At 41.4% G+C, this 129,451-nt stretch overlaps 1 protein-coding gene across 5 annotated transcripts; it reads right to left on the bottom strand.

The window, feature by feature from the left end:
• Window positions 1-38,375: 38,375 nt before the first annotated feature.
• Window positions 38,376-121,493, bottom strand: TPH2 (tryptophan hydroxylase 2). Of its 5 annotated transcripts, XR_015706410.1 has the most exons (14): window positions 120,971-121,214; window positions 117,551-117,703; window positions 114,906-115,089; window positions 114,697-114,797; window positions 111,482-111,549; window positions 105,887-106,083; window positions 103,967-104,102; window positions 98,383-98,509; window positions 78,191-78,286; window positions 70,079-70,212; window positions 69,861-69,990; window positions 45,846-45,922; window positions 44,531-44,593; window positions 38,376-38,440 (listed from the first exon to the last, which is right to left on the bottom strand). XR_015706410.1 is itself a non-coding variant. In XM_087765118.1 (13 exons), the coding sequence occupies exons 1-12, from the start codon at window positions 121,073-121,075 to the stop codon at window positions 45,878-45,880; spliced, it is 1,476 nt and encodes a 491-aa protein (XP_087621244.1). In that variant the 5' UTR covers window positions 121,076-121,214; the 3' UTR covers window positions 44,511-44,593; window positions 45,846-45,877. The 5 variants fall into 5 exon arrangements, 4 of the variants coding, with proteins under 4 accessions (XP_087621244.1, XP_087621245.1, XP_087621246.1 ...); XM_087765118.1 differs by lacking the exon at window positions 38,376-38,440 and having other exon boundaries at window positions 44,511-44,593; XM_087765119.1 differs by lacking the exons at window positions 38,376-38,440; window positions 44,531-44,593; window positions 45,846-45,922 and adding an exon at window positions 49,978-50,083.
• Between the last annotated feature and the right edge of the window lie 7,958 nt (window positions 121,494-129,451).

The raw sequence follows: 129,451 nt of genomic DNA, 5'->3' as shown, positions 1-129,451 counted from the left end.
ACAGTTATAAGCGTAGACATGGATTTCATGGGTATTGCCTCTGAAGCTTGCAACTCCTTTGGTCTTTCTGCAAAGACTGTTGGAAAATACATCAGATCATGGATCATTTTTTCAGCAAAATCCTGATAATGACTCCCAGTTGTTCAAAACTTCCCCTAGGCCATCAACATCTTGTATGCAATCACATTTTATGAGCTTATAGGATGGGGTTTCAGTTACTCATACAAAATAAAAGAGCATGTCTCACCTTAACTGAATTGCTATGGAGATGGCCCTCCCTAGACAAGTATCAGAAGAAACATGGATAAACTTCAGACAGCACAGTTTCCAATTCTATGCCAGCTTATACTGTGGCCAGCAAAGAGCTGATGAGGGACGCCCATAAAGCTGTGGTTTATGTTACGTTAAGATTGCACACAAACACCTCTCAGTATTCACACTGGTGCTTTACAGTCTTGGAAGAAAAGCTCTATAAATGAGCAACCTTATTGTATATCATGCAGCTGGGTACAGTTCATCCAAACAGGGGATCGGCACATTACAGCTTTCCAAGGCTGCCTAACTTTTTCTGCTTTTTAACCTGAGTGATCCATCCTTCAGTCATCTGGGTATATCAAGGGTTTACAGACAGACTTCATCATACTGACCCCACTCACACACACAAAAAAAACATGGTAAAGGGCTCAGAAAATGTCCTTCTATGCAAAGCCCAGAAACAACTGGAATTTATACAGGGAAGAATTATAGGGGAAAAAGACTGCATCAGCCCACATCAGTCAGTGCTCCACTGACCCTCTCAGCCTCAGTCAGGCATTTCTGTGGTCATAGGTGGATTCTCCTTGCGTACTTCAAAGTCAAGGATACCCATAGCTCTTAATCCCTTCTGTTTAAGTGGTGAAATGGACCACATTTCATAGCATGTTGGTCAAAACGCAGCAACAAGGTGACCTCTCAAAATATTATGAATTATTCACTTCCCACAGACCCAGCTTCCGCATGGCTGTTACTTACAAGACCAAGTGGTGGATGACTGGGGGATGACAGTTTCCAAGCCACAGCAGGTTACCAGAGAAGCAAAGAGGAATTTAGCAGCCTATCATCTGTTGGCTTTCAAGTTATGACTAATTCCCCAAAGAAGTGCCACTGCCTAACAGGGGATCGTTGTGTCCTCTTGAGGCTTGCAAGTGGGCCAAAGGGAGTGGATTGGGACAGTGGTCCTACCTGTAGTGGGTTTGGGGTTGGTTTTGGTTTGTTTTTTGTTTTTTTTTCCTAGAAGACATTTTCAGTAACATGTCAGGTTTAACATATGGCACTGGGGAATACACCTTCTGTTTAGTTTAAAAATTGCTGCTAAGAAAAATGCTAAGGGAAAGACTTTCTAATTAAAAGCCGAAACAGCCAAAACACTGGATTGTAAAACAAGCTGACACACGGTGATTTGTGCTGGCTTAAACAGACCAAGAGAAGGAATTTTCCTTCCATCGTTCTCCTCTGCTCCTTCATCCTCATGTCACCTGTATAAATGACCTTCTTTCTTATTTGAGTCCAGTGGCATTAAACACTATTTATGTTTAATTTTTACTTAGAGATGGTCAGATGACTAGATACAGCTTCATCTTGGACAAGTTTTATTTTTCCTTTTATAACAGAACAGACATAAGAAGAAGGGACATGGTGCTGGACTGTGCTGTGGGTGAAGTCCTATCTAATGAGAAGCTGGAAGTTTACCACAGGACAAACAGGCTCCCTCGTAATCTGGATCCTCTTCTCCTCCTCCCTCCTTTCTCTCTCATCATCACCTCTTTTCAGTCGCCTCTCGAGCTGGAAGGAACATCTGAGGAGGCATCAATGGAGTGTTGCCTACGTACCACCAGGCCCAGTGACCACCCACTGCTTCCCGTTCACCCTGTGCTTTGAAATCGTACCATCGCCATCGTTTGCTGTGGAATTTTATTCCTTTTTATTTCAATCCTGTTAAAACTATTCAGTACTACCCTACTAAATCATAACACGTTTTTTACTCAAAAGCCAACATTTTCTATCTCAAGTTTTCAGATAAAAATAGCTACTTTCATATGACAATTAAATATTTTAAATTTCCAAATTAGGTGGCTGAGATGCATTATTTTCCCCAGATGTTCTGTTTTCATATTTATCCACGTCTATTCAGCAACTGAGTTCTCTTTTTCTTCCATTCATTTCTTTTTCCTCATTTCAGCAGCAATTTAGAGGAAAACAAGTGTCCTCATTCTCCACTAGCAAGTTTTAGTTAAAGTATATTTCAATTTCTTTACAAAGGTTTTTTTTCTCGGTGTTTTTAAACACAGCTTCTTGAAGGTGGTTTTTTTCCAAGCATGAGCCATTTCAATTCCACAAGTTCAATAATGCCATGTTGTTAGGAGTGGGGTGCAGAGCATAGATATAATGCTGTTTGTTTCTTTCACTGAATAATTACACTTAAAACTGGCTAATTGGAATCAATTAGTGGTAAGAAGTTAGTCTCAGGGGGAGAACAAGAATTTGTGGAAGCTCCAGATTGTGTTAGGAACCAACATTTCCACACCTAGATCATGTCTTATCTGCTAGTTCAGCACCTTTTCACGGAAAAATACAAGGAGCATGTAGTGGGCAAGGCAAGGGTTTATTTCCATTAAAATTTATTTTAAAACACATTTTTTTAAAAAAATCTGTGGATAATCTCCTTGTCCATTTAACTCTACAATACATGTTCAGACTTCTGGTACTGGATGTCAATGCAAACAGAGTTCAGTGTGTTTTGTAAGGCATTATAAACATCCCACGCTCTTTTGTTTCTTCAATAACCCATTTCCTATTTTACAAGGAAAGAATACGGATGTTCCTTTGTGGGTCTCCTTATTTAGCTAAGCTAGACAGTCCCTCCTTATGCAAGAGCACTTGTGCTTTACCATCACCTGCCTCAGGCCCATTTTTCTGTCCAGTAGACACTGAGTATGTGAATGAATTTAGTCAGCTCCATCATAACCAGTCGTACACTCCTATGGACTCCCTGAGTTATTGTAAGGACATACGCACTGATCTTCACCTTCCCAGTCAAAATACCTTAGGGATCTGTGACTTGCCAAATGTCCTGGATAAGTACAAAATAGACAATTTTTGAAGAAGCGTGGCCAAAATTTAATAGCTGAGGGAAATACAACCTGCAACAGTCCTTCAAGAAGAATGATCTGTAAAAACAATAACATCTATAAACATAATCACTGTGAAATTCCTCAGTCCAAATTCTAATTGATCCCAAACTTTCTCTGAATAAGGACTGCAAGGAAGAAGGTCAGCGTGTGTTTATGGTTGCCGTGTTTTTATAATTGATTCCAGCAAAGCACTTGTGTACATGCTGAAAACATGGCTTTCTTTGGGCTAGCCTTTAAAATGGAGCAAGTGCTGAAGGGGAGTCCTAAACAGGGGGGGATAAACTACAAAAGGGTAGAGGAGGTCAGCTGAATGGGCAGGAGCACTTACCTCAGTGCTCATCTTGGCCAAAATTTGCCTGGGTTTGCTTTTACTGGGATCCTGAGGAATAGATGCTTTTATTTCCTCATGCAATGAATAATGTGAACCAATCAAATAAGGTCTTTGAATGTAGAATACCAGTTATTGATTTTTTTTTTTTTAAATAGTAACTGTTTGCAGTGGTAAAACTATTCTGAATGCATCAGCAGCACTGAAACTTTAACCAATGTTTAAAATACATGAAAACATCGTCCCTAGTCATTCTAGATTCCAGTCTTTCAAGCTACACGTGGGTCACTTTTGATTTCCAGGGTGGTTGCAAAGTTGCAATTTCATTAAGCATCAAAATACATTACCAATACATCTGATCATTTGATGGGTCCCTGAGCACACTACCAGGTATTCTGTAATACTGCTCACCTCACAGAAAAATACTTTAGAATCGCTTAAGCTTTTTTTTTTTTCTTAATGCTTTCGTACTTTCAAGTTTGTCTCTGCAAGTAAACTCCTGCCCCCTATCGCTCTTAATAGTACTGATCCCATAGGCACACATTTTGGAGGAAATAAATTATAGCTAGTCTGGTTATAAAGATCTAGAAATTACTCTGAAACAATTTATTTCATTATGTTGTAAGCTTCAGGTCAGCAGTCTACAGAACAGTCATGGCTGCTACTTTCTTGTTAGAAAAGTGTTAATCTGACCACTCACCTGTAACTTGGATCTCAAAAGGAGTTTCATGATTACGAGGTTTTTGGTGAAACTTCATACTCGTTACCAAAGTGGCAAGATTTAACCCCCGTTGGTATAAATTCTTGATCACAGAACCATATTATTTCAAATAATTTGTTTATGAAATAAGACCAGAGCACTCAACAGCAAAGGCGTAAAAATTAAGCAATCAAAACATTCCAGTAGAAAGCTCATCGCAGACGATAAATAATTCCTTGTGTCATATCTCTTACCAACATGACTAATAACTGAAAGGAAGATTTCAGCTTTTAGTCCATTTGAATTCCTTTATTCCTTAGAGAAGAAAATTAATTAACTACATTTTGATCACAATTATCCTCCTTGAGATTCTGGAACTGTGATAAGTAGACAACCTATGTCTCGTTCATTCTCTTTAAAACTTAACTTTTGATGTGGGATGGGGGCAGTGAACCATCTTTGCTGCTATATAGCTTTAAGGCTTTTCACAAAATAAAATTTAACTGACAATAAAGGAAGCGTGCTCCTAATTAAAATAATATTGATTCGGCATATGGTATTTTTGCCTTTGGTTTTCACTTTTTATTAGCCAAGTTGTCACTTTTCTCTTTAGTGCCACCTTGTGGGTCAGCCAGTTATAAAAGCACGCCCATCTCTCCTGCTGCACTAAAAATAGTCAGGATCTGGCATTCGGAGCACCATGGGCAAGGGGGCAGGTTGTGTTTTTTGAGGTTTAGGGCGTCTTTTTTTAAGAAAAAAGCAGTAATGTACGGAGAAAATGTTTGTTATACATTTATAATAGGTATGCAAGAAGACAGAACAATCTCTCTGGGATAGAAAGTAATAGGATCTACAGGAAAAAAAAATCAATGCTCATTTACAGGATAATCATCAAACTTATCTTGGAAAATGTAAGTGGCAAGCTCTGACTTGTGTGATTTTTGCCACAAGAAAAATGCTTCTGTATCTTAGTGCCATTAGTTTTGCAAGAGCTTTCCATGAAAAGTAAAGCTAGATAATTGTAAACTCCCATTAATGCCACTTTCAGAAAAGACGAATGATCAGATGGAACAGCACAGCATACTTGCTTGTGAAATTCAGGGTGGATTTGCACGCAGCAGCTTCAGACTCTGCTGATGATAAAGCACAGACATTCAAAAATGTATATAAAAAAATTAAAATTGTCAGGGAACATATGTACTGCAAAGGACGTTCAGATGGAGACTTGGCTGGAGTATGGTAACAATACGTGTTCCCTAATACAGCCCTAACAACTCAGCTGTCCCCTAACCTTACAGAACTGAACAAACGCGTCCTCATACGTTACCGGGAGAAACTGTGGACAGTGGAATTATGTTCAGTTTGTCTTCTTGAAAGGGGCAGAGACAATGTTTCCAATGTTTCTAATTTTTAAAGAGCCCTTTTTGTTACCTTTATTAACCCTTTTGTGTTGCTTTTCTTAATGCCAACAACTTCGGAAGCTATGAGAAAGAAGGTTTTGTACGTTATAAGTCCCCAAACAAAACATCTTCTTCATTTTATTCTGCATACACATTAAAAGCAACAAACCACTTTAAGCTTACAAATTCTGGTTTTTAGCTAGCCAGCTCCTTTGCATTCTCTCTTACTAAATCCAGACTTATAAAGGAAAATAAGTCATCCTTGAAAATATCTTAAACCAAATCAAATAGTCTTATATCAGGTAATCTTGCTGGTAAGGAGAGGGGTCATTTTAAACAGTAGCTCTTGGGTTTTACTGAAATTAGATTTCATCCTTAAGACATATGATCAGAACGAATGACAGAGAATATAACACAGAAGAAAATGCAGTTTCCCATTATCAGATATAGCTGTTATTCAGATGGAAAGAGACTAGGGAGCTGCACAGGAGTACATGCCACGGCAGGCATTGAAGTTCAGTGAGTTCAGTGAAATTTCCCAAGAGTGAAAAGCCCAGTAAATTCCCCTGCATATACACCCTACCAACAGGTATGTAGGTGACCAGCAGTTTCTCTGAGTTAAGTTCAAACACAGTAAGTTCAGCTCAAGCAAACAGAATAAAGTAGGAAGGAGGTCCAACAGACAGCTCGCTAGCCCAGACTGCAAAAAACTCAGCAACTGACTTGCCAGTACAGCCACAGCCTTCTTCCATAACCCCTCTATTCCTGTACCCCTTTGCTAGCTTTATCCCTCCAAACAGTGGAAAAGCCTTTGAGGAAAAGAGCTATTAATGACTGTGTGGTGTTTGGATGCTACACCCCATGGAAATACTGAGACAGCAACGGCTGGCACAGCCGATCACATTCCAAAATTTGCTGTGAGCTGAACAGCCACCCACTGCAAAACACTGATGGGCAAATGCTTCTCTACTGAGAAGACAGAAGGGGGGAAAAGTAGTTGCAATAAGGTTGAGAGAAGAATGACACACAAGTGAGAGAGCTTTCACCCTGTGCTCACATCTCAGTGGTTGCTCAGGTTACGGCTATAGAGACAGCTCTCTGCATGACTCCACCATGCATCAGTTATTCTTATCACTCTTTCCCTGCCTTTTCCCACCCAAACCTTCACATAGACCAGACTGTGATCAGTTACCAGGTACTTCTACATATTTACCGGCACCAGAAGACATGCACTGGCAATCTGCCTCTCTGAAAGTTGCACTTACTGGACTGAGGAATGGCCACATGCTTAAAAATGGGCTTTGGATATTCATTTGAGTTGTTTGGGTTTTTTTTTTTAACAACCCTGAAATGTTGCAAAAGCATCAGATGAAGTTTAAGTGGGGAGAGTGAATGTAATAGCATAAAACAAATACTCTAAAGAAAAAAGTAACAGGGTATCCAGGAGTGCAAGCATTGTTCATACAGAAGGCCCTTGTGTTATTTTTTGTGAAATACTTAACAGAACAGGGTTCTGTTTTCTACAAGGAGTTTTTAGCTTCTGCTGCATCAGAAACGTAACTGCATCACAAGCTATGCTTGTGCCAGGCCCAGCCTCCTACTGACCACATCAAGTGTGAGGCCCCCCAGCCCCAGCTGGCTGGCAGTCCGACCATCTCACCGGCAGCTACGCTCACCACTAGCTATGTCTCAAGAGTCAGCGAGTAATGAAGTCATTAGAAGTGCGACCATCTTGCCTGTCCCACTCCTCAGACATTTACCCATGTACCTCCCTTCCTGAAGAAGCTGCTCAATTTACTTTTGAAAAGTTACGTACATAAATAATTTCACATAGAATCATAGAATCATTTAGGTTGGAAAAGACCCGTAAGATCATCAAGTCCAACCGTTAACCTAGCACTGCCAAGTCCACCACTAAACCACATCCCTAAGCACCACATCTCCACGTCTTTTAAATACCTCCAGGGATGGGGACTCAACCACTTCCCTGGGCAGCCCGTTCCGGTGGTTGACAACCCTTTTTCAGTGAAGAAATTTATGTCCAGGGGTTTATTCTTATTTGAAATGCAAGTTCTCCAGAGCCCAGGAAATTCCAATTTTAACACTATATGCATATGCAGATGGCAAACTTAATTTTCCTAGACTGCAGGATAGAGAAGACTAGCAGTGTCACCCTGCTTCAGTAAACACCAGTGTTGCTTTTGCAGTATTTTTACTTACACTGAATGGTAAGTAGCTATATAGCATAGCATCACCTGGAAGAGCTGTGATCCAGCTGGGTTGAAGGGGTTTAGCTACTTTAAACACCATGCTGTTCAGACTGCTCCAACATGTTTTTCAGCAAGATCACCTGTGTGAGAGCAGGTGCCACACAGTGCTGCCTTTAGAGGTAGGTAGCCTCAGGGTGTCTGCACAGCGCCAAGCTGTACTGCACAGCTGAATCTCACCAAGGCAGCAGAAGCCTGCTCTGAGCAGCAGAAGCCTGTTGCACATGCGTGCAATGAAGTCAAGCATTCCCATCCCATACCACCCCCTCCAACCATAAGAGACCCCATCCTCGCAGATAACGCACAGCTCAAAGTCACACCCTGTAGATGCAACAGGTTGGAAACTCAGCTACGAGCCCTTACACTTACTTCAGGCACTCTAGGCTAGCCCATTCAGGTGGGAGCAGGGATGACCAGAGATGCTCTTTCCTGCTAGCTCTAGAACAAGCAATAGCAGATCATCCTTCCCTATCTCTCCCTCTTCCTTTGCAGCTTCCTACCTCCCTGCTTGGCAGTTTTCCTCTCCACATTGCTTTTTCCACCACTCCTGTCAGCCTGCATCTCTGAAGCCTCTCCAGGGCAGCCTGCAGCCTCACCACCTGCTGCCCCATGATGCCCAGGCAGGCATCTCTGACAGCAGCTGGTTCAAATCTGCAGCTTGATCTCAGCTAGGGGAGGTAATTAAGCCATTCATTAACCCTCCTTGAGCTGTGAGCAGGCGGAATGTATTCACCCCATCCCAGTAACTGAGGGCAGTAGTAGCATCTGTAGGTTATCATCCTGCATGTGGACCAGCACTAAGGAGCCCAGGTGTCAATGGGCTTTACAGACACATCTTTATCAACAGCAGAAGGAAGGTTAAATCTGGGTGAGATTTTGGAAGGACTGTGCTCTTTTTATGAATATCCTTTTGTCCTCCCCATGTTAATGCTTTTTACTTCAACCTCTTCATCCTGCTTTAACTCCTCTGTCAATCCCCAGACGTCTCACCTCGGTTTTAGTCTCCATTCCTCAGGCTCCTCATTGCAGCATCAATCTCCTGGAACACCTCAGTGCTGAAAATCATGACGTGACATTTACAAATAAGATTTTTATATGAGATTTCCAGTAAGGTCTCAGATCTCACGATGAGGGCCTAACAGTCTTTGTACAGCTAAAATATAGCAAAGCAAATTTTTTTCCTGTAGTTTTGATTCTGAAATGCATCACAGCAAAGGACAGTTTAAATACAGGCAGAAAACACTGCTCAGTTGTAAAGCCTCTCAGAATTAACTTTCTCAAAAAACATTTTTAAGGCTGACAAATCATGTGTAAGGTCTTTTCCCAAAGGAGAATTTTTCTTGGATTCATTTAGTAGTTGAAGGTTGTGTCATATGTCACTGGAAAGGTAATTTTTCCTAGTTTATGAAAAATGCCTTGAATTTTACTTTGCTGTCACAGGGGAATAATGATATCTATACAGGTAATAAACTGGCACACAGAGATTGTTGTTGGTAGCTTTGCAAGAAGTATACAATTTTATAGAGGATGATAGGAAGTAACAGGATGAATTAATATCAAATACGCAATTTATTTATATAGTGTCTACCTGACTCAGGTTTCCAGCATTTTTAATATTTTTTAAATATTAATAGTTAAAGCATAACAAACACAAGATTATTTTAGAGGAGCTAATGTACAGCTCTGTAAATTCAGTAAGCGATGGCTATTAATGTTCTCTTTTGTCTTCCAGACAGAAAATCAAAGCTATTTAAATTAAAGGATGCGTATAAAATCAATGTATGTTGATAAGGTGTGTACATTAACAATAATGTTTGCAAACATTCTTTGTAACTTGTGTATATAATCTTCTCTTTCTGGATAGATGGCCACATTAGCTGGCATCATCAAGAGCTCCTTAAATTAATTTTTTCCTTTGTTTTCCTTAAATTATTAATTTTTAAGCCTGTATAGTAGAAGTCTAGGGTAGGCTATAGTGGCGCAGGTGTTATGGCGGCACAACCCCATGTGCATTCAGACTGGTGGGATATACCTATACAGCCTCGTTGGCCCAGGCTGAGGCTGGTAGCCAAGGAAGCCTCCTGGTGCTTGGTGCTGAGCCCAAATTTGGACACAGACAGGCTCTGCAACTGGGGCTGGCCAGCCCTGGCCCTTCTGCCAGTCAGCGACCGCTGCCAGCTCCTCCCTCCCAGCTGAGACCTCCACCTGCCCAGGGTCTGCTTCCCCCCACAGTGCCCCAGGGGGGGTCAATCACAACTACAACCACGGGGTCAATCACCAAATGGTTGGAGCATAGGGTGCCAAGCCAGGCCCCCACAACTTTGCTAGAGGCAGCCATTCATGTGCTGCACAAGTCCCATGGCAAAAGCACTGGAGATCTCATTTACCGACCTGGTTTGAGTCCAGGGTGGGGGGAACGAAGTGTAGGTTGCTGGCTGGGTGGAAAACAGGCAAGTGAGAGCACAAACGTAGGCTGAGACTATGATCAAACGTGAAATGTAGGCTTAGCTTTAGCTTAGGAAGTGATTATCAAAATCCTGCGTGATGAACTGAATGCGGAGCTTTGGCTCATGACAGCTGTAGCAGAGATTTAACAACCTAAAAAGAAGCAAGAATAAATTGGTGATCTTTTTTTTTAATTATCTAACCATTCAACATGTCCACACTTGTACCCTCATTGTCTAATTAAAACCAGTTAGTTAGACAATTACCCACGTAACCACTATTCATTTCATGTGGAGTGGTCTAGCTAAAGCTTGTAGCTGGCCCTGTAACCCTCAGCCTTAATATTTATCATATTTAGCTGTGGTCTATCCAGGTGTAAAATTCCCGCACACCAACTTGCAAAAAGTTCAGAGGCCAGAGACTTTCAATGCAGAACATTTGTCCCTAGGTCCCCTGCTATCACAAACATCCTGGAAGGGATGAAAATAGAGGGAGATGTCCTTTTGCCCTCTGATAAGTCATTGAATCAGAAGGAATCTTAAATATCTTGGGAAACCACCTTGACAGAATCAAAAGAAAGGACATGCAAGGCATCGTCACTCAAGAAAAGGAGCTTTGTTGGCTGCGGGGAATGACATAGCAGGATATAATTACCAGGGGTGTACACAGAAAGGCGCCGGGGCTGCGGTAGCTCCCTGGAGCAGGAACATCTCATCAGGTTTTGTGGAGGGCTCCAGCCAAAACATGTAGAAGCTAAACACATCAGATGATAACCTTATTTACGTGAAGAACCTGGTTTTTCAGGCGCTGCATGGGCTGAAGCCCCTTGTTCTCCAAAGGCAATGTTTCCCAATTAAAAACTATCATAATGGATCTCCTGAAAAGCTTTTTTCATATGAATAATTCCACCTTAAGAAAACCATGAAAGATCTGTTTATCTGTGGTCATATGTTGGCAAACATTACTGAAATATCTGAAACGAGATATATATTTTTTTGGTGAGATATGCAGGAAAAAAGACCTGTGCTCCAATGTCATTATTAAAGCCCAAGAATTTTATTTCTGGGATAACCAGGAATGCTCCATTGTCTCCCAAACTTGAGCCCAGACACACCAGCAAAATACCGGATCTCACTTTCGAGGTGCCACTTTAAAAGAAACCGTTTGACAGGAAAGTTGAATCAGCCTTTCTCTCCTTGGCAAGGCTCCTAATGAGGTACAGAAAAAAGGGATACGCCTGTTTAGAAGCCAGCTGAGCCAAAAGGCTTTTTACAGAAATAGAAGGGGATGCTCAGTAAGAATGAGAACCTGAATCATTGTCAGGAGCTTGACTGGGTGCAGGAACAGTGGCACGATGGGAACGTCGCAGCCGCATAATCAATGCCATATCTAAGGCATACCGCAGACTGTGGTTTATTTTATTGTTATCTTTTTGTACTACCTCCCCAAACTGAGGATAAATCTAATAATCATGATCTAAAAGAGTATTTTACCCAGTGCCAAATATTGAAAATAATTTCTTGCAAATGGCTTCTTGCTTAACAAAAATTAATTAAGGAAATTATGTAAAAAATGTATTTTGGGGCAGAATATGCTCGACATGATGAAAACAAAGCATCCTTTTGGACAGATTCTGTTGACAATAATGCTGAACACCACAGTTTCCAGCTGATCTAAGACTTGTCACTTACACAGTAGCCACAATATTAAGTTGCAGATTTGTCCGTCATGTGTTAATATGTATTCCTATGGCAGATGAAAAGTTCAAAATCAATTTCAGCTTTGCCAGTGGCTCCAAAATGAACAGTCATGCACAGAGCTTCATATAATGACATTTAAAGTGTGCACAGATGCACCCATCTCACATACACTTTAAATCTTGTATTTAAAAAGAATTGAGCAAAAGTATGAACTATTTCATACATTTTCCCAAGACTGCTGCAGGAAATAGCAGACAGTTTAAAGTGAAAACAAAATTATTATATGTCTGTCTTCACAAACCAGGAAATGAGTCACATTACGTGACACCATGAAGCTCTCTATGGCCAAAGCAAAATTGTTGGAATGATAATTGTATTTAGCATTCAATTACAATTTGTGTGCTTCTTACTCTGAGTAGAAAGTATAAATGGATATTTTCAGGAAGGAGGGAGAAGAAGGAAGAATCAGACTGTGTCAGATTTAGTATATATAAAGGATTTAATATAAAATTGTTCCAGTCTTGGTTAGGACTTCTTGGAGCTACTGTATGCATGTATGTAAGTTAATAATACTAAGGAAAAAGAAAGGAAACCAGTAGTACCATTCACTTTTCTCTTCATGAATTGAAGTATTTCCTCTCTGCTGCCTTTGTATTTGGTCCTTCATACACTTTTTCCGAATATCTGAGTGGATTACCCATTTCCATTAATTTTCTAATTTTATCTGTCAAATATACTCTCCAATTTCCTTAACTTTTTAATAAGACTATGCATGAAAATACATCTCACTGGAAATTGCTTCTGGAGGATGCTATAATAGATGCTTGTCAGGGATATTATATGACAAAGGCTTTGGTTATTTCTCCATGTAAACTGACACAATTAGGATACCATAGATTAGAATGTAATTCCTGTCCTGTGTTTCCTGAGGTCCTCTGAAGGAGCTGAACACTGTGTAACTCGTTAGTCGTAACTACGTTACTTTTTCTGAAGCAAGCTATTATATGTGACTGTCAAAAAATATTTTACAGGACAAGTATTTTCCCCTCAACAGGGTTAAACCTTATTAGCCTTTGGTAATGGTCTTTTCTAAAGGGTAATTAATGTGTGATCAGCAACTGCTCTGAGGAAACTGGACAGTGTTTTTAATGTGTAACCAAATTACATAAAATACCCTTTATCTTTGTAAGCAGATTTCTCATCAGTGTGCGTTTCATTAGCTGTCAGCACCCTGGCCATGTCAGCTGGCCATTGATCATCCTCTGGAAAGGGCTATCGGAAGCATTGAAGATAGAGAACTTCTCAACTGAGCTGTTTTTGAAATCCAAAATGGTGATTATGCAACTCTAATAGATTTCAGTAGTCGTGAGGCACAAAGTGCCAGAAACTGGGTTGAATCACCCTTGAGTGGTAGAAGGGACAAGTGACACTAATTAAGAAGCCTTTCTGCATAGCTACTTGGTCCAAAACTTTGTGGGTTGGAAGAGACTTATTGTAAACTGATCGTTGTCACGTTGCACTGGGAATTAGTTTTGTAGGCTTGGTCTGGTTATAGGATGGCAAGCGTGAATCATGCAGTTGGACTCCTCAAACTACACAAGGGGTTCACGCGGCTCAGTGTTTAGTCTGGTCAATGAGGAGCAAAGATCAAAACTGTCCTCAGCACGACTGACTTCCAGGTCGGGTGTCTGGAAAAGGGACGACGTCCTATGGAGCACAACCCTGCTCGTTCATCTGGGCTACCAAAGCTTCATGTGCCTCTGAACACACTGACAAAGTATGGTGACTTATTCTTTGCTTTGCTTTTGTGACTCCAATCCACAGAGCTGGAAGAAAATTGATAGTAAGTTTCTTTTACTTTCCAGAAGAAATGTCTACATAATTACACTGGTATCCTTGAAAAATAATACTTCAGTGTTATAAACTATTTCAGAAATGTGAGGTTTTGAGCCAATTCCAATACTGGACTTTTACAACACCCACACCCACCTACCCTTTTCTCTGCTTGATAGAGTAGCTGCAAAGCAGTGTAGGAAGATAGAAACAACCACTATTTACTTTGCTTACTCTTAATTGATTTCTCCCTCCTTTATTCTCTCTCTCCTTCAAATGAGTCTTTTATGATTCTTGGATATGATAAGCCACTTTTACAACTTTAAACCATCTCACTACTTCATTCTTTTTTTCCCCCTTTGTAACATATATTACACAAGTAATGTGCATCACAGAATACTAGACAGTTCTCTGTTTCTTTGCTACGTTTAAGAATGATATATTTTTTCAATTTATTTTCAATAAAAGTTAGAAAATAACAGCTATATTTGTTTTTTACTATGTAAAGTGAATGATAATGGTTCACCAGCTGATTTATTTATTTCTGTTCTTTTCACACTATGCTATGTTGCTTGTAAAATATTAGTCAGGTTAGCTTGGAAGAGCTATATTTGACTATAACTAGTCCTTTGCTTTTGAAATTTTAAAATATATAAATAAATAAGGGTAATGTCCGGGAGAATAAATTTTTACAAAAGACTTTCATCTGTACAGGGTTACCCTAACTATTCCTTACAGATCTCTAAGAGTAAGGATGCAGAGAAAGGGATGCTCTGCAGGACTGCCAGGATTACAGAGAGGTTGCTCATCTTTCTTCAGATCTGTAGACATGATTAAAAGGAGCTAAACTGTTTCTTTTATGCTTAAGAAATGGTTTAGAATTTTCTCTGTAAATGCCTTAATTTAAATGAAAATGATCTAACCGGTTTTAGTCATTAAAGAAAAATGTATAAAATCTATAAAACAACTCTACAATGTATGGGCTGAGAGAAGAGAGTGTGAGGACACTGAGGAAGGCCATTACAATTGCTTGTCAAAAACTCTTCCTGCAGAGTTATGTGTCTTCTCATATGACAAGACCAAAAGTTACTTCTCTTCAACAGCTCTTTCAGAAGAAGTGTTGATGTCAAAGGAGGTAAGACAACTATACTAAGGTCAAAACTATAGATTTGGCATGATACTGCTACTGTCAGCTTAGCAATGTTGTCATCTCTGTGCCCGTGGGACTCTGGCCTGGGCATCCAAAAGGGAATTTAAGTACAGCCTACATGCTTAAACTCAAAACTGTGATGCTAAAACAGGTATCTTCCCGAAAAAGATTCAGATTTGTATCTCCCAAAATAAATGATAACATAACACTCTCTCCTTGCATATGGAGATGTGGCTTGGAATCCCTTGGGAAGAAACGAGAGTTGACCCTCTGTTTCCCACATCTTGGCTGGGGGCTCTACACACTGGGCTAAAAAATGCAGAGGAATCCTTCTGGTTTTAAGAAAAATAATGATTGATAGAGCCGTGTGATGTAAGATACATGCCATTTGGACTCTCCTGTCCTCCACATTTCCTTACTAGCTAACTCCACATTCTGATCTATTTCTTTTTAGGTCTTCTGTAGATCTTGAGGTTTTAGGCTTTTTATAGTACAGTGGCCTGAGCATCTATCCAGAGCGTTTGTGTACATAGGTTTTTGCAAAAAGGGAGGCATTAACTGTTACTTACTAGATTCATGGCAATTTCAAGTCTGCTTATAACTAAGTGGTTACACATAAATTTATGTCAATTCCTTAGTACTTACATGAATTAAAAGCTGGTGAGCAGTGCTGATCCCTGTTTACCAGCAAAGTTTTCATTAGTCTTCCCCTCACCCAGCTGAAAATGTGGTTTGTTTTAAAAATGTGAAGGAGGCTCTGTATTCAGTACTGAGTGTAAAGAATAGTCTGAACAACAAACTCATGGTTAGATATCGCGAACATTTTTTTTCAGGCTTAAATGGAAATTATAACTAAACACTTAAAATCATTCTCAGATGTGTAAATAAAGCACAGGGATTACTCTATAAGTATGAGGTCATGGCAATACTCTTTGAGTGATGATATAAACATCGTTCATGTGATAACATGCAAAAAAGTATTTTATTAGAAGCAAGGTATGATCTGAAAACCATACCTGTCACTGAAGCATCATGTGTCACTGCTTAAAGTACATTTTCTAGCCTAAAAAGTAACTTTTTAGAACTTCTACCATGAAGGCTCCACATTCACATCCCACATGTTGACAACTGTCAGCTCAAACCTGCTGAAGTCTCAGATAAAAGCTATCTTCTACTAATGGGCAATCCTGCAAAGTGGATCTAGGAGCAGAAAGCTGGCTCCATGCATTCAACTTCACGCATCACCAGCAATAAGTGCGTTGCAACCTGAACTTGGGCAGTTTCCCTGCTGACAAAGCACAAACCAGAGAGAGCCTGGCTCACACTTCCATTGGTAATGCTGGTTCTTCAGTGGTAACAGACGGAAAAAGTAGCAAACATATATTTTAGTCAGGAGTCATCATTTATAACTGAATACACAAGGGGAGAAGGTCAGCTGGTTACATTATCCCCTTTGTTCAAAATGACATTTCACAGTTGAGGCAAAGCATTTCAAGACTAGCTAGAGCATTCAAGTACCTCTAAGCCTGCTTATTCATGTAAGGGCTTCTGCTAGAAAACCCACCACTACGCCGTGGGAGGCAGGACTGTCGAGAACAGGGATGGAGGTAAGGGGCAAGCTAGGGCTACATGGCAGCAGCTGACAGCCATGGCTGGATGCCTCTAGGTCTTTCCTCCCCAGCGCTGACTTACAGGGGCTTTCCTAGCTGCGGGTGGCTGCTGCTCTCCTGAAGGCTCAGCAGGGCACTTAGGGCAGCTGAGGCTTTGGATCCAGACCTGCCACAGGATCTGTGATGTGCTGGGCCTGGCAGGACTTAGTGGCACAGCCGGTGCCCAGAAAGACACATACTGGTAGTTGCTGAAAATTTTTTAAGATGCCATCATCTCTTTTGTTGTGGTGCAAGAAGACCTGTGTGTGAAAGGAGAGCAAACTCCACAGGTTTCTGTTCCTCTGCTGTCATTTTCTTTATTCAACAAACTGATTTAAACCAAGCATGGATCTGAGCTAAACAAAAGTCCCAACAGTCTGATTCTCATAAATGTTTAAGGACACTTTGTACCACTCTGTCAGCTTAAAAGGGCCTTGTAGACTTAGTAAACTATTTTTGCATTCACTGTAATGCTTCTGATATTACTTATATGGAGTAAAGCAGCATTCATATAAATAAGAGTCAAGACCTAAAACGCACTTTCAAAATTTCTACAGAGAGAAAGCAGTACTTAACAATGATCCCATCCTACAAGATAATCCCACAGCTATGCAATTACCTTACTGCTTACTATAAAAAATGCTACCATAGTTGTAGCAGTAACTAGTGAGTCAAAGAAAAAGTAAAATACATTAGCATGAAGAGTCATTAGTATATGTGTCTGGTGCAAAGGTTGGCTTGAGTTTGGCTTCATCTTTAGTCAGTTTAAAGATTATGGGGTTTTTGCCTACATTAATTTTTAAGTAAGAAGCAGTAAACAATGGTGAGAGCTGTAAAGTTTCCCGATCTTTTTGAATAAAGGTACTGCACATGCTAGGAGAAGTAAATCCCTTGGTACAGCCCTATTTTGGACTTTCAGCTTTTGAGGACATGTCCTCCACACCGGGAACACAGAGATTTTTTTGCTGGGAACAGCAGGAAAACCTTAATCAGCCATTATCGACAGTAAGTCAATGGTATGGTTTGACTGGTAGGATTCTCACAAAAGTATTGACTGTCAGTCAAGAAATATGTGCTAGAAACTGTGCTAGCAAAAACACTTTTTCACCACCACAGGCTTGATTCATGTTACTTCAGGGTAGTGGTATGAGATGGAATATACGAGGAGGGGGATACAAGAGGAGTGCAAATTTGGCACATATCTCTTTCAGGTCTCCTTTATATTCCCAAAACAGAGTAAGAAGGACTTCAGGGAGTATATACAAGAGCTACCAATGCTGTTCTCCCCCCACGGCCTCTGCAGACCTTGCAGAGAGGGAGGTAACCCCCCTGCTGCCCCCCCCCCCAAAGACTGGTGCCCTCTCTGACCTGTCCCCTGGAGCAGTCTGTTTCACCCATGGACCTGGAACCAGAGCTGGGGGCCATTAACCTTGGCAGGCTGACGATGACTTCCATGAGTCCCCCGTAATGTGAGCAAATCCCAGAGCACAGAATGAAGAGACCAGAGAATCAGGCTGGAGATCCAAATTCCAGTCATGCTCCCAGCCCAAATTAACCATAGCGGCCACTGCACAGATGTAATAATTGAAGAATAGGCTGCATAAATATAAAGGTGTGTGATTTTTATATTTGCCATTTTAAAAGCCAGTGATAGTCACACAGCGAGGAAAATGCTGCATTTTATGAGTCATCAGCCCCCTTTATGAGATACATTTTGGACTGTATATCACTGTATTGCAAGGGAAAGTATTTCAATAAGATTAATTAGCTGATGTTTGTAAAACATTTTGAATCTGGGAAGAACCATATAAATGTGAGCTATTATTATTGTTATTTATTATAAGGGAGATGCAAATCCTCTCTAAATGTTGACTAAAGCCTTGCAATTTTTATGGTCACAACTTTGTCAAGAAGATTTTTATCTTCCTAGCAGCAATGTGCTCCCAAAGATGTTGAGCCTTATATCAACAGCTGTTATACCTCAAGCAAGTTATGAAATTTCCTTGATTTACAGCAGTTGGGTTTTTTTAATTTTTCTTTTTAGGGATGGGGGGGAGAAGTGTGTGCTTTTGCAAACATGTAACATAAGGCCAAGAGTTCCTCAGAGGAAAGACACGTCCACCCCCAGTGAGGCTGTTAAATCCTCATTCAGGCACTCGGCCAGTGACCTGGTTTTCATCACACAGAGGAAGTAGCAATTCCCAGTGAACACACCAGGAGCTGCTCTGGGAGCACGCACCCTGAACAACATCATGTATTTGCTCGTCTAGGTCTGGCTGCAGGATCCTCTGTTTAGATACCAGCTAGGCTGGTTTTTGTTCGGTTTTGTCTGTTCGTACCTACCTGTTTGCTTTAAATCCTGGTCCATCATACAGTGAGAGCTGTGCAAATAACAAAGGAGCTTGAGTTACTCAACAGAGTCCCTGAAAGGGAAATGGAGCTCCCTCCTGGCTTCCCTGGACCCCTGCTAATTATCCCACATCATAAGAATTCCTAAGGGAAACCCTAAGGGGAGTTGTCAGCAGCATTTTTATACCATCTTATCCTGATGCAGACAGCAACATATGTGCAAGCCAAGGACAGATTACCTTGGGCTTGTATACAAACAGGATTAGGACCTTCCTTCTTTCAGATTCCCCTTCAGAGTGTTCGCATGAGCAATATGTTGACTGGAAACTGACGCCACTTGTGTGAACAAAAGCTATTCTCTCCAGCAGTGCCATTGAAAAAACACCTGGAAGAAGTAGAGGATGAAATTTGTGGTATTCATCCATTAAGATCACTTGGAGAGGAGTTCTGGGAAGCCCTGACTCTCCTGTAGGAGATGGGAGTGTTGCACTTTTTCCATATGTATGCATGCAGCCTACCCTTGCAATTGCTCACTTTGATCAGAAAAGTTTGAAAATTGGCTTTTTATGCACCTGCAGTGTGGCATTGTTTTCAAGGGAAGAAAGTGTGTATCGCACGTGTTCTTTTCTATCCCTGCTGGTATGCTGTATAACAAACATTTCTGGCCAGCAGTTCACTCAGACATCAGCAGAGAACTCATCCAGATCATTGCTGTAACAGGTTTGCTCACTGAGAGGGCCACATCTGTTCCAAAAGCCAGCCAATTCCACCATCTTATCAGTGAAATATGTTTATTTCTCCTTTTAGGACATCCAATGTTGGGAGCATGTATACGGGTCTCCCTTCCTCTCCCTGCCTTCACAACACATGGGTCCACCAGAAGTTCCAGCTCCCGCTAAAGGAATCCTCTGCAGATCCATGGTTACCTCAATCCTGACCCAAAGCTCCGTGAATCCTAATAAGGCCCCTGCCCATAACTGAGTGCAAGTTACAGTTACCTACTTACATATCAGCAGGTTATTGCAACAATTGGTTTGGGCCAAACCCTGCCAGTTTCTTCATATGGATAACTCCAACTCAGCGGACGGTGAAATGCAGTCATAGGGCAGGGCAGAAGAGGATTGAAAACCTGCTGTTTTTAAATAAGACTCTATGACTCTGTGGAGTAACGAGCCGTCTGCCGTGGAAGAAAAGAAGGTGGCAATAAGACATACAGGAGCCTCATGGGGATCCTACTTTCTTCTCCCACCCTACAGTACAAACTCCTCATCCACAGAGACCTCCTCCACAAGTTCTTGAATTTGGCCCATAAATAGGACTTCAAAGCATATATACAATAAGTGTGGACTTTCCTTATTTATTTTGCCCGCATACAGTAGCACTGGTGTTTCAGGACAGATGTATTATTTTTTGCCAAAAATAGGCATCTTTTAATTAAATCCTGCAGTAAATAATGGTATTTGTACTCCAGGGCCATCAAATATTTCATTAAAAAATCAACCTAAAATAAATACTTATATTAAAAATGTTGGTTTTTTTTCTTAGCTCCAGTTTGCATCTACAGCCATACTGAAAGACAGGAATATTTCTCTCTGACACATATTTAGCTGAGAGGGTAATATTTTGCTCTAAGTGTTTCCCACTAAACATTGTGACAAAGTTATGTTGATGTTGCATGGCAATTTGATGTTTAAACCGAAATTTTAAAACTGCTTGTACACGCATAACTTTATGATTCACTAGATTGTGCCATGAAAGCCCCTGTATCTCAGTTAGTATTCTGTTGAATCCACAGCTACCTTCAATTTGTAGACATTGCTATCCTTCCACAAGAATCACCCATTAAATTGGGATGATTGGAGAACTATTTCTGGGCTTTACAGAGATTAACCAGACTTTACTTCCTACTATTGAAAATGCTTCTGCGACATGTTGTGCATTGGCAGCTGAATAACAGATTGACAGGCGTAAGAAATTGCCATGTCCCCTCAGACGTTCATTGGATTTTTACAAGTAGACGAGCCCCCAGAAAGCTGCTGGGTACTGCTGTCTTGGAGCAGTTACTGTGAGTACCAGGAAAGAGTGTTAACCAAGCAATCTGTATATCGGCTGTGGGAGCTCCGAGGGAATGGAGCCGCTCCAACATGTCTTAAGGGACAGGGTGTGCAGTTCCCATCCTGCAAACCTGGCTGTGCAGGATAGGGGAAGAGGCAGGGAAGAACTGAGCCACAGCTGCATTCCTCTCCATCCCCCTTATCCCAGTCAAGCTTATGGTAGTTTAAGGAATGGGAACAAGTTTGGTAGAATCGAAACCTCACCTCTGAAGCTAAACTTGTCCTACACCGTCAGATATTCTGTATTTAACAGCACAGTCATGCAGTGACTGGAAGAAAGGTTTGCTGCACTGGATGGGCATGCATGGCTAATTTATTTGTGAAGGCAGCCTGCCTCATTGAATCCAGCCTTGTCAGAGGTGCACTGAATGAGTCCTCGTACCATCAGTGCACATCACTCCTCTTTGCTTGGTACATGCTTTGCACATCTCAGTATGGACTTGCAGGTGGAAGAATACAAGCAAAAGTTACAATAACATCTTTTAATACTGTGTGTAAATGTTTCTAAAAATACCTGTGCTGAACATAAACAGCATCTGCACATGATGTGTTATGTGGTCAAAATTTTTATCAGTATCTGCCATGCTGCAGAGGAGTCTTACACTGAAGGAACCAGCTCTTTTCTCAAAGAGCTTGTGTGACTTTGAGCTGAGGCTCTGGCCCAAATCAGGATGACCCCTGCATATAATACTCCCTAACTGTTTGCTTCCCATTAGTCTAGGCTTGCAATTTGATTTCTTGCATTCACAGACAGGGGCCCCAGCAGCCTGCTTAGGTCATACCTGCCTGAGTAGTCCCTTTCTTCCTCGATACCCCCGACCTCCAGCATCAGCACCAACACCTGATTTGAGCACCCAGAAACAGAAGAGGGAAGGAAGAACAGGGAAGAGTCCTTGTGCTTCACCTCTTTTTCCTGGACCTTAGCAGGGGTTGGGAGCACACGGCATACAAGGAGTGGCTGACAGCTGGGTTTATGCAATCTTAAGAAGAGACTGCTTAAGAGGAATCTTCTTGCTGTCTTCACTTACCTAACAGAAGTGTACAGAGAAGGCAGAGACAGACTCTTCCCAAAGACAGGATGAGAGGCAAGGGCACAAGTTGCAACACAGGAAATTCCAATTAGAAACTAGGAGAAAAAAGTTCACCCTGAGGGCAGTCAAACATTGGACCAGTTTGACCAGAGAGGATATAGCATGTTTGTCAACAGAGATACTCAAAATCAAGATCCTGAGCAATCTGATTTCAATGGACCTGCTTTGAGCCAGGGCTTGGACCAGATGACCTCCAGAAGTCCCTTCCTTACTCTGCCATTCTGCAACTCCAGGATTAGTAGTGATTTTGCTGCAGCAAACAGCAGTTTCTTAACGCCTTTCTCTCATTTCAATTCAGAAGTGAACCTAACCACCCTGTTGCACTCTGACCTCCAAGAGCACTGAGGTAAGGGGTGATGTCCTGTATGCTGGGGAGCTTCCATGATTTATAAAAGTTTCAAGCCTCGGAGCTGAGTTTTCACCCGGGTTAAATAGCTGGTGAGGATGCGCCTCAACAAGCACCCCTAGCTCTTGCTAATAATGGTTTGCAGGCATTTGTTCTATAGCTATCTATCTATCAAAAGACTTATGTGGTAATTTAATGCTTTATGGCAAGTGGCTGATAGTAAATGAAGCAATCAAAACCCGCTGAATATTCTGCTAGGCAGTAACAGGGAAGAGTTACCAGGGTCCTGAGTGTCATTATGTCCCCCACTGTTCCTTTGGGGATTCTTTCTGCCATTTGTCTCCATCGCGCAAACATTGTCCTCTTCCTACTATTCACTCCGTTAGATACCGCTGTGCTGTCACAGCACCTGACTGTAACAAAATTAGAAAAGCAACCTTGTTCCCGTGAATGTCGCAGTGCTAGTACAGCCTCCTTCTTCTTAGAAAACCGACCTTACTTCCGGTGACATACTGCTGGAACAAAAGACCCAGCTGTTATTTGTCATAGGAAATGCACCTATCCATGATTAAATAAATAGTAATTTACTCAAAAGATTACACGGATTAATGGAAAACCTCAAAACAAATGTAAGTGGTCCTGGTAGGGAAACAAAAATCTAAAAACCACATTGCCTTTGGCTACTTCAAATCAATCAGCATCAATTGAAAAACATATGCAAATATCACTTAAGTAAATTCTTCCTTCTCCACTGAAATCTGTCAATCACAAGAACAATGAATATCACTGGACGACTAAATTTTGAATGCTGAGTACATTTTGTACTAATTGTAGCATTTTATATCATCAAGTGAAGGGAAACTGTCAGTGTTCTCAATAACTGTGTACACAATAAATGCCTGAAAGATTGTTGCCATGAGTATTATCTGTCAAGCAAATATCAGTGCCTCAATTATTGTTTTCTTTCAGCAAATATAGAATCAACCCACAAAGAGTGACGGTGGAAGAACGCTGGCACCTTTATAGCTCTGTAACTCTGCCAAGGAAAGGTTTAGCCAAATACCCAGATGGTATGAATCAACACAGCTCCATTGATTTTTTCAGAATTAACCCGCTTTAGACCATCTGAAGACCTGGCCCATGGAAATCACCAGTAGGTCTTCCAGCCACACACCAGTGCCGGGGTGTCCACTGCAGTCTTAGCATTCTAGCCTCTCTCAGGCTTAGCCCAGGTCTTCCTCCGTCTGATGCTTCCCAGGCAGTGCCAGCACTGACAGTGAATCTCAGCATTCATGTGGAAAAAAAAAAAAAAAACCACCTTAGTTTCTAGACTAAGTGCTTTAAGAGAAAAGCTTGGCATCAGAAATCTCAAAAAAAAAAAAATAAAACAAAAGAGAAACCTGAAGGTGAATAAAATTATTCTGCTTTTTTTTTTTTTAACTAAAAATATTATCTCTTAATTTCTAAACCACATGTCCTGATTTTTTGGACATGACAGTCCTGCTACTGTTTTGATCGGTTAAGATTTAAAGACAAAAAAAATAGTGCAGCTTTACCATTTTCTGCAAGAAGCCAACATGCATGCACTTTGAAACACTTAATTCTTCAGGATGTCTCTCCTGACACTCTGTCCCAGTTTTCTTCTTCAGGATTTCTCTTATCTGAGCAGCTGGGAGTGGCTTTTAAGATTTCAGGCACTTGACATTACCTATTGTTTGGGATTCTGGTTCAGAAGTTGATTGCTGTCCATTTATTGGAACAAATGGACCAAGAAAAGAACTGCAATTCAAGAAAAAAACACAGTATCCTGAGTTCTGCAGATCTAAAATACGTCATCCACGCAGACCTATAACTTAATCCTCACTTGTGAGGCCTGCAGTAGCTGGTAGCACTGATGTGGCTTTAAATTGTTTCCATTATCAGAATCTTTTTGACTTTCTTTTATGTGCAATATCTTTTTTCACAAAGTCTTCAATTTTGATCAAGTTGTGTTTATGAAAAGAGAGAAGGATCCTAAAATCAGGATCCCCTTTTTGCAGCAAATTCTTCTGCCTTTTGTGTATGTAGACTACTGTAGAATAAGATAGCTTTAGCAGCGTGACTCCTACTGAAATATGTAGGAGTATATGTAAAGCACTGAGAGGGCTTTATGAACCCCTGGTGAATCTGTTGCCCACACATTGGATAAATTTGCAAGACGGCTTTGAAATAGTCTGTCTGAGTAATTATCTGTCTCTTAAAGAACCATTGTTGTCTATTTCCGTGGCTTTCTGCCATGTTATAATTAATGAATTTTTGTGCTGATTAATTTTTTCTGTATTCATTAAAATGATACAATCAAGTCATTTGGGCCAAATACCTAATAAAGGTTTTTGATAGGGAATTTAGTCTTTAATTTTCTTCCTACTGAATGATTACAGAGAAAAATCAAATAAGAGCTTGTTTACATGAAAAATTAGAATAGCTATTTCACTTTAAATTCATGTCCTTCCTTAATCCTAAAAAACTCTAAAACAAGGCCTAATTTAGACAGCGAGTAGAACAATGAAGTTATGCCTGTGTGACTTTGTTTATACTCAGGACCTAAAGTAAGTGCCTCCATTGGTTTTGTTTGATTTTAATGAATTGCTATTACAAGTAGGAGATTTTCTAGGCATATGCTCCCACCCATGTGCAGGCCTGTCCCATCAACACTTTGTCAGTCCTGTTCTAACATGCTGTGCATATGTATATGTGTGGGATGGTATACACAGCACCTCCTATCGCCTCAGGCACCTAATGTTCACTTTATGTAGCTGACCGCTGCTAGATATGGGGCTCCATGCTGTGACAACTAATGAATTTTTTCCTGGTCAAGTGGTTGTGGGCTCTGCTTCTACAGCAGAAGGTTTTACGCTACACATAACACTATACACAGCTTGATGAAAGACTCTGTCTCCGTATTTCAAGGTATTTCAAGGATTCATTGGAATATCTTTGCACATTCTTCTTCCCTTTAATATATTTAAATTTCTGTCCTGAATGATTCAAGAGCAACCTCTCAATTCAATTGTATCCTTTCAATTTTCTCCCACTGTATTTCCAGCCCTGCTTAAGTTCAAGTTCCAATAACAGGCCAACAGGAGCTTTATGAAATTCAACAAGGACAAATGCAATGCCATGCCCCTGGGAGGAGGAAACCCTTGCAACAAGTCAGGCTGAGGAGCAGCTCTGTGGAGGAGGTCCTGGGGGTGCTGGTGGGCAGTCAGCTAAGCATGGGCCAGCAGTGAGCCCTGGCAGCAATGAAGGCCAACAGTGCCCTGGGCTGTGTCAGCAGGAGCACGGCCAGCAGATCAAGGAAAGTGATTATTCCCTTTACTCAGCAGCTGTTAGACCACATCTAGAGCACTGCGTCCAGTTTGGGGGCTCCCCAGGGTGGGAAAGGCACCGATAAACTGGAGTGAGTCTGTGGGAGGGCCACCACGATGGTTGGGGCTGGAGCATGTGCCCTGTGAGGACAGGCAGAGGGACTGGGGCTTGTTCACCTAGAGTAGGAATGGCTTTGGGGGGACCCCACAGAAGCCCCCAGCACCTACAAGGAGCTTATCAAGGAACTGGAGCCAAGGTTTTCCCAGCAGTGCACGTCTGGAGGCTGAGAGGCAGTGGACATAAGGTGAAATCATGGATGTTCAGACTGGACAGAAGAAATGTTTCCCCATGAGGACAGTTGAGCAAACTGCCCAGAAAGGCTATACAGTCTCTCTCCCTAGAGGTTTTGAAGCCCACGCTGTGGGTACAGCCCAGAGCAACCTGGTCTGACCTTGTAGCTGACCCTGCTGTGAGCATGGGGTTGGGCCAGAGGCCTCCTGAGGCCCTTTCCAGCCCAAATTATCCTGTAATCCTATATGTGTCAGAGAGGAATTAAACTATTCAATGTATTCCCTTTGTGATCGGGCCAATATGAAATGTCACTGATGTCCTTCTACGCCTCAAGATATGTATTGTTGTTTCAAATCTTGCAGGCATATCATAAAACTTACCTAAGCAAATCTTGGAAATAAGCTGAAAAAATTCTTCCTTTTTTTGATACTGAAAGTTATGAAACATGAGCCCAAGATGAAATAATGCTTTGCTAAAAGCAGAATAACTTACAGCAGCATTCAATCAGATAGTTTAGGAGGAAATAAAGCCCTAGTATTAGGTTATGCTAAATATAAAGAGTCAAACCCAATTTGGGTGTAACTCTTTAGGGTTTTGATTAAATTACTTGAGATTTGAATGGAATATGTGTCAGGCCACACCTGGAATACTGTCAGGCCACACCTGGAATACTGTGTACAGTTCTGGTCCCCGTTATACAAAAAAGATGTGGACAGGCTGGAGGGGGTCCAGAGAAGGGCCACCAAGATGATCAAGGGTCTGGGAAGCCTGCCGTATGAGGACAGGCTGAGAGCTGGGCTTGTTCAGCCTTGAGAAAAGGAGGCTTAGAGGTGATCTCATCACCATGTACCAGTACTTAAAGGGGAGCTACAAAGAAGACGGAGACTCCCTTTTTACAAGGAGTCACATGGTGAGGACAAGGGGTAACGGGTACAAGTTACTCCCAGGGAGATTCCGATTGGACACGAGAGGTAAATTTTTCACAATGAGAACAGTCAATCATTGGAGTAATCTCCCCAGGGAAGTGGTTGACTCTGCTACACTGAACACATTTAAGACTCAGCTGGACGTGGTGCTGGGCCATCTCATCTAGATTGTGCTAGAAAGGTTGGACCAGATGATCCTCGAGGTCCCTTCCAACTGGTATTCTATGATTCTATGATTCTATGAAAATACTTTTGAATTTTCCTACCACATACCTAATGCACTGCTGGCCTAGAAAAGGGATTAGAAATTGAAGGACATATGGAGAATTGTGCCAGAGCAAGAGTTTGGCTGTGGAGGAACCTCACAGCATTTCATAGATGCTTTCACTTAGTGATCTGTCTACGACAAAATGTCTCCTCCAAACATACAGAAGACAGAGGACTTTGAATGAAGTATAAATGTCTTATCTCTCTGCCTTGGATATTTAGACCAAATAATAAATTTCAAATACAGAACTTAGCACAATGGAGTCAATGCTTGTTGATTAGATTTCTGAAGAATTATCACCAGACAAAAAGTTAATTATTAGTTATTGGTATTATTAGCATTCTACAATATTACTACTAATTCTTACCAGCTGACCTTTAGCTGTCTCTTAGCAGAATCTAGCAAGAACCCTGAATCTCAACGCCACCAGCTATTGAGAAGGTATGGAATCAGAGCTAGGTAATTGTAGTATAAAATTATCTCGTTACTCTCCCAGCAAAATAATCATTCAGTATCATACCATTCAGGTATTGGAAGCTGAGATCCTTTCCTGCTAGCTAATATTAGCATTATCACTACTTAGCAAAAATATTAAAACAAATATAAAAGTACCTTAGCCTGAAGTGAGAAAAAACAGTATGTAACAAAACCCAATCTTTTCAGGTTCTGGACATGTCAAAAATATAGTTAACTGCTCAGCAGTCCCAGCCCTAACTGCTAATGGGATAAATCTAAAACCTCTTTGTCAATTAATTAACTTATCCCTGCTTCTCAAATTAAGAAATCAAATAAAGATAAACATGTAATTTTCTTTCCTTCCATGCTTCAATTCCCAAAAGTGCTGCAAGTATGTTTTCTATGAACAGCCTCAAATGATGTAAATGATGCAAAAAGTACAGTAGACAAATACAGCCAGAAAGAAACCTTTGAAATACTTTATTTGTTTAAAAGAAGAAAAAGGAAGCGTTGATGTGCAGAGTTGTACAAGAACAGGGGAATAGGACTCTGTTCCTGACAACTGTGAATGCAAAATTCCCACTGAAGTTACTTCCGCACAGAGAAGGAGCCAAGTACAGAGGGCACCCTCCAGCGCCCGCTTAATAAAATGTCAAACAGTGTTTTTCCTGCCATTCACTTCTAATATAAAGATAAAAAGCCACTTGTTCTCCTCCTCCTGCAAATCCTTATCATCTTAGGATCTCCTTGCCCAGAAGGGACTTGAGTCCACATCTGCTCCAGGAGTCCAAACCAACAGTTTTCCAGGAAGGTTGACAAAGAAATAGTGAAACTGGGCCACTCTCACCCAAAAGAGAAGAGAACAACTGTTGCTATCAGTGGATGTTCTGCTGCTCTTCCCACGCAGGTGTGTTTCAGAGACACTGGGAAGAACAGCAGGGCACGGCAGTCTCAGGGGTCTTCATGATGGTGTAGCCCCACCAGGACTGTAGCCCTGTGCTCGGGACCTTCAGCATGGAGACAAAGCCATTAGTTTGACTCCTGCTCCCAGGACTGGGGTTTTTTTTTACACAAATCTCTCTCATTAATTCCACATTTCAAGGAAAGTAAAAGCTGTCAGTCCCATTTGTTGATCAAATGAGTGTCAGGGACTATGCAAGAGAGACAAATTTAGGCTGAGAATGGGGTACATTTCTATCACCTTGAGTTCAGCACCGGAGCTCCAGACTGGTGTTGAAAAAGCATCTTTGAACGGGTTTGTCTTGAGTAACTCTGAACTGACTCCTGTGAGTAACTCTGCTTGGTTTTCCACTTCAGTGGGGGGGCTCTTCAGTTACCACTCTGGGGCACAGTTCATGGGAGAGTCAAGCATTTCACTTCAGGAGCTGGGACCCAGATATCCAAAAACCTGCAGCATGGCACCTCACTCTCTACCAGTCATATCCACTACTGACAAGTAATTTATATCCTCCCGGTTAATTCCCTACCTAAAACTCAAGGATCCTAATTTGGCACAAGGGAATTCAAATGCTGTGATTTTCTTTTATTCCTGAGAAGCTGGAAAGGAAGATTATAGAAAGGAAAAGGTCTTATGGGGGGAAAGTATTTGCTTATGAATTAATAGATAAGCAAATAGAATGGGTTTAAATGTGAAAATCCATCTGAAGAAAATAAATTCTTAATCTACCTGATTTTGACAAGATGTTGATAGGTGTTGTAGAGTTTTTCTCTTCAGGGAGCCCATTTGCCATTTCTTCTGCTTACCAGAAGTCTCCATCAACCAGTGGTTGTTCTTGAGATATCTCCCTATCTCAGGGAGATCCCCTGTTGCCATTTAAGCCATCTCCTTGTCTAACATGCAGAGGACAAATCTGAAGCTGAAACTCCTCTATTTTTCAGTGTAAGATAAAGATATAACTAATTCACATCAGCAGTCACTATATGGAACAGAAATTATTTCAGAGTCCTTTAGGAATTCTCTAAGCCTAAGCCTATCAGCCCAGCAAGGTATTTGGACAGCCTACCTTAAAGCATATGAGCTACCCTAGGATTTCTTGTGATTTAGGTAACTTGAGTTCACTTACTGAATCAGGTTGGCATAAAACACTAATCTTTCTCTTGCCTCCCTCCGACATGTATTACTGTGGACAGTAGGTACTCCATTTCATAACTGGGCATAGAAATGCAACAGTAGTTGTGGTTTTCAAATAAATAGCATTAAAATTGATGTTCAGGAACAGTTTTACCTGTTGCTGCATTTAAAAAGGGGACATACAATTATACAGCTAATACCTAATGTAAAATTGTACATGCATTACATGTCTGTAGAAGAGCTCACATTCTCTAGCTATTCAGTTATGAGTCACATCAAAAGACCTGCTACCCAGTGTGAACTGACTCCCTCAAGTTATCCTTGGGGATAGCTTCAATTTATGGCTGAAGTAACTGCTAAGGCCCCACTGTTTTGGTAGATACCTTAGACCACAGCCTTGCTACTGTTTTTCTTTGCCCTTTTTTTTTTTTTTTGGTAGCGATTATGCACCAAGACCTCACTTTACTGATACCTACAGAAAGAAGCTGTGATGATGGGCACAAGCTGGGTGTGCCAGCAGCGTGGCCGTGGTTTCTGAAGGCATGGCATGCCTGGGGTACTAGGCTGACATCAAAAAGGTGAGTGATGTTTCTGCCTGGGAGACTGCTGCCTCCCCACCTGGCCTGGGTGTCAGACAGGCTCCTCTGGGTGCTCAGGCTGGGACAGGCCAGCTGAGCAGAGGTGCAGTTAAGCAGAGGTTTGGGGTTTTTTTTTCAGATGTGAGTGGCCCTCGCTTATCACCATATTTAGGCACCTCTTTCTAATCATTTTTTGGCTGTAGCCTGTGCCTGCCTAAAGGTGTGATCCGGAGGATATTCTTGATGTCATTAATATTTCCTTGTGCCCACTTGTACCCATTTACCAGCCCCTGGGTACTACTGTGTGGTTAGAAATGGACATGCAAACTAACAGTCTCCACGTGTGATGTTTTTATATTATGTTTATCACAGTATCAGCATAATAGCTCAAATAATATTAAGAAAAATGAGGAAGAATCACAGTACACCTGCTCAATCTCTGTTTGTGCATTAAAGTATAAGAATAATATCCCTGAAAAGGCAAACTGCCACTGACAGTTACCTCACTGTGCATTGGAGCTAGCAACCTCCAGTCGTTGTGTGAATGGTCTGTTCTACTGCGACAACTGAATTTGGCCCAAGACCTGATCCTGTCCCCTCTCTTGGGATATTGAATTGTTTTGCTAGTCCTGCTGCCCTCTTTCCCCATAGCCCCACACCATGTCTTCACATGGCCAGAAGGAAGCACCTTCTCCATCTAACCAAACCACGGAGGCTGGCTGGCAGGTGCCAGCTGCATGCCGCACTCTATGGCCAGGACTGCTGGGTGTCCTCTCATCTGGCTAGAAACACAACACTTATGTACGAAGAGTACATAGGTGAGGTTCAGGGACCTTCCTATCACATGGGGAGATGGCCACAAATCTGCCCACATGATGGAAACGCATCCTGGCCTGTGATGACGAGGGGCTGGAGTATCCCCCCAGAAAACCTTATCCGACCTGTTCCAGTTGAAAGGTTCCTGCCAGTGATGCAGATCCTGATGTATTTTTTTTTTCTGTTGTCAGCTGCTTCCAAGCCACTGCTTACCACAGACTTAGTGTATGTTCATTGGTTTGGTCCTGCACTCAAAAGCACATTCTTACCTTAAAATCCTTGTTTAGCCATATGGGAATCACCCACATGCTTGGTTCCTTGGGTGAATGAGATCAGGTTATTCATAGAATGGCATGACCAAGCCCTACAGAAACAGATGTCCAAGTCACCCTTATTAGCCTTCCTTCTCCACCCAATTCTCCACAGAAAGGAGTTCATATATTTGCACCATAAGTGGGTGGGCACCTCTTCTCTTTTCATCAATGGATGCAGCACTTAAGCAGAATTCCACACAGATCACATGCTTCACGCCATTCCCTTAACAAGTGCAGACCACTTAATGGGAGAGTTTAAAGGATCAAGTAACCGAGGCGAATTTATTAAAGCAAAGGCACAGAAATTCCAATTAATTATGGTTGGCATCACATGAATTGCTCCTTTTCTGAAATACACACTAAAAAGTGTTTTCAAAGGAATTATTTGACAGTTTCATTTATGCATTTCTATAATTGTAGCCCCCAGACTTATCTCTCAACCTTTTTTATCTCCATTCACAAAATAAAAAGTTGTAGAGCTTTTATTTTCTGCAGAGGAATAGAGTTTATACCTCAGAGTTTATTTTGACAGAATAAGAATTAGGATGAGCCTAGTAAACAGTACAAAAGAGCTTCAGTTTCTGTCCATAGGAGGGGAGGAGGTTCCCTTGCTAAAAAGAGACAATTATATACAACATGAATATATTGATTCTGGACACACCACATCATGTACATCTTCCTTGTCAGATACAACTAAGTGCCTCCTTCTTCATGCACATGAAAATCTTAAACTGTTCACTTTTAGCAAAAGAAAATAATCTTGCTTCCAAAGCAGGTGGGCCGTAGTAGCCTCAAGTAATCTGCAAAGCAGAAAATGCTTTGGTATTAAGTCTTTTGTTATTCCACGCCTGTGCACAGTTTACAATATGTACTAAGTGCATAAATATTTATTATAGTTTTATAATTGCGCTTTTACTGTGTGGTTCACTGACATGGGGCTTAGCAGCTTTCTCTGTTTCTCAGTTTTGCATTTAATAAAACATACACCAAAGTACAATCCTCAGGTCAAATAGTGCCAAATGAACTGAGATGTACAGACACGTATGTCTGTCTCTCCGTGCACTGCATAAAATTGCCAAAGTGTATTTACAAGACAGAAAGAGAGCATCTGTGCTGGTTTCGGCTGGGATAGAGTTAATTTTCTTCACAGTAGCTAGTATGGGGCTATGCTTTGGATTTGTGCTGGAAACAGTGTTGATAATACAGGGATGTTTTTGTTACTGCTGAGCAGTGCTCACACAGAGTCAAGGCCTTTTCTGCTTCTCACCCCACCCCACCAGCGAGGAGGCTGGGGGTGCACAAGAAGCTGGGAGGGGACACAGCTGGGACAGCTGACCCCAACTGACCAAAGGGCTATTCCATACCATATGACGTCATGCTCAGCATATAAAGCTGGGGGAAGACGGAGGAAAGGGGGGACGTTCGGAGTTATGGCATTTTGTCTTCCCAAGTAACCATTACGTGTGATGGAGCCCTGATTTCCCAGAGATGGCTGAACACCTGCCTGCCCATGGGAAGTAGTGAACGAATTCCTTGCTTTGCTTTGCTTAGCTTACATGCACGGCTTTTGCTTTACCTATTAAACTGTCTTTATGTCAACCCACGAGTTTTCTCACTTTTACCTTTCTGATTCTCTCCCCCACGCCACCGGGGGGGGGAGTGAGCAAGCGGCTGGGTGGGGCTTACCTGCAGCTGGGGTGAAACCACAACGGCGTCTGAAAGGAGCTGCTCTCTCCCGTCTTCTAACAACACTGCAGATTTGTTTCAAGTTGAAACCTTCCTCGCTTGATACTTCTTCAAGAACTGTAAATATAAGCAAACAAGTTTAGTAATGACAAATGTTGCCTTCCAAATTCCAATCATATCTGTTCTCAGTTACAGCAATTTCTACCAAAAAAAAAAAGCCCACAAACCATTGGAGCTATTTAGACACTTATCATTTTTAAGACTTAGAAATACAGACCTGGAGTAAAGCCAGTCACTTGAATTGTGGAGATGTCCATTTCAAGTATATCTTTTATAGTGATCATTGCTGACTTGTCGTCAAGATCTATTGGCCTTCTCCAGTTTCTTTACTGCTGAAAAATAATTTTATTTTTCAGTATTTATCCTGATCCTTTTATAAGCTTTCTGCTTTTGTTCTCAGTATTATTTAACTTGTTCTCCTAAATAAATCTGGAGGAAACAGCCTCAAAATCACAATGCCAATTGTATATCCTTTATCATCCTTTCAGCCAGAGTACATGCTTTCAGACCCAGTGAGTCAAATTCCCAAGTTTCTTGTGGCACATTGAACCATAAGTTCTTAATGAATCTCTTCACCAGCAAGTGAAAAAAGGACCTTAATGCAATCCACTCTGACACGTATTCAGAGAATAGTGGCTGTGTGCACTCACTCAGCTCAGAACTGGTCTGAAAAGGGAACCTGAAGCACATTAAGCAGTTTCCAATCTTAATATCTGAGTCTGACAGTTCATGATTAATGACCAGTTGCAAAAAGCCCTGTGATTTGCACCTGCAAAATGACAGCCAGCAGGGAGGTGTCCAGGCGTCTGGCTGCCACTGCATTAGCAGGAATGCCTGCCTTCACATGCAAGTTATAAATCGCTAAACAGTTAAGTCCCGAAAATACTCAGTGAATAAGAAAAAGGATGAGGAAATGCAAGCAGGCACTGTGGCAGAGGACTGATGGAGACTGGGAGTTCTGGAATGTGGAGTCCATGTGGATGTTTAAAAACGAGAGGCTTACAGTTGCTCTAAGGGAAACCTGTGCCTGGAAATCGCTGTTTGCCAAATACAGAGACTGTATCTTTGGCCTCTATCTTGATTTTCTTTTAAATTAATGGAATACATTAAGCAAAAAAGAAAAAGAAGTAAAGTCTTAGGGGCAAAATACATATACTGCATCCAGAATGGTCTTAAAATTTAAAGATATATGAAAAATAAAATCATAGCAAAGCACAGCAACAAAAACTCTCAACTCATTTTGAAATGTCTACTGTGTCTACTCCTGAGAGGGGTCCTGTGTCAGTGAAGGAGCCATCCTCTTTGACAAGCCAGCTATATTCTCAACAACAGTGTATCAATGAACATAACTTCCTTAACCCTCTTTAAACATTTCTATACACAGATTTATATTTAGGCACTGTGTAGACAGTGCAAATGAATGATCCACCTGCAGAGAGGTGCTGTGATACTGCTGGAAGTAGTACTTTCTTTTGCTCTGCAACCCAAAAATCCACTGATTTCACCAGAGGCACCTGGGCATGAAGTAGCCACCAATCCAAAGCACATGACTGTTACTTATTCATTAAAGAAAATCCATCTTGGATATTGTCCACAACCCAGAAACATCTCCAAGTATTTCTGAAGGGCAAATGGAAACACTCTGGATGTTGTAAGGTCTGTTGGGCCAGAAATAAGGTGCAAGATGGGCTGTGACAGTGAAGCCATGCAGTAAGACCACCGCAGTAGAAAATTCTTGGGTTTCATGGGATTCCACACTTTTTTTTTACCCTGTCTTTGCACGATATACAAACTGCTACCCCGTCTTCTGTGCACACATGTGGAGAATGGTGAGTAGGCCAAGTAACATGTCAAAGTGAGAACACCATCAAAAAGGCAGGTACAGGTTTTTCTCTTCCTTCAAAAACTTGTAAACCCAGGCAATGACTATGACTCTCCAGGAGTTTAAATCAGACTACAACCATTAGTACAGCTTAAACAGACTCCAAACAAGTTCAGGGTAAGCAAAAAATACAGGATTGAACTCAAAGACAGAAACTAGGCAGCAGTTCAGGTGTCATCAGATATGAAGAAAGGGAGCTCAGCTACAATGCTCCAAAGGGAGCACAGCTCCTGCAGTGCCTTAGCTCTGAGTGGAGAGTGACACACAGCAGCTGGATCTCCTCTCTGGTTAGAGCCGACAATATAGCAGTTTGCAACACTAATTTCCTGCAGGTCCATCTGAATTTTACCAGCCTTTATTTTTTCACCCAAGACATTTTTTAATGTATCTGTTTTACTAATGCTATGATTTGCAGCAAGTGGCTTTGTTTTGATCTTGGGATTTCTTAAGTCTTAACTTCTCACGCTTCCTCAAATATAGATTTAGTTCTACAACTGGATAAACATACATGGAGTGCAGCTTGTGGTTCTGGTGATTGTACTGGCACAAAACTATTTTTAAAGACAACAAGTAACCATTGAAATCATCTTTTCCCTTTTGAACCAGTTATTCTTTCAGCTCTGCTCAACCCAGCACAGAGCTTTTTTATTTAACATGAATAAAATACATGCAAACAACATAAGCTGCCCATGCTAACTATGTTTTTCACTGACATGTGGTTACAGAGGGCATTTTCATCCCTTCCTTCTTTCCTTAGTGCTCTTTAGCAGTCTTGTTGAAGACTAGCATCAACTCTACTTCAGTAATACTTACTACATTGGGAAGTAAATGAGAGTCCCACTCAGTGGTAGAAAATTGATGTGAAATACCATCTGACATGTTTATAGCGGCATTTAATTATTTAATCAATTTAATAACAGAATATTTAAACCAGCATAAAAAAAAATCACTGGTCATAACCAATTCAGTCTATAAATCAGACATTTCGCTCTTCTATTTTCATTCTTCAATTACATTCTGTGAACTAACCGGCGACACTTGATGGGAATATAGGATGTAGACAGACTATAACAGGTGAAACAATCAGATCTTCACATGAAAATTAATTTGTACAGCCACTATTACTCTCTCATACGCACACATTCAGATTTACACATACAGCCAAGCAAACAGCCCTGAGTATTGCTAATTGTGATTACAGCCAAATGTCATAAAACACATTTCACAATATTCAAGGGAATGATAGCTGTGCTCATTCTTTTCTTTTTTTATTTTCTTTGACATTATCTTTGTAATCTTCAGATAGGCTTTTGCTTGGTTTTCTTCTTGATTTGTGAACAAAATAATTGCCTTGTATTCCAGTATTCATACTGGGTTTATTTGAACTTCATTAAAACCACTCTGTTAATTTCTGAATTGAATAGAAACTATGTCAAAATGTCTAACAATGGTTCTCATGAGACACAATGAGATACTTCTGAAGGAAAAGTAATAATAAAATGTTTATAAGAATATTCCATCAAGACTAAATTTTTCCCATCATGTATCCTCATTTCAGCCAGCTAAAATTCTTACTTTCAGAAAACCAAGCAATTCTGGCTCTGGGAAACTCTGTTAGGCATTAAGATTACCTCTGGGTGGGGTGTTGTCTTTCTGAAGCCCCCAGGTTCTTCTTCGCACTCATCGCACATGCTCTGCTTGGCCCCTCTGGAGCTGGTGACTCGTCCATGGACTGGACCTCCTCCAGCAAACATCAAAGCCTGGCAGACCCTGGCCTGTAAATGGGGCTTGGGAGGGTTCATGCAGCTCAGAAGAAAGTCTCTCCCAAGGCAAACTGTAATTGAACCCGTTTTGCAGAGAGCTGTTAAAATCAGCATATGAAAGATAGATAGTACCACATACAAGGTATCCTGTGCTGTGTTTGCTGCTCCCAGGCACCCACACTTCTTAATGAGCCAAAGTGGGAGTTGAAGGATTGTCTGGATTACTTAAATTTTAGGGATGACTTCAGGAGCAGAGTGTTTAGTTAAAGCACCTTAAGCGCCTGCTGCAGGCTGGCTCCTCAGAAGTTCAGCACGAGGAGCTGCCAAACAGCCGTTCAGTGTGGAATTAGATGGGAACAATTAAATTTCTGTATCCTGAATAAAAACTAGATTTCTCCTTTGCACAGCACCTCTTATGCTGGAGAAGGGTTGCAGCAGAACTCTCGAGATCCTCCGAGGAAAGAACAGGTACAAGTTGTACAATTGCAGCCCAGTCTAAAGGACTGGAAGCCACTCATGGTATCTAACAGGCACCATCTCTTGTGCCCCTGGCGTCCCTTCTCAGCTCATCCACGCTGCACATCTCCCACCCGTGCAGGGACGCTCTGACAGGAGGGCTCGGTGGGACTTTCAGACACCCAGAGGGACAAGGATCCTGTGTTTGAATACTGTCTGGTCCCCTGCATCACCGAAACACGTCTTGTCTTCAATTTATCATCACTGTACAAGAAAGAAGGAAGCATTTACCTTATAATGGGTTGATTGGAGAACAAAGAGCTACATCAGTCATCAGTTTTGTATTTTGTATTCCAGCATAGTTTGAATCGCAAGACATCCAATTACCCAGACACTCTGAGGCTGCCTTTATTGGAGTTTATCCTTCATTCTTCCTACCTGCCATTAAGAAATAGAAAATGGGGGAATACTCTAATACTCTGTGGGTAGAAGGAGAAAAAGGAAAGAAACAGAAGGTGATGCAACAGGAGAGGCAGGAAATCATTCTCAACAGATCTGAGAAAAAAACAGCTCCTTGCCATAGGTATGTGTCTGAATTCCCAGCAGAGTAGGGATGTGTCACCAGGAAAGTTGTATAAAGGGGTGGGTGCGTTTTCCACTCAACTCTCAAGGCTGTGCTAGTAGGCAGTGGTAACTCACATTCAGCCACAAATTTGTTATTGCCATAGCTCAGCAAGATGCTCTGTCTTCCTGATGTTACCGACATTGCCAGAGCAGTCAGAGCTACAGACAGAGCCTGGCTGGTAGTCAGCTCCAGTCCCAAGAAATATCTGCACTGCTGAGCACTGTCTCCCAGAGGGCACTTCCAGCGGGGCCTTCTCAGCATCGAACGTCGTTCTCCCATCATTTGGTGGTCAATAGTTCATTGTCCTCCAAAGCATAAAGCAAAGCCCATATGTCCACTGTCAGGGAAAAAAAATGACAGAATTCTCTGGTAATACCATCCAGGTCACATCCATCCTCGTGGCTATGTTATAATACATGCAGGTTATTTGTTAAGAAGTAATCAGTTTTTATAACCACATTTATAACAAGCGTTGGAGCACCTACATCAGAGAATTGAGGCTCCCTTTTTTTCATTTTATGAGTGTGCAGATGCAAAGGAATACATTTGGAACCTGAATTTAGACCAGCTGCAATAAAGGCCTTTTGTTTTCACTTTCAGCTAAGCTCAAAAGGGGATGCAGCACAGCCAAGCTAGCTTACTGAAATAACTTTTGTACTTAATTAATAGTAAACAGAATGGCTGCAAATGATAAATCATCCAGAGCCAGGAATGAAGAGTGAAGTTTGACACGGTGTCTCTGCTTCACACCATTAAGTTTTTGTCACAGCTTTGGGGGTTAGAGAAAGAGCATCAGTCTTAGCTTTAAAATAGGAAATACATCTCATCCTTCACATTGTTTCAGTTTAGCCTTTATATTTAATTGTAGATTACCCTTCTTATGCAGAGAGCTTATTACAGTTTTCATTTTCTCTTGTTTACATTTTCATATCAATTTTTTCCCACCAATCTGCAATTTAGAGGCTGCTCAATGACACTAATGTTAATGGCATATATTATGCTTCTGTTCCACAACAGTGCATGTTTTTTAAAAACATGAAGTGCCCATTTTGCAGATGCTCTGACAGTCTCATACTTTTATGCCTGCCTCCACTCTGCAGTTATACAGAACCTTGACTTACCCAAAAGGGACGTCAAGAGACCAAAAATATATGAATTAATTCCACCTAAGGTCTTCTCTCACAATCTCACCGCTCAGATGGAGGGTGATTATCCATAGTCTTGTCGATGCAAACAAGCAGCATCCAAAGCGCTAAGCAAACGTGGAAGAGCAGATGTCGACAAGTGGAATTGTTCCCCAATTTATCATTGGGGAACTGTCCAGTGTCAGGATGTCATTGGAGATCACAGAGGGGACCGTGAAGGGGACAAGATCCAGGCAGCACATGTGTCTTCGTAGCTTAACATTCAAGCAAGGCCAGGTGGGGAGGGCTGCAGTGTTTTCAAGAATAAGGAGATTCAGGTTTTCCCTACTCAACCCGAGTTGAGTGTTTTTCCTAAACAAGCCTGTGAAAACACAGAGCTGACAATCCCACTGCGCTTTATACACCAGAGTGAGGGCTTTTGTCAGGCACTCACAAAGCTTTCTGAGAATTTGTAGAAGTCATTTCAGAAAAGATCCTCATTTCATGGGATTTTTTTTAAACCTCTGTATGAGGCCAATACAAAGGGTCTACCCAGTGCTTGCTACAGAAATAAAAAGGACAAACATAGATCTGTCGTGCTAGCAATAATGGGAGAGCTGTTGCTGCTCTTACTGCTGAGCAGCAAGATTGGGTTTGCTCACACTGAGAAAGTATTCAGAACCTGTTCCAAGGAAAATGGATGTTTACCCTTATTGCTCTTTTCATGGAAAAGTAACTTCTTGCTTTCTCCAGCAGAAGCAGTCATAACTTTTGGTCAAGCTTTTTGTTCCTTCACAGAAACCTGAATTTCCAAATAAGTTCGTGTAAAAGGGAGCGAGAGAGAGATGTTAGGGGCTGTTGTGGGTAGGAATGTGCCAATATTTTCATAAAACTGTTTTTCATTACAAACTTAAACTCCTAAACATTGAAATATTTTGTATCCAAAACACTAAAATAAAAAGTCCATTCTTCTGCCTAATCCCTTCCAGAATCTCTTTCTTTTTTGTCTTATCTTTTCAATATAGACTACATAGATCCCTTCCCCTCCCTCCTGGTGCTCATCAGAATAAGCAGGTCCACAAGAGACAGATTTATCCCTTGGCAGAGGAGGTGGGATTCGGTTTTCCTACTGCTGAATCTCGGAAACAGTTTGCCTTATGTCGTTTGTGCATGCCACTTCTAATATAGGGTACTTTGGCTAACAGTAGCTACTCACTCTTTCAGAAATAAGATTTTTTTTTCCTTCCTGTGAGGAAAACTAGTGGACTACCTCAGTGGTTCAGACTGCAATGCATAACACCGTGGGGAAAGGATGCAGGGTGCATGGACGGACGAAATGTTCTCCAAAGACTTGGTCTCACCTCTCATGAATGAAAATACAAGATCCCAGCTGTGCTAGCACTGACCAAGTCAAGCAGGAGAAATGCTACTTACTGGTTTACTGGTCCAGTTGCAGATTTTTCAAGATGTTGCTTAAAGTATGAACAGCTGCCTACATACATTCACAGAGGGCTTGACTCTCTTTCTCAGTTTTCATAGCTACTGGCAGCTGTGGAGCATCGAACTACTGATTTTACTGTAGCTTTGCACTAAACTGCCCCCTTTCATCCACATTTTTTCTCCATCGTATTTATTTTTTAATTAGCTTTGACCCTGATGAGGCCCCTTAGAGGCAATAATTAAGACGGTCTAATTTGGGGGTTACTCCAGATACAGGTAACTGGCAGGATTTTAGGTCTTTTAAAATACAGTTCAATTCCTCCTCCTCCTACAGTCTAAAAAATATTTACTGCCCGACATTTTTTCAACCCTCCATCTTTTTTCTTATAAAACTAGCAAAGGCAAAGACAGGAAAGTGATATAGACCGGTCCACCCACTACAGCAAGATACAAACACTTGATTGTGTCCTACCGACAGGGCTATTTTAGGCTTTAATTATATGAGTTGTCCTTGCTCATTAGCCGTATACTACTGAAGTGCAACAGAAGTAAGTGATTCATTGCTGACACATGGCATTTCATGAGCAGTCATTAATTAGCAAAGTAGCACTTGGATATAAATTGGTGAAGAGCATCAGTAAATGGAACTTTAATCAGGATCTCCCTTAATCCTCCTCTTCTTGTGCGCCTCCGTGGCCTTCAGAGGCTGAGCTCCCGTGGAAGCACGGCGCTTCCCCACAGCAGCAGAGCACTCACCAACAGCATTGCCAGTGGTGTAAACCACCACTGCTCCAGCTGCGGCTGTGCTGATTTACACCAGCCAAGGTCAAAAACCTGCCAGGGTGGGGAAAGCCCACCCAAGCAGGAATCAGAGTGTTTTCTTTTTGAAATCAAGAAAATTTACTCCTAGTCTGACACCCTGCAAAAGGCCTTTACATCAGTGAAGTCTGCAGGCTGGGGGGGAAGAGGTGCAGTGGGTTAGCCTGCTGCACGCGGTCCTTTGCTCCTCACAAATCCATCTGAAGACTGGCAAACGTTTTTGTTCCACAACACTTGGTGTATTTGCAATTTTGATATAAAGTGCACTGAGTTCAATGGGCAAGAACAAGTAGAAGGTTCATAATCTACTTCTCTGGGTTCTTTACAAGGCACATAACAGTGCTTTAAAAAAAAAAAGGTCAAAGTATAAAAGCAAGAGCACAAGAAAAGGGCTTTCCATGCCATGGCATGTAACCTTTTTTGCTAATACAAATGGATTTCAGTTTGATAAATTTCACTGCCATGAGAATCAATGGAATTAATGATTTGTCAATTCTGCCACAGGGCTAGGACAAATCTGTATTTTATTTGCCAGTCCCAAAAATTGGAAAATCAAACTTTTACAACAACAAAGCTTTGTGGTCCCCTCCCGGTTGGTAACTGAGGCATTCATCCACATGACAGATTACAAAACTGGAGAATGTCGTTTACTTGAAAGCACTACCGTTTAAAGGTTTTTGGAGCATTTCATGCGTTCGTGTGGTGATTTCTGTGTATTGCTGTACTGCAAGTACCTTTCTTAGGAGTTGTATTTACAAGAGATATGTGAAACTTGTGCTGGTTTCAGCATAGGCTGATTATGTATTCAGGATATATTTGCAGATACCTAAGGCTGCTGGCTATTAAACCAGAAGAGTATAAAAATCAAATTCTCTTTCATAAGTTACTGTTATTTTTCTCAGCTGGAACATCAACTCAACATTTTAGAGGAACTGCTTTCTTTTTAAAGTGATGCTGTGAAGAGAAATTTCTACTGGTAGGTGACTGAGAGCAATTTATTCATCCTATCCTAATATGCTAAGTTCTATGATAGATAGTGAGTTATTAGACAGCAGATCCAGGTGACTCCTTTCCTGGAATGGTCCTGCAGTCTCTGCAGGAACATACCTGAAATACTCTACCAACTTTACTTGTGAAGATATTTTAGAGACAACTTATTACATAGAAAATCTCAGGCAGATTTTTGAGAGGAGTAGGCATTCCTTTAGAAGAAACTACAGGTTCCACTAAAACAACAAAAACAGGAGAGAGCTCCTAATTTGAGTAGCGGCTTTTGGTGAGTCCTGCCCTGAGCCTACCTGTACATACTGCAGTATTATTCTAGACTCGCAGGGGAGCTAAGAACATATTTACAGATGCCACAGCATACTAAGCCTACAGGGAAAGAAAATTTCTGATTGTTATTTAAGAATTCACACTTGTAATGTTAGGGCTGTCTATGTAAGCTGAGGGCTCTGAAGCAGGGATACTTAAAAAGGAGCTATGCAGTAAGCATTGGCTCACAGGTTTCGACAAAGGCAACCCCTGGTGCAGTTCGGAGGAGAATGCCCAGTCCAGTCTGACAGGGAGGACCAGGAAAGGTCAGAGGTGGTGAGGTCTAGCTCCATTAGCTGGATCAGTTCAGATCCATAGCAAAGTTTAGCATTCACCATGAGATGTGGCCCAGCCTGGGGGTCTCAGGGGATTGATAAGCAAATACAAAATCCTTTACCCTCAAGCAACCAGTTAAATTCTTCTTCCAAATATTGCCATCAGTTGACCCGAGCCCTTAATTTGCCTTCTGAGTCAGAGTGAGGGTGATTTGAATTCAGCTTCACAGACAGCTGCAATGTCATGGCTGCAGACTCTAACTGGCAATTGTAAGACCAAGGCCAACGATTTAACAAACACAGAGACACTTCACCTTCTGTGGTGGATAATGAAGAATAAAGGTGAAGTTTATACAGCCAGGCATGGATTCAAATTGGGCTTCCTTGCACTGTTACCTTTCTTTCCTAAACTGCCTTGCAGTACAATTCCTCTTTTATGGACTAAGAGAACAAACAAGCCTCTGTTGCTAACTCTCCATCCAGTATCCCCTACGAAAGCTAAAGATAGATAGGAAACACTGGTAAGGAACTGTGCAAGATTTTTATTTAAAACAAACTGACTGAAGAGTGAAATTGAATTACTACACATGCTGCAATGATTCATCAAATGGTTGCTATTTACTTCAATGCAAGAAAAGAAATCTTCATTTTCTTGTGTATTATCAACTTTTAAAACTAAATAGCATGCAAGAAAAAGATACTTATTTTCTCCAATATGATGCTCAATCCTGTGAAAACCTGGGGAGTGTTATCATTGAAGTTCCACATTAAATGACAAGTGTACTGCCCTTTGATATAGCCCAAGACATTTAAGACATCAGTAACAGAAGACATCATTAGTCTTACTGCTGAAGTGGAGCAGGAGTATGATCAAGTCACGAATTATTTAGACAAAGTAATAAACAATATAGAATTTAGCAGACATCAGAATAGATCAGCTCTAAATTTGCACTAAAATTTTAACTAACAGCTAAGTTTAAAGCACTGTGTTTTCTGAGAAGAACATAGAGCGACCTTTGCAAATTAGTAAGAAATGCACATACATTGCAAAGTCTGTTAGTTTATGAATCCACCATTTAAAATCATCCTTAGAATAGCTCTAAGAATATTTATGCCATTCAGACAAACAAATCAATTCCAGACCTTTTAGAGGTGACAACTGACTGACTTGCTTCTAGTTTGTACGGGTTTCTAATCCATGCTGCCAAATTATATTTATGTTCTGTTTTATGTATTTCTGTGTCACAAGAACCAGAAGACATTTTATAAAATAAAGACCAGAGAAATTCAGCCCCTCAACCTGTAATTGAGGCTAAGCATGTATCACGTTTCAAAACATGTTCTACAAGTATCTAAGAGTGTTACTTTAAGGTCATGCAGATCTCTATTTGAGACTCAGATGAGATACCATGTGGGAGCCAAGTCTTACACCTGTTTGCTGCAGAATTGCTTCACCTGCTTTTGAGGCACAGAAGACGGGACACAGGACTGTAAGTCTGCTCCAGTGCTCTTACGATCCTGTGAAAATCATGAATAGTTTCCATAAGCGCATTGGATTATCTTGTCATAAACCAGTCTTCAAACACACACAAACGCTAAACCACAAACATTCTCATATTCTGCCCTGGTTGGTTGCTAGCCTGTTCTGGCAAAGACATGGCAGCACAGCCTCACGTTTAATGATCAACCAGAGAAGTTCAGTGCAGCTCCTGTTCCTATTGCAAACATCACATGTGACCTTAGGGAACTCATTTACTCCATCTGAGCTTCATTTCTCTGTTTGTGAGACGGAACAGAACATCCCACACTGACACCTGGAGACTACAGTCACTTAAGTGCTGTGTATATTATGAATATAAACAAGAGACAGGGAACGGGTAGATTTCAGTATGAGTTTGTATGTGGTTTCAGTTAACACTGACTCGTCCATTGCTCTAAAAAACATGATATATTTTAATAAAGCATATTAGAAATGTGAGCTTTAGGTAAAGTAGGATATGCAGAAATGATCAGCTTGATTTGTTTTTCTTCTTTTATGGTAAAATTTATGATTTGAAGATTCAATGCATCAGTGTCTAATCAAATACTCTGAGTTTTAAATCTGTGCATTACAACATCATTTTTCTTTCTTGACTACACACAGTGACAGTATCGCTGCACTAAAGGTGAGTGTGCCGAGATGGTCATCGGTGTGATGGTATAACTGAGCTGCAGCAGCACTTGGCTAATGTTTGGAGGCACCTCTAGCAAGAGCCCTGAATGCTGCCTCAATTTAGGATTTCTTTGCACGTTTGTGGTTTTGTCAAGAAATGTACTTGGACAGCCTTAATTCTCAGGTAAAACTGTGTGCACTGCTTGTCTGTCTGCAGCAGTTAGATCAGAGATGAGGTTACAGGTGACCCAGCTCTCAGTCTGCAGTCCTACCAAAGGCATCAGCGCACAGAGGGACTGCTTCTCAGAAGATCAAAGGAAAAGAAAAGAAAAGCTGCCCGTATCTAAACATGGCACTTATCTAAGTACATAAGCCACTGCGGCCACCCTCCTGAAGTTAGCCGATAATAAATACAAACAGGCAGATAGACAAGTATGTCTGTGAGAGCCACACTTTGATTTCTAGACAAACAGCTTTAAAAGACAACTCCTTCATAAAACTTTGAAGGGTATCATGCACGTCTTTGCTGAAAAACTGGGCCAAACTCCGTGTACTCCTCGGTGACATGTCTTCCCCCATGCCACGGAGGATGAAATGATGTATTAGCTCTGCACTCACCGTGTCTCGAACGCGGTGAACTCTGCAGTTACTCAGCCCAAGCTCAAGCCAGAAACCACAGCAGGCGGAGAAGGACACTGAAAATGTGAAACAGGATGAAATTACAACATGGGCAAAAATTGTGCCAAGAGTTCTGCCTCTGAAATGTTTCTCATCCCTATGTCTGAGCTAAGGATGGTGAATTTCAAAGGGAAAAGCACGGCTACTATGAAATCAAATCAGAGTAAACCCCAAAGAAAGGAAATATGAGACCAGCGCTGATACATTATAGATATATCTATTTTATTTCTGTGATGGAAAGCTGTATTTCCTGAATGCATAAAGTATTTTTTAACTCTCTTTCAGACAACTGATTTGGATTATACAGAGATCTCATGGGTATATGTATTGTTTCTCTTCCTTATTTTTGATGTTTATATCCTTATTTTCATCTGTGATATAGGAACTGATGTTCCAAGAAGCCAGATTTGCCACTAAGGGTCTATATATTTACTGGCCATATCCTAAGAAACTAGCATATATTCCCCTAGTCTCGTATTTAAAAGTGATTGAGTATGTGTTGTAATTCATTGGTCCATTTTAGTTTTTTCTTGTTTGCCTATTTTTATGACATTGTTTTTTTTAAAGAAAAAAGGGATACCACACTCTTCCAGCAGTAAATCATCTGTTACCATTTACATATACATAGTATAGCTGCAAATATGTCTTCCTTTCCCTTCTGGGTTTCAGATTTTATCTTCATATAACATCTGTACATTTTGAATTCAAGATACAACATGACCTTTATTTTCTTAGTCTGCTGTGACCTCTGGGACAGAACCAATAGCCTTTTTTTCATGAAAGCAAATTCAGATGTTAATTGAGCTGGATACAGCAATTGGCCGACTCATACAAGTGAAGTGAAAAGACATAGCTCTCAGTCAGGCTCAATTTATGAGTTTACAAAAGAAAACACTATGAAAAAAATCACACGTCATCTACTACTAAACCCAGAACTGCACTCAAGCAAATGAACACAATTAACGGATTGGATCCCAGGTTTAGGAAACATCCAGATCCAGAATAACCAGATATGACAGTCTATCTGGAAGCTCGCAGCACTGCCCCACGAAAAAACTGACAGATGCTCATCAGAATCATTACCAAATTTTCTGGCTAATCCCTAACAATTTCAAAACAGATGCTAAAGTCCCTCCTTTAACTCACTCTGAAATCAGCAACTGAGGATGTAATAACAGTGGATCAGGTGGGTATTTTAAAGTATAAATCATAAAATGGTATGTCAAAGTGCTGTTTTGCCAGTGATAAGAGAGTAGGAAAACATAATAGCGGCTAAATGGGCTGTGTGGGAAGAAGATACAACACATTGTAGCCAGCTCCTCATAGATGTTAAAAATGAAGGGCATCAAATTTAAAGGAGAGGCAGCAGAAAATGCATCTTAGAGGATTTAAATGGCACAGTCCAGAGACCATTTCATTAGCAGTTTTGAATTATCCACACTTCCTTTTGACAAAGTTTATGACTAAAAAAAAATCAAAATCATTTACGAAACCATTATTAAAACATTTCAGCTCCTGAAAACTGCTTTTCCAGGGTATCTTCTTTTTTATTTTATTAGACCATAAATATGTCAATACAATTTCATTAAAGGCATAATGAAAGACATTACCAGCAACAGTGGGAAATGGGTTCATTTGACAATTTGCAAAATGAGAACTGTCAGTATTCCTCTAGGTTTTCCTGATGCCACTTCAGGCTTTGGACTACTTCCCCAGGGGAAAAAGCAGATAAAATGAATAAATGGCTTCCCCCCAGCGATCTGAGAAGTCTATTAAATGGCTCCGTGACTGAGTGCTTTCTAGGAACAGGCATTTGGCACAGCAGAAGCTGCTGACTTCTTCTGAGCTAAAGCGGGTAGAATTCAGGCCAAAAAAGGGGCTCGGTTTCTGCCTCCTCCCTCAGTGCTGCCCTTCAAGGGCACAGCGGCACATTTCCAAAAGCACAAAAAGCTCCTGGGTAGGGTCCCCACGTTGGCGGAAGAAAGGTGGGCTGGTGAGGGACGGCGGACCCGAAAGGCAGGAGATGCTCCCCGCCACAGAGGCAGAGCCCCTGGGAGCTGGGCCACCAGCGCTGGGTGCTGGCAAGGCTCCCTCGGGGCTTGCCCGGTTTCTCTTACTCTCTCCCCAAGGACCCGCTGCCAGCCGTTAGCAGACACAGGATATTTGGCACTCTTCATTTCTTACAACACCATGGCTCGGTAAGGCAGACTGTATTTTTGCTGCCGCTGAATCCAGAAACCACAGGGTGCAGCAAAAGCAGCACAGAATTGCTAGACAACGTATCTGAAATCATCTCTATTGAATCTATTGCATTTCAGGGGTCTTGTTTTGACCAAAATGCTCTTTAATTCTTGACAAACTGTCTCCTTTTCTAAATATACTCCTTCTCCCCACTTCCGCTAGTCCCGAGGGGGAACCAGTCTAGGATATTAAACCACATGGACTGAAGCTATAGTATGGATATACTTTTTACTACCAACAGAAGGAAATGAGAGGAAAAGAGAGGAACACATATTAATTCACAATTCCCTTAGGAGAAATAGCTCCAGCCCCAGCCTCCCCCACATATACTATTACTTCAAGGGTTGTCTTCATTAAAGAATGTTCCCAGTCTAAACAAGGAAGACTATATTTCCTCAGCATTGAAAAAACACGTTTTGGTTTCGTTGAATTCTTCTGCCTGCTTCTAACCTAAGGAAAATCAAGCAAGAAAACAACAAACAAACAAACTAATCATCCTTCTGCCACCTTTTACACTACACATTTTAATCTTTCAATCACCAATTTTTTTGAAACCTGCCACATCATTAAACACCATAAAAAGCCATGCAGAACAAAAACACTGTATCACTAGAAATACATAGCTCAAGCACAGGCTCATGAAGGAAAATGTTTTTACAGCGTTTCCTGAAAAATCCACATAATTGGATAGCCTCTGCAGTGGGGCTGCCTCTTTCCCTGCTGGAACTGAGCAAACCTCTTCCAGCAAGGAATTACTTAGTGCCTGGCAGCGGGACTAGCAATAGTCTCTCTCTGTGTCATTATGACTGAGATTGGGCACAGCACTCATGTTGACACATCTTGGGTCTGAACTCCTGCAGACCACAGGCAGGCAGTTTTTGTGTTTGAATTCATTCATGGAAAGAGCAGTTTGGGATGGTTTAGGGTTTTCTTTATGAAAGTTTTCTATTACCACTTACTATGAAATATATAGGAATTGCCTCAGTGCTGGTCAGATTGTTAAAGAATTGACTGTTCTTTCTCCATGACCTTAAAAGTGGACCTATTTTTGAGAGCTTTTCTGGTCACATGAAGGCTGGATATTAAATGAAATTGGAGAGCCTATCTGAAGTGCCAGCAAAGAGGGAACATGAGCACTTAGATTGTGGGAATTCTTGAGAGGGGCTTCAGAATTGTTTGAACATGCTGTCAAAATAAAGATTAGTCAAAAAATACCACCCTCTGCAGCCTGAAATGTGCCAGTCAGTGCATGTCAAGCTTTTGCATAATCCAAGACAGCCCTCTGAGATCAGTCGTCCTGGCTGCTGGCACACCTGCCCCAGGCTGAAGATGCTGGAAACTGTGTGGTCCCTCAGCTGGAGCCAGTCTGCCAGTGGATCCCCTCAGAGTCCCATTTGGTGGCAGGCGCTGGCAGCTGCTCAGGGAAATTGGCATTGCTGCCCATTCAGGCTGGAGGTGGCAGTAAAAGTGACAAGAACATCAGTCTCACCAAGCTGAAATGTCCTGTCCTGGGAGCTTGTCATTTGGCAGAAATTTCAAAATCAGAAAAATGCTTCTACCCCAAAATAACACTGAGATCAAACCTGGAGAGGGAGGGAAGGGGAGGTTATTTCATATTATGGAAGCTTCTCTTTTAGGCTAGCTCTCCTTGAGGGTGACAAATAACTCTACAGTACCTGTGGTTCAACAACATGCCCTTTGCCTGGCCCCAAAACTGCCACACCATCTTTCAGTTCCACCTCACTTCCCTCCTCCAAGGACCCAAGAGTTTTCCAATATGTCATAAAATCAGTCTTGGCTCTTCCGAATTAGTTTGGACACAATGTATTTCAATTAAACAAGGCTTCCAATAACGTATTTCAAACACTTCCCATTGAACACTGCAATGAGTAAAATTGGCTGGGAGGAATGACAGAGATCTACTTGGGGAATTTCTCCTGCAAAGGAAATAAATAGAAGGTTGTTAGATACTTTTGCACTGCATAATCAGTTTGTACTGTTAGTATCCCCAGACAGCAGTAGGCGTATAGAAGGTGCTGCACTTGGGATCATTCCTGCTCGCCAGCAACATCTGCAGCAGCATCTTTCTGACACCAGTTTCCTGCAAGAGACCCAAAGGAAAGAACAGCAGTAGATTATAAAATTGCTGTGAGCATAAAGTTACTGTCCTCTCCCCAGCGTCTGCCCTCCGCAAGCAAAATCTCCCTCCCCAGGCCCTGAAGGCGCAGTTAATAAACTTCAAGTCTCTGTCCTGCCAGTGAGAGTGCTCTGCTGGAAATGGGGACCTGGATCCTACCCCAACTCTAAGGACCATCCACAGATTTTACATGAAACAATCATTGGGCAAAACACAGAAACAGCCGGTGGGCAGAAAGAACGAGGTGCTGCCAGCAGTCCTCTCTCTTCCCCACACATCTCCCTCCTGCCCTGCAGAGTAACAGGGATCTCCCTGCTGCTCCCTCCCTATTTCAGTACCAGCTTTGAGCCTCCTCCTCCTGCGCCCTCCCTGGGGAGGTCTCTCCTGCTATCATATCGCCTTGTGCTGGACTCCTCCGGAGCAGAAGGAGGCTCTCACGATGAACATGTGCATCCTGAGTCTGTAGGAAAAGTATCCATATGCTGCAGCACAGCCTGAGATTTCAAAGCAGAAGGTCTTTCTGCATCAGAGTTGAAGCAAAGCTTTGGAGTCTTTTTGTGGTGCAAGATCCCTCACTAACTGGAAAGTACAGAATGGGGAGGAGCCGGGTCCAAGTCTTTCAGCAACATGCAGCAAAACAAAACCTCCACAAAAATGTTCCGGATCTATTATGTCATTTACCTACGTTTGAAAACTACTCCCACTTCATGGCATTTGAACCACGTCTGTCTTTATAACAGAGACTTCCCATCTTCCACATCAATACAGTTAAATATTCAGTGTTCTGGTGTCGGTGAGGACGTATTGTTTAAAACTGTTATGAAACACGTCAGTAAAACATATGCCCATTACGTAAACTTATATGAATCCAGTAGAACTAAAAGCTGTCCCATTATGTTAATACTATTGAAAACATGTATCTATATGTATATGTAGATCTGTGTGTATGAGTAGCTATAACGATACAGTAAGTGTATGTGTGAAAACCAGCCCACTACTGTCAATAGCAAAACTCCCTGCAGATTCAAAATTATATAGAATTTCATCTTACATATAATAAACAGATTTACAGGTATTCTAGCTGAGATTTTGAAGACCACCAGGAGGATTTGGCGTCCAAATTCCATATGCAACTTCAAAAGTCTCTGCTTTGCTTTGCTTTGAAAATTTGTGTCTGTGTAGTCAACTGCATTAATCGCTTGTCATATGCAACTGCAGGTTGCTACCAAATTACTGTTTATTAGCTGCAAATAATTGCATGTGCACATTTGTATGAACTTTATTTATGAACATGTTTTCTCAAGAAGCACACCTGTGGGTGCAAATGTATACATCCCATCCTGACAATTCAGTCCTTATCTCGTACCTGCTATTTAGTCCCTCAAAAAAACCACAAAAAACAAACAGACAAACAAAAAAAGAATTAAAAAGCTTTTCCTCGCACTTCACCTGGAGCCATATCCAAAATATACTGTTGGTTTTAACCCTGATGAAATCTTGAAATAAAGCAAGCAAAACCCTCAGATGAACTCCCCAGGCCTGAGTGGATTTAGTTTAATTTGCCACAGTCCTTTGTGGAGCTGCTGTTCCAGGGAAAGCAGCAGGTCTTGATCTTGGGCTCTAACAGATGGCCCCAACAATATGACAGTAATAGCATCTGACATGTGTTGTTTCAACGATCTCTCTAACTCTCGGAGAAGTATGCAAGCGTTACATACCGTGTGCTGCTTCAGATTGTTATTTTTGGCGTGCTTCTGCTGGCATATGTTATGATGAACCATTCACAACATCTTACATTTCCATCATAAAATAAAGGGGGAAAAAAGAGAGTAGGTCCGTAAGCCTATCATTTAGCCTTGTTCCCAAGGTAACCTTTCCTTTGCATATGGGTCAGCTCCACAGAAACCAACACCCAAGCTGCATTTTGAGGGATTAGCTGTATTGCAGAAAGTGGAGTCCTGGGGATGGTAGAGAGACAAGTTGATGGAAATATTTATGGCCCAGCTCTCAGAGTGTTTCACAGTGACACGTAATCAGAGTTTTCTACAATATGCATTAAACTGTGGCAATCTACGATCTGAATGGCACCTGGTGATTAGGGACCCGTGAGGAGGGGAGTCAGAAGGGACTGAGTGCCCCGTCGAGGTGGAGTTTTCCTGCTAATTGCAGGGGTAATGAACATGTCCCCTTTCAAGCCCAGAGGATTTTCTTAAGGAACTTCTGATTTTACTCATTGCCAGGTTTAACAAAACCAGATTTCAGACAGTGAAACGCTTTCAACTGCAAGCAGCAAAGTCTAGCTAAAGCAGAAACATCAATGATTTTCACTGAGTACAAGTCATTGAAATGTCTTAGCATCATAAACTACTCTTGATTGCTTTTTTCACAAACGAGCTGCTGCCAAATAGAGGACAGACGGCAACAGGGAAACCCATCTCAGCCGCTTTCCTCCTCAATTTGCAGTTACACCCCCTACCATTTTTCCCCTTAAAAGCTTATCTAGCTCCTCATAAAATTATTTATTGTTATTGCTATGTGGGTTGTTTATTCAGTCTATGAAGGACAGGCTCTGGCAGCCCTCCCTCCCCTGTCCTCCAGGCCCTTGCCTCTCCTTGTCTTCAGCCAATGCTGCCTTTTCCTCTGGCTTGACTCAGCCTCGCTCACCTCCCGTAGCCCCATCTCCCCTTCACAGTCCTGTGCCTTTTTAACCACCTCTTCTCCAAAGACGCAGGGACTCCTTTTAGTGCATCTAAAGGGGCTCTTAAGTGGAGAGGTGTGAAAAAGCTACAGCACACAGAGAGAGGTGACAAAAATCATGGGATTTGGTTGTTAGGTTTAAAAGAGGAAAGCCAAACGTTTTTCAGCACAGCCTTGAATTTCCCTCTACATGAAGAGGAACATTACGTGCATTTGTTTGTTACAAAGGTACCAAAGCTCGAGCACACAAAACTACAGTATTCGCACCAGAAGCATTAGAGAAGAGACATTTCAGCAGTCATAGCCCCCAAAGGTGGCCACTTCTCTCTCATTCTGGCTACAGACCATGAGAGGGGCTTAGAAAAAATGGAAACTAAAACCAGAGAGTCCCATCCAAATGACATGGAGATTGTCTGACTGCATTGTACTGAAAACCCACCAGGAAAAGGCAAGGGGAAAAGGAGGGAAGAGCAGGGAAGGGGAGCTTTTCTGCAAAAGCACCTGAGCAGGGAAGGAGCCACTGTGATGGAGACAAGGCCAAACACAGACTGGTGCTCTTTGGATACAGGGCAGACAGAAGAAGACCTGAGCCTCCAGCTTCCATGGAGCTGCTGGGGTGTCAGTGCCAATGCCAACTTCTCCAGTTAACAGCACTCAGGTTATTTACAGACACTCACTCGCACCGGTCTCCATGATGGCTCGGATTACTACAGCAGAAAGAGTGGGACAAGGCAGATGGACAAGAGGCAACCAGCCTGCTTTGCAGGAGGGATAATCTCAGCTGGCTTTGGGGAAAGATTTCCACCTTTGGCAGCAGTGCAACACATGAAGGGGCTGCCCTGGGGGGAGGTTACAACAGGTGAGCCGGCCAGAGCTCCAGCTCCCATTTGCTCTGCAGTCACCAGAGGGGCTCAATCCATCACCCACATGGAGAGGACAGCTGATGCCTTCTTCCTTTCTGTAGCATTGCTCTTCTTTCCTCTGCTTTTCCTTCCCTGCATGTCCCAGCACGCCCCTTCCAAACCTTCAGATAAAACATTCAGCAATAAAGCAAGTGGCACTGACATTGAGTGAAACCAAGGAGTGTGAAGCTGGCATGTCACTGAGATGAATGGGGTGGAAAGGTTCATGCTTTTCTGTTAAGGCTGTCTGCAGACTCAGACAGACAACATTACATTAATTAGACTGTGGGAAGATTTTCTTGGCAAACAAAACAGTTAGAAACTCGCTTGTTTTAACAGAAGCTTAGATTTGGTACTCCATGACGCAGTCATGCCAGTCTTGTTAACTCATCAAATAGCTGAGTCTTGGACACAAGAAAGTTATTTTACATGCAATTACAGAGAAAAACTGTAATTTCTCCCTAAACAAAAGGAGCTTTTCCAGACAGCTGCAGTCCATGCTCTTGTCTTGCCAGTGCAGTACTCATTTAAGAGCAGTTCTAGTCTGAGGATTATCTTTGCAGAAAAAAGCACAGTCAGACTCCATATTTACAACTTTTCCAGAGACTTCCATATCAACCCACCTTGTTAAAAGTAAGAAGAATGTAATTTCTTTTTCCTAGGCTACTTGTCCTCCAAATTCAGCCTGGAACGTAAAATTCCAAAAAGGCTATTGTAGCTTTGGTTTTCCACTATCTCAGGAATCATTAGTAATAAGGATCTGAAACATAGTCAGGAGTTTAACCATTTTAGTCATTGCTGTGGTGCCCTCAGGGTATGTGGGAAGACTACAGCCAGCCTGTAGGTCCTTTCTGTACGGTTGCAAGGGCGCACGCATGGTCCCGCTGTCGCTGTGCCTGCCTGCTGCTGCTCGCAGGTTAGCACACGTGGTGCCTGGCGCAGGTAGCGCCATGGAGCCCGCCATATTGACAGCCACACGCCTTTTCCCTGACCCTCAAAATAAAGCATTACCCCTTCCTCCTTCATTCCTGGCTGGTCACAAGGTGGGCTCACCCAGCTGCCGAACTGCGAACATCTCCATGAAACAACATAGAGAATTTACTTTTTTTTTTTAAATCAGGGTAAGATAGTTTTCGTGCTAATTCAAATTGCCACTGTATCTCTGACAGGAATACTCACTCTAAGCAGTGGTAGCTAAGCTAAAGGAAGAAAAGCAAAAACCTAAGTAACTACATCCTAACACCCGACTTCATCTTGACCCCTCCAGTTCTTGATGCACAGAGCCAGAGTTCTTGGCAGAGATGGACCATGCATCGGTGGCTGGGATGTCCAGCCCAGATGAGAGGTGCTGGGCTCTCTTCTTTCAGGCAGAAGACCTCTTATGCCTTTGGTCAGTTCTGCTTCCAGCTGGCTGCTATATTTTGGAGGAGGAGAGAGGGGACTTTTCCTGCCTGAGTTTTAAAAGGGAAAGATCACACACTCCTAATTTTATGACATTAGTCCCCCTGGTTCCAATCAACTTGTTCCTGACTTTCAAGAGACTTGCTCAGGGAAATGCCTGATTGGAAATCACAGCTGGACTTACTTAGGCAGTCACCTAGTCCCAACAATGGCATTTCTGGGTCTTTCCAGACATGTAGGCACCGAGAAATGCCAGTGTCAAGCCTTGTGGAACTTAAGGAATTCAAATACCTCTGGGGTGTAAGCAGGAAAGGAGCTGGCATTTTGCATGCTTTTCGACTTAGATGTCTATACTTTGCCTAAACTACACTTTCACACCCTCTATCTTGGCACTGATGCCTCAATTCAGGAAGACCTGTTGAAGACACAGATATTCTCCTACCAACTGGCTACGACTTTAATTAACTCCTACATGAACAGAAAATTGACAGCCTGATGTCATGCTTGATGTCAATGCTGGTGACATTAAGGTTGACAGGAAGTGCCTCTCCATTCCGTAATGAGACTGATATACTTTATTCAACGCCTAGTGAAATCTAGAGAACAGGCAAGATTAGGCTGGTAGAAGATGAATATGTTACTGGGAGAAGCAATCAAGGAACATTATCAACAACCTTTGGATAGAAGGAGCATTACTTTGGTTTGCAACCGAAAGGCCTGGTTAGATGCCCAGCCAGCACCTGACAATCATGTGGCTGCAGTAGCTGGCATGTGGTCTCTCAACTCCAGCTGGTCAGGAGCTTGCAAAACTACTGTCCATTACATTTATTATCTCCTGATTATTCTATTTACAACACACTCTCCCCAGGGAGTCCCCTGGAGCCCCCCAGACGAGCTGCTGCAGAATCATTGAATGCAGCAGTTGTACTGTGGAGGCTCTTACTGTAAGCACACGCCTTGGGCACTCAAGAATCTGCACTGACAAGCTGTTAGTTTTCACCTATAATTACCAAAACGGCTCGGGATCTGCCTGTCTGCAAGACACTTCTCTCCCCAGGTGATCAGACTGTCACAGTGGCACTCAGCGGATGCGCTCAAGCTGTTGCCTTGCCAATTTAAGAAAGAGCAGGACCCGCTTGCAATGATTTTGCTGAAGAGGGCTCCAGGCTTTGAGATATTTTCCCTTAGCTTGAATAGAAAGGTAAAAGTCCCTGGAATCTCTTGACTTTTACAAATACCCCATAAGATCTAACAAAGCTTTTGCAGTGATGATAGCAGTGGTAAAGGGGGGGCACGCAATCAGTATTTGTGAGTTGGACAGATTATTGTTTATCTATATTTCACTACTCATCACTTAGTCTGTAAATAAAAAGGACACCACTGGATTATGCATCCAAACCGGCAAAAATGAAGGACTGTATCTTTTTGGAGAACTTTAAGGAGAGTGGGGGAGGAAGGGAACACAGGTCACTGGTAGAAATAAATCAAATTAATGGCAAGATTTGCACTGGCAAAGAGATTTTACATTTCAGATTGGGACATGAGAGCCCTCCACATTTTCATTAACAAAAGATCTCACGACCTACTATTTCAAAACAATCCGCCCACAGTGTTCAGATCAAACACCCAAACTATCAACGCTGTGAGAACAAAAAATGTAGCTTGAGCTTAATTTGGTTCATTTTTTTCCTTTGTAAAGCACCACACATCTTAGCCTGATACTCGTTTTGCCTACAACTCTCTACCTGATTTACATTCACATGCCAATATACCTGCTATCAAATTTGCTCACACCATTTCCTTGTAGACCCCAAGAGCTGAGCATAGAAAGTTAATGTTGGTAGTTTAATGCCTTGAGAGGGTGAATTAAAAGCTGTTCTCCTGGCATCAAATTAACCCCGGCTTGTTTGAATATAAAGTATATAGCAAGGGGTGAGTCCCTTGATCCTTATCAGATGGGTGAAATATGCCCACATGTGCAGAGACTGAGATTAGCATGAATTTACATAAAGCAATACGGACCTGTGTGGAAGAGTGGGCTGTATGAGGGAATACAAGCACACACACACCGCCCATGGGCAATCACTATTCAGTAGGAATGGTCACATTTGTTCCATGTGATGGATGAACAGCAGATTAACTGGCTGTGTTCTGACACGAATTTTGGAACAGATCCTTGAAATTAGCTGAAGTCTACATAATGGGGTCAAAAAGATTGAGGATATGAACTTATTGACTCCAGATAATCATTTGCTCTGTTTTTACCCCATTCATAAAGCCATATCCTTGGTGTATGTCCTACTTCACCACCTCCAGAAGTTCAAGAGAATGAGGTCCCATCTGTGGCTCGCTGGAAGCTCCCCTAAACCAAGAGATTTCCAACAACCCCAGAGTGGGGCAAAATGACCTGGACTTTGGACTTTGGACTTTGACACCCAAAGCACTAAGAAAATTCTTCTGATCTTCGTCCACAGTGGGAGGATCTTCACAAGACTTCTTTGCTGAGCTGTAGGGGCTGTTAGACAACTCAAAGCTGCAGCTCACTCTCAGTTCTCATAGGAATAAGCCAGCAACAGGCTTACAAACTGAGCTACGAGTTTCTGCCTTCTTTTGCAACACTGCAGTCCTCCATGCAAACCTTTGTTTTATTTTATATACTTACGTTTGCTTTAGCCCATTTATGGGAGATCAGAAGAGATCTTACTCTGTCAGGAACAGATCTTACTGATTAATAATCAGTGATTAATGTCTCAAGAAAAAGCATGGAAGATAGTCCTAGAAGAAAACATTAAGCAGACAGCACTGTAGACCCCACCACAAAAATAAGACGCAATCTGCAACATTATCCACATTTGGCTTAGAAAGAGATGGCAAAGCTTCCGATGGAATTACTATTACAATGTATTAGCAGTGTTTGTGATATGTCCTGGTCAGTGTCTCAGCATGGCTGAGGCTGCAAGGGACGCCTGGAGATTGTCTAGTCCGCCCCCCAGCCCAGAGCAGGATCAGCCAGAGCAAGTTGCTCAGGGCTGGGTCCTGCCAGGTTTTGAGTACCTCTAAGGGGACAGACTCCACAACCTCTCAGGACAACCCTTGCAAGTGTTTGACCTCCCTCACAGCAAAAATGTTTTTCTTTTGTTCAATTTCCATCTCCTGTACAGCAGCTTGTGCCCACTGCTGTCACTGGGCACCCCTGAGAGGAGCCTGGCTCCTTCTTCTTCATCCCCATCTCCCAACAGGCATGCATACCTATCAATAAATTCCCCCAGAGCCTTCACTTCTCAAGTTCTCTTGGCCTCTCCTCTAGCCCCTCATCATCATACTTTCTGGGCTGTAATTATAACATTAGTAATGGTTATCTACCCTCTGTGAAGTAAAGTAAACTTGACTACACCAGTTAATCAATACTTGGACAAATGAACTGAGCTTTTCCCTGGGCTAGGACAAGTAATTGTAATTATGAGATGTGATCAGCTGGTGAAGTACGGTTACTAACACATGCATCTGGCAGAGAAGTGAAGTTTTAAATATCTATCAAAAGGCTCTGGTTTCACAGAAACAGTATTTCTTTCAGTCTAGTTAAGCACTTGTCAGAAACCATTAGCTTTAGCTAATCAGTTATCATCCCTCTGCGGAATGACAAGCAAGAGTCTAATGGACTGACTACTGAGATCCCTTGCTGGCACCATTGTCCATCTGTCCATGCGAGCACTGAGCAGAAGGCATTGCATTCGCAGCGAGGTCATAGGGCATCAAAGGGAAAAGCATCAGAAGGCAGAGTGGATACGGACCAAAGAAAACAGTAATGCAGTAAAGCATCTGGTAGTCAATATGGGTTAGTTACATTATGTTTGCTCTGCTTTCTGCATGAGAACCGCATGTGCAACTTCGCAGAACCTTGGGCAGCAATTACGACATAGGAGACCATGGAAAAATCTGCTCAGAAAATAATCTGGCCGCTTTTTAATTTATGCATACATACATACGCACACTGAAAAACTGTACTGCCTAACTGAGGAGCCACAACACAGGATTAATGAGGGCAAATGGCAATTTAAACACAGAAGGGAAGGAGGGCAATAAAATATCAGTTTGCTTGTTTGCTTTAATCTAAGAAGATTAGAATAGGTTAGTTTTTGTTTAGGGCTTCACAGATCCCAGTACTGGGAAATGTCCAACAGTGAAGGACGTGGGCAGGCTGCAAGCACTTAGGCAAATGTGTGAAAGTAGATGTATTGTCTGTCATCTTACCACAAAACATTTTCCAGGAATCTGCAAGAAATAAAGGACCTTTCCGCAGTAGCAAAGATGAAGCCATCTTCTGAAAGGGAACATGAGTCACCTTTCACCATGCCGTAGTGCCCCAGGAAAATGAAAGTAAGGTTGCAAGAGGGAATTGCAGGGAACAAACGCTGCCTACAACAACTTCTGGTGTGAGAGTGCCAGGGAGGATGGAAGTGGAGCAGTTACTTTCTTGAACTTGGTGGTGCTGGAAAGGGAAGATTTCTGTTGGCACCACTTGCTTACCAACAGAGGAAAAACATTTTTACCCAATTTGTGGTTTCTTTCCCTTATGCTATGCCCAGTAGAAAGCGGAAACTCAGGAATTTAAGGGAATCCAGAGAAATCTGCTGTAGCCCCCCCGTCACAGTGTCATGTGCTTTGTGCAAATTCTGTCCAGACTTACTTTAAGACAGCCCTGGGGCCACCATGATCTATACTTCTTAGCTCAAAGAGTTGCCTAACTGCAAAGGACCATCACAGCATGGCAACTCTTCAGGCAGATTCCTGCTGCTCCTCCAGATATGTGATTTATTCCAGAGCTAAACGAAATGGGAGGTTTCAGTTAGATTCAGACCACTGCCAAGGTTTGCCTGGAGCTTGCTAAGGTTAGAAAGATATGGGGTGAGAGCCATCCACCCGAATGGAGACACTTAGTAATGCTACATTTGCAGTAACTACCCAAAGCTAACTTTACAGAGAAAAGCACTCACGGGTTACATTTCATATCATCCTGAAATAAACACCTTATAGGACAAATTTGCCCCTATTCCTCCATATTCACTGCTGCAATCCATAGGGAATGCTGCATTTCTCCATTTTACAAGGAGTGGATTAGTTGTACCACAGCAAATCCCAGCCATGAAGCCAGTACTGCTGGCTGACCCAGCAAACCCCGGCCCAGGGTACTGCTTCCAGAAAGGTCAGCAGCAAAATCACCCAGAGACTCAGCAGACATTTAACCGGGCACCTCTACCCCAGCGTTATTGAGGAAGGCAGCCCTGGAACTGAGGATTCTCCTCCTATGCATACACAGAGGTACTGATAGCTTAGGATTTATAAGAAACTAACAAAAAAGGGCATTTTTTTCCTTAATTTGCTAAGATTAGGTAACTCCAGCTCTTCTGCTACTGATAATCTTAAATCTCTCTCCCCTACCAAAGTCATGTAGGCTGTGTTTGTCTAACATTCTGTCCCTTTTCCATTATATCTATGGGAAAAAGGCAGATACTTTCCCTCTGCTATGCGGAGCTCCCCCTTGGGTCTCCAGAAACAATGGGCAAAACGGGTGCTATGAAATTCATGCTCTTCGGTTCTCTGAAGCCACTGGCTGGTGCCATTCCCAACAAGGCAGGTCCCTTCCGCTGCCCGCTCTACCTCCTCAGCAAGATCCTAGATTTCAGCACCCACATTGACTGCTGCTGCCGCCATCAATTTAGGCGTCTCTCAGACTAAAAGCATTTTTAGCATCAACTTTATACTCATTGTTTATGGTGAGCATAAGGGGTAGACTCAGATTCTCCCATGAAGTGACAGTCTCATCACCTTCTAGCAGAAGGGGCCGCAACAGGTAATTGCTGCTACTGACTTCTAATTTTTTTATATTTTAGCTATGTAATTTGAAATAAGACTCCTAAATCCTCAACTATGCAGTCTGTTACCCTTATTGATAGCCTTCATAGCCATCTTTATAGTCATCACCTTCTTCCATCCAACCCATTGACTCTCACTGGATTACAGAAGCCCTACTGAATTTATACTTTGGGACAGGGATTACCCTTTTACAATATATGGGTCCAGAATCTCCTTCCAAATAGCCCTGATAAGCACTAATGTATCATAAATAGTCAATATTAACAAGCAATTAATTACACTCTTCTGGAAGGTTGTTCCTAGATTTTCCCTCATTCACACACTCTCATTCCACGAGCAAGAAATGTATGCAGGCAGGGCCAGCTCACAAACATTTCCAGATTTAAAACTGAAACTCCTTATAGTCCAAGTGATTTCTGTTCTCAATAAAACTGGGGTTAAAGGCAGAAAAATGTCATCCTGTCTTGTAAAGCAGCTTAGCACATTTACCAAACGCCTCTGGGAGAAGCATCCCGTTTTCACCAGCGCTTTAATGTGGCCAATTCAGCTGTAACAGTTCTGGCTACTTTACTATCGACAATTTGAAAAGTGGACTCAAACAGGAAATGCTTTGTGATTTCCTTTCACAAACCTGGATGGGGAAAACATTAAATAGAAATTGAAAGCCAAGTTCCATTGGCATTTTTCTTTTGGACTTATTTTCCCAGGGAATTTAACTTCATTTTTAGAGGAGTGTTCCAATAGACCACTGGAAAGATAACACTTGCTTCATTTCCCTTCCCTCCAGCCTTAACCAACCAGGATTTATACAGTTATTTTTACTCTTTTCAGACACTGCAGCCTTGCCTGTTTATAAAATGTAAGAGGTAGACAGATAATTGTACTATTTCACTAGTAAACAGGGAGCTGAATATGAAACTGAGCTCAGAATTGGAAACCCTGTCAGAGTGTTGGTGAATCATTGTATGAAACAAATTGTTCACTTTCTGTTCAGTCCATTAGCTACAAGGATGGAAAGAATTGCTCTCACAACGCATAATGCTGCAATTTCCTATATTCACTTAGCACTTCCCCTTTCCCTTCTGCAAATCAGAGGCATTACATTTGAGATTTAATTTGCTCCCTCTAACCACGTTTTCATTCCCAACTCAGACAAACCAAACTATCTCTCGGTGAAAATGCAACAGCTTTTACGTAGCATTCATGAATACAGTGCTCTTCCTCTCCTTTGGAAATAAGGTAATGGCAGGAAAACACAGAGAATTATATGGAGGCCCCTGTGCCTATCCAGCTGCAAACAGCCCCCCTTTTGATTCTCCTGAGCTTTTTGAGAGACGGCATATCAAAACTGAGTTCACACGAACCACATGTCATTTGTATGCCAGGTTTTGTGCTGACATGGTGATGAGAAAATCAATACTTGCCTACAGGTACCACACGCTTGCCCATGCCCTTTCCTTGTGTTTGTAAGTCTGGGGGAGCTGTTGACATTTGTAATAGTACCCAAGTGTGAGGCTTCCTAAGCAAGCTATTTAAAGCAATTCCACCTCTGAAATGGGGCAAGGAAGATTGCATTGGTACAACCGAGAGCCCTAACTATCCTGGAGGGCTTCACTCCAGCAATGAGACAGTGCTTACCGTCCCAGACAGAACTGCGTGGTACCACACTGTATTCATCCCGAGACCTGCACTAGGCTGCCCGCCTCTGCATGGCAATGATGTCCTGCGGGGATACAGCCCTGGGTGTGCACAGCGGTGAGAGCTCACGCAGCCCTTCAGATTCATGGTTCGCTATCACCGCCCTCAGAGAAGAGGGGGGCTACACCGGACAGTTGAGAATGACAACCTGCACAGTTTCTGCAGGACGACTGCAATGGGAGGGAGGCCTGAAAAGGATGACTTCATCATCTATGCTCGGTATTTACGGGGACAGTGCTGGTGGGCCTCTACTGCGCATTTTTTCCAAGCAGAAGCCAGGTATGAGATGGAAAGATTTGAAAGGAGAGCTATGAAATAAAATTCTTGGCACTTTTCCACCTCTCTTTAGTACCTTTCCTGCACATATGACAGCATACGTTAATTGATCCTGCTACACAGACACCTACAAACAAAGCCTGAGGAGCTGCTCTGTAAAAAAACAGTCACAGAAGACAAACAATGGTTATTTGAGGCCACGGGAGAAGCTAGAAGTGGGAGCTCTTCTCTGGGACTCGGGTGGCTTCTTTAACTTCTGCCCCTGTCAATTAGCATGGGCCAAGAGTCTTCCCTTGGCCGCCTGAACTGTGCTGACCAACACCGGGAGGAAGAAAGATCTCAGAAAAGATCAGACTTCATTGCCTCTGCATCTTCTGCACACTGCGTTTTTGTTCTGGAGATAACATTGCAAAAGAAGCTTTTAAAATTGCCTGCAAATGAAATAAGTAACAGGCCTTGCTTGCCTGACTTATGGCTCTAGCTCCTGCTCTAGCAGACACAGATCTATCTCAGAAAACAGTGGCTGGATTGAGACCTGGAGGTAAAATGTAACCTTTCAGTCCAGCAACTATGAAATCTATTTTGAGCTACTTCTAATTGAACTGACTGGCACTGGCACTAAAACGCCTCTTGGAACATGTGCTGCTTTTGCAGCAGTTGAGATTTTGACTCCCTGGTTCCCATCTGATGTGAGATGCTTGCTTTTTCATAACCTTACCTGCAAGTGATCTATCGGGGTAATCATTAAAAGGGAATTCAACCAAACCGATCCTCCAGTGTGGCAAATCCCCGATCCTCCAGTGTGGCAAATCCACTGTGTGCATAACCTTAAACTTATTGACCATGAACTGGCCTTATTCACATCTCTGAGGTTAGCAATTCACTACAAGGAAGGATGGAGGCAGGGTAGCATTTTAGGTGTACCCATCAGTTGTCAAGCCCTGGGAAATGACAGCATCACATCTTCAGCATTACTGTACTTCCATGTAAAGTAGCAAGGCTGGGTAGGGAGTTTGGTGGCAACAAGAAAAGCTCGAGGCAGAAAGTGCTAAAAACATCAACCATTCCATAATTAACACATCTTTTTATAATCCTTATGGAAAAATAAAATAGTAACACTTTTCAAAAGGTATTTTGCAAAAGAAATAGAGAACAAAACTGATTTAGTAGGAAATAAAAGTGATTTTATTTGTGCCATGCTGGTCTCAAATCACCCGCTTTGTCTCCTGTGGGGAAGCAGGGCTGTTTGGCTCTGGAGTGCTTTATTGCTGCTCTGTTATCAGAATCGTATTCGCGCCGGAGCTCACGCAGAAGCCAGTGACGTAGGCCTATTTGGCTTGCGTGTCAGGTCATGCGCTAGTTTAACACGGACTGAAATCCACCTCCTGCTGCTTTGCAAACTCAACTCTTTCCCTCCAAAGGTGGAATGTGGCAACAGCAGCTTCTTCCCCATTATTTTTCCTGGACATTTGAAATTTCTGACTACATTAAAAAAAATGTCCACCTGAATATCCATCACCCACTTGCATTTTAAAGTACGTGACTATATAACCCATTTCACAGTTATTCCACCTGAATAGTCCACTCTGGGCCAAATCCCAATAAGATGCCAGCACTTATTTTTAGCCTCACCTTAACATCTCAGCTGTTGGCAAAGAAATATGAATTCTTACTCTAAAGCGGTGGAGGGCCTTTTTAAAGTAAATGTAGTTGTTGCAAAATGTTTTGGAAAGACATCACTGAATTCTGGTTATTTTGTGTTTACTTGCCTTTTCTCTAGGACCACATACAAAATGAAACAACACAGGTTTCATGGAGTATTTCAACTGAGGAGGACATTATTTAGCCTCCAAGCGCAGTTAAGTTACAGGAAATTGCCAATAAGGATGCCAAAGACATCTCTACAGCCTTCACTACGTTAACTAGAGGGACTAATTACTAATAAATATTTGCTAGTATAACCAAAATCTCTCTCTTAGCTCCATGTCTTAAACGTACTTTGAAGCCCAGAAGAGGAATCTGTCACTGTTGACCTATTCTTCACTGAGAAGGCAAGAATTTGTCTGTGAAACATTCCCAGAGTTGGAGTGATTGATACCACAGAGTGTTGCCGTTGTATAACGATACCAGAATTACTCCCTTTGCAAATTATTTGGAAATATGACGATGGTCCCTACTGAGATAGAAGGGAAGCTGCCATATTTCTAAAAATGCATAGACTGTCCTGCTGAAATAAGAAGAGAAGTTTCCAGGTTGGGGTGGAAACACGATTTCCTGAATGGAAGAGCATTGCATTGATCCTCACCTGGCCCTTAACGTGACACCGGGCTGACCAGCAGATGTGGTTCCCAAGTTCCCTGGCCACCTACGCCAGGGGCCTGAACCAAAGCTCCCTTCTGGACTACACCAGTGGGTTTCTTTCTCTTGGAAACCAGGGGAGTTTGAGAGAACAGGCTGCTGTGTGCCCGGATTTCACCAAGACACAAGGCTGATGTGTGGCTGAAGCACTCAGGCTCAGGAGCTTGGAAGAGCTCCAGGTTCTCCAGATTGTTCAAGGGAGCACAGTCTCCCTGACAGCCCAAATGCAGGCACAGACAGGATGAAATACACATTTCTATTTTGTTTATAAAGTTGAGCAGCTTTAAACCTTGTTTACAAAAAGGACAAATGCTGGTTGCTCACTATCAGTCTTCTGCCTCTGGGTAGCTGTAACTAGCAGGTAACCCACACAGAGCTCTCTCAAACGGCCTATGAACTTAAAATAGAGCACCACAGTCTGCATTTGGGGCTACACTCAGCCTATGGATCCTCTTCGCTCCCTGAGGGAAGATGGAAAGATGAAGAACCACTCTGTAGGGCTACTCAAAGACTGAAGGAGGAGACAGAGGTACAGGTGATGTACACATGCTCCACAGTAGTGACTGTTGACCATTACTGCTTTTGTGAGCTGCCCGGAGCCCTTTCGTGAGCAGGCTGAAGCCATTCCCAGGCAGTCGCTCTAGGGGACTTCAAGACGTCGCATAGCCTCTGCCCTGGTCTCAAGACGGGACCAACAGTGCTAACACCATTCCTGAGAAACAGCAGCCTAACCTGTTCTCTTAAAAAATGATGCAGGCTCTGCTGTCTCCCTAGGCAATCTGTCCCCCACGTTTCACTGTTACATAACTTAATGCTCCTTTCCTGCAATTTAAGTCCATTAGTTCTTGAGGGCAGAGAACAGTTTGTCCCTTCCGTTTCGCAGCTATTTCTATGTGTTTGAAAAAGGTTATCATGTCTCCCCTCAGTCTCCTCTGCTCCAAACTAAGCAATCCCAGCTTCCCAGTCCATCACACAGAAGCCAGGCTGCTGCTGGCTGGTGATAGCTTTCAGTAACTGCTGACTGGGCTGGATTTGTACCAGCAGCCTGTAGGTGAAAGCCTTCAGCCTTTAGCTCTCTGAGCCAGGCTGTCCTCTCAAAGATGTGAAACTTTCTTCTGTAATCCATTACAGCGCATCAGTAAATATACATTACAGTAAATCTGTGGAATTTTCTCTGTCACATTAGGATATCATAACAAGAAGAAAGGAAAAGACACCTTATTTCATGAAAGCATACTGAAGGGCTAAACTTAGAACAGGCTTCTAAACAGGTCTCGAAGAGTAGAGAGGGAAAACACAATACGTTGTGTTAACACCTTCCCCACTCCATCCCCTCTACCAAACAAATAATATTAAATGCATGAACCATGTCTTGGTTTGCGAATGAAACTTAGTATTTGTATTTGCTGCAATGTCTCAGAGTGCTGTTTTTCATTTTAGACTTTGCATGGTAGTAAACACTGCAATACTTTACATTCATTAAGCTCGGGCCCATTTACTCTGTGCAGGCAAAGCAAGTGCATATATCTCAGACCCATAAAGCATCAGTTCAGAATTACACAGGAAACAAATGAGCCTAAGCCAGAAGTCTAATTTCCAGAGTCCAGCTCACTAAAGCTAAACAAGCACCTTAGATAAATATGGCTTATTTTAAATGAAACGTTAGTGTAATTTGATAACTGTCAATAATTCCCTCATTATGCTTAAATGAGCTTGTCATCCAAGGAGATTGCTGCATGGCTGATCTTAATTTGCTAATAAAAACTGCAGAGAAGAATTTCAGCGAAGCTGGAACTATTTGATTCATAAAAGCGCAATAGTGCACTTTTTAAAGCGTTCCTTCCCAGTCCTGGCTCCTGACTGGCTGAAGCCCAAAGCCAGTTTGCTCTGCAGCCTGTAAGAAGGCAGCTTTGCTATGTAAGAACAATGAGCAATTGTCTCTCTAAATCACTATTATTCCTTAGCCCATTATATTTAATTTATTTTTAATCATGTTGTATAATAAAAATAAAATCATTGGATTAAGCATATATCTAGCAGCAGGAGCCCATTATCCTTTGACAATGTTCTGTTTCATTGACATTATATCTTCATTGTAGACAGTTTCCTTGCCATCATTAGCCCTAAAATGACTATTGGATTTCAAGGGTTTCTCCCTAATCCATAATAAGATTTACTTGCTAACAGCACAAAACAAAACAAAGATATGCTTCTATTGTTTTACTGCTGTGGAATTCTTATTTTAAGCTATTGAGAAAAGTCAAGAATAAATCCAGATATTACAAGTATTTAAAGTTTTCCTGTGTAATTCTGATTCAAGGGAAAGCCTCGGTAACTTTGTAAGCTTTGGATCTTCGTTACTCATCGTGGCTTTATTTTATTTAAGCAAGCAACAGTACTTGGTCAGTTCTTGAGCTGAGTAAGATCTACTATTCCTTGCACAATGATTTTTTCAGTTTTCAGTTAAAGCAAATCTCAGTACAGTCTATTTTCTCCAGAAAGGGCTAGGAGAGGTTCATCAGATTCCATGGGAAGAAAGAGGGAGAAACTTCCATGCCAAGGTTGCCAGCAATTCTCTAAGTGCTAGCTAAGAGAGTCAGCACTAATATCAGGAAGTTAAAAAACTCCTCCGGCATGCTGATCCCCATGGGATAATTCAACAGCTCTTCATTTGTGCCAACAGCAGTCACAGTTAAATCTAAAACTAGATTTTTCCACACCCTATTAACAGCAGCATTAGAATGCAGCAGGGACCACCTGGAGAAAAGAGCGTTTTCTGTTATCTCATAGTTATCTTTGAGAAGGTGGCAGATTTCCCTGTGAAAATTATCCTTATAGATTGCCTCTTATTTAAGGATATGCTGGTACTATCAAGTGGTGCTCTTTTTATGCTGAAATTGCTAGCAACACTTAAGAGTATCTGCATGACTCTTTCAGCTGGGAGAGCAGCTTCAATAGATACCTATTTTCCATATATGTAGACAAGCTATGACACTTTCACCCATACTTACATGATCTGCATAAGCCATGCGGTTTCCATTAAGAAGGGTCCATACAATATAGTCAACTCTCCATTATCTTGGCTAATAGGAGAACAGAATAACCCAGATAAAGGAAAGACATGCATAATTATTGCTTCCAGATAAGAGCCGGCTCAAATATTTCTGCACTGTGCTCCCCAGACAGAGCTTGTACTTCTGTCAGAGCTTGCTAACTTAGAGTTTATTAATTCAGGCATTACCTGCATCCATCTGGTACAAGCTAGGCAGCTTGGGTGTCTCTATGATTTAATCACCCCACAAGTAATGTACTAACTGATAATCATCTTGGCTATAATTAAATAACAACTTCCACATTCACCCTTCTATATATGCTGATACTGATACAGTGTAGACCCAGTCATGCATGGGCACGTCAAGGTTGAATGTGGCATAATGAGGAAAGGCAAATTACGCATGAAATGCATGAGGAGTGTGTTCAAAAGACAAGGGAATGCGGAAGGCGCACAATGATGTAGAAGGGCTTTATATTCACATCTAACAACCCGGAATTAACGCAAGCACTTCCTCTCTTATTCCCAGATAGCCCTCCCAGAGGAATTATGCTCAGGACTGTCACACGTAACACATGCATGAACTAGAACTACCTTTCTACATGAATTGTCAGAGTTTTTTGTTGTTGTTTTTTTTTTTATTGTGTTGCAATTACTCAGCCACGTTGAACATTTGTCAGTTGTGAGTTCTCATAATCTGTAATCTCTACAGACCTTTTAGTACTGATACATAGCCTTCCTGATCTCAGCATTGGTATATAAATTGTATTGTTCAGTCACTAGAGACACTCAGTTCTGTTACAGATATACCAGCAAAACACTGTCTTCACCACTATAGAAAGAAATACAGATTCTCTTACAAAGAAAATGAAAATGTTGCAAATAATTTTTTCTGGATTCTTATGGGAGGAAAGGGATTATAAAGAAATAAACTCAGACTTAATGAAATCAGCAACACTATTTCTTATACATTGAAGTGAATCATCTTATGGAAACAAAACCATTGCCAGGAAAGTTTTTAATGGTATACTTGTACATGACATAGTGTTGAGAAATTGATGATTATATTCTGCCACATTCCATGTTGCGTTTACGAATTAGCATTGCCTTGGTTTGTCTGCACGTTACAATTAGACAGAGCTACACAATGATGCAAGCCACAGGCCAAGCTGTAAGGGGAAAATTGATGGGTTCGAGCAGTTAGCCATATCATGTTATGTTACTAGACTGGCTACAGAAAAAGCAACTGACAGCAAATCACAGTGCCACACATATCAAATCCCTAAATATCTGTTCATTTTGCTTAAAGCATCACATACAGTGTTTAGATCGCTGCGGAGGTCCTGGACAACATTTTCTATACTCCTGGTATCCTTCAGAATCTCAATGCTTTGCGTATATGGATTGAAATACACAGAGAAGGGACGATTGATTGATTTGGCAAAGTCCCTAAAATAAAGAAGAAAATTAACACCTCTTTTATTGTGACCGCTAAAGAAGAGAAAATTAGATTTTTGAGTCAAGGGAAATAATTTACCTCATCTTTTCTTTGGCTTCTTCAAAACTTTCAGAAACAAAATAAGCTTCCTGGAAAGTAGTGATAAGGCATTCTTGCAAACAGGTAGTCTTTGGATCAAATGTTTTCACATTGGCCTTGTCAGAGAGAGCATGCTGCAAAATATACCACAGGATCTGTTAAACCCTATCTTGAAACTTCTGTGTATCTATACAACTGTTTATATATACAGCTTTTATATCACTGTGATGTATGTTACCCATTAGTTGGTATCCTCTCTTGTTTTCATAGAATCATAGAACCGTTAAGGTTGGAAAAGACCCTTAAGATCATCGAGTCCAACCGTTAACCTAGCACTGCCAAGTCCACCACTAAACCATCTCCTCGAGCACCACATCTACCCGTCTTTTAAATACCTCCAGGGATGGAGACTCAACCACTTCCCTGGGCAGCCTGTTCCAATGCCTGACTACCCTTTCAGTGAAGAAGTTTTTCCTAATATCCAACCTAAACCTCCCCTGGCGCAGCTTGAGGCTGTTTCCTCTTGTCCTAGCACTTGTTACTTGGGAGAAGAGACCGAGCCCCACCTCGCTACAACCTCCTTTCAGGTAGTTGTAGAGAGCAATAAGGTCTCCCCTCAGCCTCCTCTTCTCCAGACTGAACAACCCCAGCTCCCTCAGCCACTCCTCATAAGCCTTGTGCTCCAGACCCTTCACAAACTTCATTGCCCTTCTCTGGACACGCTCCAGCACCTCGATGTCCTTCTTGTAGTGAGGGGCCCAAAACTGAACACAGTGCTCGAGGTGCGGCCTCACCAGTGCTGAGTACAGGGGCACTATCACCTCCCTGGTCCTGCTGGCCACACTATTCCTGTTACAAGCCAATATAGTGGTTTTACATACAGTGGTTTTTCAGTTTGAACAGAATAAATAATTTGTTACTTAAAAAAGCTCTTTTTATGAGAGCAATTTTTTTCCCAAAAATAATTATTAAAATAATAAAGAGGAGATTAGAAATGCGCCTGCCATGTAGGCATACAGACCTAAATCTTCAGCTGGAAATAGGAAAGTCATCAAGTAACCATTGCTGAAAAATTATCTATACAACTACAAATACGTATGTCCCCAAAATTTCACTTAACTGGCAGAATTGATCATTGTCTTGGTGGATGAATTGAGTCTGACCAAACCATTCATATAATCTGTGCTTTACATTTTCAAGCCAAAATCATATACTATTTTCCTGACAGTGAGTTTAAGAGTGAAACTACACATCTGAAAACCCATGAAATGATGCCCATTTATTGCGTACTGATGAAATGCATTACCCTTCTGCCACGTACACCTGAGCAATAATACTCCATATAGTACTGCAAGGAAAAAATAACTAAATAAACATGCATAGAAAAGTACAGAGCAGACACTGGGCAGATGAGGCATCTCTGCTACCCAGAGAAGAGACTTCCGATTGGCCTTTCTCTTCACGTGACTGGCACAAGCCACTGGAAAGGACACAGGGGTTTCAAAACTGAAAATCAGGTACCGAGACATTTTCCAACACTATCTTTTTCTAGCTCCCCTTTCCACTTGAATACTTGTGTTAGCTTTTGGATCTACCTTAACTTTTAGAGCACACATATTTTCATTCTCAGTGCTCTGTACAGAAGTACAAGGTAAGGAAGGAGAGTGTATTTAGGTCAACTTTCAACCTTCTTTAGTCCCCTAATATCCATCCATCGTGAAGATGTGCATGAAAAGCATAGAGAAATGACGGGGAAGGAGCAGATCCCTGAGGTCCAAAGGTGCCTCTTATTTCTTTACTTTCTTTCTGCATGGACATTTTTTACAGCAGAGTAAGGTATTAACCTTAAGGTATTCACCACACCTTTTATCCGAGCTCTTGCTTATGCTCATTCCTAAATCCCTGTGAAAGACTCTGAAAATATCACACTAGCTCTCAACCTGCAGTCTCCAAATAACAGGACATAAAACTGGAACAAGAACCTCTTCCTCCCACCTCCTCTCTCTTCGAAAATAAATACATGAAAAATTAATGCATGGAATCTTAAAATGTCAGGGAATTAACTTTCTTTAGTACATGTATCTTTTCCTTCTCACAAGGTTTGCTGTTTCTAGCCAGCCATCAGTTAAACAGGTTTGAAAACAAAAATCAAAAATAGTCTGCCTTAACCAGCATCCTCTTCTAATTGGCTTGCAGGAACAGGCTCACCTTATTAGGCCTCTGTCTCTATCCCTGTTGTCACTTTCTCCTTGCAGAGCCATGATGTGGTTGAGTGCCTGTAAATTTAGGCATTTACCTCCTTCTATCGAAATTAATTTGTTTTTCTTGACTGGGAATTATAATAGGCTCCCTGGGAAGTTAACTATAGATAAAAACATCTCTTAAGGTGCCTTTGTACTTTCAGGTGAGACTTGATGCCTCAAATGTCTAAAGCACAAAGTTTTAAAACTCTGAGTGGATTGAGGAACTGTGGAGGGAATCAAGAGAGTGATACGGGCCACGTTTTCTTAGGAACTGAATCAGTAAGGTGACCACTTCTGGCTCACTACTGTGACAACTTCAACAGAAAGGGTGACAGCGTTGTCCTCTCCTCCCTCCGCTGGGCCAGGCCTACTCCTTGGGATTGAAGCCATCAGAGGCGAGAAAGGATTCAGCCTGTGGCTCCTAAATCATGAACGACTAATCACTGAGCCCTAATTTTATAAAAGGGGAGAGTTTAGAAAGAAGCAAAAGCTAATTCTTTATCATAGTGGATGTCCTCTGAGAAAGCCTTTCTGGTTATTCTCCTCAGATTATCTATATAAAATAACTCCTACTTTCTGGATCCCAGTGTAGTTTACACATGAGCAGAGCTGCTGCTTCACAATGCAACTCTGCAGAGACTGGGATGTGCAGACACCAGAAAACGCATGACCTGGAAACAGAGGGTAAAGAGTTCAGGCATGCCTTCAAAGTTAGGTGACAACCGATCAGTTATTCTTAGGATTGCAGTTTGGGAACGAAGTGCCTAAATTCTGATGAATTCCCACCCAAGATACCTATCTCCCTTCCAGGATATGATATTTTGGCTCTTGGATCAAGTAGGCATTGTCATGGTTACCAAAACAATGGGAAACACCTTTGCAAATCTCGATGGTGTTTTCAAATTCTGCAGCCTGGCATCTGTAACATCTGCTATTGAGTTGATACGCTGACACCAGTAATGCCAGAGGTCAGCAACCGAACTGAGCCTGCAGACAAACCTTCAGACAGACCATAAACTGTCTAGTGTGAACTAGGATGGTCAGGACACTGACTCAAAACCAAACTAGAGGTTTTTTCAGAAACATTACAGCGCTCTAAAATGTTGGTTCTTGGCACTCTCAACATTATGAAGTACAGTATCTCAACGAAAAACTTTTGTCTGGTGAGTCCAAAAGCTTTCAGGCTCAGGCCTGTATTTTTTTAATGAGTGCTATTTATTTATGTTTTGGTTGGACATTCAGTTCTTCAGTGAACTCAAATGAGTAAGTATCCAATACAGATTTCTCTATCAGAAACCTCTTCAGTTATCCACCTCCAATGAGATGTCAAGGCTAACAATCATATGGAAAATAGTTTTTGGTCAAATAGAGCATCTCACCATCTTGTGGACTTGTGATAACTACCTCTAATGGCCCATTCATACAAATTGTAATGCTTATGCTAATACAGCTACTGGTAATTCTCCTTCGGTTCAAGCAACAAGAGTCTGGAGTGAAACCTCCAAATGAATCACCACCGATTCCCAGGAAAAGCAGCAGTATCAGACAACTGGACAGCTTAAGAATTAGACAATTACTCATACTGGAAATAAGCATAACACTAAAGAAATGTCTCCACTCCCTGTTAGATCAAAGGTTAAGACAGCGATTGAGGTACCTAACCACAGCTCTCTAGGGCCTAGGGTGTCTGATGCATCTGTACAGGGATGGAAGATATAGCACAGGACCTAAAGAAAACTTACATGTTTCTGGAGTGGCAGCTGGAGAGCTGTCAGATATACTGGGGCATCTCAGATGGCACCAGCCATTTACACTGAGCAACCGTGAATCATTTCCTAAGTGACCACTATCACTGACACATGAGAAAAGAGTTTGGTCTTGTAATTTCTCCTTTGAGTATAAAAAATTGAGTGTAATAATACAACTTGGAGCTTTCCAGTTTCACCAAAAAAAAAGCAAACCAAAATGAAACAAAAAAAAGCGCAAAATCTTCAGCTAGCAAGGGAAAAACTTGAGATGAGTTATAAATACTGCACCATCTGAGGAGCACAGGAGGGCAGAATAAGAACACAGGTGAGAAGTTGTCTGTGTGCCAGTACTGATTTTATCGCCTTGCTATTCCAGGGGGGAAGACAGAGTCTTGGAAAACCTGCTCTGAAATGTTTTTCTGCTTATCTACTACATAGGTTGAAAATCTGACAGTGTCCTGATTTTACCAGAATTTTTTTTATTTCATCAGTATAATTTTATATGCTGTTTAGACAAATATGGAAAAGATTCTTTATTTTAAAAGAGCACTAAAATGAGCATCTGGGATCCAGGAGCTGTTTTCTCCATCATCTTCATCCTCTTCAGAAAACAGAGCCAAAAACTTGTATTTGAATCTTTTTTGGTTATAAAGGCTAATGCTGAATCTTCTTAACATAAATTATCATTAAAACAAAATATGACTGCATATTGTATTTGACTTTAAAAATCTATACAGAAAGATTTGAAGTCTACCTCTTGTTAAATATAGAAGCAGATAACAGGAATATATGACTTGATCTACAGCCAATTGAAGTTGATAGGAGACTCCTTTAATGAGAGTTCAAAAGAGCATCATACAAACTAAATGGATTGAAGTTTCTGAAGACGTTTGGACTGCCTTTTAGAAATAGTTTTAATAATTGAAATGTACATTATTTCTGCCTTATCTCTAAGCCCCAAATATATACTGTGTAATACTGTTAGCTAGAGTTAACCTGACTATATTAGGCAGAACATTTTATAACTACTTACTGTATTATTCGTTTCCCCCCAGGCTTCATTTTTAATCTTCTCTTTCTCCTCATTTTGTTGTGCTTTTAAATTTTTTTTTCGCTTGATGCTTCCATAGCATGCACATCAGGAGTTGCATTTTTCAGTATCCAAAATTTGAAGTCTAAATACTGAGTGGGGAAAAAGACTTGAAGGGAATCCTATACTTATAGGCTGGTGCCCACATTTCTCTAGCTTTTATAGTTCTTTGTTGCTAAAGCTGCTGACCAGATTTGCAGAGTGGAGCAGTGTAATATAGAAACAGGGATGACTGAACAAGCCATTCACTCCTCTGAAAGGCTCAAATACTGCTGGCCACTTCCACCCTGCAAACAGCGCGACTCATTTATTTCTAGAAACTTGTAGAAATTATACATAAAATTGGCCACTGTTTTGTTTCCTGTGAATACTGTTGGATTGAAAAGAGAGCTGATAGGGAGGGCAGCTGGAGAAAGGCTTTTCTTCTTGCTGACAAAAGCATATTAATATCAAATGCCTGTAAAGCCAAGGTAGCAAAATTCAACATTGAAGCAAGATCTACCTTCCTAGTGACAAGGATAGATAAGTATTTTAACTTCTTCGTAGAAGGGACTGTGGGCCCACAACTGCCATTGTCTTAAGAATGGCAGTAGTTATTTCTGAAAGTACTTCTTCACTCTGACTCCTATGAGAGGTATGAGTGTTGCACACAGGAGGGTCAGACTTCATGGCCATACAATCTGAGTCTCCTATTCATCCCCACTCACCACAGAAATAGCCAGCATTGTTGTCATTCTTTTCAGAGCAACTGCTGCCATCCGTTAGGATTTCAGTCACAATCAGGACATTGATATCATCAAGATCTCAATTACAGTGTATTATATTAGCATTATCTTTCAGACACCTTCAGGTCAAGGAAGAAATTTTCCCTCTGTGCTAGGAGATAGGGGCAGAAGTAAGGGAGGCTGCTTTCCCAGGAAACATCAGAGACCAGCAATGGCTTGACGCAAGGCTGTGCACCAATGCCATGGGTGCCCAGACATTCTCTTTCCTAAACACCTGCCTGATGTATCTTGCTGACAAGAAGCACCCTCACTGCCAGGTTTCTGGTCTAGAAACAGCTTCTCCCATGGTCAGATTAGCAGAAAACTTAGTAGGTTTTTTGCATTTTTTTCCTTACCTTTTACCTTCTTTTCTACCCTGGAGCACAGTCCCACAAAGACTTTCTGGACATTTTTCACCTTATCAGTTCCTTCATGGAGACTATGGCTATTTGTGCTGTGGTGCTGTTCTGTGCCTGCAGCACACAAGTGCTTAGTCTCTCAATAACTGAAATGTCTAACTTAAATCCCTATACTCGGTATATGCAAGATCTGGTGAAATTTAATAGCTTATGATACACAAGAGGTCAAACCAGATGATCTAATAGTCCCTTCTGGCTTCACATCTATGAAATATATATGTAGTGTAATAGAAAAGTATATAATATTATTGATTTATGGCAAAATTATTATGATATGTGGCCATACCTTTAAAGCAGATCAATATAATCCATTAATGTGCACATTATTTAATTTTTACTGTTGCTTTTCAAAAGGATTATTCTTTGCATTCATACTCTGAGATTATTGCTGAGTGAAAAACACAGATTTGGGATCACAAATGTGTGGTAACAAAATATGCACACTTGACAAGAATAATGGGTTTGTTTATGACATGGATGGTAGAAGATTTATGAAGTTCTTGACTATTCATTTCCTCACTTTTATGCCCTTAGATTTTGTAAATGATGTGATAGGTATTTTCAGGGTCATCACCCAATGACCATAACTGTTAGTTTAAATAAAAGGCTTGATTTTCTGCAGAATCATGCACAGAATTCAGGGCTCAGCACTGAATGTTGCTGGGCAGAGGAAAACAAGTGGGACATGTTCATCTCTTTGCATTTAACCATCTTTGCACTGTGGCTATAAAATATTGCCAGGCTGATACAGAATGCTTCTGTGGCTGAAGTATGCACTGAACTTACGGGAACTGTAATGCAATCAAAGAAAAAATATTGGAGAAGGTAATTTTCTTCAACCTTTTTTCTAGTAACGAAAGAATAGCAATTTGACTAATGAGCTTCACCATGAATATTCTCAGTTACAGGTGAAACAAACAGCAAAAAGAAACTGAGATACTTCTATTAAACTGCCAGGTAGTTCACTGAAAGCCAGCCCAGAAGGGTGGGAAGATGTTTAAACATGAATAAACAGCAGATATATTGCAAAACAGTTTGTAAATACTATTCTGTGTATCCTTTCTAAAACCAAATGTTTACCTGAAAAGCCACCAAGAGTTCATTTGGGTCCCAGGAGGTAGTACTCCTCCCTCTCCTTCCCCTTCCCTCCCATCTTGCCAACAGAGATGTATTATGTCCCAAAATACTACACTTGTGACGAAATACCTTTTGCTTGTTCCCTATGTTTTCTAGGCATAAAAAGAGGCAATAAATGATCCACTACAACTACTCACACCATGCAAGAATAAACACTTTAACCTTTATAAGAATAGGGCTCTATGTATTGTCACATAGGCATGTACTTCAAATCTAGCATGAGTTCATATGCATTCCTTAATTTTAAATATGATTAATCTACTGAATCAGGACCTTAATAAATGTTGTTCTTTTAATATCAATAATAAATCCATGGAAATACATTGTATTACTTACAACAGAATTGTGTCTGATTTCAAAACATTTTTTCTACGTATTAAAAATATATGCTTCTCTTCTAAACAAAGCCTTCAGAACCCAAGGCACCCTTATGTGTTAGAACTTATGAGCCTCCTTTTACAAGAAACGCAATTCAAACAGAAATAAGTTTTGTAGTTTATAGTTGCTTTGGTACTTCGGGCCTTACAAATCCATTTCATGCTTCAAGTGCCAGCTGATATTTCAAACAATGCTTTTAGGTCAATATCACATTTTAAAAATAAGCTTTTTATCTTGAGAGCTTTAACTGTTATTTGAAAGTCAAAATATTTACATCCCACTATTATTTTGTTATGTTTAAAAGAAAGTTAATTCTGCTTTAACAGCACATACCTTTAATTCGCCAATAGAAGACAGAAGTCCTGCCCCATAAGCCCGTAGTTGTCCTTCTTGCTTGCAAAGGCCAAATTCAATCGTAAAAAAATAGCACTGTAAAATATACAGATACATATAGTGTAGTTGCAAACAGGCACTTCAGCAATGACAATTGGTACCATATTCACTTGATTGCCCCACTTCTTCAGAATTTCATGTCTTTAATATAAATTCAGATAAAATCTGATGTTACTGCTAAGTACTTCAAATATCATGTTATGCACTGAGGGAGCTTTGCACAAAAATGTGAGATTCTGCTTTTTTTCTGGGCACCCAAGCAGTTCACAGGAATGGCCAGTTAGGAACAGACAAGCAAGATCATTTAGGTATCAAAGGCACTGATAGTAATCCGCAGAGATTTTTGAAACCTTATGAAATAAATGAGGTGCCTTAAAATAAAATCCTGCAAGGTAGTTGGTCTGCCTGTCTAGGAACCTCTGAAGATCTCCGAGTTCAGAGCACTCAGCTTTAAGCTCAAGCTGATGCCACTTTAAAGTCTGGCACGTATTTAAGTGCTGTCTTGAGTTAGAATGAACTTACTTATATGTATGTGCTTAAGAGCCTTCTCGAGCCAAGGCCCAAGTCTTCACTAGAATTTACTCTGTCATAAATGAAGAACTAATATGCCACTTGGCTTCTCAAGTTACAGAAAGAAAATTACAGTCAAATGAGTTCACTTGACCAGTCCATTACAATTGTTCTTTAGGTCTACGTTCAGTCAGGTAACATATCTGAGCTGTAAAACTGATGAGAAGCTGTGAAAGAGATGTGCTATGCATCACCATAACAGTACTGTATCTAACTTTGCTGTATCCACCCAACAAAATTAAATGTTAGGAAGACTGTGAGAAGCACAGATAGCCCACTGTCCACTAAATGCAAAAGACAACAGCCACTTCTGCTCCTATGGTGCTGAGTTTTAGTTTGGTTTTGTTATGACACATCATGACTGCTTTTTGATGTTAGATCAAACAGTTGAGATTAAGCTAGTAACTATTTTTACATATGAAGGTTTTAGGAGGTTGATTTCTAACTTGTACAAAAATACTGCATATACACACACCCCCCTATATAAGTGTGTATGTGTTTATTACATTATCTGGCAATTTCAGTTTTTGTGCAAAGGGACATAACTCCACTGAACCTAACAGATTTCCATGTCTTTGCAGGAAATATGAATTTAGGATATGAAATAACCCGGTATTTGGTACTAAATCTTAAGTTTTTCTGAATAACTTGATAATGGATCCTAACACAGTGATTTTTTTTTTTTTCTGTCCATTTCCTCCTTAAAAGCCCACTCTGCCAGGCTGAGTATCATATTAAATGCTAAAGAGCAGGAATTAACAGCTTAAGTTCAAGAAATGTTTAGAAATTGAGAAATGATTCATTTCTTTGCCTCTCATAAAAGTTCCTGTAGAGCTAGTGATTCATGCAGCATGGCACTATGTAGAAGGGTGTAATAAAAAAGAATAAAAACATGAGCCCTGTGTCTGATCCAAACCTGCCAAGTCAGCTGGGAAGAACAAAAGGTTGCAGTGACTTCAAATGTCTTGAGTTAGATTCCATCACAGCAGTCAAAGGCACAGATATCAACAAGAGGAGGTGAAAGCACAACATTGTCAAACAAAAAAAACCAAACAAACAAACAAACAAACAAAATCAAAGTCCCACCTCTGGCTTTGCTATTGACTCAGACAAGCCAAGCTGGCATAAAATTTTTCATTAGATGCAATGAGCTGATGTCACCACTTGGAGGAAGGCCAAGACAACTGGTTTCCAAAAAAGACATCTCAGGGCCAAACAGCCAGGTACACAAAATGACAAAGGCATCACTGTAGGAGTGATAAGTGAAGCTGAGAGACCTGTTGCCAAGAAGAGCACAAACTTCGCTTCCCTGTCTATATATTTTGCCAGAAAAACATCCAGGAGGCTACAGTCCTGGTTCTGTACATGCTGCCATTGTCAGCAATAAACCACTCAGCTTTACGCTTGAATCCCGCTAACATCTTTGAATTTGTCCCCTTGCCCTCAACTCTCTTAAAAGAACCCATCAGGTAGTAGTTGTTATGCTCTGAACATGAACACCCTGACAGATACACAGCAGGGCTGGGCTCCTGATAAAACACAGTGATCACAGCCACTTTCATTCTTAAAACCAACAGCAGCTAAAAAAAGCAGGGGGAGGGCTGGCGTTTATCTGTTCTAGATCTGTAAGAGCAGTCATGACTTTGTCCCCATATGTGGGACACCTTTACTGTAGACCTTCCTCAGGCTGAGGAGGACCAAACCAATGTCATGCTGCTCCGAGGAGAATGCCCACTCGGCAATCTATACGGCCAGTGGAGGGAGGGAAGAGAAATGCTCTCCTCTCCCCTGAGGATGTGCACTGATGGGGAAGGAAGGGGCAGAAGGCAGAGAGCTAACACCGGCGCAGGAGAGAGCAATCCCTGCAGCCCACAGGTAGGGTGCTCACAAGACAGAGGCAGACCTCGATTTCACTTCCTCCTTAATGGATAGACAGCACACAAAGAGGGAGCTTTCTTTACTTAAGTTCAAAAATTATTATAATTGTTACTATTATAAAAGGGAGTCATATTTATGAGCCAACACTTGCTGATGAGAGCCTATCTTCAGTATTGATAAGACTTGCACTCTCAGTATAACTCAAGTAAAATGCATGCAAATTGACCAGATGATAAAATACGTCTGCCTACTACTAACTTGTGGTATTAAGCTATCACACTAAGAAAAGCCCTTCAAATGAAAAGCTGATTTTTTGATAAATTTGCCATATGCAACAACTACAATTTCTGTATTTAAGAACTCTGCTTAGCTAAGAAAATGAAATAGCTCACCCAATGCTGCCATCTTCAGATCATTAGTCAGCGATACACGATTCTCCCCACCCTCCCACTCAGACAGACACGCAGAGGCGGCTCAGTGCATTAGGAGACTCCACACGCTTTGGCAAGCTGTGCTCTCAGCTCTACAAACATCGAAGCATACTGATAAGGAGGTTAAATATTAATTATATAGAGACACTTTTTATAGACCGGACGCATAAATACCCACTACATGCCTCTTTTTGTATGGTAAACTACACTGACTGTGGACACAGGATAACTGCACTGGAGCGGGAATGACTGAACAAAGAAATGGCTATTGAGATGAATAAATTCCTAAAGTCTCACCTGAAGGCAAATAGCCGATTATTACATTGTTGCTGCATGTAGGCTGGTGAATGCAAGCACAAATAGTGGCATGCAGGCTCTCATGTTCTGATTTCAAACCTTGGACCTGTCTCTGGCATACTCCCCAGCCTGCGGCCCGAGACACGTGGTTCTACAATCTACAACAATATCCCGTCATCGCCCTTTACTTCCAGTTCCACCTCATCTTTGGGGTGAAGTGTGGCTTTGTTACAACCTATAGGTAGGCTCTTGGTGTAGGAAAGGTGTCTTTCCATGTTGTATAAATTCTGTAGGTCTTGAAGAGCCTTCCACTAAAATGCCACCCTGTTAGCCAAATCAGCAAAATAAGATGAAGAATCAAAGTGCCAAATGAAGGATTAAAAATAATTTTTAAGCCAAGAGACATCAATGTAATGATTAAGACTGTGCCAGGAGCACAAGACAGTATACAGTATGATTTTAATTTATTTTTCTTATTTAATGAAAGTATATGAAAGATACTTTACAGTCATGCTCATGAAACACTGTCTACATGGGTTAAAAAATGATTAAATAGATCCGTGGAAGAAATCCTATTAAGGGCTACTAAATACTAATATAGCTGATGTCTTCCTTCAGAGTCCCTGAATCAAAAGTCATTGGCAACTAAAGCAGTATACCAGGAAAATATCATCACTGTATGGGTTTAGGCTTACACCATCCTCCAGATGTCTGCAATTTGCCAGGGTCAGAGATGAGATACTGGGGTAGCTGGTCTGGCCCAGTATATGTACGATTGTTAAAGAGTCAGATCAGTTGTCCTACTATTGACAGGAAAGATACAGAACAGATCAAGACCTTGCAAACTCCATGTCTGGTCTCCAGGGTAAATACAATGTCTATTCTTCATGTTTAGGTACTGTCCTGCATTATAAATCGGACTACCAAAATAAAAATTAAAAAAAAAAAAAACAACCAGTGACAGCTATGACAGCTAATAAAAAAAAATTGTTATTCAAGGATGCTTAGAAATTTTCAAAGGCAGGAAAAAAGGTCTGATAAGCTCAACTCTCCTCATCTGACTCATTTCTAAGGCTTTGAAAATCACTCCTCACATCACATCATTTTGCATTTGGGAATCTCCCTCCTCAGACCTCTGCAAAGAGCTTGTGCAGGGAGTTGGGTGCTAACGTCACCAGGTCAGTACTTCAAAATCTGACTTATCCATAAAAAGGTCTTTCAAGCCATTCCACTTCACTTCATTTTCTTATGGTATAGCTCAGAGACTGATATTTGTGTTCACTTGGCAATTTTCAGTATGATGTATAACATGAGATTTTTATCTATTCTCTAAAAGTACCTTGTAAAGATCCTGTCAGGATGAGTCCTGAGAACACCAACCATGTCAAAAGCTGATTCACTTGCACTCCCTGTCACAAGGGGGAAGAAGGAGAGATTGAGTAACTGCATGGCTGCAACCCTAGCACGTGGACTGGAATATTCACCACTACAGAAACTGCTAATGGGACGGGGCTACAGCCCCAAACTGACATGTAGTAGCACAAACAATCACTTTATATATATGTAAAATTACTTGCCGTGAAGACAATCAACTACTAATGTGTGTAAATACTTGCAAGACTAGTGCCGAATAAATATCCTTAAGAAAACATTCTTATATTCTTTCTACTGGTTTTAAGATTTCAAAGGATATTTGAATGGATCACTCTTAATTCAGATGTGTGTGATATGTTCACAATATGCAAAGATTAATTCTTTTTTCTTTAGAAAAAGAAGACGACCTTTGATATTTTAGCTCTAAAATTATTCACCTAGAGATTAAATCTCTCATACAGTTGTAATTATCTCGTAAGAAAATAGTTACATACAACTGAAAGACTTTCAAAAATCCCTTTGTTAGAAATCAATCCTAAGAATCAATGAAGTAAAGATGTGTTCTTTCCCCTTGTAAAAGTTGCTCGAATTGCAAGCAAATGTTGATTCAGAGATATTGGTGACGCCGATTTGTGCTTTCCTTCTTAATTCAGAGCTGGTGCAAATAAATTTGTGAATAGTTGCTTATTTTTCAATCTCAAAGACATCAATAGTCACCAAAAAAACCAACTGGCATTTCATATTTCACTGAATTATTCAAAATTCAGTCTGCTGAGTAGTATCAGGAATGCTCCACTCCAAGAAACAGATAGATATAACACAGGTAACCCGGGCAACTGGCCAGTACAGCCCAATGTTGGAGTCCAGACATCAAGCAATACTGGCTATTTGACAGCTATTCATGCGGTAACTTTATTGAGCAGAAATGCAGGGAGATTTCTGAACAACAAATAAGTCTCACAATGAGCTTGTGAGCAGATCAAAAGCAGAAAAGAAGTAAAATTCAACAGCTAAGTCTTTCATTAAAGATTATTCGCCTACCTCCAACAAAGGCAGTGACCCCACTCACAGCCAACAACATTTCTAAATAAGAAAACAAAGTTTAATTTTTCAGTTACCTTCTTGAAATATTTTGTTTAGTCTGCCACTTTGAAATGTATTTAGGCTCACTGAAATGAGGTTTCCTTTGGGGATTTCAAAGTGTATATATTTAACAATATTCTCCTTTTTCCCCTCATCTGACTATTTTGCATTAAGACCTTTCACTAAGGGTGAATGTTTGGAACAATCTTTTTATAAACAGAAGTTTGAGTAGATGTGGTGCAGCTCATTAGAGCGCTCAGGGATAGACACACACCAGCCTTTGCATTTCTGTTGACAGCCATAGCACACAGTAGCACTACTTGCAAATTCCTCTAATGCAGAGGCTTGACATACTCAGAGAAAGCATGCACTATAGCAAGCACAGGGGGGCTTAACCCCTTGTGAATACTTTGAAATGATGTTTGTTTTTTTCAGGAGTTTCTGGAGAAAAACTCATAATGGTAACCAAAATAAAATTATCATCATGAGTTTGTAAGGAAGCAGAAAACGTACCTCAAGCAACACAATGCTCCAGTGGTAAGGAGGTAGCTCTACACCTCCAACACTGGGGAGCCCTGCCAAGACAAAGCAATGTGTATGGCAATTGCCTACCTTGCAGGTGCAATAAGTCTTCAGGAATAAGATCTGGAGGACATCCCTACTAACACTTTTGTGCCTCGTAAGAGAATGTGTCTTTCTACTATTCATTCTCACACGAAGGAGGCCCTCTTGCTACGTTGAAGAGCGGGCAGCGAGAACGGAGAACGAAGCACTTCTTTTGGAGTGGCAGCAGCAGAAAGATCCCAGAAGTCAGTTCCCACAGAGTTGGAGCCACTGGATATCCCACTCCATGTTTGAATTACTCCTAAATAATCTGAATTTAGGCTTGCTCTGCAGAAAGATGATGTCTGTCCACCCCTCTCATTTTACCTCAGTTGAAAACCTTGGAGACCTTTGTAGCTGCAAGTCAGGAACCTCAACACTTCAGCAGAAAGAGTTTCTGTGTAAAAGGCTGGTGTTTCCTGGCAAGGCAGCAATTCCCCTCCACCAAAGCTAGTGGTCACAGAGATGATGCGAAAAGTCAATCCCACAAAAGCACACTTGCCTTAACTTGCTCAGCACTGTCAGAGAAAGAAATCCTAGTTTTTTCAACATTATTAACTAATAGCGCTGAAGCTTAATATGCAGCTAAGGAGATGAGACCATTGAAACTATGAACTGCTGCTTAGATCATTTGTTAAACATAAGGCATTGAAGCCCTAATGCTTTACCCTTCCTATTTCCCCTTCCCTATCATTTGACTCTTATCTTGAACAACTTCTAAAACCTGGGGTTTTAAGGTTTATTAATTTCATATGGAGTTATTAAGAACAAATGATGTGCAATAATGAGCCATTCCCTTTCCACTTTATTTTACAACATGTAACGTGAATTCATGTTCAGCGCTCCCCATGGTAGCTGAAGTGAATATTTGCTCATTTCTTTTTCAAGCTGTTGCTTCAAATTTCAGCCATCTAGAGATTTCACACAGTTAACATAAGAGGCAGAGTCAGGTCTTTTGACATGTTAGCTGGGACTCCCAAGAGACAGGGTCCTCTGAAAGTCAAACTAAAAAGAAAAAAAAAAAAAAAAAAAAAAGCTGAGTAAACTTATGTCACTGCCATCCAACCACACTCTTCAGTCTACGTTGCCTCATGTAACACACTTGATCCACCGCGATCCTTCACAATTCACAGGCTGCAAGCAGGGACTGTCTTCAGGGCTCTGCCATTCCTGTTTGCCAGATCTTTGCCCTGCTGTTCTTTCAAATGAGGACTTTGCATTAACAAAATCTATCAAAGCAAGAACAGTCCTGATTTTATATGCTATATGGGCAAGGGCTGGCACCCCAGAAGTGCTCCCTCAGCGCTGTGGCTTACGCTACAGCTTGGAGAATATGACTCCTCTAGCACAGGGCCAGGGACTTGAACACTGACTGACAGGTTGGCATGACCCAAGCAAGAGCAGAATTTGGAACAAATACACATACAAGAGATCATTTAGCTGTTCTTCACCTGACAGCATTCCCATTTTATGGGGTGTCATCGACCCTAAGCCTGTTGCCCCAATTGTGAACTGCATTGCTTAGAAGAATACCCAGAGAACAGACAAAAACAACCTCAGACACTTTTCTTCCTCCAGCATCCAGAGCCAGCACCTCTATAAAAGCCCAACCCAGCCCTCAGGACCTGTTTCCCACAGTTACCTGTAGACCTCAGCACTGGTCCAACATAGTTTCCCCTTCTCTAAAAAGATCGCCTTCCACTCCCCAGCAAGCATGCTAAGAAGGAGACTCAGAAGAGAAGGCATGAAGTTGCAACACTCCCTGAAATACCAAGAAAACCTCTTCAGGCTGGGAAGGCAGAGCCTGTCCTTTTGAACATGCTGCAATGCCCTAAGGAAACCGCATAAGGGGAAAACCAGCACCGGAGTCTCCTCCACTTATCCTGGGAGAAGCTTTTGATAGACTAGTAAGGTAAATCCACAGATTAACAAGAAGCAAAGGTGCAGCAACAAATCAGAGTACAGGCAATCCTCATTTTATAAGCAGAGAGTTTACCGAATCACTGCCCTATGCCAGTCCACTGTCAGAATTAATTACTGCAGGCTGCAAGGCCTCTTTAATAACTATCCCCAGCCTGCCCAGAGACAGACCCCCCAGAGTCCTTCTTAACAGGCATTCCCCTGAGGAAGGCACAAGGCACATGTGGTGCTTCTCATGATGCCATTCCCTGGAGCAAGCTGTGTCCCCGCTAACTGTGAGGCCAATTACTGTGTATGGCGCTTGCACTGCAAGGAGTGATGCAGAAGAGCCACTGAGCCTCCCATGACATTTTAGCCAAGGAGGGGTATGAGGTTCTTGTGTACATGATCAGCAGCAAAAGTTCTAATGTATCTGCTAATAAGGGCAAGTCATATCTTCAGAAAGGGGAGCAGCCTCCTGGGGCTGGAAGGATCTCGGAACTTTTGCAAGCCCTGAAATTGTGGGGGCAGAAACACATTGTAGAGACAGGGACAACTGGCCAGCAAAGTTTTAAAATTCTTATTTCAAGGAAAAAATGCACTATTTCTTCACAGTCATATCCATTTTAAAGTTATTTTTGAGAAGCAAAAAAGGGTAGGAATTCATTCCAAAAATAACAGCATGCACACTAATTGTCTAAACATTTAAAAAAGAAAATTAACTCCTTGCATCTATTTACTGAAAACTGATTTAATAGCTAAGACTTGTTTTCAAACATCACAGTTTCCAACAGCAACACTGCATTTAAACTCAATGTTCTTTTAATCACATAAATGCAAAGGGACTCCCACAAGCTTTTTTTGGCTCTTAATGCATTTGCTTAACCTGCCTTGCAAAAAAAACCCAAAAAAAGATAGTAGGCATCAGCACAAAAGTGTAAGTTCTATTCATGTCAAGCTGACAGACAGATCAAAGAGAAGTAGCTCAGGGAATTTTAAATATCTATTAATTTTCTTACTAAAAATATATCCAAATTGAAGATGTTTTTCACGGCCCCAAACAAAATCTTTTTCAAGTACAGTTGAGCATCTCCTTGTAGCTCCCTGATTTTCAGCAGTAAGGACATGTAAAATGAATCTATCATGACCACAGAGTAGTCAACTGAGTCACCATTGAGTTACCTGCCAGAAGTCTGTAAACACAAAGCAAATCACATGAACATGTATTCAGCAAGGTGGAAAAAAGTTACACTGAGCAAGTACCTGTGAGCAGAGAGATCACAGCTCTTCACTATACCGAAGGCCAAGGAATTTACAGTGGCTGTGATCTAGAAGTGACTTGCCAAATGTGAAGATCACTCTGAAATGGTCACTAGTGATCAGGCTCCACTGATATGCAAGATTTCTGTGCTCATATAGGTCCTAAATTCACTGCAGATCTATAATATGGATCTGTTCATAAGCTAATATGTTTACTCAAAGTTGAAAAATTAATCCTATAAAGGTGTTTGCATTCTAAAAATGTAAAATGTTGTGTTAAACTAGAATTTTAGCCACTTTTATATAGTCAAACTATATAATTGTAACAATTACAGCCTACGATTCAAGGGAGGGAAGAAAAACCTTTAGAAAAAGAGTAATATATTTTATGGTGAAAAAAGGATAATCTGGGAGTACCCACTCTTTCCAGCATGTCTTGAAAAAGCTCTGAGTTCAAACTGTTTTATCTAGCACTATTAGTAGACACCATCTTTATCAATGCCACAATGATCATCTATAGAAAGCTCTCTATAATGTACAAAAAATATAGAGCTTACAGATGCTAACTGAAACAAGGTTACCTTGTCAAAACTAATGCTTTGCCTGATGCAAAAGCAAAATCCCAAACCAAGCTTGAACCTAACAAACAGACTGAGGGAGTGGGGGGGTTGTTCAAAATGTGCCTGAAAGGGCACCATCATGTTGATATTCTGTTGACCTTACACTGCAACAACTTCAGCCACAGCTGGAATCAAACCAAAACAACCAAAATTAACAGACACAAGGCCCGTCTCGGTAAACTTTGCTTTGGCTTCAACACTGCTCTCAGGTTTAGAGTATTTGCTTTAATTTTCCAAAATCGTCAACAAATAAAAAAAACCTTTATACAACAACATCAGAAGGCCTGACAGCTCTAAGTAGCAGCTAACGGAATTTGTTGCACGCTACACCACATAAGCTTGGTTTGGACAGAGAAAGAGACACAACTGCAAAATCATGTGTCCTCCAGAGTCGATTCTTTCCCTGCAGAAACCCATATTCCTAAATAACAGGTTTTGGCAAGTAAACGATTAACATTAATTTTACAGCAATAAATCCTACTTTCATTTGCATGTGTACAGCCCTATTGACTTTTAGGAGACTGTATACATGGAAATGAAGGCAGTATTTAGCCCACAGACCTAAACTCATTGAAAGCAATGGAAAATCTCCCCTTGGCCTTCTGTAGTGTCAGAGTTGGACCTATAAATATATAATTAAGCTATACTTACAAAATCATTATGGTAGATCACCTAAAAATATCTCAGTTAAAAATTTATGGGACCATATTCCATCCTGCACTTTGATGCTATTTGATAGAAAGATGACAACAGGCACAAGAACCATGTCCAAAGCTGCAGCATTAAGTAATTAAGCCCTAGGCACAGTTAGCTCTTTATGGATACCAGTGATATTTTTGTCTTACTTTCATACCTTTATCCATGCATACAAAGAAAATACCCAGGAACATACTGGGTGAGAGAATCAGACTGAACACGTGCGGTACGTTCAGTCCCTGAGCCAATATTTAAAACAATTCAGATTAGTGCATAGATGTGAATATTAAGTTAGGATCTTTTCAGCTCTGGACAGACATGTATTTTAAGACTCTTTCCATGAGATGGTATTTGGGTTATGCATAGTAGCTACATGTATGAATGTCCCTTCTGGAAGCAGTTATTTACTGAAATATTCCAGACAATAAAAAGACAAGTGCGTGGTTTGAGGACTTTCTTCATTGCACATAACTAGTTTGGTTTCTGCCTGAAAGCAGAATCTCCTGCCTTTCTTCTCCTGATGGGCCCACCGACCCCCAAAAGGAGGGCCGGGTGTGCAGGCTTGCAGCCGTGGTTGCACTGCACAGTGCAGCAGGGTGCACAGATCCCTGAGCAAGGGGAACCTAGAGCTGGCCCACCCCAACAGCACGACAGGTCCCAGCCAGATAACCAGGCAGCCGCATTCAGGGAGCTGCTCCCAAGAGAACCCCACCTGCAGTCACCAAAACCGTCTTTGCACAGCACTCCTCAGCCATTCTGGCTCCATGGAAAGCACGGATAAAGCCAGCTCCACCTGTGCACCCACAGCACAGGCATTCCCCCGCTCGTAAGTGAGACCTAGACACGGCTGAAATGAGTTGCCAGGCGCTGAACTCCTTCACTTCCCCATATACCTGTATGCTGCTGCTGGAGGATCACCACGTCTTGTAGATTTAAGTATGTAAACAAACACAATAGAAAAAGCAAGAAGCATTATAAAATTTACTTTGATAGTTTGCTTCGACACCTATATATTCCTCTGAGAATACTTCTTAACGTAGTACGGGATTTACTATGGCACACAAATAAAGCCTTAGCTGCATGAGACCCCCGCAGTTCTGAACTGTACATGAGTGCCATTTTACAAGTGAGTTTCACATGTATGTGCTGCGACCAAAGAAAAATAAGCATAGCACCGTCAGTACGAATGATATCTACACAGAGCCTAGAATTCTCTCTTTTCTTCAACATATCGGTGAAAGCACAGGGGCAATCAGGAACAGCAGTAGCAATATATTCCAAATCTTTCCTCTACTGCTTCCCCCCCCCCCCCCCATTTTCTTTATTTAAACCTTTATTCCTATAACTTATGTGCTTTGTTTGTAGTTGTTACCCAAAATGCTTGTGCTATTGTTGCTCACTGGAAGCTTATGCTGGGTCCTTTCTTTTGTCCCAGTTACATATGTTCTATAAAAGACACTTCATGCCTTTTTGCTAATACATTTCCTACTCTAGGTCAAAAGAGAAAACAAATATGCAAAAAACACTATCAAAATTCATAGACTCCTGCCTGTTCCTCAACCTATGTCAGCTGGTTCCAATACCAAAATGGTAGATGCTTGCCACTTGCATGCACTCCTAAATTCCACAAAGTCTTCTTGAGCTCTTTTTTTTGAGGCTGACTTTCATTACTGTTGTAGCAGAGTGTGTACGTTCAGAGCGTGAGCTATTGAACTACCAGCAAAGATTACTATTGCAGAATCTGCAATTTCTTAATGAAAATGAAGTTGCTTCTGAAAATAAACAAACGTAATTAGCAAGCCAGTGCTGTGTGAAATTTGCACCATTCTCTTGTTAACCTACATGTCAAAATGTATTACTTGTGTGCATGTAAATTTGCATTTGCAGTTCAGTAACCTCACAGATTATGATCTAACCACTTTTGGAAACGTAACGCTACAAGAAATAAAAACAAATCCAGTGTCTGGCTGTAATTTGTATTTTATTAGAGGCTTTTTCTTTAGCATTTCTAACCGCTTAGGGCTTAATCGTGATAAACTGCATCCTGTCTAAAAGGAGCTGTATTATTTCTACAGCAAAATTTCTAATTCCTTCCCTGCTCCCAATTAAGTCAAATTAGCTCTCTCTTGCATCTAGCTTCCTCATTACAAAGTTGGGCCCAAGCATAGAAACATACAAGCATGTTATAGAACAACACTATTCGTAGTTACTTATGAGTGCAAAATTTTGTCTGCTGGGGCAACCCAAGATCCTCTCAAGCAGGTCACTGACCTGACCAACTGGGCACCCTCATAGCAACAGGTGAGCCCTCCCTCACATTCTTAACTTTAAGTGACACAGTACAAAGCATGAAAGGTTTCAAATGTTTCATTTCCAGATGTAACATGTCCTACGTTGACCTACTTAGCCCAGAAACTAGTTAAAGCAGGAGGTTTGTGTTTAAAAATGTGTTGCAAACCACTATTTTATACCACCCTCTACAAAAAACAAAACAAAACAAAAAAAAAAACCACCCACCACCACAATTCCAACATCAGTAGTCCAGCTCTCCACCTTCACTGCAGTGGCTGACACACGATTTCTCCACCATCTAAATTACTTCTCCCATCCCCTCACAGAATTTGCAGCAGCAGCATCACCCCTTTGTACCTTCTCCTGACCAGAAACTGCAGGGACTCATGTCCTTGAATAGCAATGCTGGTTGATAAAGACGGATCCACTGAATCCTACTTCCCTCCTGCACGCAGCCCATTCCTCCCATCCCTAAGCAGCAAACCATCTCAGCTCTACATCATCAGGTCCACTCTTCCTGCCATACAAAAGGCTCCCACTTCTATAGCAAGCACATCCAAAACTGGCTTAACTCCACAGTGCTGCCCTTAACCAAAACTCGGATTAGGATTCGAACTGCTCATTTACCCCACTCCCCAGCCTGGTGATGGAGATATCCTCTCTCTTTCTTTTCCAGTTCTAGCTGGAAAGGTGGAAAGGGTTCAGGGAAGGAATAACATGCTCGAAGTTACAGAGCATCTTCCACACGACGAATAACTAAACAAACTATTGCTTTTCAATCCAGAAAAGGAGGCAACTAAGGGAGAAAATGAAACAGTTCTCTAAAGTCATGATGGCATAGAGAAAGCATACAGGGATGCTTTGATCGTTCTCTCTTCAAATACAAAAAAGCTAGTAGGAATCAGGTTAAAAACAACAGAAGGAGATAGTTAGTGGACAGTGAATAGTTGAGCCATAGAGCTCTTTGCCAAAGTTACTGCAGGTACTAAAAATTTACATGTCTTCAAAGATAAACAAGTGTCTCTGGACATCCATTCAGGATAATTAAATACATAGAAACCACATTTGGCTCAAGAGTGTTCAGAAACTTGGAAAACATTTGAAAAGAATTAGCTATGCTCATCCTGCTCTTACATCCCTCCTAAGCAGCTATTTATGACTGCACTTCGGCACAACGCATCAGCCGCATGGCCTGACCAGCACAGCAATTCTTACACACCAAACCTGGAAACAGGCTCTCTCCAAACCCAGAACAAAGGCCTCAACAAACTGTCACAATTTCTGCAGAAAACATTGAGCATTTGCTCCCATTTCAGCAATAGAACTCTTCAAATTCTCCCTGTAGTAACTTCTCTGGAGTGCTAGCTTATTTTTATGTCGTACAGAACCATTTGGTTTTGAGCTACAAAGCTAGTTAGGTATCACTGCTGAGATTTTGTTCTTGTGCCATGAATCTGACGTGATGACCGTAAAAAAGCACTGCAGGGGAACACCACAGTATTCTAAAATATTAAATATTGATCCCTGGAATCTACAAGGTTTTTCCCCCTTTAGTCCTGTTCTGTGATATATGTACTATCTTTTCTGCTTACCTATTTGATTATGCATACTGCAGGAAGGACTTGAAGTGTTTCAGCTACTTTATCAAAAAGTACTGCTGAAAGAAACCCTTAAAAAATGGAGACCATTACCTGTTATTAATTCCTTCAGAACATTACGCAGAGCAAACCCACAAATTAGGGCATACTTTTAGAGCAGCAGTTAGCGTGCCCAGCAACACCTCACCCATCAAAGGAAAGTAATCCATCAGTAAGTTATCCTTCTCTCCCGATTCAAACAGATCTGTATGGCTTTGTAACAATTAAGAAAGCCACAAGCTTTCATCAGCTTTCTCCTCTGCTTCTTGTATCGGTTTCAGGTTTTGTACTTGGGCGACTTCCAAATACATCCGCATATGGGTGGTTTTGCCTGGTCAAATGCAGGAACAGAAATATAGCCCAGGCCATCTACTGATGAACAATACCAATCACAGTATTTCCAGTTTCGTGTTGTGTGGCAGGACAATGTCTGGCTATAGTGACCATCATACCCGATTTCAGCTTTATAGCCTTCGCTTTTACCCTGGGAATTGGTTCATCTTCCCTAAGCGACACACTTCCCGAATCAGAGTCATTTCATATGTCTTCTCTAAGTCCGTCAAAATTTACTCAAGCAGTTTTTAAATCATATTCCCTCCCAGCTCTTCATGCTGCAGCTCCTTTATTCATTATCTACAGGTGTAGCTGGAAGCGACTCCTTTGCAAGAAACTCCATTATGTCACCACTGGACTTAAAGTATTCACCGTGCTCACTCCTGGCATTCATCACACAATCATGGCATGCGATTGGGATACAGGAAGAAGACTGAGCAGAGATTTGAATGTTAAACTTCAATAGGCTCAGGGGGCTATAATACCAGGTTTCAGTTGGCCAATACGTAATTATTTTCATATGGCAGAACAGCTTCAGCAGGGGAGCTGATCACAGACTTACCACAGTGCTTAGTTCCCTGTCTATCATTTTGCAACTATAAATGAGAAACATTCAAGCAGTCTTGATTTTTCAGATGCACAGTGGGAATGTTCAAAATTTCAAATATTTTCATAGTTTTCTTCTCAGCTCCATTTGTTCATTCATGGAGGAAGACAGTAATCCAGTTCACAAGCTGTACTTATGGCCTAGCACTCTCAATAGCCCCTCTGGGAAATCTAATCTGTTGTTTGTGAAGATGAGAGACTGCAACAGTCTGCTCTGTCTAGTAAGACCACGAACACTGCATCTACCCAAAGTTACCAAATGCAACTCCGTCTTTATCTGCAATGCTCCTGTTTCTTCCATTCTGGTTATCTCCTCAGCAAACATAACATATAATTGTCCTGAATTATGTGCCAGTTGTTCACGAAGAGAGAAGAACTAGAATGAGGCCAACAAGACCAGATAACATAGATCCTGAGAGAAGACAGGCAAGTAACCTCACATGAATTACCACTGACTTCTCCCAGAGAGGCAGTTCTGAACGTTATTTTTATCCCATTGTATATATCCAAAATACTTTGGTTGTGATATGTATACAGATAAATAAAAGTCACCTTTAGAAATAAACCCTTGGCCTCAGTCATCATTCAGGCAAGGTAAAATATTTAGATTCATAACAAGCCCGAAATGCATTTACAAGACCTCATCACACACAATTCCTTCAAATTTAGAAGTAACTCACTATTGTGGTTTTCTGCATAAAGGCTAGCAAAATCAAGAGAAATTTCTTGATTTCTACTGTCCCACACTGTTAAAATACCAGAACAAATATCAAGAAAGATTAAAAGGTGACAATTTTACAGTTCTAGAGAACTGAAGGTTTAAACGTAACTTCCAGTAAGAAACCACTGGCAAAAAAACTTAGTGTGACTAATTAGTCCCTAATGGTCAAATTCTTGAGTAGAAAGATTTGATGATAAACTGCATACAAACCATAGACACTCTGCTAACCTCCTCTTTTCTGAACCACCATCAGTTAATGTGCACCCCTGAATTTTATATACACAAACACATCCTATACGTATTGCATTACGAAGGGGCAACCTGAGCTGCACTGAAACGACTCAGCAGGAGCTGGGAGTCATTTCTGCCATTAGCAAGAGAGACAGGATCCTGCTTATCAACTTGCAGCTTTACAAAGACAGCTGGTCTCTGGCTCCCAAGTTCACAAATTACAAGGTAATACTGAAATGTAAACCAAGGTATTTTTTGTACAATTTTCCTGACAAAACCTTACGTTATGTACTGTTAAATGAGTTGTAAATGATATATTACATAAATTAGATGAAACACCTCATGTCAAGTCCACCTTACAGCTTATGGTTTGATAGGTAAGCAGAAAAGACAGTCTGTTTATTTTTGTACTATGTGAAAGTAGAAAGACCAGGCATGCTTGAAAAGTCAACTCAAAAGTGTTTTTGGAAAGTCACAGAGAGTAGCACAAGACACTAGTGATGATGATGATGATAATTAACACCCAGACATGCACAGCCAATATCATATTTCCTCAACTAGTAACCACATTATACCACACTACAAGAAAAAATGGATTGTGCAAATATTTTGTTTTGTTTCAGTAACATATCTCTCAGTCACTTGGTTTTTTGTGTCTTCCCTCTTTCTTACTCTCTTAAAACATTGTAAAGGAAACTGCATCTCTCAAAAAACACTGCAAAGACAGCTGCTTGGCTCTTTCAATATTCCACTTCTCATGGTAAGAATGCTTAAGTTTAAAAAGGAGCAGAAGCCATTCCTTTCTCCTTGCCCCAATCTGACTACCAGACTCAAACAAGAGGATAAGGGGAGCTCACATCCTTCCTTTGCAACCCTCTTACCCTGCAGCCGTTCTTCCTCCTCCAGCTGGCCAGCACCAGGGCCTCTGCAATGCTCTTCCATTTAATCCCTGCCCTCAGTGAGGCTGCACAGATGTGACTAATTGCAATTTAGCAAACACTTCTAGTCTGCCCAGGGACCAAGCTCCAGCTTGCTCTACATCCACTGTGTCAGCTCTGCAGGGACAAAAACATCAGCATGTTTCCTTTGCAGCTCAGGACTGATGGGGCACAAAGAGCAAATCTATCAAGGGTGATATGTGGTGGCTTTTGAAAGCAGAATGGAGTGAAAGATGACAAAATCACCTGTAATAATTCTTCCGTTTCTGGTCTGAATTCCTAAGAGGCATTTTCCTCTCTTCCCAAAGCCATTGTCCTCCCTGTGACGGCTCAGCTGTTAATGTCACTATCTTTTGAAACAGGTCATGCTAATGGCAAGCTTGCTTTGGGCATATTGCTTCAAGCTCATTAATATGCATGGTCTCTCTCCGTTCATTTGTTTCTCTATTTACTTTGAAGTCGCCTTGCTGGAACCTGCACTGTTCTTCTATGTTAAGACTCTTGGCTGGCATTTCTCAGCTCACTGGGTCTCTGTTTTTTATTTAGGATGGAAATGGGACTGAATGTTGCAAAAGTCAGTTAACAGCACCTCAGGTAACATTTGGTGCTCAGCTGAATTAATTTCTTGGCCTCCTCACCCTCACAGCTAAGACATGTTCTTTCTACTTGCTCTCAAGTTGACTGTTTACATTGCAAATTTTAGGGCAGGTAACATCTCTGTATTTGTCAAGCACCAAGCCCCCCATTGTGCTTCTACAAAAAATAACACCACCTGGGTTACTTTAAGTCTCTCTCTAAATGCCTCTTCCACCTGAAAGAGCTATTTCCAGCATGGGAGGAGAAATCAACTTTGACTCAGATATCAACTTCTCAGTGTGACAAGGGAAGGTGATTCAGCTGTCTTCTTTTATTTTTGGCTTTGTGATTCAGGAGCAGCTCATTGTTCGGATGACACAGGCAGTCATAACTGAGAACTTGTGTGAGGGGGAGGAGTAAAAGCATTTATGTAATATTCAGAGGTCACTTTATATTAGATCTCTCCCCAAACAGATCAGTCCCAACATTGTCCTCTGCAACAAGCCCATGTCATCCAAGGTTATTTTGGCATGAAAGACTTGGACATACTGTTTTCCTCAAAGTACCTACAGGAACAGCCAGTTAGCTAGTCCCTCTTGAGGCTGCAGGTCGTGACAAGGTAGGTCTGCTTCCTACTAAGTCCCTTCCTCATAAATGTGCAAACAGACACACAACTTTCGTGGTTCTTCCATACAAACAACAGTTTCTTCTCCGTAGACATCCATCAGAAAACCAAAATAGACACCCTGAAGTATGTGAGAGGAACTGGCCATGAGCAAGACATCAAGCCTGTCTAACTACGGAGTGATGCCTGTTTGATTAAATAAATTTGGTGGCCACTTCTGGAGGGCTACAAGAGAAAAAGCTAACAAATGGGTACAAATTCCTTTTTCAGCAGATGGGACTTTAAGCCATCGCTAAGCCAGTGCATCGAAATTATTACAGTTTAATTGAACCTTGGTTGAATCTGCCCTCAACACTGTGTCCAAATTATTTCCAATCCTTTAAATCCCCACTGCACTTCTCCTGTAGAAAAGCAGTAGTATGCTGGATAAGATTTAAAGTAACCAATTCTTTTGCTGGTTGTCACAGTTTTTCATGAGATAAAATATTTAAATACAGAGTTGTTTTTTAATACAATATAGTTCATTAAATTATTTGCAGCATTAGTTTTAACTTGATCCACAAAAGGAAGCATACAGTAAGTTAAAACAACTGAACAGAGCAAGTGGTATAGACCAGGGGTCACCAACCTATGTCATGATGCAGAGGGCTGCATACAAGTTATTTGGAAATGGCAATACAGCAGGGCTGACAGGTGGGCAGGAGCTGAGAGTCCTGGCAACTTGACAGGGCCCTTCAGCACAACCCGAGGGTCCCTCACACAAGGGCCAAGAAGGCTCCAGTTGGGTGGTCAGTAGCATCTAACATCTTCAACACACAGCCTCTTCCAGTTCACACTATCTACTGACATGTGCCTCATTTGATGCAACATAAAATCCATTTCACAGCCACTGGCTGAGGCACTTGACCTAGGTCTAGATCTACTGCTGCACGGCCTTCACTTGGTAACTACATATTCTCTAACAGAAGCAGTAGCAAGAATGCAACATCATCTCAAAATCCATCACACACTACAATACAGTGAATAGCTGCAAAACAGAATGGTGAGTAGAGAAACAGCAGTGCTAAGAGCAAAAGTGGCCACCTGTGGAGGAGCTAACAGTGCAGAGCTGAGAGCACACACCAAAATGTTGCGATTTTGGTTTGGGTTTGTTTTTTTTTTTTTTCAAAATCACCTTTCTTACTTGTTTTCAGCACCTTAAAGTAGACAAAATCCATCTCAGCTAGCCCTGAAAATTGGTGGTTATTGCACATAAAAAGTAAAACTGACTACCTGAAGACTAGCGCATTCAGCTTTGCTCTTATTAAAAACAATGGAAAAATACCTACAGCTCTGTGATTGTCACATCATAGTCATCTGCAACCTGAAAATGCAGTCAGCTCTAACAAGACAATGCACGTCCCTTTATCAACCTAAGAGAAGGACAGATGAGAGAGCATGCCACAAAAAGACTTTGACTCACAGTGGCTAATTTCTGAACATCTTCATCAGATGCTCCCAGTGAAGCAAGTCCTATCTCTTGTGAAAACTGTGCAAACTTAGGATCAGCAAGTAGAGGCACATGTCCCAAGAGTTCATGGCATGTATCCCTGAGGGAATGAAAAGAAAGAGAGAGTCATTACAGAAATTAATTCCATAATCATTCCATAATTAATTTAACATAAGTCATTTTACATGGGTCTGACCTCTACTTCAAAAGTCTTACCACGAAACATGTTTTTTACAGAATAGTTGTTCTTCCCTGTGTATGGTTCTGTAGAAACATACAGATTTGCTTCTATTAAATGGGTTACATGTCATTTAACTCCACCTGTTCCATGATTTCCCCATCATTTCCAGATTGGAGTGGGAGGGCCTGATCACTGCTGTCTTCCAGGCTTAGTACCATGAAGACTGAACTGCCCAAAGGAAAGCCAGATGTCTCACAAGTACAGTTTTCAGCATTTCTGTCCACGTGAATCAAGCTCAAAATCCAACACATTCCCTCTTCCTCTTCTCCGTTCCTCCTTCTGCACCTGGGTACAGCTCCACAACCAAACATTTTGCCACTTGCCACTAGAAATTCAGGGCAATATTTACAGAGGTTTCTGTGTGCCTAATTTCCCATTTAGCCCTGACTCCCTACTGCAATTACTGAGTACTTTTGTTACACGGTCCACTTTCACCAACCAGATTTCAGAAAAAGCAAAGAACCCGAATCATTTTAGGAAGAGCTACTGTCCACACCTGTAAGTGCATTATTAGTCACGACAAAGTGCAGATATAAGTGTACAAAAAACTGCTAACCAACCTAACAGAAGTGCACATGCATCATCTACAAAAGCTCTCAAACAATTCCGAAAGTTTTGGTGCATTTGTTCACAGAAAATAATGGACTTGGTAGTAAAGTTCACTTTAAAAATCGGATCTGACATTTCCTTTGCTTTTGTCTCTTCAAAGACATTTCTCTCCTTTTTTTTCTCTAAGCTGTAAACAAATGTTTTAAAGGCAGGGAGAAAACATCAAGTTTTCTGCCTTCTATCGAAAATCATCCAATTTGTCTTTTATAAACTATTTTTGTTTGAAAAGACACAGAACCTGGCACTTCAGATAAATCATGAACAGAAAAACAACCCTCTATATAATTTAAAGTCTCCTTACTCAGTGCTCTTCACCAAGAAGTCTGTGCCAACTGTGTTTAGGTAGATAGTAGTAGTTTCTGAATGCATGCAGATGAAGATTAGCATTTTTGGCGTTCCTAGTTTGCCGCACCAAAAACTTATCAAATATAGTTCCAGTATTGAAGGGTTACATACAAGTCTCTCTTCTCAACCCAGATGGCCTCGCTGACAGATGCTTACCAACAGTTGCTCGTGTTATATTCACACTTTTTGGCGAGACAAGCACTTCTCTGAAGTTGTGCATGACAAGTTTGAGCCAATCTCATATATGAGTAATTCACTCAACAGTACAGAGGAACTACCAAATCTCATTTCTCTTCCTTCCTAGAGATATGTATTACCCAAAGAAGCAGGGGAGGTAAACAGATACTCTTGTGCCTGACAGGATAAAATGAACATGGTCCATGGACATTGACTAGAGATTCAGTTGTAGCAATATAGGCTGAGTGCTCAAGTTTACTGTATGCCAATATTTTTAGTCAACACCCATGAAAGATGTTTGATATGTACAGCTGGCTAGGAACAGTATCAGACATCATACTTACATCGGGAAAATTGTTTGCATTTGTTTTCCGCTGCCTGGTAAAGCTTGTCCTTCCTCCTGAAAGTCAGATCTTTCCTCCCTTGTTTCTACATCATTGCATGTCCTTTCAGAGCCAGGGAAATTCCCAGTTTCTTCAAAAGCAGTCAGTAAGAAGGCTTTTCTTTTATGATCTCCACACTCCTTCGGTGATGCTCTGAGTCTTCCAAGATGATCAAAGTTCCCTACCGCAAGACCCATAGCTTAGGTACTACTCCATTCCTCACTGGAGCTCAGACTTGAAAAACTGGATGGCTCTGGATGGCATCCATCTCTTTGTTCAGGAGATGGTTTCAATCACTTGAGTGGATAACCATCTAAGGTTAATGTCCCTCTTTTATTTATTCAGTTCCAGTCACAACAATTTCTTCTGTCATCTCCCAAAAGGTTTAGCTTGATAATGACACAAAGGACAGCAGGGAAATGGAGTTTGCAGTCTGACAGATACACCCAGAGAATTCCCAGTACCAAACAATTCACTGGAGGAACCCGACTCCTCCAACCATCACCTTCCAACACAGAAATGGGCCACAAAGCCCATTCTCTGGAAGTCCAGAGCTCTAACTCCACTTTCCATCTTCACTAGAGAAATCAACTCTGATTGCTGAGCACTTCACCTATGCTGCACTGCATTAGTCCAGATATATTTAAGGTAACTTCACATCAGTAGTTCAAATAACGAGAGCAAAGAAGATATAGTGGGACTGGCTTCAAGTTCCTGGCTTCAGGTAAGCACGCTGATCTCCAGGCAGGTTTCTACAGGAGCATCACTATTAGTAGCTGAGTGCGTGTCTACATCTCTGTTTTCCTGTGCTGAGGTAACAACTCCCAGAAACAAATACGTGAAGATTTGTTATTTCTAGCTCTGCACTGGGACACAGGCTCTTTGTGTCACTTCCGTCCTTGCAGACAAAATGAGAACAGACAAAGCCTAGCCCCATTAACTTGTCTCTCCTGGCAAGGGGAGGAAGATGAGGAGGCAGAAGATATTTTTCTCATGCTTTTAGCTTGTAGATCCTTCCATTATAACTATGCAAAGTAGTATTTTGAACATGCAGTTATAAAGAGGGGAGCTTGAAACAAAAACACGTGAACAACAACAAAAAAAATCAAATCTTCCAAGCAGAACCATGAACCAGCATTTGAGATTGTCACTGGAGTCTCTTAGATTTCCCTGCCAGTCTGGCCCTTTATAGATAGTCTGAACAATATAATTCTTCGCCTAACTACCAAGGCTTGATTCTTTTGTTTTGTTTTATTCAGAAAATAATTAAGTTCCTTTAATTTATTCACACACATTGCTCAGAGAAAATAAGATTTTCGTAATGCACTTTTCACAGCAAAAGATTTTTCTTGGAGTAAATTAGTTAGCAGAGCGGAGGAAATCTATATAGCTTCATGAATGTAGTAGAAACATAATGAAACTCAGGCAGAAATGTTTTAAGATGCATATAGTAGTGATACAGATCAAACCAAATGAACTCTCTAATTTGTATCTAGCTCTATAGCCTGTGTGTTAAATCTGATGGAAAGCCCACTGAAGTCAAAAGGAGTCTTTTTACCAGGTTTATATCATTGAAATGCAACATTCACCAAACCAAGGACCCGCAGCAAACCTCATTATGGCCCCATATATCAACCAGCAGATCTCAGGGCACTGCAGCTACTGCTGAAGATGAAGGGTTGTCCCCGCTCAAGTCAGTTTAGTTTTGCTGCTGATTACAAAAAAGCCAGGATTTCACTCTACATTTCTGGTAACACTTACTATATGCTCTATCTTATGAAAAAAATCTAAACACATTTTAAAAGGGATTTTCAAAATTTTCCTGTGGAGTTCCTGATAGTACAGATTATTTCATTTATGTGGTTTCTGTACAAGTAGGTCTGCAGGAATAGAGTAACATCATTAGTAAATGACAGCTTAATTCCTCTGTTAGTCATATTTAGAGCTGTTAAGACCATAACCTGGGTTTTTAAGTTCAGCCCAAATAAGGGATAAAAATCTTCATTCTAATTGAACTAGTATTACTATAGAGTGACTTTCCAGACACCACGACCAGAAAGGTTACAAAAAAGTAGTTGTCATTGCTACCAAGGATCAGCTATGATACACTGCATAATTCTGAATGTAAGCAGCATCCTGAAAACTACAGGGGTCTCAAATATACAAAGCAACAAACCAGAAAACATCAGCAAAAACATAAATGCACTTAATTGTTTCCTAGAAGATGTTTCCTCCTTCGCTCCTGTTGGAGTTATGTACCTAAATCCCCTATCAATAGATGAAAATGTTCTCCTAGTTTGTATTAAGTTAAAAAATGTCGTTATTCTTTTGCTGAGCATTGGCAGGTATTACAATCTGAGACACTGGCTTCCTACAGGAGAGGAAATCATTGGTGCAAAACCTGGTACTTTCTAAGTATAATTTCTTTTTTTGAAATACCTACAAATATTTTCAGATAGACCAGAAGAGGCCAGCATCATACATTCAAGCCCTTCTTTCAGTATTTTACATTGTAGCAATTTGCCCACAAATTTAAGAGATTAAAGTTCTAGTTACAGTGGTTACAGAAGTGAGTGAATACCTTCAGGGCTTACCACCTCTTTCCCAATAAAACCACACACACAAAACTAGCCTCATAGCATTTTAGCAAATACTTTGCCCAGTTCACATGCTGAGAAAAAGAGTAAGTAGATATGTGTATAACAGCACCACCTGGTGACTCCTGCCAGAATAATGTGGGAGTATTTTTAGGGACAGCTTAATATGCGGTTCCATTACCCTTTTATATCCAAAAATATTATTCCATGGTTTCAACAGTCTATTAATGAAATCAAAGTTAGGCATGGCTCCAAGTGTTTACAGGACTGGAGCTGGATATATATGCGTGAACCCTTTGTGTAAATTTTGGCAAAAATAAAATACATCAAAATAGTATAAGCTGAATAAACAACAGTTACAATTTCATGCTAACCATCTGATGACTGATGCACTGTGAAAATGTCATTCCTGTGGTTACAAGATCAGTGGATGCCTTTGGTGAAACTACCTCCATATTATCTAACTGACATGTATTGTTCTGTTATTACGGCACAGAGCACACCATATATAATACAAGACAAGAACTACAATCACTGTGATCTTTTTTTTCCCCCCACTTTTCATCAACGGACCAAATGCCAAAATATTTCATCCAAACTCGTAATATTCTGTTTTGGAAAAGCTGCAATGCTGTCCCATGAAAGTCATAATTAAAGTGTCTCTTATTTCTATCATGTTCTCTGTAACAGGCTTCATATCTAATATCCTCTCTGGGTGAGAGAACAGTGCCTCATGACTCATTTGCGTTGTGTTATAGGAGAGAAATGAAGTTCAGCTGTGGAGTCTGGCCCAAAAAAGATAAATGAGGATACAAGAAGACCAAATTATAATTCTGAAGGCTTTTTTTTCAAGGAATTCAGGGCTTTTTTCCCAACTTCTTTCCTTAGTTGTCCACCAGAAAATAAAATTTTAGATACTTTTTCAAAATGTTTAGTTGAAAACTCCATTTTCCACTGAAAAATAATGCAGATAGATAGAATTTTTTGACCCATCATATAAATAGCCTAGTTATTTAAGAAAAGTCCGAAAGAAGCCTTTGAATTACATTCTGGTTCACCAATGTGAAGGGTTTTGTCACCAATGGTGGAACTATATTTTTACCTTTTGGGAAGGTTCCTCTTTTCAATCTTGGTAAATTCAATTGGGTCTTTTAAGAAACCAGCGATCATATTTTTTCAGCACGAAAGCAAATGTAGCAACTTACGGTTCTGGTGTGTAGAGAGGATCTGAGCCATGTCGGATGTACTGTGTACAGTGAAAAACTCTATACGCCAAGCCAGCTAAAAAATCTCGGGGAGATAGGTATCCAGCAACTGGTCTCACTGTGAAGCCAGACCTTTCTGAAAGTGAAGGAGATAACAAAAGACCATATTATATAGCCCTATATGCATTTCTGAGGACAGGTAATGATCTATAGTTAATATACCAGAAGCATGACACAGAGAGTATCTTGGTTGAAGATCACCACACATCATTTTCACCTATTATGTACAAGAAGTATTTTGCGTTGCTAGCACATGTTTAATGAAAACAGCTTGAGGTATTTCAAAGTTTGTTTTAATACCTTTGTCTAGAAAAGATGGTAAGGTACCATAAGTGATGTTCTCAAATCACCATGTATCTGATTCTCATGTCTAGTACCAAACAGGAGAGGAGTTTCCAAAACAGAAGATGACTTCTGTAAAATACATTAAAAACTAACAGAACAGAATAGGATCAAATCAAATCTGTCCTTAGTTTTACAGATAAAGTACTTTTTGTGACAGCAAAATACCGACTTTCACAGTTGAGGTCTTCATTTATTTAACAAAGTGTTCCTTTGTCAGATTAGTCCCAGTGAGGAATTACTTCAGACTCAGCGACTTTGAAAAGGACATTTCTCTCCCAAATTCATTCTTTACTCTTTCCAAGTGTTTACAGGAGAATGTTCCAAGTTTTTCTTCAACAGACACTACTATTGTTGTATCTAGTCTGAAAACATATTTCTGAAAGAAGTGTGAGGTTTTGAATTTCTAGTTAGGGAGAAAGAACCCGTACACTTTGGCATCATTCCTTAGAGACCATAACACAACAGGTGAGAGACCCAGAAGGACACAACTAAATTCAGAGAGTGATGAGTCAGTTATTAGTAAACGCAGGTGTTTCACAAACAAGAGTTACAGATGAAGCAGGAATTGGGGAAAGTAAGCTTTTCATTACAAATTTTATATTTCTCTTAAGAATTTTCCATGTGCATTTGGGACAAAACATTTTGCTGTTCTTTCTCATAACACTTAACATTTTTTCGAAACAGCTGTCTTCTTTATAATATTTTAGTTCCTGAGCTCCAGAAGCTCCTGAGTAAGAGGATTAAGGAACAAGTATATGTATCTGAAGGGACCCTGAGGAGAAGAGAAAATCTTAACTGAACTCTTTCGCAGCTTTTCCTCTACAGTTAAAAACTGCAGGTTCACGTCTGCCACTTCTCCTTCCATATTGGATACATTTCCATTACAAATGAAAAAGAAGGGTATTTTCAAACTTAAATATGTAATATCCTGAACCCCTAAAAAATAACACGAAAGAGAAGTACCTGATTACCTATGGAGTCCCATTGAGTTTTTTCAACATACAAATATAATGACTAGCTTCATGAGGTCTTAGGCACTCAGGAAAGCCTCATATTCATCAGGCTGTACCAACAATGTGCCAAACCTACTCTCCTCTTTAAATTCAGTTATCTTGGCATTTTATTCCCTCTTTTACCTGCCTGGATATCTGGGGGATGCCCACTGTGGTTATCAGAACATCCACTCTGTGGCAATGAGAAGAGCAGAGCTAACTCTGCTCTTTTTTTCCATCATACTGAAGGATTTTTCTCCCTGTGCAAGATAACATCATGTGATACACATTCAGCTGTTTAATTCCTCTCAGCTTCATACTTGCAGGTACCTATATACAACTGTCTTGAGTCGAGAAACTCTCTGCCATGGAGAATGTCAAAAATAGAACGATACTTCAGACTAAGCCAAAGTCCACTGACAAGCTGGGAGTCTTTTCATTCAATGTGCTTTGTATTTCATACTAACAGAAAAGAGTGTTTTCATGAAACTGTATCTATTGACAAACAAAATATGAATCTTACCTTTAAGAAAAATAGAAACATCTTCCAGCTGAGGCACATTATCCTCTCTGTATCCACAGTACTTGGTCAGCAGAGGAAAGTTTTTTAAATATTCACGACAAGCATGGGTGGGATAGAGTTTACTGAGTTCCCTAAATACCACCCCCCATGTTTTAATTTCTTCAGCTGTGTACTCCACTCTGGGAATGGGTTGACCACTGTAAAAAATAAAGTAATACAAAATACATTTGAATACAACCAGATTCAAGACAGACACCGGATGGCAAAATTTCTGTGAAAAGTATTATTTAAATAAATAAAGGCAGACAGAGCCTATTAAAACTATTAAAAACTATTTAAAAATGACAACTAGATCCTTTTTTTCTTAGAATTTCTTCTGGATGTTATGGTGTACGTATTACATTTACTTCTTAAGAACTGTATTTCTTATTAAGCAATGAGATTATTTCTTAATCTTTGTATATATCATAGTAGAAAGATGGATTTCTTATAAGCCATGTTCCTATACCAGAGTAATATTTCTCCATTTATTGCCACCGATGCCTTTGCAAGTGGTTAGCTGAAGATCCTGATTCAGTAAGACGATCAGCAGACTGCATGCTCTATGCATTCTTTAAAATACATAATATTCACACAGTATCATTACCTAGCATTTTAACAAAGTGAAGATTAGGCAATTACATAGATGTTTAGAAATGTGTGGATCCAATTAAAATATATATATATTTATTGTTTAGACTGTTGCTTACATGTGCAGATATGTTTGGAACCCCAAATTCATGCAGGACTACATCATGAGGAAGCTCACCTCGGAGCCAACAGCCTAGCATAGGTGAAACTAAGCTTCTAAATACATCCCTTTTTTTCCTTCTGCACCGTTCCTCTGCCTCCTCCCCCTTACACAAATGCACAGAAATTGCAAAGCAGGAGCTTTGCAAGTTACAATCACAGAATTCACATTCCTCTAGAAAAACGACACCAGCTAAGAAAGCAACAGGTCAGTTTTAAACAAGATACCAGGATATCTCTCCGACATCCAAGATTTGCCTTGAATGGTTACAGCTAATCCAAAACTGACTGACAGTGTGAAGAGTATGAAGGGCTCCTTCCAATTTCCACTGCCTTGTATTTAGCTGTAAGGAATTTCCTATGCCATGGTCATGGGGCATCATCTCATGTTATGAATTCCTCCTAGAAACGTATAATCTTTCTCTGGATTTAATGTTCACAATCTATAGCATGTAATCTGTGCAATCTGCTTTCTCCTCAGGTATCCTCTTTTCCCGCACTGTAACAAAGTATAGATTGGCAAAGGGATTCACAGGACCCGCTTCCACCCCATCAGTCCCTAGCTCCCACTCCTCTGCCACAGGGCTGGCAACACGGGCACTCCCAGCCCAGTGCTGCAGCTTCTCCAGTGTCGCAGACAGCAGCTAAACAGGCGTCTCGGGCACGGGGCATCTCGCTGCAGCAGGAGAATTGCAGCACTGGGCTTTTGCTGGGGGTTGGCTCTCCATCTCAACTGTCGCCAGGTTCATAATCCTGCCTCCATCATACGAGGTAACAAGGAATGAGCCCTCATGTCGCATGTGATTGCTGGTATGCAGTCCCTACATGCACAAGAGAAGAGCATCCACCCTACATGCATTGTGGTTGTCCCCTCATCTTTATTGAAAACTTACTATTTAATCCCCTTGCCTTTCACTATATCAAAGTATTTTGATCCATAGCAGTTATCTGTCAGTCAAAGCCCACTTTGTATGAGGTACGCATACTTGTTAAGGACTCACTGAATATCCAATACATCCACTAGGTCCCCTTCAGCCACTCTTTTGCAGACATGACAAGAATTGCAACACATCTAGTGAAGCATTTCTCATCAACAGAAGCTGCACTGGATTTGTGCCCATTCTGCAGTGGGAGTCAGTCGTTCAGGTCTACTATCTGTCTTCACCTTTACACTTTTATCAGCCTTAAGCTGCCTGTCAGCTCACGGAAAGCATAACACAGCTATTCTAAATTGTACTGCACATGACAGATACAAGCAGGTTGCTACTCCATCCACCTGGGGTTGCCAGAATACTGTGCAGTACCCTCCTCCCTCTTCCTTAGACCTGACCTCTACTACGGATACTGTCAGTACCAGTCAGCACTGACCCAGCAAAGCTGAAGAAATCTGTGCACCAGTGGAAAAACTCGGGTTTCTATTTAGCCTGTCACTAGAGAGGTATAAACACAATCAAGGATCTGAAGCTTGTTCACTGCTCACTAAAAGGTTTATAACTTAGTTATTGTCTCAATTAATTCATTAGTACTGAAGTGAGGTTCACTGAACATTAATTCCTTAATAGGATTTATGCCTAGGAGAGCTGATCTTATTTCCAGCTGATCATGATACCGCTTTCTTTATCCAGAGGATCAAGGCAGCCAGACTTGAGGGAGCACCTATGCCTTTCTCACTCAGCTCTGCAAATCTCATTTTTCTCACGCTCTTACTTCAACAAGCAAGACCCACCTTGTGCTCAAACTTTTCCATAAATCACAGGAATGGCCAGCCTGCATAGCCAGTTTTCTTGTGGCTGAGTAAGATGACTCTACAAGCTAACCTATCCTGAATTTTTATTTCCCTTTATTAAAATGGGGTCTTTCCATTTTCCCATGGTCATGAGCTATCAACTCATATTATGAATTCCCTTTTAAACCTCATTATTTTTCCTCCAGATTTAATTTTCTCAACACTTTTGCAATCCCTGATCAGTCTCAAAGGACTAATTAGCAAGATTAACACATTTTCACTATCTTTAGGATAGAAGCTAAATGAAGGAGGGAGGAATATTTTTTTTTTGGACCATTTATTTCATACAGCTGATTTTCACTGCTGTGCTCTCTTAACATGTCTTTCCCTTTAACATCGAGCACCAGCAAATATCTGCTCCTCCAAGTTCACTTCTTAGTGTTTTTCCCTCTCTCTCCACTACAGAGACCTCGTTATGTTCAAGCAAAGCAGAACATCTACCACTATAGAACAGTAGCAATTCATAAAGGAAATGCTGATCTGGGATTTTCAACTCAACAACTTTTTTTACAGAGCCAATTCCTTGCAGCTAATTCTTTGCAGCCAAATTTCTTTGTTTGTTTGTTTGGTTTTTTAAGGAAACAAGTGTGGGTTGTTTTTTTTTTTTTTTTACACTGGAAAATGAAAAGTAGAAACGCATCAAGCCTCAGTAAATTATTAGGAAGGTCACTTACCTGGAAGATGCTGAGAGGTTCAAGACAATGCTCTGAATTTATCCCTGAGGGAATCAGTCCTTATAACAGAGCTGTTCTTTTTGTATAAATAAGTAAATAGTCATCAGACCACAGAAGAGAGTGTGATAAGACTGCAATGTAGTGTCAAGACACCCATATTAATTCTGAGCTCCCCAGCATGGGTAGCAGAAGCAGCTTAGCTGTAGCAGCACGGAGTCCTCCCTAAGCTGATTTGCCTTTCCTCAGCATGGCTTAGGCTGAGGTGCAGGATGCTGAGGGTAAATGTCTGCCTGGGCTGTCTCTACAGGCATACCCAGAGACAGACTGACTGTACAGCCCAGTAGATATGGCACATCCCTGGGGTTAAGATAACCACTGCAGGAGACCTGAGGAGTATGAACGAGATTTTGCCATGTCTTAGGTACCTGCCCTAATCACTGGCCTCCCAGCCGTTTTGTGGTCCCTCGCTAAAAATATGCAAAGCATCTTGTTTTCTCTCTGCTGATAATAGGAAGAGTTTGAAATCTTTTAAAGGTTTGAAAAGATCACTGGGATGAAGGAACACTCCTGAGCAGTTTTGCTGAAGTACAAGATCTGGCCCTCAAATAACCTCTGGTCTGGGTTGTTTGATTTTTGTAGTGTGCCTGCAGAAATGGTTCTTGAGCCTTCAAAATCAAAAGAAGGAAAAGATTTTTCCTTTCCTTATCTGTTTTTCTGTTTACATGATTTTTGTGAAAAGATGTTTCTCACTCGTTTCAGGGTGGAAAAAAAAAAACCAACATTGCAGCAGAAGACCAACCACTGCTTAGTGAGCCAGCAGCATGATCTTTCCAGCACTTAGGCAGCTGAGGGGGAGAAAGGAGGAAGATATTTCCAGCAACTTAGCAGCTGTGAAATGCATGGCACTACTGCTACCATCACGGGTAAATGGAGAACGATCTGAGATTACTGAAAGAGCTCTAGGAGCACACACCGTCTGCTCTCATCCACAGGTATCTGCTTGACATTTCACACACCAATAAATGCTAGGCAAAAAGAAGTAACTCTACAGCAAGCCTTAGACTGAAAAAAAGATAGTCAATCAACTGCAAACAAACCAACAAAAAACCAAAACCACAAAACTGTCTCAATTTACATTTGGAAACTGTTTAAACTTAGGACTTATCTGGTCAGCCTAGGAAACTTCACCAACCAGCACCCTGCCCCCAGCAGCTCGGTGTGCTGGATGAATGTCATGAGCACCCCGCTAAACAAATGCCACCATGGGCAGAAAAAAGGGGAGCCAACACTAGCACTTACACATTTATTAGATTGGTAATAGCTTAATGACAGGAATGGGACAAAAGTAAAGGAGAAATATGATCAGGATTATATGGTCACAAAGCGGAGCTGATCCTCCTGTCCCCCCAGCCTTCTGCAGCCCGTATATTAGCCTTATGTTAAAAACAAAAAAACAGAACGGAAAAACCTTCAAATATCCATTTCTGGATTGCTTCCTGACAGGACATGCCTTCTATCAAGGGAGAAAAAATTGTGGTTTATATTCTTTCAACAACATAGGTAGAAATCTCAGAGGAGAAAAATTAAAAACCTGAAGAAGTGTGGTAAAATGGAAAAGAACATGAAATTAGTATGTTCTTTCCCTTGAGAATGAGGGCTTAGGCCTGTTGCAAATAAAACCTAAAGTATGATTAGAATAAGTTAAATGCTTCTGTGACAAGAAAATTGCAACACAGTAGGTATTTGTAGGTAGCACAGAAAGTTTTCTAACTGCCAGGCATGGTAGCAAATTGAAAATACTGACTTGACATGTTAAAAAAAAAAAATAAAAATGAGAAAACACATGCAGTGTATTTGTGCACAGGCACCAGCTCCACTAACTACAGAGAAATCCACTGACTGAATTCTGAGAAGTTGAGAGCTGTGTTGGCAAAATTGATAAAAGGCATTTTGCAGCATCCAGTATAGCAAGCCCATGAAAAGAAAATAACTTTGTTTTTTAGTGAGTACATCGAACTGCACAGGGATGCTAGATATGCACAATTCAGCAGTGCATCTATTTGTCATTAAGACATGCAAGCATTTGTAAAGGAGTTTCTTAAGTTTAAGCAGTTATGAATAAAATGCTGAAGAGATAGTGCTTACCATTAAATGCTTTACTTGCCTATATCTGTACCAAAAATGTAACGGGATTTTAAGCATCAGGTTTGTCATTTATAGACTACACTAAACTAGTCAAAGTTTAAAGGATGACTCTGTCTACTGTTAAATATCATCCTACAGAATTAAGTAGAGCATGAATTATAACTAGTCAGCAGCATGGGAAAGAATTATGCCAGTACTTACTATTTATAGCTCATGGCAACATCCACAAAGTACTTCCTTCTCTGTCGATAGACATTGTCTTTAAATCCCTTAAGCAAGGAAGAAGAAAGTAATTTACAATAAGGACAGAAAATTAGCTGTAAGAATTACAAGTATATAATATATACCTTATATATATAATACTATAAATACATAATGTATATAAATATGAATCATTAAAATGTTTATTTAGTACCTAATTATATTGTAATTATATTGCAAGAGAAGATAAGGATTTCTTCACTTTTTTCCCCACCAAAGTCCCATAGGAGCTTTTTCAAGACAGGTTTGTGCATAGGTACAGTTATTCTTCCAAGATGTTGAAAAAGGGAAACTTTTTCCTTGTCATATCGTCTCACTCAGGTTTTCCTTAATCTGAATGGAGACCTACATGCAGGCACAAAGCAGAGTAATTTACCTGTCCTTAATTTCTTCACTAGAAGAATCAAGCTCCCAGAGTTCATACGCAACTCATTTGGAAGATGCTGCTTCAGCAGTTGCCATCTTAACCAACACACTAGGGACTGAACCATCAGCCTCCAGCAGCAAATATGCATATTGCTCCAATCTGAGTTACAGAGGAAGGGCTCTACCTTGTGGGCTACAGTAGGCTCATACCTTTTCCATACTAAGTGCAAAAGAGCTATAGAACACATACGTGCCAGCCAGTTACAGCCCTTTGAGCTATTCAAAACTAAAACAAGATCTCTTCTATACCTATAAAAGATGTAGACACTTCAGGTGTCTACAAAAAGAGTTACCTGTTTTCAAGGCAGAACTGCCCTCTTGAAGATGAAAAAGGGTAAAGAGTTATTTAAGTTTCCCAGTTAGTAGCCCAGAAAGTGCATTTAACTTTCCCCCTAGTCAGCTGAAAAGTAAAATGCATTTTTTCCTTATTGCTCACATACACAAATGCAAATCACTGAAGGGTATGAAAAGATAACGTTGTTTGACTTGAAATGTTTGTATGAGCTTCCAGAAAACTCAGAAGGCATTTTACTGCCCCATAACCAAAGCTGCACTGCTGGGGCAGAGTAAGGGAAGATGCCAAAGGACTGCAGAAAACCTTCAAGTCTCCACTCCTATGCAGAAAAGCTTTTTGACTGGGAAAAAGTTGCTGTAATCCAGGGGTGCCTCCTTGTCTGCTTAATACTTTTTGACGTAAGCATTGAGTTTCTCAGCTGCAGCACATTCAAGAGCTGAAAAGTGACGGAAGACAGCACAGGGGATTTAAAAGCCTGTCACATGTAGCGAAACTGAGACTGAAGCCATTAGCCAATATGGAGTGGGTTAGGGCTATGCTGCTGAAGTGGTGCTATGCTGGTTCTGTAATAGGATAATTCTCTTTGGCCCTCTGGCACCTACACACCACCACTAAGGAACGGGGCAGGCACCAGAAGTGGCCTTTGAAAGCCCAGTCACAGATTTTACAGTTTTTTCCCCCATCTCTACTACCTAGCATGCTGCATAGGCTAACAAATGGTGTGTAAATTATGTTTATAAGAGTTCCCCCAAGTGTAAAATATATATTCATATAATGCAAATGTCTTTTTCCATTGTCTGTAAAACTGAAGGCAGATTTTCAGCAGAGCACTAAAGTATTTAATGAAGGCACCAGCTCAGATCATAAAACAGTATCAAATGGCTTGTCACAGTCATCGACTCAAGGCTAGAATGAGCTGCCAGTACGGCCTCTGAACCAAATTACTGTTAATGGTCGCAGGTAATCAACAGACTTTTCCATTCTGAGAAAATGCAAGGTAAATCCTCATTTGTCATCAAGAAGTACATGGCAGAAACCAGGATCCAGGAACGTGCTCTCCAGCTGTGGGTCCACAGCATGGGAAGGGCCCACGCGCAGTAGAGATGGCTGAAAACCAAGCGAGGTGATGATGCTTATCATGGCTGATACGCAGGCAGGTGACACCAGACACAGGGAAATGGGGCTGCCAGGGGACATCGTGATGACGTCCGTTTGCTTGTATATGCAGGCGTGAGGGTCTGTGCCTGAGCCCTCGCCACGGCACGGCAGCTGTAGGAGCTGTGGAGCAGACAGGACAGAAGGCAGCGGTCCAAGTGCCATTTCTGCATTGACATAGAGCCTCAAACCCAGGTCCACCATGAGTACCTGCCTCTCCTGAGCCAAGGCAGTCACCAGGGAGGAGTCCGCACAGGCACTGTAGTACCATGGTGCAGCACAGATGCATCACTAGAGAGTCCCCTACACTGAACTGATCTTTCTGCTTTGGGGACATTTTTCACCACCTTGGACAATACCAACAAAAATGTGTGTGACAAAAACCAAAGGAGACTGTCGCCTACAGCTACAGCTTAATCTGATTCTATTACAAGACAATGTTATGCTCAGATATCTTAGTTCATTACCTACTTCCTTTCAGCTGGAAGTTTCCTACAATACCAGTTTAGTCCAGCCTATTTTACTTTGGAGAAAGAATGAATACAACCAGCTACCACTACTATCTTTCAGCCAAGTATTCCAAAGGTAGAAACTTGGATTTAACACAAGTGAAAATGTTGTAGCTTGCCATTATCTGCCATCTAGAGACCCAGAAGTTAAGCATTTATGGACATCAGCCAAAAGAAATAAAACAATAACAGGTCTAATTTTTTTGCCTTTTGCACTGAGCATTTGGCACTACTGCAAATACAGCTTGTGCAAAACGTATCCTTTCACCAAAGTCAGGAAACAATGTGAGACACCTTCCCATCTGCTGCATTCATGCAGAAATAGGAACATATTGCTCTGATTTATTTTGCAATTATCTCTTGAGTGCCCAAGGAAGTCCTCTTTCATAATTCCTTCTTCTCTGACAGCTAGGTTAGTATCAGTTCTCACCTAAGAGCTGTGACAGAACTGAAGATCACATAGATCTAAACTCTTCAGTGTCTGAAAGCTTCTATCAACTAGTTAATTAAAAAAAAAATAAATTAAAGCAGTACAAAAGGGGACATAGTTGTTCAAGACTGAGTAAGTTTTCTGGAGGACCTCCTTTTTGGGTGTCCTACAACAGAAAAGGAAAATTAATTCACTGAAACCATTGAAGATAACTAAATCCTCATCTTCTGAAAACCATATGCTCAAAAAAGTACTCAGAATTCACAGTCAACAAGCTTTTTATTTGACTGGCAAATAACCTGAACAAATTATCTACAATACAGTTTTATGTTACACTTACGGGGTGATCTGCATCCAGCTCAGATCCATACATCAAAACTCTCTGTGAGCATTTGTCTAATTCAGATATCTTCCTGGGGAACCAAGGGACACAGTCGAGATCTGTAGAAGACAGAATGCGAGTTGAATGTACTGGAGCGTAAGACTATAGACACACCTGTGCAAAACATTTGTCAGTGTTTAAGACAAGGGATACAAAAGCAGCCTTGCCTTCTTCATCAGTCCAGATGTTTTCTGGTGGATTGAGAGATACAATATTAGTTTGAAACTTGAGCAACTGGATTAGTTCATTAAATTCTTTCTTACTGCAGTCACAGTCCACAAAAATTTCCACCTCTGAGTTCCTTCTCTTCGATTTTCGTGATTCAATATGAACCATACTCACATGTTTCTCCTGTGGAAAGATGAAATAGCATATGAAACACAGGCATGCCAGCTAGAAGGGGAATATTGATGGCATGTTCCTCAAGAAAGCTTTTCCCAGTTATTAAAAGGTATTTTCATTGAAAGTACTCACTTTGGACCTACACAACTGGTTAGTGATACTTAATAAATAATAAAGACAAAAAAATCTGTACACTGAATGTAAAAATAATACTACTGTGTTTAATGAAGAAAGTTAACTAATGATTTAATTTTATCTAACCAGGTAATCTTTTATAAAGGACAATATTACTTTGTAATTTTTAAAAAGAAAAAAAATTGTAATGCAATTTTATATTTACCTTTGCTAAACATGAAATGCAATTTTATTAGCCAATGTGCATAATAATACTGCTGATTTAACTGGATTTGAGTGTGTTTCCTTAGACGCTATTAAATGTGTATTACTTCAGCATTTCTCATGAACATGAGGGAGAAAATATTTTTTAAGGATAACTGTATATCAGTCCTCATCTATCTTTTTTGCAGCAATTATGAATTATCTGAAGTGGTAATAGTAGTAAAACTAAAATCTAATTCAATTTATTCTCTATTATAATGTCCGCATCAAAACTAAACACAAGTGTGTAAATAGTTCTAGCATTAAAATTTTCCTATGGGGTATCTCTCCCACCACAACTACTGGTCTGCCAAGGGTGTCATGCAGTGACAGACAACCATAATGTGATATGGCTGACTTGATCTAGTGATGTGATAGCCTTGCTTCAAAACAGGAGGTTGGACTAGATGATTAGTTTCAACCAGTATTTCTATTGACTCTTTGATTTTTCCTTTTTTTGCCAGACACAAACTATCTGTTACTTTTCACAACTATCCTTTCACTTACTCAGGGAAGCCAATAAAACATTTTTTGATTTCCAAATGGGGAGAACTCTGTGCTTGTGCTTCCACCTGCCTGCTGTATTTTGCAGAAATGTGCATTTCAGGTGACGGTCCCCTCTGTACAGCCAACCAGCAGTCTCTGCTTTTACACCTCTGGATATATGTACATAATTCTTTAACTGGCATGCTCCATAAGGTATGTATACAGTGTATCTCCTTAGCTAACCCATTCACATAACAAATTCACAGAAGGAAAACCTTTCATCTGCTGAGGGTTTTGAATCTGCTATTTGTAAACTGGCAGATGACAAAGCCGAGCAGGATCATTTTTATGATCTACTCTTTAATAACACAAGCCACAGGACTCCCTTGCGTGTTTTCAGCTGACACAGAGCTACCAGTTTTAGGCATTCTCTTGGGAAGTCGGACAAGTGGCTTTGACCTACCCTAGGTTGAGAAGAGAACAAAACCCCGCACTCCCCCTCACGGTACTCAAATCATTAGGTGACTCCGTGAATGGCAGTGATATTGCTGCAACATCTTCCAGCCATGTTTTAAGAGACCAGAGAGAGTTAAATGCCCATTCCCAGGAAGGGAGAGTTGATGTGTAAATCCAGGATTTCAGGTATGAACCCATTCAAGCATTTAAGCCAGAGCTGCAGTTAGACACTTAACCCTTGGAGAGAAGCTGCATTGAAAACATGATTCCTGCAATTCCTATCAGCTTTCTGTCAAACACCCTGGTATGTGGCAGCCTCCCTCCCGGGGGTCTAACTCACCCCCTTTTCCTCGGCTGGGAAATCTAGGGATCTACATCAGCCTTGGGAGTCTGCTCCCAGAGCCAGCTCCAGTGAGTTAGGACTGATAATGTCCAGTGCCCCTACACTTACACCCCTCTGATGGTTTGGCCTTAGAAGCAGACCCCAAGCCAGCTCCTAACTTCCTCTTCACTGCACTGCACAGACTAAACAACCTAAGACTTTGATTGTACTGCTTTGCTTTAACTATCCTCAGACATGCCTCCAAGCCCTCTTCAATTTATTAAGGCGGCAAGCAGACTACGTGCGCCACCAGCAGTCTGACCGAAAACCACCGATTGCACGGGGATCTACATGGGAACCAATACTTCACAATTTACGTTCTAGTTAGATGCATAAAGCCCTGACCCTGCACTCACCTAAAGGTGCATTTAACTTCATGACCAAACATCATCCTCCAGCAAGGCTGCCACCACCACCACCTGACTGTATGTAATTTAGATTCTGAACTGCTCTCTGCAAGTGCCTCCTTTCATTGTGGCCTGCACAGAAAACTTCAAATCTAATTTACAGCATTGAGAATCACACAGAAATCTAAAGCGAATGGTGTGAAAATCAGCATCACTGTTAAACTTTATTCCAGAAAACCCTTCACGAGCCCAAAATGCTTTCTTCAACGGTCCATAAAATTTTAAGTTACTTTTGTTCAATTCTGCAGAGTGTAACTGCACTCTATTCCTTCCGCCACAGTCCATTAGATTTATACCAACAAACAACCTGACCTCAGTAGCCTTCCTTAGTCCAGTCAGTGTAAAGATTTGTAAGCTTTACCTGGAAGAGTCGGAGAGCTTTCACCAATCCACCAACTTCGTTCTTCAAGGAAAACACCACGGCTGTCTTTCCGCCTTCAGAAACAGATTCACCTTTCCCATTTCCCTTACTCCCTTTCTTTTCCTCATTTTTCCCAGAACTCGATCTGTTTAGCTACAAATGGATAAAGAACAGCATCATTTCAGATTCAAATGGGCATTTCCTAAAATTAAGTCTTTTCAGGCAAAGAGAAATTTTAGTTAGAAAATAGCTGAATGGAACTCATCCAGACTTAATTTAAAAGGTAATGTATTTACTTGAAACCAGTATCACAGGTCAAAAGCTGCTGTTAGAGATGACTGTGTAAGAAGCCAGTCCATAAAAAAGAAGCATAAGGAAAAGTATATGAATGTTTGGGATACAAATATGATAATATTATCAGGGCAATGCTATCATTAGTAATAAACATGAAGCAAATGGAGATGGTCTGAATTACTGCAAAGCTTGCAGGGATGCTCTTCTAACCTGTACCAGTCAATTTGTGATGATTTACACTGGTCTGTATTTTTGTATTAACCATTAAATTTAAAACATAAAGTTTACATTCTCTGTTGTACCACAATTAATTTTGTCATGTAATGTCATTTTTCCTGAGAAAGCAAAACCTCTGCTGATCATCCAAACAAGGACAGAAATACAACCTTAGACTGTAACTCCCTTAGAAGATGAGCCGGCTGAGGAACTCAAAAAAATACAAAAAGTCACACCATCCTTGGCCACTCCCACATTCTTCTCACAATTTGGGGGTCAAAGACTGCTTTAAGCCAAATTTCAGCCAGTATTTTCAAAAAACTGTAATTTTATCAGCTTAAGTCTTGTTGAGATGCCAACGGTATAGTTTTCATAGACAATTTAATAGGATTGGCCATGATTTTCGAAAAACAGCCTGCATTTTCCAATGCCCAGGTTGCGACTCCTGGAGAAATGAAATCTCCAGTGAGCTGCTAACTGCTTTTTCTAAAACAGTATCATCCACAATATAGTCACTAAAAATAACGTAAAGATAGAAATTAAGAATCATATACAAATATTCCACATGGATTAATTTTTTTCTTCGGTAAATTGTAAAGCAGCATGAAAGGAAAATAACCTGAGAATAGATGAAGTTTTTAAAGTGGTCTCACAATGCTTGATGACAGCCAAGTTAAATCTGTGTTCCTATTTTTTTCTTACAGGTAGGTTATCCGACTTGCATAACGTCTGTGGACCTGTGCCAACAGACTTTAGCAAAGAGTCTCCCGGTGCTTCTAGAAGATTTTACAAGATTTCATCAAGTGGTTTGTGACCCAGCAGAAAATTAGTAAACTTCAGCCTGATTCCTTTTCAAACTGGATTATGTAAAATGATTTTCTTAAAAATGGATATCGCTGTCAGCGATTTGCATCACAGCTGTCTCAATGCATCCACATGGTTCATGTCAAATTGGTTTACTTTTTTACCCAATCCTAGTCCACTCTGAAATATTCAGTGAATACAGAGCCCACAGCTCCCAAGTCTGCTCCCACTGGATCTACTGAGATTTTTTTTAAAGGTACAAGAATGCACTGAACTAAAAAGAGGGCTAGTTAAAATGCATCATCTTACCAAAAGCCACTCGTTAAACAGCACAGGTTAAGCTAGCCACACTTTAACTACTTACTGGACATGCTAAAAAGTCCCTGTGGTCTTTTCTCATCATTTATTAGACTACACAGATACAATCTGGAAAAGGAATTATGTTTGTGGAATGACATATGAAGGGTTTCAAACATGTTTATTTTTTAGAAATGGAGCTTACATGATTCTGCTCGGTGGGAGGTTTGCTCAAGGATAGTTTAGGAGGACACTTTTGTTTTAACTTCAATAATACTTGGGATTTGCCTGTCCTTTTCACATACATCAAGTGCACAACCTCCACATGAAGTGACAAAGATGCTATTTTTATAGCATCCGTGATTCTTCATTGTGTGCTGCTTTCTGGAAGCTATGTACCGAGGATCACGTACTCAACTGAGTGTCTGAGAATCTCAATACCATTGACTCCTCTGGGAAACGAGACCTTCCAAGATTGTCACAGGTTCCCTAATACTCTCAAGCGAGCATTACCTTGAAGTGATGACTGAAAGCCTCTCTCAAGCATTTGAAAACTAGATTAGCTAATTGTTATGAGCCCAGTAGAAGAGGCTGTGATATTGCAAGAACTCAAATCTTATCAGCCATCCTCATTAATATACTTCAAAATTAAATAATGACTAGCAGATCAACTTTCCTAATGAAAATTAATTATCTGGAGCAAGTGCAAGTACTCAGGAAAGACAGTCATCTATAGCAGAACTCAGTGAAGAAATTAACTGAAATATAAAGACAGTAAAACAAATTTATCCTATTTAATTCAGTATTTCCAAGAAAAGCAAAGCAGGTACAAATAGGGATATTTCACATTTTACTATAAACACAATAGGCCAGATCACAACTGGTACAAACTGGTGCATTCAGTTGGTTCTACTGAAGTGATCTGAATCTTCACGTGTTGCAAAATTTTACGGGAGGCAAAGTCTTCATTATTCATATTCAGAGCAGGTTACATTCTTAGTACCTATTAACGTTCTTTATCCTTATTATAGTGCATCTATTCAAACACGTTTACCTGTAAGCATACAGAAGTTTATCCCGTGCTTGAAATCACCCAACCACCTGTTGCACCCGTACCATCACCTCAGAGAACCGTTTCTACCTCCTGACAGGGTTTTCGACAGGGAAGTTGCACGTCCTCTCTATACGATGCTCCCGTGTGTTCTCACACCCCTGCCAGCTGGCAGAAGCTGGACAAACTTCAAAGCCGGCTGCCCAGCAATGAAAGCGCCATAGGCACCGAGGCAGGGTGAGCGCACGCGATTCGCGTGCTGCCAAAAACGTTTCGCAGACCGCGCTGTGAGGTTTGCGGGCGCCTTGAAAAGGCAGATCTCTGCTGACACGGCGTGAGCGCGCACCGTCGGCAGGACTAATCACGGGCTTTCAAAATTCAAGCATTTAAAAACACCTGCACTGGACCCCAGTGCTTTGCTATTATTCCAAGAGCAGCGTGGTTGATTTCTGTAGTATGGCTTGTATTTCTAATGAAGCTTTCGCTACTGTTTGAAGGAGCCTTTAAGGCAGCGTTTTGCATGAGGACCGATCGGACCGCAAAGTTAGTTTCATCGGCCCCGTAAAAAAAAAAAAAAACCAACCTGTTCGCCTGCCCTCAGAGTCCAGAGGAAAGGGGGCGGCGGCCTGGCACCGGGCCCCCCGGACGGGCCAGCGGAACCCGACCCGGCTCCCCCGACCCGCGGCTCCCCGTCCTGCCCCCGCCGCCGCCGGGGGTGGGCCCGGCGGAGGAGCCCCGCTGCCAGCCCCGCCACTTACGGTGAGGCTGCCGACGGCGGGGCGCTCCTCCGGCAGGGCCGAGTCCAGCGAGAAGCCCCTCCGCGCCCAGTACTTACTGGAGAACATCATCATGGCGGGCTGCATGGGGCCGGCCGGGCGGGCGGGGGGCAGCGCCGCGCTCTGCCCGCCTCGCCCCGCGGCGGCTCCTTTTATACGCCCCCGCCGAGACTGATGGAAACCCGATTAGGGGAGACCCGTCTCCGGGTGACGAGAGCCGCCGGCAGATGGACGCCCACGGTCCCCGCTTACCTCAGCCGCCGCCGCGCACCGCGGGGGCGGGACGGGGAGCGGCGTCGCCTCCGGGCGCTGCCCAGGCCCCGGCAGGAGCGCCCCCAGGGCCAAGAGGGCTGCGGGGGTCCCGGGGGAGCTGTGCCGACCCCCGCCCGCCGCTGGGGGGAGGCAACGCCTTCCCCTTCCCCTCACACCGCTGCCCGCTGCGGGGCACAACCCTGCGCGGGCGGCGGCGGGCACCCGGCCCGGCCGCCTGCCTCGGGCGGGGCAACGCCGCCTTGAACCCAAGGCGGGAGGCCGAACCAGCCGGGGCAGGGCGGGCAGCAGGGCAGGCAGCAGGGCAGGGCAGGGCTCACAGCCCCGGGCCGCGCCGCCCGAGGCCCCGGCGGCTGTGCCTGGCCCTGGGGCGGAACAGGCCCAGCAGTGCTGGGACAGGGCGGGGAGGGGACATGGGGACAGGCCGCCAAAGTAGGGGCTGAGTTTCTACGCAGTGAAATTGTGCTGGGAGCTTGATGGGAGAAATTCTTTGATTCTTTTCCCCCTTTTATAGAGTCCTGCTTTGAAACACACAGGCTGGTGTGTATTGAGGGATAGGAACTATATGTTGTATATACCTTATATATTGAAGGGTGACTGGTGACGTTCAAAGAGTACTTCCACTGAAAGAGAACGCTTAATGAGAAAGCTTTTTAGTAGAGACAGCAATGGCTGTGGTTTCTGCCTGAGCTGTGTAAGGGCCGGACTCTGATCGTAAGACTCTCTTCTAACCACAGCATCAGTAAAGCAATTAATCACCTATGAAGGTAAAATGATCCCATACATATCCTGGAGGTCATTTATATGTATAGGACAACTTCACTTGTCTCTGAAATACTCGTTCCTCGGGTAAAGATTTATACTTTTTAAGAATGTGTTTACTACTTAATTTCAGACTACTGTTAGCTCAGAAACGTTAAGTGAGCAGAAGGCAACTGCTGAAACAATAACTTGACCGCAGTGTTAAGGTACTCAGTCTCTCAAATCTACTTGTGAAATTGTTTTAGGATTTTTAATTTCTCTTACACTAACATTCTGAGGTTAAACACTCATTTTGTCGCCGACCATTGTCACTTGCTCTCCCTGTAATTTCCCCTCCTGCTTCTCCCATTTTCCAAAACTTTTCCATGACCTCCTTTGAATAAATAGGTTACCTTACAGAGTGTAGGACTGAACAGCACATTTGGACTGGGAGCACTATTTGAGTAAGTTTCCTTCAAATACATACACAGTTTTCACTGTTCCAACGCACCAGGCGGGGGAAACAGTCGCCGCTTCCCCTTGAAAAGCACCGTCAGTGACTTGCCCTGCAGCCTCCCCGAAGAGGGACAGCCTAGCTGAGTGTGATGGCTGGCATCACGTGGCCTTAACCTGGTATAGGTACAGATCACATATTGAGAGGAAAAAGTTAAAACCAGATCCACTGAAGCTGAGACACTGAGCAGGGAGCTGCACAAGGCAAGTAGCAGGAGGTATCACTCAGTACTAAACTTCATGTCACATCTAACTCAGCTGAGGACTGCCTTCCTTCACAGCCTCAATGCCTTTAGCCTTGCTAGACTCAGCATCTTATAACTAGCGTTTACATATCTGTGTCATCAGGGAATTCGTTTTCCTCTTAAAAAGAGACCAACACGGAAGTACAACAGAAGATTTGAGACCGTTTCAGAGCTCCCATGGAGTATCGTGGAATCTTACTGTTTATCACAACTAACAAAAAGCAGCAAAAACTGCCAGTCTAAACTGGCTGTTGTCAGTCAAACGACCCCCTTCTTAAAATGGATGGTCATGCTCGATGTTCAGGACCAGGATGGGTTCACAGCTGCCTCAGAACTCGTGGGACGCCTGAAGCAAACCCTCTTAGCCTTGCTTTTCCAAAGTTTCCCATGTGTAAAATGTAGTAAGGGTCCTTTCTTCTGCTTGGCAATAAGATTGTAATAATATTTGGTTCCTCTACCTGCTCCTGTAATGCAAATGAATCATTTTCATTACGCTAACCCACAAAGTTTTACTTCATTTTCCCAGTTAGGGGAAAGCATTGTCTACGTGTGATAGTTCAGTCTTGTATCCTAATAATAATGAGAAAGCAAGTTGGAGTCTTTGGACTTTTAATTCCTACCTGCTACACCCGAGATACCTAGGCACAGTTCCTGCAGCTGAGCAATTTCTGAGAGTGAGATTTCTTAGCACTCTCCAAATGCTCCAACAACAAAACCAAGCTCTACTGAGCAGGCTTTTTTCCTACCGGCATGACAGCACGATTTTATCTACTGTTAGATGCTAGCTCAGCAGCTGGGACATCACACAAATCAGTGACCCTACTACCCAGTAGCCTTGCTATCTATCACAGCTCTCGGTGGTAACTAGAGCATAGAAAATGTTTTCTGTCTCTCATAGCCTCTTCAGGATGACTCATGAATGCAAAACAAACCCAGGTGCATTATGTCAGCAGGTACAGTATAACAGGCAGGGAAGACTCAAATGATTCAACTATTGTAACCATGCTGCCTGCCCATGAATCCCACAGAGAGACTGCTTCTCCCTGGAGAGGAAGTTCTTCGTTTGCAGCTTGTATTTTTGTAGGTGGACTTTCCCATATCAATGCCAGATTAAAGGACACACATTTATGGACTGAAAATGTTTATTTCTTCGTTGTTCTAGCTACAGTACAACAGAGCTGGTATATGGCTCTGGGATTACTGCTAAACTACCGATTTTGTTTAGACTTCAACTATAGTTCACAGTGCCGTATACATAACAAAAGTGAACACTTAAAATCCTTGGCCAAAAAATTGGAAGTTCATTGAAGCAGCTATTCAAAAATATTTCTTTTAGAACATATGTCAGGGTGCCACACAGCAATCTTATTTCACATTGAGAGATGGTGTTAATGTTGATAGAAATGAAGGTAGCTGTCTAGCACAGAGAGACAAGCTTACTTTTATTTCTAAAAGGCATCTTATTGCCTATAATCACAAATCAGAAACTCCAAGATCTTCTTTAGTTTACACACATATGTTTTCCTCTCCTCCTATGAGAGAACATAGTCGCTGTTGTCTGAACTTCTAAGACACACACTTTTTAAGCTTAAAAAATGCAGAATTCTCAAATGGAAATTTAACTCCAAATCTGAAGCAAGTCTGTGAGATGTTTTCAATGTTTGAGTCATTTTCCCCCTTTAGAGACACTGACTGTCCATTTCAGCATAGTTTTTCTTAAAACTATTTGTAACATTTACCAGAGTTTGATAACATTTACTAGCAACCTTAAGGCCTTCCATTCGATTTTAATGGGAGGATAAAATTCACAGTGCAGAGTAGCTAGTATACACCAAGAAATAATCTGAATTTACCTCTGGCTCTCCCAGATCACCACCAAGTCTTTGTCTACAGGCATGCTACAGCAGGAAGGAGAACTTTGAAGTCATAGTGTGGCAGAATGGGGAAAGAAAGGAAGCTATGAAAAAGTATCGAAAAAGTATCAAAAAGCATGAAGAAAGGTGGACTTTACAAGGATCTAAAAATGAAAAGAACGTTATTCAGTGTAAGGTAAAAAAGGCAAGGAGGAGAACAGATACTCATTATTAATGCAAGAAATGTCTCAATACATTATTAATGCAAATAGAAGTCTCAATACCTAACCAAATCGTCATTTATTTAGTAAAACAAGGACTCTGTGAAATAATTGACAAGTGGACTAGCCAAAGGAGCTTCTTACAACAAGGAAAGAAAGATGTACAATCTGTTCCCAGATTATCAAAGATACACATACCAACTCGAAAGTCCATTTCCCTGAGTGAGATAGGTCTGCTGAAAAATCTGTGATGAGAACATAGACCTAATTTTTAAGTCTCAAAGATAAGGGAAGGTTAAACACAGGTTTTCAAGCAGCCAGCAAAATCATCCCAAATTCTAGTAGCACTAAGAGGACTTTAATCAACCAACAACTGTTGGGAAAGGATATCTACCAAATGATAGACTGGCTAAGAAGATCTGGAATACAAATCATAGAATCATAGAATCGTTAAGGTTGGAAAAGACCCTTAAGATCATCGAGTCCAACCGTTAACCTAGCACTGCCAAGTCCACCACTAAACCATGTCCGCGAGCACCACATCTACCCGTCTTTTAAATACCTCCAGGGATGGAGACTCAACCACTTCCCTGGGCAGCCTGTTCCAGTGCCTGACCACCCTTTCGGTGAAGAAGTTTTTTCTAATATCCAACCTAAACTTCCCCTGGCACAGCTTGAGGCCGTAAATGATACATTTTCATCCAGGATTTGGAAGAAAATAATGAAAGGAGAGGCTCTGGTGGATTTGATTTGAGCCAACAGAGAGGAAGTGGTTGAAAATACTATGCAGAAGGTGGACCGCATGAAGAATGAACATAAAATGAATTCACAATCTTCAGCCAAAAAAGAGTCAAAGAATAAAGCAGAAACTGACAATTTCAGAAAAGAGGACTTCAGTAAATCCAGTTATTACAACATCCAAGGGGAGGAAACCTAGTGCAGAAAAACAATTCTTTCCTTGCTTCAGGAAAAGAAAAAAAATCTCGTCAGGAAACTGTTTCACTGTAGAGGAAGTGTAGTAGAAGACTACACTTTTACTAGTAGTATCATAAGTCATTATTTTGTCATTACCTTCAATTCAAAAAAGTAGCTTACAGGAGATGAAAACTAGGACCAAGCTACTAAATATAGGCAGCATAATACATTAGCACATAGACAAAGACTGTGGAATAAATTCAAAGTAATTAGTATAGGACATCAAAACCAATTTTTTCCAGCAGCCAGAAGAATTGAAGTATTAGACCACTACTGAACACGAGGAAAGGACAAAACAGAAAAATCTTAAAATTATCTAGGTGTATAATGTGGGGTTTTGTTTGTGGTTTGTGTTTTGGGTTTTTTTTTTTTTTACATCATTCTTTGCTAAAAGAATCACCTGTGACCAGGCGTCTATCATAATTAATAGCAAGGGCAGAGAGGTAAGGTCTTAGCTTTTAGCAAGATAAAACAATGTTGGAGAATACCTGGGATAAGTCTGATCGTAGCAAATGACTTAAGATTACAGAGTAGGCTCATTAAACCTCTGCCATCAATAACTATTTTAAGAATTCAGGGGATGGACAAGTGAAAAAAGACGGGGAAAAGGCCAAAATTATGTCCATTTTCAAGAAGATATTGGGGAGGAGGAAAAGCTGAAGAATTATGGACCAGTCTAATTTCATGTGTTTGAGAAAACAGAAGTACCAAAATTATTTGTAAAGACCTAGAAGATGATAACAGATGATTAAACAGTCAAGATGGATTTTCTGAGAACAAATTGAGTCAAGCAAATCTCATTTCCTCTTATGACGGTCCTGTGGACCAAGGCAGAACAATACATGTCATTCATCTTGATGGTAGCGAAGCATTTGGCATGGTCTCTCATAACATTCTCACAAGACAGATAAGGAAGCCAAGTCCAGATGAAACTAATAGACAAAGGGGTGGGTTCACTGTTAAATGGAAGGGTGCAGAGAACAGGAGAGCCACAAGTACCACAGAATCATAGAATCATTAAGGTTGGAAAAGACCCTTAAGATCATCGAGTCCAACCGTTAACCTAGCACTGCCAAGTCCACCACTAAACCATGTCCTCAAGCACCACGTCTACCCGTCTTTTAAATACCTCCAGGGATGGAGATTCAACCACTTCCCTGGGCAGCCTGTTCCAGTGCCTGACTACCCTTTTGGTGAAGAAGTTTTTCCTAATATCCAACCTAAACTTCCCCTGGCGCAGCTTGAGGCCATTTCCTCTCGTCCTATGGCTTGTTACTTGGGAGAAGAGACCAACCCCCACCTCGCTACAATGTCTTTTCAGGTAGTTGTAGAGAGCAATAAGGTCTCCCCCCAACCCCCTCAGCCGCTCCTCATAAGCCTTGTGCTCTAGACCCTTCACCAACTTCGTTGCCCTTCTCTGGACACGCTGCAGCACCTCAATGTCCTTCTTGTAGCGAGGGGCCCAAAACCGAACACAGTACTCGAGGTGCGGCCTCACCAGTGCCGAGTACAGGGGCACTATCACCTCCCTGGTCCTGCTGGCCACACTATTTCTGGTACAAGCCAGGATGCCATTGGCCTTCTTGGCCACCTGAGCACACTGCTGGCTCATATTCAGGCAGCTGTCAACCAACACCCCCAGGTCCTTTTCTGCCAGGCAGCTCTCCAGCCACTCCTCCCCAAGCCTGTAGCATTGCATGGAGTTGTTGTGACCCAAGTGCAGGACGCAGCACTTAGCCTTGTTGAATCTCATACAGTTGGCCCCAGCCCAATGATCCAGCCTGTCCAGGTCCCTCTGTGGGGCCTTCCTACCCTCCAGCAGATCGACACTTCCACCACTTGTGACCAGCCGCCAACTGGATTTGACTCCATTCACCACTCTACCCTTACTCCTATACTATTTAATAGTAGCCTAAATGACCACATAAATTCCCAGATTGTACCTAACTCAGAGATGCTGTAACAGTTACAAAATTTAAACAGATCTTGGCAGGGGAAGGGCTACTTACAGATGATGAGCTGCACAATTACAAGAGAAGGCAGAGCTAATATAAAGGGAGTCAGAAGTTACAGAAAATCACCAGCTGCATGTGATGATTCAGTCTGCCCTGGAAGTCTACGAACATCTGAAAAGTGCTTGCATAATAGACTGCAGGATCTACAAAGGTATCCTCCAAACGGATTAGAGAAGCATCTGGCAAAAGACAGACATGCCTTCCAACAGGAGATAGTCTAGCTAGTTGTTTACTCGTGAGCTTTTATAAGTGCCTTCCAATATTGCAAATCTATGATTGTAACAAACTTGCTGTATGTATATCCTCAGGTATATATCTCATGGTGAAAAAACATGTGGTATGATTGATCTGGCTAAAAAAAAAATGGTTAATTTATCAGCTCCTTTATGTGGTTCACCATACACTGCACAAATTAATCATGCCAGCATAAAAGATGTAGTGGCACAGGGCAGAGAACAAGGAACCAGTAGTGGCACTTTTGGTAGCAGTAGTTGTACTGTTTTGCTGCTTGAGGAATTATCAAGTCCCTGAACCCAAATATCTGTACTTCAAGGACTTTCTTGGTCTCCTGCGTCAGTTACTTTAACAGTAAAACCAGAAGAGTGCGTGGAAGCTCTCCAAGACCAATGCCCAAAGGTAGCATGCACCCATGTAACCTAAAGGACATCTGGACCAATTCATACATCAAGAGTGTTTTGGAAAAGTTTCTGGTGATGCATTTCATTGAATTATGACAAGCAACGGAACAGCTGAATATAAGTTGCTAATATGTAATACAAATATTTTTTGCATCAGGTGTAAATGGGCACATAAAAAGTGTCATCTTCAATATGAAAGATTAATCTATTTCTAGCATGGTCTCAGACCCCATCAAGAATGGCTGTCATCACACCAAACTGGGTCAGGCTGGGACGGAGTGAACTTTCCTCACAGCCCGTATGGTGCTGTGCTTTGGGGTTGTGCCTAGAACAGTGTTGGTAACACACCAGTGTTTTGGCTGTTGCTGAACCCTGCCTGCGCAGCACTGAAGCTTTCTTGCTTCTTCCCCCAGGGGCGGGCAAGAGGTTGAAAGCGGACACAGCCAGGACAGCTGACCCAAACTGACCAGAGGGATACTCCATACCACGTGCCATTGTGCTCAGCAATAAAAGCTCAGGGAAAGGAGGAGGAAGCAGGGACGTTCACGGTCATGGCGTTTATCTTTCCAAGGAACCTGTGTGGAGTCCTTGCTTTCCAGAAACTGCCTGGACATCTGCCTGCCGATGGGCAGTAGTGAATGAAATCCTCTCTGTGCCTTGCTTGTGGGAACAGCATTTGCTTTCCCTGTTAAATTGTCATTTTCTCAATGCATGAGCCTTCTTGCCTTCCTTCTATTTTCTCCCCATCGCATGGAAGAGTGGAGCGGGCTTGAGGCTGGGTGGGTGCTTGGCTGCTGGCCGGGGTCAACCACACCACACACACACAGAGGAAACAAGTGACCACCATTTGCTGAACTGCTAGCCTGGGCAAAAAATTAAGCTCTACACAATGGGGCTCTGCTGTTAGGTGGTTAATAACAAGATACATATGTAGAAGCAATCTAAGAACTAATGTTCAGGTAGGGTACACATAGCCTGTATAATGAAAATAT

This window comes from Nipponia nippon, unplaced genomic scaffold (genome assembly GCF_047370975.1).
Source record: "Nipponia nippon isolate SJK-2023a ecotype South Korea unplaced genomic scaffold, ASM4737097v1 scaffold_3, whole genome shotgun sequence".
Lineage (NCBI taxonomy): Eukaryota > Metazoa > Chordata > Aves > Pelecaniformes > Threskiornithidae > Nipponia > Nipponia nippon.
Note: the sequence above shows the minus strand (reverse complement) of the source record. Positions and strands in the feature narration are given on the sequence as shown.

What these genes read in the sequence shown, in the direction of transcription:
- TPH2 (XM_087765118.1), bottom strand. Translation starts at nt 121,075, where the DNA reads ATGCAGCCCGCCATGATGATGTTCTCCAGTAAGTACTGGGCGCGGAGG. An exon ending in AAGCTCTCCGACTCTTCCAG is followed by an intron (nt 115,090 to 117,550) that starts GTAAAGCTTACA and finishes ATCTTTCCACAG; the next exon opens with GAGAAACATGTGAGTATGGT. An exon ending in GTTGCCATGAGCTATAAATA is followed by an intron (nt 106,084 to 111,481) that starts GTAAGTACTGGC and finishes TATTTTTTACAG; the next exon opens with TGGTCAACCCATTCCCAGAG.